Source organism: Crotalus tigris, unplaced genomic scaffold, assembly GCF_016545835.1.
Source record: "Crotalus tigris isolate CLP2741 ecotype Arizona unplaced genomic scaffold, ASM1654583v1 scf7180000017893.383635, whole genome shotgun sequence".
NCBI classification, from domain to species: Eukaryota; Metazoa; Chordata; class Lepidosauria; order Squamata; family Viperidae; genus Crotalus; species Crotalus tigris.
The window spans coordinates 226041-370219 of NW_024096709.1; the positions used below are offsets into that span (position 1 = coordinate 226041).

The 144179-nt window shown below is 42.2% G+C and overlaps 1 protein-coding gene across 6 annotated transcripts; it reads left to right on the top strand.

The window, feature by feature from the left end:
* The first annotated feature begins 6142 nt into the window (after nt 1–6142).
* Nucleotides 6143–68579, top strand: LOC120308289 (arylsulfatase H-like). 6 transcript variants are annotated; one of them, XM_039344160.1, is made up of 11 exons: nt 46362–46498; nt 47215–47276; nt 47753–48144; nt 48454–48575; nt 48730–48852; nt 49680–50097; nt 52941–53077; nt 54837–54971; nt 56967–57129; nt 57438–57559; nt 68205–68579. In XM_039344160.1, the coding sequence occupies exons 5-11, from the start codon at nt 48732–48734 to the stop codon at nt 68555–68557; spliced, it is 1449 nt and encodes a 482-aa protein (XP_039200094.1). In that variant the 5' UTR covers nt 46362–46498; nt 47215–47276; nt 47753–48144; nt 48454–48575; nt 48730–48731; the 3' UTR covers nt 68558–68579. The 6 variants fall into 6 exon arrangements, with proteins under 6 accessions (XP_039200092.1, XP_039200098.1, XP_039200093.1 ...); XM_039344161.1 differs by having other exon boundaries at nt 47816–48144; XM_039344158.1 differs by lacking the exons at nt 47215–47276; nt 47753–48144 and adding an exon at nt 6143–6695 and having other exon boundaries at nt 46361–46498.
* Nucleotides 68580–144179: the final 75600 nt, after the last annotated feature.

Consider the following 144179-nt stretch of genomic DNA (forward strand, 5'->3'; position numbering starts at 1 on the left):
CGTGAAATGGTCGTTCAACCCCAAATGGGGTCCTGACCCACAGGTTGAGAACCACTGATCTAATATATTCCTTAACTTGTTCGGCTTCTGTATATTTTAATCGCAGTGTATTACTGCTATTACATGTTTGTCACCTTTGCATAATTCTATTTCAGATTGATTCTTTCTCACTCCTGTACCTCTTTGTTTCACATCTTTTTCAATTTGGGTCTATTTGTGTATAGGCAAACAAGTCAAATATAAATCTTCTATACTTAACTGTACTCTAGTCTTACATATAAGGTTGCCACCTATACAGGTAGTCCTTGACCTATGACCATAATTGAGCCCCACATTTCTGTTGCTAAGTGAGAGGGTTGTTAGGTGAGTTTTGCCCCATTTTAAACCTTTCTTAACACAGTTGTTAAGTGTATCACTGCAGTTGTTAAGTTAGTAACATGATTGTTAAGTGAATCTGACTTTCCCATTAACTTCGCTTGTCGGAAGATCACAAAGGTGATCACGTGATCCCGTCACACTGCAACAGTCATAAATATGAGTCAGTTGCCCAGTATCCAAATTTTGGTCACGTGACTATAGGGATGGTACAACAGTTGCAAGTGTAAAAACAATCATAACTCACTTTTTTCAGTACTGTTGTAACTTTGAATGGTCACTAAATGAATAGTTGTAAGTCAAGGACTTATATGAGCATATATACATGAGCAAATTCTCAAAATTTAACCATTGGGAAGCGGGCTGCTGTTCCTCTCCTATGAAAAGCTTGAGTTGAAGTGTATAATGACATCTCTGAGACAGCTTCTTATATTTATTCTAAGTTTTAATAGGGCATCAAAACATTTTTGCAATTGTGTTGGAAAATGGAAGCTCTGTTTTTAATCTGAATGGAAGTACAAAATGTGAGGGTTATAATCTTTTTTTCCCTTTTTGTGTTAATGTTAACAATTGTGACAGTTTTTTCCATTTATGATCTTTCTGTATGTCTATTGCGGTAATCACACTCCTTCTCCCTGATTCAGCAACAGTGCTCTTTGCCTCCTGGAAGCAGCCTGTTCTATCCAAAATAAGTAACCTCAAAAGGAAAGTGAGGATAAATGATTTGAAAAGACAGGCGTTTCCCCAATTCCTTTTGTTCCGTCCTCACTACATGTTACTCTGTGTACAGCTTGACATGCAGCTAAACCCACCTGTCCTCCAATAAAACAAAACTGTAAGCATAGATCTGGATGCTTTATTAAAAAAACAGGATGGGTGAAACTGGGAAAAATGGACATACATACAATAAGAACCCAAATACAAAATAAGCAGTATTGAGTTGCTGGTGAACATAATAATTAACAGATACAGATAAATCTAAATCCTATCAGTGATTCTGTGTGTATGGGAAGTGGATTTTGACCTCAGATGAACATGTGCCACAGATTAGGATGGATTCTTCCTGATGCTTCTGCTTCGTTCCAAATGCTAAAGGAAATAGAGTTTTCCCACCATGCACTTATTTTGAGAGTGAAGGTTGATGGGTAAAAGGGTTGGATCAGCTTCCAAACAATACAGATTGATATTTGGCCTCCCTAGCTACTAGATGGGGCAAGAGAGCAATAGTTTGTATATATACACAAATTATATGTTGGAGTATGATACCTTTTTTCCTTCAGGAAATGTGTGACATCTTTGCCCAGATTTTTTCCCCCTCCTAAGCCAAAACATTCTTGCCAAAATAAGCAAATGTACAAAAATACCTTTCTCTTCTTCCAAATAAAAGAAAGAAGGAAGTATCTGGTATCCAGTGCCAGGCTTGCCCCTCCCTTCTCTCTGGTTACAGAGAGATTGCAAAGCAGTCATTCCAGGGCACTAGAACTAATTTGACTGATTCTTAATGAACCAGGACTCTGAAAAGAGGATATGACCATTGACCCAATAATCAACTTTTAGAAATAGAACAGATTTATCCCATTTACCCATTAATGCCCAAACACTATTTTCTCTGCTTTCTACACAGAATTTAGCCTTTCTTTAAAAATACATTCACTTGAAAATACAGTGTGAACTTTTCCTTCTATATAAAACAGGCATAAACCTCATATGAACCTGTTACATAATTATTTCAGGTAATGTTTAATCAAGTTTTTAAAATGGTGCCAGTTTTGTGTTAGCTTGTCATTAGAAAAGCAAAGTTTGGAGTTAATGGCAGGTAAAACTTTGGTAAATGTTTAATGAGTTTTTCATGGGCAAACTACTTACTTGAACAAAAGTTTCATAAAGTCATAAAAAGCTTGTTTGTTATGTACATAGGATTGTATCCAGATCAGATTGTATGCAGATCTGAGTTCTAGTGGACAATCAATTAAATATGAGCCAAAATTGTGTGGCAGCAATCAAAAAAGCCAATGCAATCCTAAACTGCATTAATAGAGGGATAGTCTTAAGATCATGTAAAGTATTAGTACCGCTTTAAAAAAAGCTATATGGGAAATCTTTGTTCCAATGATTCTTTTAATTGGAAAAGGCCCTATATATTTTGGTCCAAGTTTTTTACAGGGCTGTGGGGACTATAGGTATTTTGTAGATTTCTCCTATAATGAATGGTGTACACTCAACCCTTTTTTTATCGGCTTGTGCTTTGTATGCCTGCCTAGCTTCATCTAGTGCTTTTCTAACTATTGGCCAGGTGTTTTGTAATTGTTCCATCCATTCTTTCAGTGATGGGATCATTGGTTCGTTTGGGGTTAATTCTGGCATGGGGTTGAAACTTTGATCGTTGGCTATTTGAAAAGGAGTGTAACCTGTGCTGGAGTGGACTGCATTATTGTAGGCAACTTCTGCAAAAGGGAGTAAGTCCATCCAATCATTCTGCTGGAAATTAAGAAAACATCTCAAATATTATTCAAGTACTGAGTTCATTTTTTCAGCCCCCCCATTCTCTTGTGGATGATGGCTAGATGTCAGTCCCTGAGTGGTTCCTAAAAGGGATAAGAATTCCTTCCAAAATTCAGACGTAAATTGCACTCCCATATCAGAGATGATGCATTGCGGTGCCCCATGCAATCTGTAAATGTGCTGGACGAAAAGTTTTCCTAAGGCTTTTGCGGTGGGAATCTTTTGGCAAGGGATAAAGTGCACCTTGTTTGGAAAACAAGTCCGTGACCATCCAGATAACAGTATTCCCATTGCTTTCTGGCAATTCCACTATAAAATCCATGACTATTTCTCTCCAGGGGGCTGAGGGATTTGCCACTGTTTGTAATAGTCCTGGCGATTTCCCTTGCAACCTCTTTGCAGTTGCACATTTTGGGCAGCTGGCCACGTAGCTTTCTATGTCCTTTTATATGGATGGCCACCAAAATTGCCGTTTAATTAAATGTAAAGTTTTTACAAATCCAAAATGCCCTGCTGATTTTATGTCATGGCAAAGCTGCATGAATGTGACTCTTTGGGTTGTTGGTATATATATCTTTTCCCCTACCCAAGGCAACCCGTCTCTCATTGTGCACACATTTTTGTTTTTCTGAAACCATTCATCTGTTTCCAAACTTTTCTGGAATTCAGTTCCAGTTTGGCTCTCCAGTTGTGGTTTTAATTTAGCTTGGGTTCTTGTGCTGCCAGTTGTGACTCTGCCATCATTGGTTTAGAGTCTGTGGCTCGCGTGCTGTTATACTGAAGTTCTTTCTCCCTGGTAAATGTTTGAGCTTGAATTGGAACTGGTGAAAATGCTGGGACCAGCGGGCTTGTTTGGGATTGAGCTTCCTGGGCGCTTTCAGGGCTTCCAAATTTTTGTGATCAGTCCACACCTGGAAGGGGATTTTGTTGCCTTCCAGAAACTGTCGCCACATGAGTAATGCCAAATGTATCCCGTATGCCTCTTTCTCCCATACGGGCCAGCGATGTTCTGTTTCCGTGAGTTTCTTGGATGTATATGCACAGGGTTGCAATACCCCATCATCGTTTTCTTGTAATAGAACAGGCCCCACTGCCACATCACTTGCATCCGCCTGTATTACGAAAGGCTTATCCATGTCTGGGTGCCTTAGTACTGGTTCGACAGAAAAAAGTCTCTTTAATCTCTCAAACGCTGCTTGGCACTCCATTGTCCATGTTAGTGGCTGGCTAGGTTTTACTGAGGATGCTCCCTTCGTTTTTAGTAAGTTAGTGAGGGGCAAGGCTATCTGGGCAAATGAGGGGATGAATTGGCGGTAAAAGTTTGTAAAGCCCAGGAAACTTTGTAGTTGCTTTCTTGTGCGGGGTGGTGCCCAATCTAATACTGCTCTGACCTTCTCTGGGTCCATTTCAATGCCCTGTGGGGATATGCGATAACCTAGGTAGTCAATCCTTTCCTGGTGGAATTCGCATTTTGAGAGTTTGGCATATAGGTGGGCGGCTCGCAGTTTCTTTAAAACCGCTCTGACTAGATTGACATGTTCCTCTTTTGTTTCGGTGAAGATAAAAATGTCGTCCAAGTAAACAAGGACCCCCTTAAACAGGTGCTCCCTTAGAAGTCATTGATTAATTGCATAAATACTGCAGGGCCCCCTTGTAATCCAAATGGCCAGACTTTGAATTTATAGCACCCCATGGGGCAGTTAAATGCGGTCTTCCATTTGTCCTCTTCCTTAATTCTCACACGATAGTAAGCTTCCCTTAGGTCTAGTTTAGAAAAAAATTTCCCTTTCGAGAGGTGTGACAGCATGTCTTTCATGAGGGGCAGAGGGTATAGGTTGCTTTCACTGATTGTATTCAGGGCCCTATAATCCACGCATAAGTGTAAAGAGCCATCCTTCTTCTCTCAAAAGAGGACCGGGGCAGCCACTTTAGGCTTGGCTGGCTCAATGAAACTAGGTTTTTTTAAATGAATCTCTCCATTTCCTCCTTCTCCTTTGGGCTCATGGAGTATAATCTGGGCTTCGGGAGTTTTGCCCCAGGCTTGAATTCAATGGCACAGTCTGTGGGTCGGTGGGGGGGGAGCTCATTTGCCCTCTCCTCACTGAAAACTTCAGCAAGGTCTCTGTATTCCTCTGGTATTTCTGGTGGTCTCTTTTCCTCTCCCATGGATGCTTTTTCTATTCTTGATTCTGGTAGCCCCCCTTGGGATTTTAAGTCCATAGGGTCCCCCTTCGGGAATTTGATTTCTGTTGTCCTCCAATTCACCCAGGGGTTCCATTTTTTTAACCATTCCATCCTTAGGATCATTGGGCATTCCATGCCTGGGGTCACCACAAACGTTATGTCCTCCTCATGTTTGCCCAGGGAGAGGTGTATTGGTAACGTGGCTAGTGTAACTGGCACCCCCCCCTGCTATGGATCCATCTAACTGGCCAAATGAGATTGGTTGTTCCAGTCTCCTCGACGGAATGCCCAGATTCCCCACTAGTGTCGGGCTAATGAGGCAGTGGGTGCAGCCAGAGTCTATTAAGGCTTTCACCTTCACGGCTCCGGGCATGGGGGGAATTAATATAGTCACTTGTCTTGAGGATGGGTGTGATGTGTCCACTTACCAGGGGTTCGCCCTCTGAGCTGTCATCTGAGGCGTTCACCGCCCCTGCGGTGCAGGCTGGAGTTCTTTCCCCCTGATGAGCAGAGGTGGGGGGTTCCACAATTTCCATCATTCTCATGGCAGTTTCTTTTGGCTTAGCTGAAGACTTTCCAGATTTGCTGAGCGGGGATTTGTCTGGGTTGTGCTGGGGGGCTTTGGAGTGGCATTCTACAGCTCGATGCCCTTCTCTTCCGCACTTGAAACACCCCATTTGCTTCTTGGCTATAGCCAATGGTTTCACTGGTTTGTGTGTCAACTCAGGCGGGGAGTGGCTCAATTGTTTTCCTCGGTGGTGTCTCTTCAATATGTCGATATCTGCTTCCTCTGCCAAGACGTACCATTCCTCAAGTTGGTGTGGGTCCCCTTGGGGCAGGCAAGCATCATATAGGTCATAATTTACTCCGTCTTTGAAATGGCTAAGGAGGATGTCTTCTGGCCAGTTCAGTTTGCTGGCAATGGCCCGGAATTCTTGCGTATATTCAGCCACCGGGCATTTGCCTTGCCTCATCGTTTTTATCCTTTTGTGAGCTTTGTGATCAGCCAGGGGGTCTTCAAATCACCTTCTCAGAGAGGACATGAAATGGTTGAAGTCGTTGAGTTCTGGGGCATTTGAGTCGTGCAAGTTCACCACCCAATCTGCAACCGATCCGTCCAGGGCAGATTGCACGATCCGGATGCAGGCTTTGTCGCTGGGGATGTCCCACCCATATTCCTCCATGTATTTTGATTCAAATACATGGCTATATACCTAAAGTGGAACTATAACTCTGATCTTACCATTTTTAGTCTTTAAGCACTCAGTCAGCAAATTGTTGTATCAAACTCTACTTAAAAGTAAAAGAATAAACCAAAAATGTTTTGGCAGACTCAGCTAAATGTACACACCAGCCAGTGAGCCTGCTTTCCCTGCTAACAATCTAGATTAGAAAACCAAAGGTGAACATTTGGCTTTTAAACTTATTGCCAATGAATGAAGTATGCTGCCCCTAAATATTTGTGTCAATTTTTTACTAGTAGTACTGTCATTAAACCACAACCTATAAAGTAATCCAAGGGTGGGGAAAGTGATTTCAAAAGAAGGCAGAAAGAAGTCCTGAAATCTCTTCCAGTTCTGCTTCTGGTTGCACTAAATGATGCTGCTTAACAGGGTCGGTGGAGGAAATGCCAGGTAAAAGAAGCCTTAAGCAACTTTGTTTCTGATACTCATTTTGAAGATGAACTTCTTTTTTACCACATAACATATTGTTTGTTATACTGCTAGATTTTTAGTTATTGTTTCTATCTGTTTTTTGTAATTATGTCTATGAGTATTTTTTTCATATAATGGTGGCTATGACTGTCCTTGTAAATAATGGTATGCAAGAACAGTAGGTTGTGTTGACAGTTATCTTTCTATTGATTTTATATCCATAAATCCAGCCCAAATGACTTTGCATCTTCATAAGAAGGGATAGGATTATGCTGGAATTTATCTATCTGAGAAGAGTGGGCAATTTTTCAGCAATCTGAGGAGACAGCTGGGGATGGGAACTGAGGTTGAAAAGCTGAATCCTCCTTACAACCATTTTATACAGAAAGTGATAGTTTCTGTGATGGTTCATTAATGCCTGACTTGTTTAGGAAAAGTCCTAAACAAGAAGATAATATTGTTAATCTAAGGCTGGTTTAAAGACTTGGTGGTTTCATTCACATATTATGCCAATCTTATTTTACTTAGGTTAGTTTTGTGGTTTAGCATATTGTAAGAATGATTAATTTAGAGAACGATCTCTCAGTGCAAAGGTCTTTGCCTGCAACAGGCCAAATTCTAGTGCAATTTATTGATTTGCATAGCAACATTGTTATGCAGATGACTGAGTAAGGAAATTCTGTGATCCGAAAACTGTTCCAATTATCTAAAAATAAGATCTGAAGCCAATTTTGTTTGGGTTAGTCAGGGAGGAATATAGCAATTTTCTAAGAAAAAATTAATTTGTTATGATAAATATGCATCAATATGATAAATCTTCAGAGTCAGTTAAACCTACAATACAATAGAATTAATTGAATAGAAGAATAAAATACAAATGGTGAGAGTCAGGAAGAGATAACATAAAGGAAGTAAGATAAACCATATAGGCAAAAATAGCTGGGTCTGAGAAAGGAAGAAGAGAAGCCATAAAAATATATAGGAAATGGCTAGCCAGGAAAAGACAGGTTGGAGAATAGGAAAATAAGCTGAATAAGATAAGAGGAAAGGCACACTGAATTGAAAAGCAGGAAAAGAACTTATTGTTTAAAATGGAGACATAAATATCTACTGAGTTTAAAATAACCATTTAAATGTCTATTTTTTCTTATTCTTATTGTTTATGTGAATATGATTTAATATGTTATCAGGAAATGTGTATAGGCGGTCGGAAAGAGTGTAACCTCATTGTACCTCAGCCAATGGGGAAAGAGGAGGGATGTGGCAGCCGGGACAGGGGATGTATAAAGAAGGAAATATTTTGGATTAAAACTTTGGAGAGAACCAAGCTTTTGATAGCTTCTCTCCCTGCTTATTGCAATAAACGAAACAAAAGGCCTTCACTGTATCTTGACTGGTTATTGGTCAGGCGAGCTTGCCTCTGGTCACAAAGGAAAGTAGCCAGGAGCACATAACAGTTATAATGAGTTTTTAATTGTATAAGATATGAAATATAAGATGCTTTGTTTGGGAAATATTTTAAATTTGTAATGGAAGGAAGGGAGGGAGGGAGGGAGGGAGGAAGGAAGGAAGGAAGGAAGGAAGGAAGGAAGGAAGGAAGGAAGGAAGGAAGGAAGGAAGGAAGGAAGGAAGATGGGGTAAGCATATGGTCTCACCATTCTTTCCCAGTAAGTACTTGTGGCTGCCACTTTCTTCTCCTTCTCAATATTATTTTTTCTTTTCCATTCTCATGTCATTCTTTCCCCCCTTTTTTCTCCTTTTCATGACTATCAATTCTTCTATGGTTCATGTTTATTACAACATTTAATGCTATTTTTATTAAATTTAGACATTACATTTTAAACAACCAGCTTTAAGTTGGCTTCTTAAATAAGAACATTTCCTTTTTGTAATGTTTATATTACTTTTCTAATATAATTCTAATGTAATTAGAATTAAATGTACAATTATATATATTTATTCAATCATTTATTACAATGATGTCACTGTATTTAGAATGGCAGGAATCTTAGACTTACACATAAGAAATTAAAACAGGAAAAAAAGAAAAGAAACTCAGCTTCTCCCCAAATAAAACATTTATTTATACTTAGAAGAAACTGGGTGTCAAGACTGATTCACCCTTTCACCTACATTTTCTCCCTCGCTCACAATTTGACAAAAAAAAAATGACTGTTTTAAATCATTTGCTTAATGTCTGACCTACATTGCTGTATTGTTTAACAGTTGCTGTTACTGAAAGCCAGGCTGGCTGTCTCCAAGCTGATAATGAGGTTTGGGATGGGAAACTGTTACTTTAAACCTATTGGTTGCCACCTAGAGGCTAACTGTATAAATAGCTGTCTAGCAGCCTTTAGGGCTGTTTCAGTTCTGAGTTAATAAACTTGTTTGCTGTTTCAACACTGCCTCATTCAATGCTAAAGAACCGAAGATATAACACAAAGCATCTTTGGAAGTTTGCAAGGACACCAAGCCTGGCTGTTTTCTTATAACAAAATGAACTGAAGTGATTGGTGGATGTATTTGGCTTTGAGTGGCTTGGAGGGAAATAACTATGCTTGTGTTTGCATGGGAAATCAGAGTTGGTTTTGCTTCTTCTGTGTCAGTGTAGATTTTCAATAAAGTACAGTATTATACTCTTGGTAAAATTATGTCCCAGGAGTTTCTTTTTTTGGAAATGCCAACTGGACAGTTGACATTGGGTGGATCAGATTTATATCAGTAGAAACTAAAAAGCAGTAGCTCCATTAAGTAAGAAATCAACTGGATGTTGATTATTGATGTGTTTTTATTCAACAGTTTTGTTAATGTTTTATAGCCAAGTGGATGTAAATCAAACCTGCAACCCCGAGGACATCTACTGATCCAGTAGCCCCCACCCCCTACCGGACCACAGATGGCAATCTGGACGGAAGACACTACCACCAACAACGGAGGCACCGATCCATTCCAAGACGTCCCCCGTTGGAGGTGAAATTCAAAGGGGAGCCAACACGCATGGGGTTTTTCCTAACCCAAGTCCTCAGCTACATGGAGGAATATGGGCAGGACATTCCCAGTGACAAAGCCCGCATCCGGATCGTGCAATCTGCCCTGGATGGACCGGCTGCAGATTGGGTGGTGAACTTGCATGACTCCAATGCCCCAGAACTCAGTAATTTCAACCGTTTCATGTCCTCTCTGAGAAGACGATTTGAAGACCCCCTGGCTGATCGCAAAGCCTGTGAAAGGATAAAAACGATGAGGCAAGGCAAACGCCCAGTGGCTGAATATACACAAGAATTCTGGGCCATTGCAAGCAAACTGAATTGGCCAGAAGACATCCTCCTTAGCCATTTCAAAGACGGACTAAATTATGATCTATATGACGCTTGCCTGCCCCGAGGGGACCCACACCGACTTGAGGAATGGTACGTCTTGGCAGAGGAAGCAGAGATCAACATATTGAAGAGGCACCGCCGAGGAAAACAATGGAGCCGCCCCCCACCTGAGGTGACACACGAACCGGTGAAATCATCGGCTACAGCCAAGAAGCAAATGGGGTGTTTCAAGTGCGGAAGAGAAGGGCATCGAGCTGTAGAATGCCGCTCCAAAGCCCCCCAGCACAACCCAGACAGATCCCCAATCAACAAATCCGGAAAGTCTTTAGCTAAGCCAAAAGAAACGGCCATGAGAATGATGGAAATTGCAGAACCCCCCACTTCTGCTCACCAAGGGGAAAGAACTCCAGCCTACACCGGTGGATGCCTCAGATGACAGCTCGGAGGGCGAACCCCTGGTAAGTGGACACATCACACCCATCCTCAAGACAGTGACTATATTAATCCCCCCCATGCCCCCCCACCGACCCATAGACTGTACCATTGAATTCAAGCCTGGGGCAAAACTCCCGAAGCCCAGATTATACTCCATGAGCCCAAAGGAGAAGGAGGAAATGGAAAGATTCATAAAAAAAAACCTAGAGAGAGGTTTCATTGAGCCAGCCAAGCCTAAAGTGGCTGCCCCGATCCTTTTTAGAGAGAAGAAGGATGGCTCTTTATGTTTATGCGTGGATTATAGGGCCCTGAATACAATCAGTGAAAGCAACCTATACCCGCTGCCCCTCATGAAAGACATGCTGTCACACCTATCGAAAGGGAAAATTTTTTCTAAACTAGACCTAAGGGAAGCTTACTATCGCGTGAGAATCAAGGAAGGGGACGAATGGAAGACTGCATTTAACTGCCCCATGGGGTGCTATCAATTCAAAGTCTTGCCATTTGGATTACAAGGGGGCCCTGCAGTCTTTATGCAATTAATCAATGACGTTCTAAGGGAGCACCTGTTTAAGGGGGTCCTTGTTTACTTGGACGACATTCTTATCTTTACTGAAACAAAAGAGGAACACGTCAACCTTGTCAGAGCGGTTTTAAAGAAGCTGCGAGCCGCCCACCTATATGCCAAACTCTCAAAATGCGAATTCCACCAGGAAAGGATAGACTATCTAGGTTATTGCATATCCCCACAGGGCATTGAAATGGACCCAGAGAAGGTCAGAGCAGTATTAGATTGGGCACCACCCCGCACAAGAAAGCAACTACAAAGTTTCCTGGGCTTTGCAAACTTTTACCACCAATTCATCCCCTCATTTGCCCAGATAGCCTTGCCCCTCACTAACTTACTAAAAACGAAGGGAGCATCCTCAGTAAAACCTAGCCAGCCACTAACATGGACAATGGAGTGCCAAGCAGCGTTTGAGAGACTAAAGAGACTTTTTTCTGCCGAACCAGTACTAAGGCACCCAGATATGGACAAGCCCTTCATAATACAGGCAGATGCAAGTGATGTGGCAGTGGGGGCTGTGCTATTACAAGAAAATGATGATGCAGTATTGCAACCCTGTGCATATACATCCAAGAAACTCACGGAAACAGAACAGCGCTGGCCCGTATGGGAGAAGGAGGCTTATGGGATACGTTGGGCATTACTCACGTGGCGACAGTTCCTGGAAGGCAACAAAATCCCCTTCCAGGTGTGGACCGATCACAAAAATTTAGAAGCCCTGAAAACGTCCAGGAAACTCAATCCCAAACAAGCCCGCTGGTCTCAGCATTTTCACCAGTTCCAGTTTAAGCTCAAACATTTACCAGGGAGAAAGAACTTCCTGGCAGATGCTCTATCTCGCATGCCTCAATATAACAGCGCACGAACCACAGACTCTAGACCAATAATGGCAGAGTCACAACTGGCAGCACCAGTAACCACAAGAACCCAAGCCAAATTAAAACCACAACTGGACAGCCAAACTGGAATTGAATTCAGAAAAAGTTTGGAAACAGATGAATGGTTCCAGAAAAACAAAAATGTGTGCACAATGAGAGACGGGTTGCCTTGGGTAGGGGAAAGGTTATATATACCAACAACCCAAAGAATCACGTTCATGCAGCTTTGCCATGACACAAAATCAGCAGGGCATTTTAGATTTGTAAAAACTTTACACTTAATTAAACAGCAATTTTGGTGGCCATCAATAAAAAAGGACATAGAAAGTTATGTTGCCAGCTGCCCAACCTGTGCATCGGCAAAGAGGTTGCAAGGGAAATTGCCAGGGTTATTACAACCAGTGGCAAATCCCTCAGCCCCCTGGAGGGAAATAGCCATGGATTTTATAGTGGAATTGCCAGAAAGCAATGGGAATACTGTTATCTGGACAGTCACGATCTTATTTTCCAAACAGGTGCACTTTATCCCTTGCCAAAAGATTTCCACTGCAAAGGCCTTAGCAAATCTTTTCACCAAGCACATTTACAGATTGCACGGGGCACCCCAACGCATCATCTCTGATAGGGGAGTGCATTTTACGTCTGCATTTTGGAAGGAATTTTTATCTCTCTTAGGGACCACTCAGGGACTGACATCTAGCCATCACCCTCAGACAGATGGACAAACGGAACGGTGCCATTCAGTACTTGAGCAATATTTGAGATGCTTTTTAAATTTCCAACAGAGTGATTGGACGGACTTACTTCCTTTTGCAGAAGTTGCCTACAATAATGCAGTCCACTCCAGCACAGGCTACACTCCTTTTCAAATAGCCAACGGTCAAAGTTTCAACCCTATGCCAGAGTTAACCCCAAACGAACCAACGATCCCTTCACTGAAAGAATGGATGGAAAACCTACAAAACACCTGGCCAATAGTTAGAAAATCACTAGATGAAGCTAGGCAGGGCATACAAAGCACAAGCCGATAAAAAAAGGGTTGAGCCTACACCATTCATTATAGGAGAAATGGTGTACTTATCTACAAAATACCTAAAGTCCCTACAGCCCTGTAAAAAACTTGGACCAAAATATATAGGACCTTTTCCAATTAAAAGAATCATAAATCCAGTAACAGTAGAATTAGAATTACCCAAAAATCTCAGGCAAATACACCCAATTTTTCATTGCAGCTTGCTGAAAAGAGAGCATCAGTCACCTCTACGGCCAAAAATCCCCCCCCACCTCCAATCATGGTGGAGGGTGAACAACACTTCGAAATAAAGGAAATCCTTGATTCTAGGAGATATCATGGAGCAACTCAGTACCTAGTTGCCTGGAAACACCTCCCTGCCTCACAAAATGAGTGGGTCCATAAACGTCATGTCAGAGCCCCGAAGCTATTGAAGAAGTTTCACACAGAGTATCCTAACACGCCTAACTAACTTTTATACCTGTTTTGTTTTCTTGCAGGTGGATCTCTCTTATTTTTAAGAGGGGCCGGATGTCAGAATCCAATTATATTTCATCTTTAATCATCAAATATAGAAAACCCCAATTCTGCCTTCTCTGGATTCTGCCATAAGAGGGAGAGAAGGGGGAGAACAAAGGGGCTTTATGGCCCTCACTTCCTTCAGTATACTTCTAAGGATTTGAATGTGTTTATTGCAACCTCAAAGAATGTAGTTAGCACCAAAGAACCTTACCATAACAAAGGGGCTATTTACCTTTCATGTAGTTTATCTGAAGTCTCCATCCAGACGGAAGAAAGGAGCAAAGGGGTGGAATTGTGATGCATGAAACTATCACTGGAAGGGGGGTGATTGGGTGGGACTGCTGGGGAACCCCTTAAAATCTTGAATGGGAGAGCTTGGACCCCAAGTCCTGTCTAGCACGCCTGCAACCACTTCTTCTTAATAAAGGATTCTGTCTTCTTAAGATGCAAAGTGGGGTGGGTCCTTACAGAGACAATTAAATATAATTGAACGTATTATAAAAGATCTTCATGGTACATATTCTTATCAGAATTTCAAAAAATATATCTATACTGCATTACATTTGACTGAAAATTAATATCTGACCTTGCTATATTACTATTATTTATTTATATTTGTATTCCTTCAAACTCTCAACAAATAAAAGTTTACAAATAAAAACATTAAAACCAAAGAAAAATAAAATGAGTAAAAATAAAGAATAGAAGATGACAAGAATGAAGTTTTGAAGATTAGTATAATTTTGTTATTACAGAAATGGCTTGAAATACTCCAGAAATGTAAAGCAAAAGATGGGGTTGTAACTTGTTAGAGAATTTTAATTTCTCTAATGGTGAAAAATAAATCAGAAACTCTCACAGTTGACTGCATTTAGCTGATTCGAAATAACTTCTTTATATCAAAATATTTACATTACCATACATTCTTTTTTACAGCAACATAGCTTAATGAAGACTTCTTACAGAGACAGACCAGAGACAAAACCTGAGACTGGAAATCCAGCTTCTAACTCAATACTCTTTTTGCACAGACTCAGTAGCACTTTCTTCCCATTGGCTGACTGAGTTATCACATGACTCTTCCTGTTCATGAATATTCCAACACTCCTCCCTTCATGACAGGAAGAGACATCAGACCTATTAACTTAATACATTCTTTAATTGCAAAAAACCTTGTGCCACTAACCTGGCCTTATACTGTACATCATTATTTGGCAATACCTTTTTCTTATATACCCACTTACAACCCACAGCTTTGGTTCCCTGTGGCAAAGTCACTGATTTAAATACTTCATGGTCTCTCATGGATTTCATCTCTTTATCCATGGCCTCCTTCCATCTTTCTTGTTCAGCTTTTGGTAATGCCAACACCTCTTTATAACTTCTTGGCTCATACCACACATTGCAAACCTTTACCTTGCTGGCAGAATACCTGTCAGGCGGAATTCCTTTATTACATTGCTCTGACCTATGTGGTATTAACTGCTCCTGTGTCTCAAGTCTTTCTGGTTTCATGTCTTGTTCAGCCTCTCCTCCCTGAACATTGACATCTTCAATAATCAATTTTTTATCATTAGATGAGTTATTGTCATTAAATAGATCACCGTCATTAAGTGAGACATACCCAGAATTTGCATTAATTCTGTCCCAATTTTGTTCTGCAAAATTAGCAGACCTTGAAATTACAATTCTTTTACTTCCATCACTAAAGCGATATCCTTTTGACCCTGGCTCATAGCCCACAAACCTGAGCTTTCTTGCCTTTTGCTGTCCCTTTCTTCTGATTGCTTTCGGAATATGTACCCGTGCAGTACTTCCAAAAATTCTCAAATGTTCCACTGATGGCTTTCTCCCATATAGAATGGCATATGGAGTATTATTAATGGAGGAAATATAACTATATAATTGGCAGTCAATATGGCTTCTCCCCAATATGACCTGCTCATACCAGAATCCTCTAATAATGAATCTTTCATTGTTTGCAAAACACCATTCCTTCTTTCAGCTACACCGTTCTCTGCTGCTGTGTAAGGATTTGTACGTCTGTGTCTTATCCCCAACTGCCCCAACCATTGTTGGAATTTAGTTGACATAAATTCAGTACCTCTGTCAGTTTGCAACTGACACACTTGTTGTCTGTACCTTCTCTCTACAAAACTTAACCACTGTTTGAATTGTTGTAGCACCTCTGTCTTTGCTCTAAGCAAATAGCAAAATGAATACCTGCTATAATCATCAACAATTACCAGTGCATATTTTGCTCCTCCCAAACTGGCTTGCATAGGTCCCACCAGATCTGCATGGACCAGCTCTAGAACTCTTTTTGTTTGTCTTGTGCTATATTTACTAACTGGGAATGCCTTTGACTTCGATGCTTTGCATACTGCACAGTCCAAATATGTTTTGCATCCCTTCAAATTTAGCCCTTCTGCAAAATCTTGCATTTGCTGCAAAACTTTAAAGCTTGCATGGCCAAGTCTTCTATGCAGAAGATGAACACATGAATCATGCTCTGCAACATTCTTAAATATATGGGAACATTGAACCTTTTGTCCCTGCAATACATATAGATTATCTTCCTTTATGCCTTCTGCACAAATATTCCCATTCCCTTTGGTGAGACATTTCCCATTTACAAAAATGACCTCAAAACCTTGTTTGTCTGAATTAGACACACTTAACAAATTATGTTCCATCTCAGGTACACAAAGCACATTGGTAAACTTTGATTCCAAATATGGAATTTTTACATCGCCTCTTCCAATGACTTTTGCTTTCTGGCCATTTGCCAAAGCCACAGCTTCTTGTGGTACTGGAACAAACCTGCAAAATAATTCAGAGTCATTAACAATTGTTTGACTTGCCCCACTATCTATTAGCCACTTGTCTCTGTTGTTGCTATTGCAAACTTTTGCAACACTAAAATGTTCCTTTTGCAAATTAGTCTTCTTTGCATGCACAAATGTCCTTTGCTGCAAACAGTTCCTCTGCAAACAGTTCCTTTTCAAATGTGTCTTTTTCTGCTGAGCAGCTCTCTGCTTGCAAAATCTCTCCTTTGTTGCAAAATCTCTCCTTTGATCTGGGTCTGATCTGCTTGTTTCTTCTCTGGAGACTTGCAGTCTGGACCCCTTCCTCAGGAATTTCTCCTCCTCGTGGCTGTTCCTAAAATGGCACTTTTTTTCTTCATTAAGCAAACATGCCTTTAAAGCCTCAAACTTTAAGTCTTGCTCTTCTTTGCACTGAAATATTGCAGAAACTGTGTCCCAGTTTAAACTGTTCAACACCAATAAAACCTTCTGGGACTCAGGGAATTTAATCCCACATTGTTCTAAGTCCAAAAATAAACTTTGCATTTTATTTAAATGCTGTTCCACAGATTCACCTGGTTGCAAACAGGCCCTGTAAAGTTTTCTTGACAATTGCACTATATTGCAAGCAGAAACATTCATGTGCACAGCTCTCAATTTCAACCATATCTCCTTTGCAGTCTTTAAATTTGCAACATTTAGAAATTGTGCATCATCTAAATTCAAGATAAGATAAGCCATGGCTTGATCATGGCTTTTCTGATCTGCAGCTGCAAACACTTGTGGTGGATTTTCCACAATATACCACAGCTCTTTTGCTTTCAGCAAACATTCCATTTTTGCAGCCTACACAATGTAATTCTTCTGGCCCAAACGAGGCACAGAGTTTTCTTCAAATTCTATTGCAGCCATTCTGCTAATTCTGCCTTGTTCTTATACTTTCTAAACACAGGCAATTTCTTCCAGTTTTAAATTACAGTGCAGTCCTTAGTAAGCTCTGGACCCTGTTAGAGAATTTTAATTTTTCTATTGGTGAAAAATAAATCAGAAGCTCTCACAGTTGACTGCATTTAGCTGATTCAAAATAACTTCTTTATATCAAAATATTTACATTGCCATACATTCTTCTTTACAGCAACATAGCTTAATGAAGACTTCTTACAGAGACAGACCAGAGACAAAACCTGAGACTGAAAATCCAGCTCCTAACTCAATACTCTTTTTGCATAGACTCAGTAGCACTTTATTCCCATTGGCTGACTGAGTTACCACATGACTCTTCCTGTTCATGAATATTCCAACATAACTTTTTTTTTGTACTCTGCTATACTGAAAAAGTCAGGGTGTGCCATGTAGTTGGTCTTTTGTACCTTGTTTCTTACTTTCTCTCCCCACCATGTTGCACAGACATCTTATGACAAATGATTGTGGGTACCCGTTCTGCTTGAATTGTTCACATAGATACCTGATCTCCAGCTGTTTGGCTTGCTAGGTACTACAGTGGTTCTCACCCTGCCATATAGTGTTCTGATACAATTCTTTTTGTGTGACAGTGGACTGTTGCTGCTGAAATTCAGAATCTGTGGAGTGTTGGTGGTATTGCGATAAACTGCAGTTTCTAGGCTTCCATCTCTTGTCTGTTGATAAGTACATCTAAAAATGGTAATTGCCTAGCTGTTTCTTTCTCCATTATGAAATGTATGTCAGGGAAGAATTGAGTATAGTATTAAAATCTTTTAAGTGCATTTTTCTTGATGATAACAAACATATCATCCATGCAGAAGCACCAAAATTTAGGTGCATAGTTCTGAAATGCATGGTGTTCTAGTTCATGCAGGACTGTTTCTGAAATGACTCCTGATATTGGGGAACCCATGGGTTTCCTTTTTATTTGTTCATACATTCACTTTTGAATGTGAAGATGTGCTGACAGTATTGAGGTAGCTTCATGATTTGTATCCTGATTAGATTGTTCTGATCTGTGTTGTACTCTTCTTCTAGTTTTCTATCTATTACATCATATGCTAAGTGGGGAGGGATGGATGTAAATAGAGACACTACATCAAACGGGACCATAATCTCATCAGAAGCCACATTTAAGCCTTGTAGGTTTGTCAGAAATTGTGTAAATGATGTGACTGTGCTGTTCAAGGGTTGGGTCAGGAAGCTTAAGTATTCTGACAGCCATTTAGCCAGATTATATGTAGCAGTGTCTCATAGCACTATAATAGGTCTAAGGGGGATTTCTATTTTGTGTATCTTGGGGAGTCTGTACAATTTTGCTGGAGCAGCATCTGTTCCTCTCATTTTCCACTATTCCTTCTTCGTTATACAGTTGTTTTGTTTGAGTTGGCTAAGATAAGCATTCAGTTGGGTGATCACTGTTCCCATCTTAGATATCTTTGCTGGTCTGTATGCTGAGGAATCCGTTGAGCAGATAAAATGCCTTCATTTCATAATCTGTGCAGTTCATCACCACCATTGAGCATAATGATATCCTGATCTTGTTTCAGGTCTTTCAATGTGCATCGCTTTGGGTTGAGTGCTTTGTTGGTTTGTGTGAGATCAGCATTGCCTATCATTTTTGTCTGATAGCATGTTTATCTGGCTCTTCTATCTCTACTTTGTTGAATATGAATTCCAACGTGGCTATGAATTCTCTTGGTGTGGCATCTCGTGTGTTGAATCTCTCATCATGTTCAAGTATGTGTAGTTCTTGCTGGCTTAATTGTTTGTTCGATAAATTAGGGACCAGGTTTGCACAGGTTTCAGATCATGGCTTAAACATTTTTTTTAATGAATTTTTACAATTTTACAATAAAAACCCCTTTCCCAATCCCTCCCAACCCACCCCAAAACCCTCCCTCATTCTTCCCAGAGCTGAATACAGGGTTAACTAGAACTTAAAAGAAAAAACTTTTAAACTCAAATAAACCTCAAACAAATATGATTACATTCAATAAACGAATTGTTAAGTACTTTAACTCCATTATATATAAAAAACAGAAAGAGAAAAAGAAGAAAAGAAAGAAAATAAGAAAAATAATAAAAAGAAAAAAAACTATTCTACACTTCTAAATAATATCTTAAACTTTAAATATAAATTATTCAAAAGCTAAATGATATTTTCTAATATCATACTTATATTGTATAAAATTTATCCATCTTTTCCACACCAAGAGGTACTTCTCTTGTGATTGATCTTTCAAAAAAGCCGAAATTTTTGCCATTTCAGATAAGTAAGAAACTTTAAGAAACCATTCCTGCAAAGTAGGCAAAAATTCCTTCTTCCAATATTGTCCTATTAACAACCTTGCCACTGTAATTAAGTTTAACATTAAAATAATTTCTTTATCATCACAATCAGAAACAATACCCAACAAAAACAGTTGTGGAGTAAATTTTATCCTTCTTTTGAAGATTCTTTGAATATTCCACCATATCTTGATCCAAAAGGCTTTTATACTTTTACATGACCACCAGATATGATAATACATTGCATCCAAGCAACCGCATCTCCAACATTTAGGCTGCAAATTTGAATACATACGAGACATTTTTTGTGGGTCAAGGTGCCATCTATAAAACATTTTATAGAAATTTTCCCGTAAATTTTGCCTTTGTGTAAATTTAACATTCCTCACCCAAATAATCTCCCATGTATCTAATGAAATCGGTTCATCAAAATTTTGAGCCCATTTAACCATACAATCTTTAACTAATTCTGCTTCTGAATCCAATTCCACTAATACACCATAAATTCTTTTTATGTGGGTTCGGCTTTGATCTCTAATTTGTTTTAGCAAGTTCTCATCCCCTCTAAGCAAACCCACTTTATAATCTATCTTCCACCTTTCCAATAATTGTCTGTACTGAAACCATGAATAATTAATATTTTCTTGTGCTAATTCATCTATGGATTTTAACTGCCAATTTTTACCATCCCACTTAAGTAATTGTATATAAGAAATATTATCCATCTTAACGCCTTTCCTTATTCCTTCTATTGCATGCCATGGAATAGCCCATAATGGAATTCTTGAATCAATTCTATAATATTTCTTCCAAACCCGAAGTAAAGAAGTTCTTAAAATATGAGAGTTAAAAACCCTGTCACCCTTTTTATTATAAATTAAATAGGCATGCCATCCATATAATAAATCCCACCCCTCCAAAAGGAGTATATCTACATTTGTTAAATTAACCCAATCACTAATTAATGTTAAAACCACAGCATCATAATACAATTTCAAATTCGGTACCTTGAGTCCACCTCTCTCTCGTATATGTTGTATAATTTTAAGTTTTACTCTTGGTTTTTTCCCTGACCAGATAAATTTATTGATACCTTTCTGCCATTCATCTAGGTTTGCTTCTTTCTTTAGAATAGGTATCATTTGAAATAGAAAAAGAAACTTTGGCAAGACATTCATTTTAATCGCTGCTATTCTCCCCAATAGGCACAATTGCAGCTTTTTCCAATTCTCTAAGTCCTTTTGTATTTTAAACCACAGCCTTTCATAATTATTTTTATACAGTTTTTGCATTGGAAGCAGATAAAATAACCCCCAAATATTTTACCTTATTAACAACCTCGAAACCTGTCAGTCTAACTAAGATCTTATCCAAGTTGGTCATGTTTTTTGACAATATTTTAGTCTTATTATTATTAATCTTGAAATCTGAAACTTGTCCAAACTGATTTATCAATTGTAGCAACTCCATTACAGAATGAGTTGGTTGAGACAAAGTAACAACCAAATCATCTGCAAAGGCCCTTAATTTATAATCATTTTTGTTGATTTCTATTCCTTTTAGGTTAGGTGATTCACGAATTTTGATCAGCAAAATTTCCAAGGTTAAAACAAACAGCAAAGGCGATAATGGACAACCCTGTCTAGTCCCCTTTTCAATTGGAAATACCTCTGATAAACCTCCATTAACTATAAGTTGAATCAGAATCCAATTATATTTCATCTTTATTTATCAAATATAGAAAACTCCAATTCTGCCTTCTCTGGATTCTGCCATAAGAGGGAGAGAAGGGGGAGAACAAAGGGGCTTTATGGCCCTCACTTCCTTCAGTATACTTCTAAGGAACTGAATGTGTGTATTGCAACTTCAAAGAGTTTGAATGTGGTTAGCACCAAAAGGCCTCATCATAACAAAGGAGGCTATTTACCTTTCATGTAGTTTATCTGAAGTCTCCATCCAGACGGAAGAAAGGAAAAAAGGGGTGGGATTGTGATGCCTGAAACTGTCACTGGAAGAGGGGGGTGGGACTACTGGGGAACCCCTTAAAACCTTGAATGGGAGAGCTTGAACCCCAAGTCCTGTCTAGAACGCCTGCAACCATTTTCTCTTAATAAAGGATCCTGTTGGAAGAATTATTCCAAGAGTTCTGTCTTCTTAAGATGCAAAGTGGGGTGGGTCCTTACATTAGACAGGACTTGCAAAATTAATCCACCTGGAAGGGAGACCCTTGCCGGGGGATTTTGCAAAAATTTACCATGTCAGACAATGGAGCAAGAGAGGGGGAAAACTCCCTGGAAAGAGAGCCGCTGACCAAATTGGAACCTTGCCAGATGTTGGGATCCGAGAGGTCGGATTCCTCAGGAGAAGAAGTGGTGGAGACATGGGACCACAAGCCTTGCTGGTCAATGGGCATTGGAAAGAAAAGTGAGTGGGGAAAGGAATCAAGAAAGGTGACCCTGAGACGGGGGACCAAGCAACCAGAATGGAAGCAGGAGATGGAGAAATCCCTGCACGCAAGTGAAGAGGGAGAAAGCTGGGCACCGTACTCAGACTGGATCCTAGAGAAAGCTATTGACCTGATGAAGAGAACTCTCAGCTCCCTAAGAGAGGAGAATCCTGAGCCCTACGGCCGCCCCAACTCCTGGAGCCGCAAAGGGAGAGACACCGAGGGGGACGTGGAACCTGCAACCCCGGGGACATCTACTGATCCAGTAGTCCCCACCCCCCACCGGACCACAGATGGCAATCTGGATGGAAGACACTACCACCAACAACGGAGGCACTGATCCATTCCAAGACGTCCACCATTGGAGGTGAAATTCAAAGGGGAGCCAACACACTTGGGGTTTTTCCTAACCCAAGTCCTCAGCTACATGGAGGAATACGGGCAGGACATTCACAGCGACAAAACCCGCATCCGGATCGTGCAATCTGCCCTGGATGGACCGGCTGCAGATTGGGTGGTGAACTTGCATGACTCCAATGCCCCAGAACTCAGTAACTTCAACCGTTTCATGTCCTCTTTGAGAAGACGATTTGAAGACCCCCTGGCTGATCGCAAAGCCCGTGAAAGAATAAAAACGATGAGGCAAGGCAAACGCCCGGTGGCTGAATATACCCAAGAATTCCGGGCCATTGCCAGCAAACTGAATTGGCCAGAAGACATCCTCCTTAGCCATTTCAAAGACGGACTAAATTATGATCTATATGATGCTTGCCTGCCCCGAGGGGACCCACACCAACTTGAGGAATGTTACATCTTGGCAGAGGAAGCAGAAATCGACATATTGAAGAGACACTGCCGAGGAAAACAATGGAGCCGCCCCCTGCCTGAGCTAACACACGAACCGGTGAAATCATCGGCTACAGCCAAGAAGCAAATGGGGTGTTTCAAGTGCAGAAGAGAAGGGCATCGAGCTGTAGAATGCCGCTCCAAAGCCCCCCAGCACAACCCAGACAGATCCCCAATCAACAAATCCGGAAAGTCTTCAACTAAGCCAAAAGAAACGGCCATGAGAATGATGGAAATTGCAGAACCCCCCACTTCTGCTCACCAAGGGGAAAGAACTCCAGCCTACACCACAGGGCTGGTGGATGCCTCAGATGACAGCTCGGAGGGCGAACCCCTGGTAAGTGGACACATCACACCCATCTCAAGACAGTGACTATATTAATCCCCCCCATGCCCGAAGCTGTGAAGGTGAAAGCCTTAATAGACTCTGGCTGCACCCGCTGCCTCATTAGCCCAACACTAGTGGGTAATCTGGGCATCTCATTGAGAAGACTGGAACAACCAATCTCATTTGGCCAGTTAGATGGATCCATAGCAGGGAGGGGTGCCAGCTACCCTAGCCACTCTACCAATACACCTCTCCCTGGGCAAACATGAAGAGGACATAACGTTTGTGGTGACCCCAGGCATGGAATGCCCAATGATTCTAGAGATGGAATGGTTGAAAAAAATGGAACCCCTGGGTCACAGGTCGGCAACCTGCGGCTCTGGAGCCGCATGCGGCTCTTTGAGCCTTCCCCTGTGGCTCCCAGCTTCCTTTGCCTTTGCAGAGAGAGATAGAGACAGAGAGAGGCAATTGCGCCTCTCTCTCTCTCTCTCTCTCTTTCTCTGTGTGTGTGTGTGTGTGTGTGTGTGTAAAAGAGAGTGCAGTCACAGAGCTTACTGGGCGGAGCTCCTCCCTTTGCTGCGTCTCTGCAGGAAGCAGGAAGCAGGAAGGGCAGGAGAGAGCTAGCTAGCCCAGCTAGGCTGACTCAGGAATTCTGGGAGTTGAAGTCCATGAGTCATAAAAGAGACGAGGTTGCCTACCCCTGAGGTTGTTGGACAACAGCTTGAAGCTTGCCAGGTGAGCAGCAGATAGGAGGGGAGGAGAAAGAGAGAGAGAGAGGGAGGGAGAGAGAGAGAGAGAGAAAGAAAGAGAAAGAGTGGGGGAATAGGAGTGGCAGACCAAGGGCAGATAGAGAGGAAGGGAGAGAGACAGAGAGAGAGACCCTTTTGACATCTAAAATGAAGATAACACTGCATATATCCTTTTTTTACCTGTGCGTGTATGTAATTTTATTCTCTTAAAGCATTCTCTTGGTGATCATTGTTTTAATAGTATGGATATTCCCAAGAATCATATTTTTACTTTTATTTTTAGTGTGTGTGTGTTTGTGTATACACACACACATACATACACAAACACACACACACACACATCTATAATAAAGGTAAAAAAGGATATATGCAGTGTTATCTTCTTTTTTTTTCAATAAAAGTTTTTTATTTTTCCATATAAACATTATAAAAAAACAGTATACAATACAATTTTAAGATAAAATAAACATTATTACGACCTGCGCACTCCCCCCAGGCCGCGTCCACCCTCTCTTAAAACATTCCCTACTTCCCTCCTCTTTCTCACCTCCCATCCTACTCTCTTCCCCTCCCCTTCTCCTCTCACTACCCTACTTCCTCTCTACACTTGCCCACCTCTCATCCCTATCAAACCCATGAACGCAGCATAAGGGGAGTGCCCAGGCCGCACCCCTATAAGCAACCATTATCTATATTACACTTACCCCCCCACATTTCCTCCCTCCCACCCCCAACCCCCCTCCCTTCACTTCCCAGAGCAGAATACAGGGTTAATAATTAAAAGAATTTATAATAATAAGAAAAAAGAAAAGAAAAAGAAAAAAGAAAAAAAAGAAAAAAAGAAAAAATAATAATAAAAAGGGAAAAAAATTATCATACTTGACCTTTAACTCCAATAGCCTATAAAACAATTCTCTGTAATATTTACTATAATATTCATTCATAAAATAAGTGAAACTTTTTAGTTCCATACTTTTTCTGAATATAATCTATCAATCTTCTCCATACAGTAATATATCTTTCTTGTGTATGATCCTTTAAATAGGCAGAAATTTTTGCCATCTCTGCAAAACTAGATACTTTAAATACCCATTCTTCTAAAGTAGGCAAAGAATCTTTCTTCCAATATAAACCTATTAATAACCTTGCGGCAGTTAATAAATTCAACATCAAAATAGTTTCTTTATCATTTAAATCCACAAAGATACCCAATAAAAATAGTTGAGGAGTAAACTTTATCTTCCTTCTAAAAATCTTTTGAATGTTCCACCAAATCATAATCCAAAATGCCTTTACCTTTTTACAATTCCACCAAATATGAAAATATGTCGCATCTTTATTGCCACATCTCCAACATTTGGGCTGTATGTTAGGATACATACAAGATAATTTTTTAGGATCTAAGTGCCATCTGTAAAACATTTTATAAAAATTTTCTCTCAAATTTTGAGCTTGTGTAAATTTAACATTTCTAGTCCAAATTGTCTCCCATAAATCCAATGAAATCGGTTCCTGTATATTTTGAGCCCATTTAATCATACAGTCTTTAACCAATTCTGTTTCCGAGTCTAACTCTAATAAAACATTGTAAATTCTTTTTATATGGGCCTGACTCTGATTTTTAATCTGAATAACCAATTGTTTATCTTCTAATGTTATTCCCTCTTTCTTATCTACAGTCCATCTATCCACTATTTGTAAGTATTGAAACCATGACTGTAGAGTATTTTCTTGCCTTAATACATCTAGGGATTTCAAATGCCAATTCGAACCAGACCAAATTAACAATTCTTTATACGAGATTTTATCAAAATTTGTCCCCTTAGAAATTCCCTCAATTGCATGTCTGGGGATCCCCCAAATAGGTATTTTATAATTCAATCTAAAATAATACTTTTTCCAAACACGAAGTAAGGCATTCCTCAAAATATGTAATTTAAAAATCCGATCAACTTTCTTATTGAAAATCAGGTATGCATGCCAACCATATATTAAGTTCTAACCTTCCAAAAACAAAATATCCTTATTTGTTGAGCCAGTTGCTTAACCAAGTTAAAGCGGCTGCATCATAATATAATTTCAAGTTGGGTGCCTTAAGTCCTCCTCTTTCTCGAGCATCCTGTAAAATCTTAAACTTAACCCTTGGTTTCTTTCCGGCCCATATGAAATTGTTGATACCCCTTTGCCATTCATCCAAATTTGCCTCTTTTTTTAAAATAGGTATCATCTGAAACAAAAAAAGAAACTTTGGTAGAACATTCATTTTTACAGCTGAAATTCTCCCCAACAATGACAATTGCAGTTTTTTCCAGTCTTTTAAGTCCTTTTGTACTTTTACCCATAATGGTTCATAATTATTCTTATACAATTTTCCATTTGAAGCGGTTAAATGTACTCCCAAATATTTAACCTTTTTTACCATCTGAAAACCTGTGGCTTTGACCAAACTTTCCCTATCCTTAACTAACATATTCTTAGATAATATCTTAGTCTTATAATTATTAACTTTAAAACCAGAGACATTCCCATACTGTGTTATAAGTTCTAATAAACAATCAATCGCTTGATTCGGTTGTTCCAAAATTAAGACCAAATCATCCGCAAAAGCCCGCAATTTATACTCATTCTCAGGAGAATTTATACTCAGACCAGGAGAAAGTGGACTTAAGATTTATTGTGACTTTAACTCCTGCAAGCATCTTCCCCCTCTTTTTTTGTTTACTTTCCCTTTTGAAGAAAGGGAAAGTGAAAGGCAAAATGGCGATTGTCTTTCTTGTTTGATCTGCATTACAAAGTTAAAATCCGGATACAGATTAATGCTTTAAATATAGAAGCAAGAAATTGTCTTTTTATTGTTTGTTTTTTCTTTTTTCTTTTTTAAGGAATATTTAAAAGAACTGTGATTTTTTCTTTTCCTTTTTTATTTTTTTTAAACAAGAATCTGTAAGGACCCACCATTAGTGGTGTTTAATTTCATCTGCCCAGAATCCAAAGAAGGCAGAATTGGGAGTTTCTATATTTGATAATTAAAGATGAAATATGATTGGATTCTGACATCCGGCCCCTCTTAAAAATAAGAGAGATCCACCTGAAAGAAAACACAAGTATAAAATTTAGTTAGGCTTGTTAGGATACTCTGTGTGAAACTTCTTCAATAGCTTCGGGGCTCTGACATGACGTTTATGGACCCACTCATTTTGTGAGGGAGGGAGGTGTTTCCAGGCAACTAGGTACTGAGTTGCTCCATGATATCTCCTAGAGTCAAGGACTTCCTTTATTTCGAAGTGTTGTTCACCCTCCACCATGATTGGAGGTGGTGGGGGGGGATTTTTGGCCGTAGAGGTGACTGATGCTCTCTTTTCAGCAAGCTGCAATGAAAAATTGGGTGTATTTGCCTGAGATTTTTGGGTAATTCTAATTCTACTGTTACTGGATTTATGATTCTTTTAATTGGAAAAGGTCCTATATATTTTGGTCCAAGTTTTTTACAGGGCTGTAGGGACTTTAGGTATTTTGTAGATAAGTACACCATTTCTCCTATAATGAATGGTGTAGGCTCAACCCTTTTTTTATCGGCTTGTGTTTTATATGCCTGCCTAGCTTCATCTAGTGCTTTTCTGACTATTGGCCAGGTGTTTTGTAATTTCTCCATCCATTCTTTCAGCGAGGGGATCGTTGGTTCGTTTGGGGTTAATTCTGGCATGGGGTTGAAACTTTGACCGGTGGCTATTTGAAAAGGAGTGTAACCTGTGCTGGAGTGGACTGCATTATTGTAGGCAACTTCTGCAAAAGGGAGTAAGTCCGCCCACTCGGTCTGCTGGAAACTAAGAAAACATCTTAAATATTGCTTAAGTACGGAGTTCATTTTTTCAGCCCCCCCATTTCCTTGAGGGTGGTGGCTAGATGTCAGTCCCTGAGTGGTTCCTAAGAGGGATAAAAATTCCTTCCAAAATGCAGACGTAAATTGCACCCCCCTGTCAGAGATGATGCGTTGGGGTGCCCCATGCAATCTGTAAATGTGTTGGATGAAAAGTTTTGCTAAGGCTTTTGCAGTGGGAATCTTTTGGCAAGGGATAAAGTGCACCTGTTTGGAAAACAAGTCCGTGACCGTCCAGACCACAGTATTCCCATTGCTTTCTGGCAATTCCACTATAAAATCCATGGCTATTTCTCTCCAGGGGGCTGAGGGACTTGCCACTGTTTGCAATAGTCCTGGCACTTTCCCTTGCAACCTCTTTGCCGTGGCACATTTTGGACAACTGGCTATATAACTTTCAATGTCCTTTTTCATGGATGGCCACCAAAATTGCCGTTTAATTAAATGTAAAGTTTTTACAAATCCAAAATGCCCTGCTGATTTTGTGTCATGGCAAAGGTGCATGAAAGTTACTCTTTGAGTTGTTGGTATATATAACTTTTCCCCTACCCAAGGCAACCCGTCTCTCATTGTGCACACATTTTTGTTTTTCTGGAACCAATCATCTGTTTCCAAACTTTTTCTGAATTCAATTCCCAGTTTGGCTGTCCAGTTGTGGTTTTAATTTGGCTTGGGTTCTTGTGGTTACTGGTGCTGCCAGTTGTGACTCTGCCATTATTGGTCTAGAGTCTGTGGTTCGTGCGCTGTTATATTGGGGCATGCGAGATAGAGCATCTGCCAGGAAGTTCTTTCTTCCTGGTAAATGTTTGAGCTTAAATTGGAATTGGTGAAAATGCTGGGACCAGCGGGCTTGTTTGGGATTGAGTTTCCTGGAAGTTTTCAGGGCTTCTAAATTTTTGTGATCAGTCCACACCTGGAAGGGGATTTTGTTGCCTTCCAGGAACTGTCGCCACGTGAGTAATGCCCAACGTATCCCATAAGCCTCCTTCTCCCATACGGGCCAGCGCTGTTCTGTTTCCGTGAGTTTCTTGGATGTATATGCACAGGGTTGCAATACTGCATCATCATTTTCTTGTAATAGCACAGCCCCCACTGCCACATCACTTGCATCTGCCTGTATTATGAAGGGCTTGTCCATGTCTGGGTGCCTTAGTACTGGTTCGGCAGAAAAAAGTCTCTTTAGTCTCTCAAACGCTGCTTTGGCACTCCATTGTCCATGTTAGTGGCTGGCTAGGTTTTACTGAGGATGCTCCCTTCGTTTTTAGTAAGTTAGTGAGGGGCAAGGCTATCTGGGCAAATGAGGGGATGAATTGGCGGTAAAAGTTTGCAAAGCCCAGGAAACTTTGTAGTTGCTTTCTTGTGCGGGGTGGTGCCCAATTTAGTACTGCTTTGACCTTCTCCGGGTCCATTTCAATGCCCTGTGGGGATATGCGATAGCCTAGGTCGTCTATCCTTTCCTGGTGGAATTCGCATTTTGAGAGTTTGGCATATAGGTGAGCGGCTCGCAGCTTCTTTAAAACCGCTCTGACAAGTTTGACGTGTTCTTCTTTTCTTTCAGTAAAGATAAGAATGTCGTCCAAGTAAACAAGGACCCCCTTAAACAGGTGCTCCCTTAGAACGTCATTGATTAATTGCATAAAGACTGCAGGGCCCCCTTGTAATCCAAATGGCAAGACTTTGAATTGATAGCACCCCATGGGGCAGTTAAATGCAGTCTTCCATTCGTCCCCTTCCTTGATTCTCACTCGATAGTAAGCTTCCCTTAAGTCTAGTTTAGAAAAAATTTCCCCTTTCGATAGGTGTGACAGCATGTCTTTCATGAGGGGCAGCGGGTATAGGTTGCTTTCACTGATTGTATTCAGGGCCCTATAATCCACGCATAAACGTAAAGAGCCATCCTTCTTCTCTCTAAAAAGGACCGGGGCAGCCACTTTAGGCTTGGCTGGCTCAATGAAACCTCTCTCCAGGTTTTTTTTTATAAATCTTTCCATTTCCTCCTTCTCCTTTGGGCTCATGGAGTATAATCTGGGCTTCGGGAGTTTTGCCCCAGGCTTGAATTCAATGGTACAGTCTGTGGGTCGGTGGGGGGGAAGCTCATTCGCCCTCTCCTCACTGAAGACTTCAGCAAGGTCCTATATTCCTCTGGTATTTCTGTTAATCTTTTTTCCTCTCCTATGGATGCTTTTTCTATTCTTGATTCTGGTAGCCTCCCTTGGGGTTTTAAGTCCATAGGGTCCCCCTTCGGGAATTTGATTTCTGTCGTCCTCCAATTTACCCAGGGGTTCCATTTTTTCAACCATTCCATCCCTAGAATCATTGGGCATTCCATACCTGGGGTCACCACAAACGTTAAGTCCTCTTCATGTTTGCCCAGGGAGAGATGTATTGGCAAAGTGGCTAGGGTAGCTGGCACCCCCCCTGCTATGGATCCATCTAGCTGGCCAAATGAGATTGGTTGTTCCAGTCTCCTGGATGGGATGCCCAGATTCCCCACTAGTGTTGGGCTAATGAGGCAGCGGGTACAGCCAGAGTCTATTAAGGCTTTCACCTTCACAGCTTCGGGCATGGGGGGGATTAATATAGTCACTGTTTTGAAGATGGGTGTGATGCATCCACTTACCAGGGGTTCGCCCTCCGAGCTGTCATCTGAGGCATCCACCGGCCCTGTGGTGTAGGCTGGAGTCCTTTCCCCTTGGTGAGCAGAGGTGGGGGTTTCTGCAATTTCCATCATTCTCATGGCCGTTTCTTTTGGCTTAGCTGAATACTTTCCGGGTTTGTTGATTGGGGATCTGTCTGGGTTGTGCTGGGGGGCCTTTGAGCGGCATTCTACAGCTCGATGCCCTTCTCTTCCGCACTTGAAACATCCCATTTGCTTCTTGGCTGTATCCAATGATTTCACCGGTTGGTGTGTCAGCTCAGGCGGGGGGCGGCTTCATTGTTTTCCTCGGCGGTGCCTCTTCAATATGTCGATCTCTGCTTCCTCTGCCAAGACGTACCATTCCTCAAGTCGATGTGGGTCCCCTCGGGGCAGGCAAGCATCATATAGATCATAGTTTAGTCCGTCTTTGAAATGGCCAAGGAGGATGTCTTCTGGCCAATTCAGTTTGCTGGCAATGGCCCGGAATTCTTGTGTATACTCAGCCACTGGGCGTTTGCCCTGCCTCATCGTTGTTATTCTTTCACGGGCTTTGCGATCAGCCAGGGGGTCTTCAAATCGTCTTCTCAAAGAGGACATGAAACGGTTGAAGTTACTGAGTTCTGGGGCATTGGAGTCATGCAAGTTCACTACCCAATCCGCAGCTGGTCCATCCAGGGCAGATTGCACGATCCGGATGCGGGCTTTGTCGCTGGGAATATCCTGCCCATATTCCTCCATGTAGCTGAGGACTTGGGTTAGGAAAAACCCCAAGCGTGTTGGCTCCCCTTTGAATTTCACTTCCAACGGTGGACGTCTTGGAATGGATCGGTGCCTCTGTTGTGGGTGGTAGTGCCTTCCGTCCAGATTGCCATCTGTGGTCCGGTAGGGGGTGGGAGCTCCTGGATCAGTAGATGTCCCTGGGGTTGCAGGTTCCATGTCCCCCTCGGTGTCTCTCCCTTTGCGGCTCCAGGAACTGGGGCGGCCGTAGGGTTCAGTATTCTCCTCTCCTAGGGAGCTGAGAGTTCTTTTCATCAGGTCAATAGCTTTCTCTAGGATCCAGTCTGAGTACGGTGCCCAGCTTCCTCCCTCTTCACTTGCGTGCAGGGATTTCTCCATCTCCTGCTTCCATTCTGGTTGCTTGGTCCCCCGTCTCAGGGTCACCTTTCTTGATTCCTTTCCCCACTCACTTTTCTTTCCAACGCCCATCGACCAGCGAGGCTTGTGGTCCTGTGTCTCCACCACTTCTTCTCCTGAGGAATCTGGCCTCTCGGATCCCAACATCTGGCAAGGTTCCAACTGGGTCAGCGGCTCTCTTTCCAGGGAGTTTTCCCCCTCTCTTGCTCCATTGTCTGACATGGTAAATTTTTGCAAAATCCCCCGGCAAGGGTCTTCCTTCCAGGTGGATTAATTTTGCAAGTCCTGTCTAATGTAAGGACCCACCCCACTTTGCATCTTAAGAAGACAGAACTCTTGGAATAATTCTTCCAACAGGAATCCTTTATTAAGAGAAAATGGTTGCAGGCATGCTAGACAGGACTTGGGGTTCAAGCTCTTCCATTCAAGGTTTTAAGGGGTTCCCCAGTAGTCCCACCCAATCAACCCCCCTTCCAGTGATAGTTTCAAGTATCACAATTCCACCCCCTTTCTTCTTTCTTCCGTCTGAATGGAGACTTCAGGTAACTACATGAAAGGCAAGTATCCTGCTTTGTTATGATAAGGTTCTCTAGTGCTAACGCTTTGATGTTACAATAAACACACATTCAGCATTCAGCTCTTTGAAGTGTACTGAAGGAAGTGAGGGCCATAAAGCCCCTTTGTTCTCCCCCTTCTCTCCCTCTTATGGCAGAATCCAAAGAAGGCAGAATTGGGAGTTTCTATATTTGATAATTAAAGATGAAATATGATTGGATTCTGACAGAATCTTTCTTCTTAGAACTTAATGAAAATGGCTTCAAAATGTTTGCCTCCTCCTCCTAAAGCTACTATCTCTTCCCCAATGACCCAGCCTGTCTCCCAGAAACCAAAATCACCTCCACCCTCTCCTCCTCCTGCAATTTCTCTTAAAGATTTACAAGAAGCTTTAAAAAAACATGCTTTGGATATTAAGGAGGAAGTAAAAGATCTTATAATTGCAGAGAGGGCAGTTACAGAAGAACTATTGGAGGCTAAAAATAAGCAATTAAGGGAGGACTTTTGATGAATCCTCGTTTGGGTTCATATTTCATTGCTCCAGCTCCAGGGAAAAAAGGGGGAGTGGTAATTTATGTGAAGAAAAATTTTCCATCTAAATTAATTGAGACTGACTCTGAAGGAAGATATCTTTTTGTGGAATTATCATTACAAGGTAAAAAAGTTCTTATTGTTGGATTATATGCTCCTAATCAGCAACAGAAACAATTTTATAAGTTTTTGCATGGGAAGATATCTCAGTTGGATTATAAATCTGTAATCTTGATGGGTGACTGGAATGGGGTTCTAGATTCAACTATAGATAAAAGGAGCTCTTCTAAAACTTTTACCCAAACTAGGTTACCTAAAACTTTTTTTGATTTGAAAGAAGAATTGGAGCTTATTGATATTTGGCGAGAAAGGAATACAAGTGATAGAGATTTCACTTTTTATTCGGATAGACACCAATCATTTTCAAGAATTGACTTTTTCTTGATTACTAGTGACCTTCTTTCTAGAGTGAGGAAGGTGAAAATTTTTCCTAGAACTTTGTCAGATCACAGTCCGGTGTGGATGGAATTACATTTGGAAGATGGGAATAGAAGACCCTGGAGATTGAATGAGAATTTGTTTACTCGGGAAGAGTTTGTACAAAAATGTAAAGAGCATTTAAAGGACTTTTTTGCTATAAACATGAATAAGGGAACATCGATGTCCATGGTTTGGGATGCCAGTAAGGCATATATGAGGGGAATTTTAATTCAATTGAATAAGGTTTTTAGGGAAAAAGGGTTAAAAAGACGTAGAGAAATAGAAGAAGAGATTAAATTAAAAGAACAAGAGTTTGCTCTTAATCCAACTGACAATAACTTAAAGGTATCTATAAAGATGCTTAAGGAACAATTTAATATGTTGATGGCAGATCAGGTGGCTACTAATCTCTCGTATATGAGACATAATATTTTTTGTAACGCGAATAAGCCTGGGAGATGGTTGGCTTATCAGTTACGAAAGAAACAGAAAGCTAGAATTATAGAGAAAGTAAAATATAAAGGTACTGAGGTTTTTCAGCAAAATTTAATTAAAAAGAGTTTTTTAGATTTTTATACAAAATTATATTCAAGTGATAACATAAAGGGTGTGGATATAGACAAATACTTACAATCTGTGCATTTTCCTAAACTCTCAGAGGAACAACAAAATGGGATGAATAGATTAATTACTGTGGAGGAAATTGGTTTAGCTATTAAGCAGTTAAAGGTTGGAAAATCTCCAGGAACAGATGGATTGACTTCGAGGTATTATGAGACTTTATCTGAAGAAATGATGGAGCCTCTAAAGGAACTTTTTAATAGTATTATGTTGGGTACACAAGTGCCTCCTTCTTGGAAAAGAGCTTTTATATCACTGATTCCAAAGGAAGATCAGGATCTTACAGAGCCTAAGAATTATAGGCCAATTTCATTATTAAATGTTGATTATAAGATTTTTACAAAAATTTTGGCAAACAGATTAATGCAGGTTATGAAGGACTTGATTCATAATGACCAAGCAGGATTTATAACAGGGCGATATATGAAATATAATGTTAGACAAATTATAAATTTAATTGAATACTTGGATAAGAATAATCAGATTCCTGTGGCTTTTATCTTTTTGGATGCTGAAAAAGCCTTTGATCAATTAGATTGGAAATTTCTATTTTCATTGGTAGAGAAAATGAATTTTGGGGATAATTTTTTATATGCACTTAAAGCTATATATCAGCAACAATCCGCACAAATCGTTGTAAATGGGGGATAGACTGAGAATTTTAATATTGAAAAAGGGAGAAGACAAGGATGCCCATTATCCCATTGTTATTTGTTTTAACGTTGGAAATTTTATTGATTCAGATTCGAGAATCAAAGGTAGTTAAGGGCATAAAGATAAGGAAGAATGCAGTGTTATCTTCATTTTAGATATCAAAAGGGTTTTGCGGCTCCCGGTGTTTTGTTTTTGGTGGGAAATGGGTCCAAGTGGCTCTTTGAATGTTTTGGGTTGCCAACCCCTGCCCTGGGTAAAATTGGAGGACGACAGAAATCAAATTCCCGAAGGGGGACCCTATGGACTTAAAACCCCAAGGGAGGCTACCAGAATCAAGAATAGAAAAAGCACCCATAGGAGAGGAAAAAAGATTAACAGAAATACCAGAGGAATATAGAGACCTTGCTGAAGTTTTCAGTGAGGAGAGGGCAAATGAGCTCCCCCCCCACCGACCCAAAGACTGTACCATTGAATTCAAGCCTGGGGCAAAACTCCTGAAGCCCAGATTATACTCCATGAGCCCAAAGGAGAAGGAGGAAATGGAAAGATTTATTAAAAAAAAACCTAGAGAGAGGTTTCATTGAGCCAGCCAAGCCTAAAGTGGCTGCCCCGGTCCTCTTTAGAGAGAAGAAGGATGGCTCTTTACGCTTATGCGTGGATTATAGGGCCCTGAATACAATCAGTGAAAGCAACCTATACCCTCTGCCCCTCATGAAAGACATGCTGTCACACCTATCGAAAGGGAAAAATTTTTTCTAAACTAGACCTAAGGGAAGCTTACTATCGCGTGAGAATTAAGGCAGGGGACGAATGGAAGACTGCATTTAACTGCCCCATGGGGTGCTATCAATTCAAAGTCTTGCCATTTGGATTACAAGGGAGCCCTGCAGTCTTTATGCAATTAATCAATGACGTTCTAAGGAAGCACCTGTTTAAGGGGGTCCTTGTTTACTTGGACGACATTCTTATCTTCACCGAAACAAAAGAGGAACATGTCAACCTTGTCAGAGCGGTTTTAAAGAAGCTGCGAGCTGCCCACCTATATGCCAAACTCTCAAAATGCGAATTCCACCAGGAAAGGATAGACTACCTAGGTTATCGCATATCCCCCAGGGCATTGAAATGGACCCAGAGAAGGTCAAAGCAGTATTAGATTGGGCACCACCCCGCACAAGAAAGCAACTACAAAGTTTCCTGGGCTTTGCAAACTTTTACCGCCAATTCATCCCCTCATTTGCCCAGATAGCCTTGCCCCTCACTAACTTACTAAAAATGAAGGGAGCATCCTCAGTAAAACCTAGCCAGCCACTAACATGGACAATGGAGTGCCAAGCAGCGTTTGAGAGACTAAAGAGACTTTTTTCTGCCGAACCAGTACTAAGGCACCCAGACATGGACAAGCCCTTCGTAATACAGGCAGATGCAAGTGATGTGGCAGTGGGGGCTGTTCTATTACAAGAAAACAATGAAGGGGTATTGCAACCCTGTGCATATACATCCAAGAAACTCACGGAAACAGAACAGCGCTGGCCCGTATGGGAGAAGGAGGCTTATGGGATACGTTGGGCATTACTCACGTGGCGACAGTTCCTGGAAGGCAACAAAATCCCCTTCCAGGTGTGGACTGATCACAAAAATTTGGAAGCCCTGAAAGTGCCCAGGAAACTCAATCCCAAACAAGCCCGCTGGTCCCAGCATTTTCACCAGTTCCAATTTAAGCTCAAACATTTACCAGGAAGAAAGAACTTCAGTATAACAGCACGCGAGCCACAGACTCTAAACCAATGATGGCAGAGTCACAACTGGCAGCACAAGAACCCAAGCTAAATTAAAACCACAACTGGAGAGCCAAACTGGAACTGAATTCCAGAAAAGTTTGGAAACAGATGAATGGTTTCAGAAAAACAAAAATGTGTGCACAATGAGAGACGGGTTGCCTTGGGTAGGGGAAAAGATATATATACCAACAACCCAAAGAGTCACTTTCATGCAGCTTTGCCATGACACAAAATCAGCAGGGCATTTTGGATTTGTAAAAACTTTACACTTAATTAAACGGCAATTTTGGTGGCCATCCATGAAAAAGGACATTGAAAGTTATATAGCCAGTTGTCCAAAATGTGCCACGGCAAAGAGGTTGCAAGGGAAAGTGCCAGGACTATTGCAAACAGTGGCAAGTCCCTCAGCCCCCTGGAGAGAAATAGCCATGGATTTTATAGTGGAATTGCCAGAAAGCAATGGGAATACTGTGGTCTGGACGGTCACGGACTTGTTTTCCAAACAGGTGCACTTTATCCCTTGCCAAAAGATTCCCACTGCAAAAGCCTTAGCAAAACTTTTTATCCAGCACATTTACAGATTGCATGGGGCACCCCAACCCATCGTCTCTGACAGGGGGGTGCAATTTCCGTATCCATTTTGGAAGGAATTTTTGTCCCTCTTAGGAACCACTCAGGGACTGACATCTAGCCACCACCCACAAGGAAATGAGGCGGCTGAAAAAATGAACTCTGTATTTAAGCAATATTTAAGATGTTTTCTTAGTTTCCAGCAGACTGAGTGGGCGGACTTACTCCCTTTTGCAGAAGTTGCCTACAATAATACAGTCCACTCCAGCACAGGTTACACCCCTTTTCAAATAGCCACCGGTCAAAGTTTCAACCCCATGCCAGAGTTAACCCGAAACGAACCAACGATCCCTTCACTGAAAGAATGGATGGAAAAACTACAAAACACCTGGCCAATAGTTAGAAAAGCAGTAGATGAAGCTAGGCAGGCATACAAAGCACAAGCCGATAAAAAAAGGGTCGAGCCTACACCATTCATTATAGGAGAAATGGTGTACTTATCCACAAAATACCTAAAGTCCCTACAGCCCTGTAAAAAACTTGGACCAAAATATATAGGACCTTTTCCAATTAAAAGAATCATAAATCCAGTAACAGTAGAATTAGAATTACCCCAAAATCTCAGGCAAATACACTCAATTTTTCATTGCAGCTTGCTGAAAAGAGAGCATCAGTCACCTCTACGGCCAAAAATACCCCCCCCACCTCCAATCATGGTGGAAGGTGAGCAACACTTCGAAATAAAGGAAATCCTTGACTCTAGGAGATATCATGGAGCGACTCAGTACCTAGTTGCCTGGAAACACCTCCCTCCATCACAAAACGAGTGGGTCCATAAATGTCATGTCAGAGCCCCGAAGCTATTGAAGAAGTTTCACACAGAGTATCCTAATAAGCCTGACTAACTTTTATACCTGTTTTGTTTCTTCCAAGTGGATCTCTCTTATTTTTGAGGGGGCCGGATGTCAGAATCCAATTATATTTCATCTTTAGTTATCAAATATAGAAAACCCCAATTCTGCCTTCTCTGGATTCTGCCATAAGAGGGAGAGAAGGGGGAGAACAAAGGGGCTTTATGGCCCTCACTTCCTTCAGTATACTTCTAAGGAACTGAATGTGTGTATTGCAACTTCAAAGAGTTTGAATGTGGTTAGCACCAAAAGGCCTCATCATAACAAAGGAGGCTATTTACCTTTCATGTAGTTTATCTGAAGTCTCCATCCAGACGGAAGAAAGGAGAAAAGGGGGTGGGATTGTGATGCCTGAAACTGTCACTGGAAGAGAGGGGTGATTGGGTGGGACTACTGGGGAACCCCTTAAAACCTCAAATGGGAGAGCTTGAACCCCAAGTCCTGTCTAGAACGCCTGCAACCATTTTCTCTTAATAAAGGATCCCTGTTGGAAGAATTATTCCAAGAGTTCTGTCTTCTTAAGATGCAAAGTGGGGTGGGTCCTTACAAGTTGTGCCGTTTGTTTTTGATAAATGGCTCGAAGAGCCTGTAAAATTTTATCTCCAAAATTAATTTCCTCAACCAATCTTAACATAAATTGCCAATTTAACTGATCAAATGCTTTTTCAGCATCTAGAAATATCAATCCTGCAGAAATCTGGTTTTTCTTATCCAAATATTCTATTAAATTAATAATTTGTCTAACATTGTTCTTCATATATCTTCCAGTTATGAAACTGGTTAAATCCATATGTATTAGTTGATTCAACACAATCATAAGTCTGTTAGCTAGAATTTTCGAAAAAATCTTATAATCTACATTCAAAAGAGATATAGGTCTATAGTTTTTTGGTAGAGTAAGATCTTGGTCCTCTTTTGGGATCAAGGATATAAAAGCTCTACCCCAAGACAGGGGGTTCTCTAATCCCTGTAATATATTATTAAAAAGTTCCCTTAAAGGTTCTATCATCTCATCTATCAAAGTCTTATAATAAATTGATGTCAGTCCATCAGTACCCGGTGCTTTACCTACTTTTAATTGTTTAATTGCTGTAACAATTTCCTCTATAGTAACCAATATGTGGCTTAAACTTTTGATTTTTATCTTACAACTATTTCCTTTCTCTCGTCTATTTTTCATTCTCTAGGTAGGTAACTAGTTCTTTAAGTTGTGATAGGCAATGCACCTTGGGTATATTGATGGCTGCTTTATATATGCCCAATTGTAACTAGTAATGACTAACATATAAGACTCTTTACATATGCCCAATTGTAACTAGTAATGACTAACATACAAGACTCTAACATATATTTGCTGAATGCTTTTGCGGTACATCTGCCCATCTCTGAGGACAGTATCATAGCCTGCATGGAATGACCTCTTCTTGAGTGCATCAGTGTAGGAAGCATAGCTGTAAGTGGATGCCTTGTGTGCAGAGCTTTCACAAATGAACACGAATATATGTGTCCCAAGATAATGTTGCAGGATCCAATCTGGGTCAGTCACTGGGACCAGAGATTTTGTCTACCGAGTTTTGGGATTCTTCAGGGAACTTCTCTCTAGCAAAGTGTGTGCTGTTCTGTGTATGGTATTGAAGGGTTTTGGAACAAAGGGAAATTGTTTAGTCTAACTGTTGCTTTCTTGCTTTTTGTAATCAGCTTTTGCACCAGAGAAATCTCATGCAAGCTTGGGAAACACATACATGGATGGGATATACTGAAGGAGGGAATAAAGGAGTGTACAGAAATGATTGATGTCTTCTTTATGATGTAATGGCTCTAATGTCTGATTTTCATTGGCTAACATAGCTTATAAAGCAATGCTACCAACTTTCTAATGCATGGCACTTCTGGATGTAACTCTGCCAGCATTCCAGATTGTTGGCCACCCAGCTGCTTAATTTGATCAAATAAAGTGCTGCTTGATCAAGAAGTCTCCGCTTGGGTTATCTGATTAGATTTGTTAGAGAATTTTAATTTCTCTGTTGGTAAGAATAAATCAGAAGCTCTCACAATTGACTACATTTAGCTGATTCAAATAACCTCTTTATATTCATATCAAAATATTTACAATACCATACATTCTTCTTTACAGCAACATAGCACAATGAAGAGTTCTTACAGAGAGATACAGAGATAGACCTGAGACTGAATAAAAAAATCCAGCTCCTAACTCAATACCCTTTTTGCACAGCCTCAGTAGCACTTTTCTCACATTGGCTGACTGAGTTACCACATGACTCTTCCTGCTCATGAATATTCCAACACTCCTCCCTTTATGACAGGAAGAGACATCAGACCTATTGACTTAATACATTCTCCATAGTGAACACCACCCAATGGTTTAGTCATCATGTCTGCCAAATTATTCTCAGAAGAACAATGATGTAAACTAATCAATTTTTCTTTTACAGCTTCCCTGACATTACAATACTTAATGTTTACATGTTTACTTCTGTTCTTCACCCTGTCACCAGTTGCCATTTTTATACAGGCAGCATTGTCTTCAAATACCTTTACAGATTCTTTTACATTAATATTTAAATCTTGCAACAACTGTGCATACCATGTTACTTCAGAACACAATTCAGATAAAGCAATAAACTCTGCTTCCACTGTTGAAATAGCAACAGTTGTTTGTTTTCTGGACTTCCATCCAATCAGAATCCCTCCAAACAATATTATAATCCCAGAATTTGATTTCCTCGTGTTTATGTCATTTGCATAGTCACTATTGACATAACACTTTAATTTCAATTCCTCAGTAATCTGTATTTGAAGACCCAAATTTATGGTTCCCTTTAAATATCTGAGAACCCTTTTTACACCCCTCCAATGTAATTGTAGGTGCAGCAGTAAAACGACTCAAAATGCTTACTGCGCAAGCTATGTCTGGTCTGGAACATTGTGATAGATATAACAAACTCCCTATTGCTGAGTGATATATCTCTTGATCACAGGTTTCACCTTTGTCCGCACTTAAACTGTTATAAAAATCTGTACTCATGGAGCAATATTGCCATCTTTCATATTATATTTTTCCAATAACTGCTCAATTTTTCTCCTTTGACTGAGAATATAACCACCTTTTTCATTTTTCTGTATCTCTACACTGAAATAATTTTTTATTTCTCCCAAATTCTTTAATTCGAATTTCTTTCCTAATTTATCAGCAAATTCCTTGACTTGTGATGAAGCAAAGATCATCCACAAATGATAACAGTAGACAATTCCCTGCTTGTAACTGTCCAATATATATACAATTATCAGCTTTGCAACTCTTAAATCCAAGACCCTTTAAAACAGTATCTAAACAGATATTCCAGTTTCTGGCTGACTGCTTCAGCCCATAAATAGCCTTGTTTAATTTATACACCATGTTAGGCTTTGCAATTTCATACCCTGGTGGTTGGATCATTTAACTTTCTTCCTCTAACTCAGCATTGAGGAATGCAGTTATGATATCAAAGTGCCAGATTTTATGCTTCTATGCCGCTGCCAATGCCAGTGCTAATCTTATACTCTCACTTTTCACAGTTGGCGCAAATACTCATTGTAGTGCACATTCTTTAATTGTGAAAAACCTTGTGCCACTAACCTGGCCTTATACTGTACATCATTATTTGGCAATATCTTTTTCTTATATACCCACTTACAACCCACAGCTTTGGTTTCCTGTGGCAAAGTCACTGATTTAAATACTTCATGGTCTCCCATGGATTTCATCTCTTTATCCATGGCCTCCTTCCATCTTTCCTGTTCAGCTTTTGGTAATGCCAACACCTCTTTATAACTTCTTGGCTCATACCACACATTGCAAACTTTTACCTTGCTGGCAGAATATCTGTCAGGCGGAATTCCTTTGTTACATCACTCTGAACTTCGTGATATTAACTGCACCTGTGTCTCAAGTCTTTCTGGCTTCATGTCCTGTTCAGCCTTTCCTCCATAACATTGACACCTTCAATAATCATTTTTCCATCAAAAGAGCAAGGATTAAACTAAACTTATTGCAGGATTCAAAGGAAAGGGGGATTTGGCCTTCCAGACTTGGAGAAATACTACCAGGCTATAGCACTAGTATGGGTAAGAGATTGGATATTATTAAAGAACAGGATACTACTATGTCTGGAGGGCCATGACCTACAAATAGGATGGCATGCTATATTATGGGATCATAAATATAAAATACATAAATATTTTCGAAGACACTATATTAGACAAGCTCTTATCAATGTACGGACAAAAATTTGGCAACCAATTTATACCCAAGTACCTAGTTGGATCTCACCGTTAGAAATATATGTACACCCAAAATTTACCCAATTAGATAAGATCATAACATATAAAAATATTTTAGATGAAAGAGGGGAATTGAAATCCAGGAAAACCCTCCAGGATGAAGGGATAGAATTAGAATGGTGGGCATACCTGCAACTGCAGGCGAGATATTGGAAAAATAAAAAAGAGTTAGGCATTAAATTAGAACCAATAGAATTGGATAAAATAATATTGGGATCGGAGGATAAAATGATTAAAAAATTATACCACTATTTGTTAGATCTGGCAATGTATGAGGAACAAGTAAAAGAGACTATGTTAAAATGGAGCAAGGATTTTGGTCTTAATTTTGATCTGCATATCTGGCAAGAACTATGGGCAAGAAACAAAAAGCTTACTTTGGCCACCTCTTACAAAGAAAACCTCTATAAAATGTTCGATAGATGGCATCTCCCACCCATAAGATTAGCTAAAATGTGTCCTAATGTCTCCTCTAAATGTTGGAAATGTAATCTGACAATTGGAACATACTGTCATATGTGGTGGGAGTGCACGTGAGCTCGTGATTTTTGGAATAGGATCAAAGAATGGTTGGAAGAAATATTAGAGCGAGCGGTAGAGCCAAAACCAGAACTTTTCCTATTAGCTATAACCACGCAAAAGTATGATAAAGGCGTTCTCTATCTAATGTTACACATTCTAACGGCTTCCAGACTGGTCTTTGCTCAAAATTGGAGGAATAAGAGAGTTCCAACGGAAGAAGAGATCCTGTATAAAATCCTTTCATGTGCTGAGATGGACAGGCTTACAATGATTATGAAGGACAAGACAGAATTCGAATACTTCAAAATCTGGGACAAATTTTACCGTTGGTATGAATTAAGAAGAACTGCTTGGATCTCAAGTTAATGATAGGATTGAAATGTATATATAACTGTACATATAATTGTATATTTAATTGTATTACATAGAAGGATGAGGCTTATATAGAGGTTAAGAATGGTGTATTATCTTTTTGTACCACAAGAAACAAACTATTTGAAATACTTACTCTGGAATGTTACGCTTATCCATTTTTGTTTTAATTGTATTACAAATAAAAAACTTTTTATAAAAAAATAATCATTTTCCATCATTAGATGAGTTATTGTCATTAAATAAATCACTGTCATTAAGTGAGACATACCCAGAATTTGCATTAATTCTGTCCCAATTTTGTTCTGCAAAATTAGCAGACCTTGAAATTACAATTCTTTTACTTCCATCACTATCCTTTTGACCCTGGTTCATAGCCCACAAACCTGAACTCTCTTGCCTTTTGCTGTCCCTTTCTTCTGATTGCCTTCGGAATATATACCCATGCAGTACTTCCAAAAATTCTCAAATGTGCCAGTGATGGCTTTCTCCCATATAGAATGGCATATGGAGTATTATTGATGGAGGAACTCCACAGCCTGTTAACTATATAATTGGCAGACAATATGGCTTCTCCCCAATATGACCTGCTCATACTAGAATTCTCTAATAATGAATCTTTCATTGTTTGCAAAACACCATTCCTTCTTTCAGCTATACCGTTCTCTGCTGCTGTGTAAGGATTTGTACGTCTGTGTCTTATCCCCAACTGCCCCAACCATTGTTGGAATTTAGTTGACATAAATTCAGTACCTCTGTCAGTTTGCAACTGACATACTTGTTGTCTGCACCTTCTCTCTACAAAACATACCCACTGTTTGAATTGTTGAAGCACCTCTGTCTTACCTTTAAGCAAGTAGCAAAACCCATGTCTGCTGTAATAATCAACAATTACCAGTGCATACTTTGCTCCTCCCAAACTGGCTTGCATAGGTCCCACCAGGTCTGCATGGACCAGCTCTAGAGCTCTTTTTGTTTGTCTTGTGCTATATTTACTAACTGGGAATGCCTTTGACTTCGATGCTTTGCATACTGCACAGTCCAAATATGCATCCCTTCAAATTTAGCCCTTCTGCAAACTCTTGCATTTGCTGCAAAACCTTAAAGCTTGCATGGCCAAATCTTCTATGTAGAAGATGAACACATGAATCATGCTCTGCAACATTCTTAAATATATGGAACATTGAACCTTTTGTCCCTGCAATACATATAGATTATCTTCCTTTATGCCTTCTGCACAAATATTCCCATTCCTTTTGATGAGACATTTCCCATTTACAAAAATGACCTCAAAACCTTGTTTGTCTGAATTAGACACACTTAACAAATTATGTTCCATCTCAGGTACACAAAGCACATTGGTAAACTTTGATTCTAAATATGGAATTTTTACATCGCCTCTTCCAATGACTTTTACTTTCTGGCCATTTGCCAAAGCTACAGCTTCTTGTGCTGCTGGAACAAACCTGCAAAATAATTCAGAGTCATTAACAATTGTTTGACTTGCCCCACTATCTATTAGCCACTTGTCTCTGTTGTTGCTATAGCAAACGTTTGCATCACCAAAATGTTCCATTTGCAAATCAGTCTTCTTTGCTTGCATAAATGTCCTTCGCTGTAAATTGTTCCTCTGCAAACAGTTCCTTTTCAGATGTGTGCTTGCACCACAAATGTAGCAATTTTTCTCTTGCTGAGCCCTCTGCTTGCACAATCTTTCCTTTGTTGCACTTGGTCCCATCTGCTGCTTGTTCCTTCTCCGGAGACTTGCAGTCTGGACTCCCTCCTCAGGAATTTCACCTCCTTGTGGCTGTTCCTAAAATGGCGCTTTTCTTTTTCATTAATCAAACATGCCTTTAAAGCTTCAAAATTTAAGTCTTGCTATTCTTTACACTCAAATATTGCAGAAACTGTATCCCAGGTTTTATCTAAACTGTTCAACACCAATAAAACCTTCTGGGACTCAGGGAATTTAATCCCACGTTGTTCTAAGTCCAAAAATAAACTTTGCATTTAATTTAAATGCTGTTCCACAGATTTGCTTGGTTGCAAACAGGCCCTGTAAAGTTTTCTTGACAATTGCACTATATTGCATGCAGAAACATTCACGTGCACAGCTCTCAACTTCAACCAAATCTCCTTTGCAGTCTTTAAATTTGCAACATTTAGAAATTGTTCATCATCTAAATTCAAGATGAGATAAGCCATTGCTCGATCATGACTTTTCTGATCAGCAGCTGCAAACACGTGTGGATTTTCTACAATATACCACAGCTCTTTTGCTTTCAGCAAACATTCCATTTTAGCAGCCCACACAATGTAATTTTTTGGCCCAAACGAGGCACAGAGTTTTCCTCAAATTCCATTGCAGCCATTCTGCTAATTCTGCCTTGTTCTTATACTTTCTAAACACAGGCAATTTCTTCCAGCTTTAAATTACAATGCAGTCCTTAGTAAGCTCTGGGCCCATAACCTGTTAGAGAATTTTAATTTCTCTGTTGGTAAAAATAAATCAGAAGCTCTCACAATTGACTGCATTTAGCTGATTCAAATAACCTCTTTATATTCATATCAAAATATTTACAATACCATACATTCTTCTTTACAGCAACATAGCACAATGAAGACTTCTTACAGAGAGATACAGAGACAGACCTGAGACTGAATAAAAAATCCAGTTCCTAACTCAATACCCTTTTTGCACAGACTCAGTAGCACTTTTCTCACATTGGCTGACTGAATTACCACATGACTCTTCCTGCTCATGAATATTCCAACAAGATTGATATGGTATTTCAAGTTTAAGTAAGGGACTGGGACCTTACAGTATTTATAGTGCCTGTTATAAGTGGCTTTTTAGATGTTGATTGGGGTGTGTTGATGGCTGGCTTTAAAGTGCTTAGCTGTCATTTACTTGTGCGGTTCAGTCCTTGCCTTCTAAGTACTTGATAGCCTGGTAGTAAATCAGCACTCCTGTTGATACACCCCAATCAACATCTAAAAAGCCACTTACAGCAGGCACCATAAATACCACATACAGAACAGCACACACTCTGCTAGAGAGAAGTTCCCTGAAGGTGGGCTCCAACATGAGTCTGAAAGTTTGGAAGACAAAACTTCTGATCCTGGTGACCAACTCAGATTGGATCCTGCATTTAATAACTCTGCTTATTGAAAGTGCAGCTGTGCCTGAAAGAGGCACTAACATTTCTATATCCAGCTCAAATTCTCTACTGTCTGGTTGAAAAAGCAACTTGTTTGTGCAAATTAATATCATATTTCCTGAATAAATATCACCATAGTCCATTTTCTGATTAAGAAAAGAGGTAACCAAAAGTTGGAGAAGAAGCTACAACATTTCAATAAAACTTTGGCATCAGAAGATATTGCAAGCTGTATGTGATTCTGTTGAAGAAAACCTGTACCTGTGATAATTGTGGGACATTTCCTTTTTTGAAAATTCTAATCTACTGGTAATATTGCTCTTATTTTTACAGTTATTCAACTGTTTTGCTTGTTTCCATCTTATTTTTCCAAATCTGGGTAACCAGCATGTCAAAACCTAACATTTTGATCTTAATGGCAGATGATCTTGGAATTGGCGATTTGGGATGCTTTGGAAATGATACTATCAGGTAAATGTTACAAAAAAATAAAGTATCTTTCTAAAATTAGATTTTAAAGAGTTTTTTAAAACTATTCAAGAATAATGCACTAATTTCTAATAGGGGATAATAAGAAAGCTAAATTAAATGATATGAAAATATTGTCTATCAGTGCAAACTATCTAAGAAGCCATATAAAAGATACATATAGAGTTAGGCCTACAATATGAATCATAGATACCTAGTACATGTCTAAGTGACATCACATGCATCATGATTGTTATATAAGGAAGCAGGTACCTATGATATGAATAGATATTTGAATTTAGGAGAGTGATCTCTTGTATTACTATGCCTGTTCACTTAGAAAAAGGGGTGAAGAACACAAAAATAGAAGACACGCAACAGAAGCCCCTTAAGCATAATCATTCTTATAATCAAATTTTAGTCACACAAGACAAGAATTTTCATAAGCAAACTTGACAAAAGAAATCATAGTAATTTGATTAAGTTATCCAATTATGCATTTCCAACAGACTTCAAAATGAGCATCAGTTTCCATAACGCGTCAGATTTCTTATAGTCCCATTCAGTTTTGCCATCTAGTGGCAACAGCAATTGCTGAATAATACCTGACTTGCAAAGCTAAATCAGTCACACAACATCTTTGACTTGAAGAAGAAAAAGAGATTATATTCCTGTCTAACCCCTTTCTTTCTAAATGTCATGTCTCCTTTGTATGACAGAGAGACTGTCATCCACTGATGTCAAACAAATGACTCCCCACACTCTTACATATAGAACCCAGGTAATTTATAAATGTACATGTAATGCATTTGGTTTCATATGAGCCAAAGCAGCTTCTATCTTACAGAAATTTATATTCAGTGCAGTAACTGACACCATGGATATATGGGAGGGGAGGGCTTTTCAGGAATGATTATGTGGTAAATGCTTGGGATTAATAACAATTGAATAGGGATAATAGGATTGATTCAAATTCATCTTATTTATTACAAGTTAAATTAGCAACAAGTTAGATAAAATCAGGAATTTCTAGTGTTAATTTTATATAAACCTTAATTGTACATGATAATTTAATTGTATTTGACAATTTTGCACGTTCAGCAATGACTAACTGCAAAAGTAGGATTGCTTTGATAGATATAATCCTGGAAATATGGTTTGAGATTGGCATTCCTTACTTTTTTTTAATGAAGAATGTAGACAATTGCTACATTGCTTTTCCCTTCCTTCCCTCTCCCCCCAATGCTTTCTTTACAGTAACTCAGTAGCCAGAGAAAAAGATATTTAACACATTTTGAAAACAATCTCGCTATCACAAAGGTTGAAAGAAGAAATCACAGAGTCAACCTCTTAGGGCTTGGAAAGCTGTTAACCAGGGAATAAAGAATTGCAGAGTTACACAATGTGAGATTCATGATGATGATCAGAATGGTTATGTTCTGGACTAAGAACTCAGAAGGAAAGAGGAATCAGAAATACCTGCTCAACACTGCTCCAACAAGAAATCAACAAAACTGTGATCTCATCCATTAACCCCACCCCACCCCTGAGATACTGTGAATACCTATCAAATAAAAATTACCAAGTCTTCTGCTGATCATCAATCAAGCATGTGAAAATAGCAAATTTAGCTAATCCAGAAGCTCCAGGTACATAATGTAAAGAAACACAATAAAAGATATAAAGGATAATTTGGCTGTATCATGTAATCTTTATATGTATCTTAACCATATTGAACTAGATGATGGAAAGTCATCAGGAATTAAACCTTAGTAAGACAGTGCATCATCGTTGAACCAGCATCAGTAGGCAATGTTGGGACTTGGTCCCCAGCATATCACTTGAGACAGAGTTTTAGGCCTTATTCTGAAAAGAAGTGCTAATGTTTTGCTTTGTTAGAATTCTTGAAGATGAGACAGACAATTATATTTGGGTATCATTTTCACTCTCCTTTTTAGGACACCAAATATTGATCAGCTGGCAAAAGAAGGGGTAAAACTTACTCAGCATATTAGTGCATCATCTCTTTGTACTCCAAGCAGATCTGCTTTCCTGACTGGTAGATATCCCAACAGATCAGGTTGGTAGATTTTTGTGAAAATAGCAGACAAGAAGGTTGCTTACTTGTGGATATGCTATTCTGTTTTGAGAACTATATTAGATGGAAAGAGTAGCTAGACCTTCATATTGCATATTAAATATATTTATTGTGTATTCTCTTTTTGATATTTTAGGCATGGCAGCTACGACTGAAAGGCATGTCGAGGCTGGTCCTGGTACCACAGGAGGGCTGCCTACAAATGAAACCACATTTGCTACCTTATTACAGCAGCAAGGTTACACTACTGGCATAATAGGTAATGTGAGTTCATAATGACAAGTTTCAGGGTTCAACCTCAATTCAGATTTAAATTCCTTTCCCCAAGTTTTTCAGATGAAAGAATAACATTTTAGTATGGAATAAGCTATATTTCTTTGGATCATTACAGCTTTTACTCTTCATATTTGAAAGTATAAAACCTACACTTCCTATTCCTATTCCAAACAAAAAAGTATACATATTTTAGGTTGATCAGGGCAAAGTAACATACATTTTAATGACCCCCCAAAGCAAAATACACAATAACAGTAGCTACTTAATATAGGCATAATATCTTATAATCTCATCTCTTCAAGAATACAGTTGTAACATAATATAATATAGTTTATTTCACAGTATGCAGATTGCTGCAAAAAACAGCTCTAATGCTAGGTTGGTTCTGCTTCCATATGTTCCAAGAGTTTTCAAAAGTTAAAAAGTCAGGATTTATGGTTTCCCTCTTTTAAATAATTGATTTATAACTGGCACAAAACTGGGCATGTTTACCTTGGGGGAAAATCCCATGGAATTCAGTAAAATTTCTACCTACGTCTGAACTGATTTACATTAGGCTGAAGAGCATGGATCCCTCTTAAGGTTGCTGACTTGAGTTGCCAGCATCATTCAGAATTGGCTCTATTAGATGTAAATGACAGGAATTGTATTTCTACAAATGTTCTTCACTTCACTATATTATTTTTTCCACTTTTGAGCATGTGTCCTTTCTAGTAAATGGTTATCAAATTGATTATTAATCCTTATACATAAATGTTGAATCTATTTTTGCTGAGCTATTAACAATCATTTTTGTATTTGTATTTTCAGGAAAATGGCATCAGGGTTTGAACTGTGAATCTCACAATGACCATTGCCACCATCCTTTAAACAATGGCTTTGATTATTTCTATGGTGATCCTTTCACTCTTGTGAACGATTGTCTGAGTTGGGAATATTCAGAGCTTGAACCAGGAAATAATAATCCATATTATGTTCAAATAGTTGCCATTGTGCTGTTTACTCTTCTGGTTGGAAAGATTATTGGTTTGGTTTCTTTGAAATGGAAAATAATTTTCATCATTATATTGTGTGGCATTCTCTATATTACCTATACTTTTGTGCATTATTTATTACTGAAATCCTGGAACTGTCTGATGTTCAGAAATCATGAAATCATTCAACAACCACTGAAACTAGAGGATGTGGCTTTTAGGATAGTGAGGGAAGCTGTCTCATTTATTGAAAGGTAACTAATATCCAACTTCAGTAGAATATTCCCACAATATTGAACATGTGCTTGATTCCATCTATCCACCCATTCATTTGTTTGTTTGTTCATTCATTTATTCGTTCATTCAATATATATGTCTGCCTATCTCAAACAAGTGATTCTCTGTAACAAACAATCATAGAATCAGTTAAGAAACTGCAATCACAACTTACAATCACATATTAAAGATTAAATACATATAGCAGGTGAGAAAAATATCACAATCCATTGATATTAAATATAACCAGAAATATGACCCTTCACACCCTTGGGACTCCAGGCCCAGGGACATAACCAGGTCTCCAAGGCCTTACAAAAGGCCAGTAAAGCCAGGGCCATCCTACTCTTTGAAGGGAGGATGTTTCAAAGGGTAGTCACAATGGCAAAAAAAACTCCACATCTCCTGGTCCCCGCCAGCTGATATTCCTTGACTGACAGAACTTGGAGCATGCCAATCTGCAGACTGGATTGGACTGGTAGAAACAACTGGAAAAAAATAGTACCACAAGTAATCTCTCAAGCCATGAAGGGCTTTAAAGGTGACAACCAGCACCTTGGATTTCACCAGAAACATACTGACAACTCACAAACCAGTGGGACTACATGTGCTGAGTAACTGACACCATTTACTACCCCTACAGCTTCATTCTGTATCAGCGGAAGCTTTCAAATGCTCTTCAACGGCAGCCAATGTAGAGCACATTGCAGTAATTTAGACAGGAGATCTCAAGCACACGAATGACAGCAAGCAGAGCCACTGTTGATGTTATTTTCTGTGTTCAATGTGGAAGAAAATTCAAAATGTGCCCTATAGATGAACCTGTAGATATCTTGCCACAAGTACCACACCCCTTGTATTTCAACTCAGGATCAGAAATATCCACATTAACTAATCCATACTACCCAATCTATCTAATGTTGTCTTGGCAATTATTCTTTAAAAAATGATACTGCTTAGTATCTTAGGTTCTCTGGTTTGTTTTTATGCATTAACACATATGGAGTATCTTGTTTGATTTCTGTGCACAATCTTAACAGGGTTGACTACAAAATAAGATGTTTAAAATAGCTCCATGAATAATATTAATGAAAGCAAATATACATGTGCCAGGATAATGTTGCAGGATCCAATCTGAGTCAGTCACCAGAACCAGAGGTTTATTATTCCAAGCTTTCAGACTCATGCTAGAGCCCGAACTGAGTCCGAAAGCTTGGAAGAATAAACCTCTGGTACCGGTGACCAACTCAGATTGGATCCTGCAATAATATTAATAACCACAAAAACATTATACTAACAATGCCATACTTTTCAAGCAGCAGCACCCAACAAATTGCTATAGTCTTTGCATTTTTGCATGTTCCTGAAAGCCTAACATTTCTTGAAAGCCTAACATTGATAAGATAGAGAGTATATTCTGTATATAGATCTCTCTAGACCCAGACTTTGCTATGGGGAAATTAGTTTTGCTGTAATATTAAGGATCAGAATGCTTTACAAATATATTGATACATTTCAGCCAAAGATATTCTTATGACCAGAGATATTTATCTATACCTATAACAAGGATTCATTTGAATTTGAAATATGGCTTTATCTTGCACTTTCCATGGGAAAAAGATATGGAAAATCTATAATCTTTATCCATGCACATGTAGTCATAAGTTATGCATTACACAAATTTAATTTGAACCAGAATCAGCAACAAGGATAATTGATGCTTAGTCTAAATAACTAGTTCTCCCACAGCAAGGGTTGTATGGTGACTCAGCGGTTAAGATGCTGGGCTTGTTGGCTAGAAAGCTGACAGCCCAGGTTCGAGACCTGAGCACCGTTCAACAAGATGAACTCCTGTCCTTGTCCAGCTCCTGCCAATCTATGTATCTGAAAGCATACACTTTTGAATAGATAAATAGGTACCACTTTGGTGCTAAAGTAACAGCACTCTGTGATGTCATGCTGGCCTCATGACCACAGAAATGTCTTTGGACAGTACTGGCTCAGTGGCCTTGAAATTGAGATGAGCACTGCCTTCTATGATTGGCAACAACTAGCGGAGTAAAATCCACAAGTATCCCTTTTTTTACCACAGCAAAGGAGTAAAAAAATTTAAAAGAAGCATACTATTAGGCAGACAGGACACTCTTTGTCCATGCTTATGCTTGGGATCTGCCCTCTAAAACCCCTTCTGTGCAGGTGCAATATCCTAGCAACCAAAACATTTGTACCGAGGACATGCTTTTTCACTGCTGCTTTTCTTTCATCCTCTGTCTCTTTATCTCCCCATCTAGTTTTCAGCCTATAGCAATATAGCCCTCCATTGGAGAAGAGCAAATAAAGTCTGATATCATATAATAGTGTCACCCATTAATTCCACTTGGCTAAATGACATACAGGTAGTCCTTGACTTAAAACCATTTATTTAGCGACCATTCAAAGTTACAATGGCACTGAAAAAAATGACTTACAACCAATTTTTACATTTATGACCATGGTAGCATCCCTATAGTCATATGATCAAAATTCATACACTTGGCAATTGGCTCATATTTATGGTGTTTGCAGTATCCCAGGATCATGTGATCACCTTTTGTGAAAAGTAAAGTCAATGGGAAAGCAAGATTAACTTAACAATTGTGTTATTAACTTAACAACTGCAGTGATTCACTTAACAACTGTGGCAAGAAAGGTCATAAAATGGGGCAAAATTCAGTTAACAACTGTCTTGATTAGCAATGAATTTTGTGTTCAATTGTCGTAAGTTGAGGACCACCTATACTTTTAACACTGAGTTGATTTATTTTATCTTTGTTTTTTCCAGAAACAAAAACAGGCCATTCCTCCTTTTTGTTTCATTCTTACATGTCCACACACCATGTTATAGCACCAGTTTGTTCCATGGAACAAGCAAGCATGGCTTATATGGAGACAATGTTATGGAAATGGATTGGATGGTTGGTGAGTAATTAAAATTGTCAACTTTCCTGGAACCCTTTTCTTTTTATTGATCTTCAACATCTTTAACATATTCAATTGTTTTTATATACCTTATCTGCCAATAATTAGGGACAAAATATATAATTCCTCTTCTATACATACATTTTAAGACAAAAAAAATAGTGTTTCATATATACTCATTAAGTTATTTCCTGTCAAAGAAAGAAAGAGAAATATAACTAAATCTAGTTTTTGCAGAACAAGTAAGAGGAGAAATGTTAGAAGCTGGATGCTTCATATTCTTTGGTCTATTGATATCACATTGTATGTTGCATTTATCATACTTAAGAAGGAAAATATAGTGGATCCAGCTAATTACCGTTCTATTTTCTCTACAACACCATCAGCTGACTGCATGCCAAACCTTTGTATGGATATTACAGGAGTAGATAAAGGAAAAAAGCTACTATCTGAAGAACAGGCAGAATTTGAACAGTAGGATCCATGTGATGGATATTTACTGATTTTAGAGCTAGTTTAATTCAAAGCATAAACTCTGGAAAAGACATCATGTATGTATGTATGTACGTATGTATGTATCATATTTCTTAGCTGCCCATATCCCTCAGAGAAGGTCTCTGATGGTGTACAATTTAGTCAATAAAATTAAGCATAAAAACCCAGAATGAAAAATTTAATTGTTAAATTTTAAAAATGTTTAAAATTATAAAAAAAAACTTTATAAAATTCCAAGATCAGGAGGCCAACAGTTGTTAATAAAGGCAGGTAGAAATTCTCATGGTTGTGTGGGCCTCTCTGTCCCCCATGCCAGGCTACTATTTTTTAATAGTACCATGAGAGTAAGATCAAGGGAAATGTCTGTCACTTATACAGCCTTGAAAAATGGAAAACTAATGCATCATTTGGCCCAACACTGTTTAACCTTTGCATTAAATCCTTTATTGAACAAATGAATTGTCAGCATCTCTATCTTCTAAGACTGCAGACAAATACCCAGTAGTTTTCTATATGGGATGAGGGTCCAGATAGAATGAGGTCTCTGTAAACACCATTTGAGAAATAATAAAAAAATGATGAGAGTTGTTCTTGTAGAGTGGGATAGGCTGAAGCAATATGATATATCTTCCATTATCTCATTGTCCCACTTGTTCCTGATGTTTCTTGGTGTTGCCAGGATGTCACAGAAACCTTTGTTTGTTTGTTTAATATTATAATTAACCCATTATAATGAACCTGAATTTTGCATAATGGTCTGTGAAATCAGAGACGAAAAAGATTTCGATAGGTAGAAAGCAGTTTCCCTAATTTCTTTAACTGTGAAACAGAGACAATTTTATTTTGTGATTTTAGTACTGAGGGTTATATCATGTTTATTTAAAGTTGAACATACAATAGATATGTTTATGATCTGGTAATAAAGCTAACATGTGTGATGCAAATGACAAATTCTTTTTATTTGTAGAGTAATTTATGAATGGGGAACAGGGTTGAATAAGTTACTTTGATCTTTAATGTAGGGCTTAAAAATTAGTACTTATTGGCAACTATCCCCCACTCCCTTTTTTCTTAATTCCAATGAAAGAAATGCTTTGCAGGAAAAAGACAGCTGGAGACTCTCCATATATTTTTTTTAATTAAGAGAAGCCAAAAATCTTGATATGTACAATAGATAAGTGTATTACTTCTTTTTGTTCAGATATTAATTTTATTGCTAAATCCCCTATTTGGCAATAAGCTGTATTTTACTTAAACTCTGCAGGAAACATTCTTGCTGCTCTCAACAAAGAGGGATTGAAGAATGATACTTTTACATACTTTACTTCAGATAATGGAGGAAGAATAGAGATTTTTCAATGGGGTGAACGGCTGGGTGGCTGGAATGGTAAATACAAAGGTAAGAGTGTAGGCTGCAGAACTTTCAGCACTGATTGATCAAGTATTATTAGTGAAAAGTACTTCTTTAAAAATCATTCAGAGGCACATAGGAAATTTTACAGTATTTTGACACTTGCCTGTAAAATATTGTGTTCCATAAAGTAACAGCCAACTCCTGGTGACTCTACAGGTAAAAAGCTCTCCAACTCTCCTGCCTCTTGCCACTGTACATAATTCTTGTAGGTACTTAACTGTAGCTTCCAGTATTTCAGTTATCCATCTCATGTGCTGTGTCTTGTCCACCATTGTCATCTTTTCTACAAATGCATCAGACCTCATGATGGGTCCAAAGTATGATCGTTTTTGTTTCATATTCCTTGTTCAGTGACATTCAGGTTTCCTTAGTACTGGACATTTGGTCTTCTAGATTGTCTAAAGAAGTAGCTTCCATCAGCTACTTCAAAGGAATATTTCAAAGGAATCAATCTTTTTCTTTGCAGAATTCATCCCTTATGCCATCTGTACATAGCAATAGGAATGACCAGTGAATTACCATTCTAACTTTTGTCTCAATTGAAGCATCAAATTCTTTTCTGAGTTTATACAGATCCCCAGTTTGATTTTGCCCATTGTTATTCTTCTCTGAATCTCTTGCTAGAATGTGTTGTTAGGCTATTTTCCTATAATTAAAGCATTCCTATAAATCTTCCCTTTTAGACATTGGGAAATAGATATATATTTATACTGTTTATTTTCCCTATATTTGTTGGCAAAGGACTATCATGACTTTTGTTGTTGCCACATTGGCCTATGGGGATTTCATATATCCCTGAGGCTTCCCTATTTCGCAATTGGTGTATATCACTTTTTACTATTTGTTGTCCAAAAAGTCTTCTCTCTCAAATGCAATGTCACCTTCGTTGGCCTTGTTCAGATTTTTGAATGCTCCTTCCATCTTTGGTTAACATTATGTTCCATCATTAAAACCTATTTATGCTTGTTTGTTATGACACTGCTGTTGATCTCCTCTGGCTTACAACATCTTCTTTTCATAGCTATTTCTGTGACTTTGTTTGATTAACAAAATATCCATATTTCTCACTGCTTTCCAACTTCTTTTTTATAATCATTTAGCATATTCCCACAATAGCCAAAACACTGTGCCTTCGAATGCAGATCTTTGAATCTATTTTGAATCTCAGCCTTACATGTTTATTTTCCACAATATGTTTGAGTTTATATCTCATTGGGATTGGATGCTTTTTAATTTTTCTCAGTTTAATGTTTAACTCTGTGATTTGTGGGTTATTGATCAATGTTGGCTGTATGGAGCTAGGTGAACCAATATTCTGATACAGGATAAGAAACTTCTATATTAAAATATGTTCAGGTGATAAAAGGAAGAAGGCTTGATCCTATTCAGAAATGGCCCCACAAAATAAGAAAAGAAAGATGCATAAAGAATCAGATCTATATTTGAATTATAAAAGAATATTCTGTTGCAAAAATGATCTGAAATTTGAGCAAGTTTCCATTCTAATAAGATACATTAGAAGGTAAATCAAGAAGCAATGGATGGAAACTAATCAAGGATAGAACCAACCTAGAAATAAGGAGACATTTCCTGACAGTTAGAATAATTAGTCAATGGAATGAGGTTGTGGGTACTCCAGAATTGGAGGTTTTAAGAAGAGACTGGACAACCATTTGTCTGAAATGGTTTCCTGCTTGAATAGTGAGTTGGACTAGAAGATCTCCAAGGTCCCTTCCAACTCTGTTATTCTGTTAAGATGTTTGCAATTAAACATCTTAATTGAATTAAAAAGCAAACTTGCTTATTTGGTGGATGCTTTTGTTGGTTTGTGTATGCAAAAGCTTTCGTATTCAGAAGGAAAAAGAGACTGGAACCAGTGGACTCATTTCTCTTCCTAGGCTTTATTATTAATGCATTAATGAAAGGAGAAATGTAAGACTGTAATTTAAGATTTAATGATGCATTTTTCCTCCACTGCAGGTGGAAAGGGCATGGGAGGTTGGGAAGGAGGAATCCGGGTGCCTGGAATAGTTAGATGGCCAGGAAAGATCGCTCCTAATACTGTTCTTGAGGAACCCACAAGCCTGATGGATATTTACCCCACAGTGGTGTATTTGGCTGGGGCGTCAGTGCCACAAGACAGGTATGCAGTATTATTCTAAAAGTGATTGAGAGGTATTCAGTTTTAACTAAGACAAATATGCAAAGTTGCAATCTTTATTATTCTCATCAGCAATTAGGTTAGTATAATCTATATGCACTTAAATTATGTTTTTACCTTAATAATATATCCTTGTCACTATTTAGCATTGTTCTCAGAGATGATGCACCAGTATGAGCAATATGTGTAATATTATATTTTTGTTCTGATCTGAACTTGTTGTCAAGGTATCACTGATCAAGACTGAGATTAATTCAACTAATGGACTTCAATTTTATTTCTTCTAAAAGGATAATTGATGGCAAGAACCAGATAGAATTATTGCTCAGAATTGTTCAGCGTTCAGCTCATGAATTTATGTTTCATTACTGTGGGACATATTTACATGCAGTGCGTTGGCATGACAAGGAGAGTGAGTATAAAGCTTTGTTCCCCTGTTTGTAATTATTATTTTTATCTATTTATTGTCCAGTTGTCCAATTTGCAAATAAATAAATAAATTCTATTAAAAATATAATCAAATAGCTTGGTAAACACTGAAGGAATTGGCCAAATACGAATACAAATAGAATATTGCCTTTTGATAACTTGATTATACTTAATTTATAGCAATTGTGCATGAACTGATACATATTTTGCATTTATGGAACTAGAAATAAAAAAATCAGATTTAAAAATTAAGAATACCAGATATGATCTGGAAAACTACCAGATAGATTGGCAGCCTTTCAAATTTAATTAATGCATATATTAATAATCAAGGTCATGGATCGCTGAATAACTTCACAAGTATTTGAAGGCATATAGAAAGAAGCATATATTCAAGGGAGACAATATTCATCAGAGGGAAACCCGCACAAGTGCAACAAAGGGACGTCATCTAGAAGTTTCGCAACCTACATCTACAAGAAGGACTTAGCTGGAGGTTTTCCTCGCCTTTGAGCCGGGAAGCGAAGCTACCCCGAAGATCTCTTCCACCGCTGAGCTGGAAGGGCTGGAGGAGCTGGCCGAGGGAAGAGGAGATAGGCCTCGGAGCCAGCTCGCCTGCCAGTAGCAGTAGCAGCCGCCGCCGCCGCCGCTGCCCCAGCCCGCTGCTGCTGCCCCAGCCCACTGCCCCGGCCTCCTCCTCGGCCTCCTCCTCAACTTCTTCGTCCGCCGCCTCGGCCGCCTCGTTGTGCCTAGAGGCCGCCGCCGCCTCGTCCCTGCCGCCCGGCATGTCCCGCGTCCCACGTGGCGGCGACCCATGGCCCGACTTTCTGCCACTGGAGAGTGCCAGCCTGCCCCACCAGCAGTCGCAGCCTCCCCCGTGGCGGCAAGCCTCAACGCAGCCGCCCGCCTGGGCAATCCGGCCTGGTGCTCAGCCGACCCTCGCTGCCCCGTGCGCGGCTTCCTTTTCCTTTTTCTCCGCCATCATCGCTGCCGCTGCCTCGTCGTTTTCCTCGGGCTCCGCGGCGGGGCCTTCTCCGGTGACCTGGGCTCCCCATGTGACTTCACCCACTGCCTCGGTGGCAACCGCCACTGCCGCCGTTGCGGTGACGGCCAGCAACAAGAGGAAGCGTGACAACAAGGCCAGCATCTTCAGCTTCAATTGTACGCTGTTGCTGGGTCCTGCCGGGGAAAGCGGCGGGCCGGCGTTGGGAATGGGCCCTTGGGGAGGCTGTCAAGCAGGCCGGAGGAGCTGGCCTACACTGGCACCCCATGGAAGAAGACGAATTACAGTCCCGCCGTGGCTGGGTTGACTTTACACAATTGTTGGATGTCCGGAGAAGCCATTGATGAGCTGCACGAAAGGTACTTGGAGAAGTTGACCCAGCTCTTTGAGGAGCATAAGGCCAAGTACGGGCTGCCCCAAGACAAGTACCTAATGATCACCTAGCCGGCCACATTGGACCAGCCTGGGACACAGAGGGGCAATATTTTTTAGAGAATATTTGTTGTGGGTATGTGTATGTATGTAGATGAATGGTGGCCCTGTTATGTATAAATTTTATTATTGTATTTAGGGCGTATGAATGTGAATATTTTTATTTTTATGTATATAAATTGAGTGTGAATGTGTACTGAGTGTTTGGGGTATGAGAATGGTGGAGTCAGGGGTGGAGCCTGGTACCCCCTCTGCTGAGTGCAATAGCAAAAGTAGGGGGGGCAGGACTTACCCTTGGGCTTGGTCTGTATGGAAAGCTAGTCCGGTCAGGAAGGGAGAAGGCTGGTGAGGGTGGGGGTACTCCGGGGAGGGGAGAAGGTCGGAGCATCCCGGTTATGACTGGGATGGGCAGATATGGCAGGAGCCGAGGGGCAAGCCATCTTTGGGGAATGAGGACTCACTATATTAGAGCGATTCCTTGTTCCGGCCCCTCAAAAGGCTCATCCTGTAGTACTGGTGACAGGGGAGTACAGGGCCCTAGTTGTAGGCTGCTGTTGCTTAATGCCAGGTCCGTTGTCAACAAAGCCCCCCTTGTCTGTGATTTAATATTGGACAGCGGGGCGGACCTGGCATGTATAACCGAAACCTGGCTGGGCCCTGAGGGGGGTGTTTCCCTCTCGGAGATGTGCCCGGATGGGTTTGTGGTGCTTCATCAGCCTCGACATCAGGGCAGGGGTGGGGGAGTGGCAGTCATCGCTTGGAAGTCCTTGAGTCCTCGTGGGATTCCTGCCCCGGAAGTTGTTGGGTGTGAGTCCCTCCTATTGAAGTTGGGTTCACAGGTTCAGTTGGGCTTGCTGCTGACGTACCTACCTCCCAGCTGCGTTGCAACAGCCCTGCCTGCGTTGCTGGAGTCAGTAGCCGGGTTGGCGGTGGAGTTCCCCAGACTTATGGTACTGGGGGACTTTAACCTACCATCACTCGGCGATCGCTCAGAGGTGGTGCAAGAGTTCATGGCTTCCATGGCAACCATGGACCTGACCCAGGTAATTCTCCGACTCATAGGAGACCTTGAATGGAGACATGATCTGGAATTAAGGGCTCGCCCTTGTCATGGACAGATCATTTCCTATTGAGGCTGGACTTCAGAGCATCACTCCCCCATGAGGGAGAGGGAGCCGACTAGGTGGTTCTGCCCCAGGCGCCTAATGGACCCAGATCGGTTCCAGGAGGAGCTTGGGGAAATACCTGACTCCCTTGTCCACAACTCGTCCAATGAGGCGGCATCCGGGGCCCTGGATCGAATTGCGCCTTTGCGACCTCTCTGTGGTGGTGGTCCCCGGAGGGCGCCTTGGTTTACTGAGGAGCTCCGGGAGATGAAGCACCACAAGAGACGTCTAGAGCGACGTTGGAGGGCCAGTAACTCTGAATCTGACCGATCACTATTAAGAGCCTATCTTAGGACTTATTTAGTGGTGATAAAGGCGGCAAAGCGTGTTCACTTTTCCGCACTTATTGCATCCGCAGAATCTCGCCCGGCTGCCTTGTTTAGGGTGACCCGCTCCCTTCTTAAAGTGGAGGAGGCGGAAGAACCCTTGAAGGGGAGAGCTGAGGAGTTTGTTCAGTTTCTGTCGGACAAAATCGCTCAGATTCAGAGAGACCTGGACTCCGACTGGGCAGTGCCAGCCGAGTTGCCGGGGGCTGGTCTTAGTCATGTTATCTGGAGCGAGTTTGAGCCTGTGACCCCTGATGAAGTGGACAAGGCCATGAGGGCAATGAATGCTGCCACCTGTTTATTGGACCCGTGCCCCTCCTGGCTGGTTTCTGCCGGTAGGGAGGTGACACGAGGCTGGTTCCAGGCGATAATCAACGCCTCCTTGATGGAGGGGTCTTTCCCGCAACCTTTAAAGGAAGCGGTGGTGAGGCCCCTCCTCAAGAAGCCTTCCCTGGACCCAGCTGTTTTGAAGAACTTTCATCCTGTCTCCAACCTCCCCTTTGTGGGGAAGGTTGTAGAGAAGGTGGTGGCATCCCAACTCTTGCAATCCTTGGATGAAACTAATTATCTGGACCCTTTTCAATCTGGTTTCAGGCTCGGCTACAGCACTGAGACTGCTTTGGTCGCACTGACCGATGACCTCTGGCGAGCCCGGGATAGGGGTCATTCCTCTATCCTGGTGCTTCTTGACCTCTCAGCGGCTTTCGATACCATCGACCATGGTATCCTTCTGCATCATCTGGGTGGGGGTGGGCAGCACCGTATTGCGGTGGTTCTTCTCCTACCTCTCTGACAGGTCGCAGTCGGTGTTGGCGGGCGGACAGAGATCGACCCCTAGGCGCCTCGATCATGGGGTGCCTCAGGGCTCGGTCCTGTCCCCTCCTCCTTTTTAACATCTACATGAAACTGCTGGGTGAGATCATTCAGCGACACGGGATGAGGTATCATCAGTACGCGGATGATACTCAATTATATATCTCCACCCCTTGTCCTTTCAGTGAAGCAGTCGACGTGATGTGCCAGTGCTTGGAAGATGTGAGGGTCTGGATGGGGGTGAACAGGCTTAGACTCAACCCTGACAAGACCGAGTGGCTCTGGGACTTGCCTCCCAAAGGTCAACTGGATGATCCATCATTAGTCCTAGGAGGGGGAATTTACCTCCCTCAGTGCAGACACACAACTTGGGTGTCCTCCTGGACTCACATCTAAATTTGGAACAACATCTATCGGCTGTGGCCAGGGGGACCTTTGCCCAGGTTCGCCTGCTGCACCAGTTGCGGCCTTATTTGGACTGGGAGGCTTTACTCACGGTCACTCATGCCCTTGTCACCTCAAGACTGGATTACTGTAACGCGCTCTACATGGGGCTACCCTTGAAGAGCGTTCGGAGGCTGCAGTTGGTTCAGAATGCAGCCGCGAGAGCGATTGTGGGCACGCCAAGGTACGCCCACGTATCACCTATCCTCTGCGAGCTGCACTGGCTTCCTGTGGGTCTCCAGACGCAATTCAAGGTTATCACCTTTAAAGCCCTTCATGGCATAGGGCCAGGTTACTTACAGGACCGCATACTGCTGCACAGTTCCCAGAGACCGGTGAGGTCCCATAGTTTGGGCCTCCTTCAGGTCCTGTCGGCCAGACAATGTCGGCTAGTGGGCCCTCGGGGAAGGGCCTTTTCTGTGGTGGCTCCAACCTGGTGGAATCAACTTCCCCCCGAGGTTCGAACTACTCCCACCCTGCCGGCCTTTAAGAAAGCTGTTAAAACTCTCCTGTTCCGGCAGGCCTGGGGCTGATGTCCCCGGGGGGGGGGGCGGGATATGATCGGACACGCTGTATGATTGTATTATTTTATTGTTTTATTGTTAGATGATTGTTTTAATTTTGTACGCCGCCCTGAGTCCTTTGGGATTGGGCGGCATATAAATAAAATTAAATAAATAAATAAATAAATAAAACTGTTCAATTTAATTATGTAACAATTATTTTAAATGGAGGTCACTTTTGGCATAAAGCAAGTAATGGTAGATGTTGTTTCAATTACAATGGGGACAATTTGGATTATTCATTGAATGTATCATATTAGAAAGAATGCCATAGTACTTTACTTCTATCATTCACATAATAAATAGACATGATGTCCAAAATATAAAATTGCATGTTAAATTAAATGAAGGTTTGCACTTCCTTAGCTGACCTGAAAATGTCCATCAACACCACCAATTATTAAAAAAATAAAATAATATATATAAGAAGATGTGACATATAGGAAGTAGGAGAAAGTGGATGGGCTGCAGGAACAAAAAAAATCAACAAAAGGTTTAGGGAGGAAAAAGCAGAATTTAAAGTTCCTGAGTTTCTCTTGATCCCCGAGTTTCCAATATTTTAATTAAAATGGGTGATATGTAAACAAATTGATGCCTGTCCAGAAATACATCAAATTATGACATAACGTACTAATGGGAAACCAACATGTAACATATAACAGTTTATTTCAATGCAAAAACAAATCCCTGCAGAAATCTACCCTTTTAAGAAACTGATACAGACTCAAAATAGATAGAAACTGTCAAGGTACAGCAAATTAGGTTTCAAAACTGAGAGATTTTAAGACAATTCACAAATCTATATTGTGAACCTTGAATATTTTTCATTATCTGTTCTGTCCACCCCCTGCTGAAATAAAGTATTTTTCCTATTTATTTGACATAATGGAAGATCAAAATCAAAATGTACAATTATATTCTTTCATACAAAGCTGATTATTTAGTTTCTGATTGCTTCTCTTAAACATGTAAAAATGTTCAACTCTAGTTTTTGGAATTTGTGACTCTAGAGTTTAATTTTTAAAAAAATTACAGTGATTTAATCAATAAAGTTATTGTCTAAATAACTACTTTTCAATTTAAATATCAAACATACCTTTTATAAACAAATCAAAGAATTTTTTTTACTAAGAGTAACAAAGTGGTGATATATTTCTGTAAGATGAAAATGTGTAGTTTTGTATTTTTTTTCTATTTTCCACTCACAAATGAAGCTCTTATGCTTCAAACTTTCCAGATTTTTTTATCTCTAACTGCATTATGCTTAAGGATATTTAACCATGTAGCAGGGCTGTATTAGCAGGGCTTTTTTGTCATACAACGTTCAGATTGGAGTTCCAGCACCTTTTTTGGATGGAACCTTGTAGGGTAGGCAACCTTGTATGACATGTGTGAGTTCCGGCACCTTTTTTTTCTTCAAAAAAAGCACTGTGTATTAGTATTATACTCCTCATCTTTCCTATTACTTTCTTCTATTGGTATCTTATGATTATTACTTTGTTATTTGTATGTACACTGACAGCTGATGCACTAGAGATGAATTCCTTGTATATCCAATCACATTTGGCCAATAAAAGAATAAAAATACAGAATACCATTCAAGATAAAAAAAAAACCTCTTTGGGATAGAAGTATTTTGCTGCAACAATCAGAGACCATTAACAAGCAATTGACTGTTTCTGACAATATTTTTATAGCCAATACATTCTTTAAATGAAAAAAGTATGTTGGAATATTCATGAGCAGGAAGAGTCATGTGGTAATTCAGTCAGCCAATGGGAAGAAAGTGCTACTGAGTCTGTGCAAAAAGGGTATTGAGTTAGGAGCTGAATTTTCAGTCTCAGGTCTGTCTCTGTATCTCTCTGTAAGAAGTCTTCATTTGTGCTATGTTGCTGTAAAGAAGAATGTATGGTATTTTAAATATTTTGATATAAATATAAAGAAGTTATTTTGAATCAGCTAAATGCAGTCAACTGTGAAAGCTTCTGATTTATTTTTTCACCAACAGAGAAATTAAAATTCTCTAACAGGTTACAGGCGCAGAGCTTACTAAGGACTGCATTGTAATTTAAAGCTGGAAGAAATTGCCTGTGTTTAGAAAGCATAAGAACAAGGCAGAATTAGCAGAATGGCTGCAATGGAATTTATGGAAAGCTCTGTGCCTCGTTTGGGCCAGAAGAATTACATTGTGTGGGCTGCTAAAATGGAATCTTTGCTCAAAGCAAAAAAGCTGTGGTATATCGTAGAAAATCCACCACAAGTGTTTGCAGCTGCTGATCAGAAAAGTCATGATCGAGCAATGGCTTATCTCATCTTGAATTTAGATGATGAACAATTTCTAAATGTTGCAAATTTAAAGACTGCAAAGGAGATTTGGTTGAAGTTGAGAGCTGTGCACGTGAATGTTTCTGCATGCAATATAGTGCAATTGTCAAGAAAACTTTACAGGGCCTCTTTGCAACCAGGTGAATCTGTGGAACAGCATTTAAATAAATTGCAAAGTTTATTTTTGGACAATGTGAATTAAATTCCCTGAGTCCCAGAAGGTTTTATTGTTGTTGAACAGTTTAAACTGGGACACAGTTTCTGCAATATTTGAGTGTAAAGAAGAGCAAGACTTAAATTTTGAGGCTTTAAAGGCATGTTTGCTTAATGAAGAAGAAAAGCAACATTTTAGGAACAGCCACAAGGAGGTAAAATTCCTGAGGAGGGAGTCCAGACTGCAAGTCTCCGGAGAAGGAACAAGCAGCAGATGGGACCAAGTTGCATCAAAAGAGAGATTTTGCAAGCAGAGGGCTCAGCAAGAAAAGAATTGCTACATTTGTGGAGCAAAGACACATCTGAAAAGGAACTGTATGCAGAGGAACAATTTGCAGCGAAGGACATTTATGCAAGCAAAGAAGACTGATTTGCAAAAGGAATATTTTGGTGTTGCAAAAGTTTGCTATAGCAACAACAGAGACAAGTGGCTGATAGTTAGTGGGGCAAGTCAAACAATTGTTAATGACTCTGAATTATTTTGCAGGTTTGTTCCAGTAGCACAAGAAGCTGTGGCTTTGGCAAATGGCCAGAAAGCAAAAGTCATCGGAAGAGGCGATGTAAAAATTCCATATTTGGAATCAAAGTTTACCAATGTGCTTTGTGTACCTGAGATGGAACATAATTTGTTAAGTGTGTCTAATTTAGACAAACAAGGTTTTGAGACCATTTTTGTAAATGGGAAGTGTCTCATCAAAAGGAATGGGAATATTTGTGCAGAAGGCATAAAGGAAGATAATCTATATGTATTGCAGGGACAAAAGGTTCAATGTTTCCATCTATTTAAGAATGTTGCAGAGCATGGTTCATGTATTCATCTTCTACATAGAAGATTTGGCCATGCAAGCTTTAAGGTTTTGCATCAAATGCAAGATTTTGCAGAAGGGCTAAATTTGAAGGGATGCAAAACATATTTGGACTGTGCGGTATGCAAAGCATCGAAGTCAAAGGCATTCCCAGTTAGTAAATATAGCACAAGACAAATAAAAAGAGCTCTAGAGCTGGTCCATGCAGACCTGGTGGGACCTATGCAAGCCAGTTTGAGAGGAGCAAAGTATGCACTGGTAATTGTTGATTATTACAGCAGATATGGGTTTTGCTACTTGCTTAAAGGTAAGACAGAGGTGCTCCAACAATTCAAACAGTGGGTATGTTTTGTAGAGAGAAGGTGCAGACAACAAGTATGTCAGTTGCAAACTGACAGAGGTACTGAATTTATGTCAACTAAATTCCAACAATGGTTGGGGCAGTTGGGGATAAGACACAGACGTACAAATCCTTACACAGCAGCAGAGAACGGTGTAGCTGAAAGAAGGAATGGTGTTTTGCAAACAATGAAAGATTCATTATTAGAGAATTCTAGTATGAGCAGGTCATATTGGGGAGAAGCCAAGAAGTTATAAAGAGGTGTTGGCATTACCAAAAGCTGAACAAGAAAGATGGAAGGAGGCCATGGATAAAGAGATGAAATCCATGGGAGACCAAGAAGTTATAAAGAAGCTGAACAAGAAAGATGGAAGGAGGCCATGGATAAAGAGATGAAATCCATGGGAGACCATGAAGTATTTAAATCAGTGACTTTGCCACAGGGAACCAAAGCTGTGGGTTGTAAATGGGTATATAAGAAAAAGATATTGCCAAATAATGATGTACAGTATAAGGCCAGGTTAGTGGCACAAGGTTTTTCACAATTAAAGAATGTGCACTACGATGAAGTATTTACGCCAACTGTGAAAAGTTAGAGTATAAGATTAGCACTGGCATTGGCAGTGGCATATAAGCATAAAATCTGGCACTTTGATATCACAACTGCATTCCTCAATGCTGAGTTAGAGGAAGAAATTTATATGATCCAAGCACCAGGGTATGAAATTGCAAAACCTAACATGGTGTATAAATTAAACAAGGCTATTTAAAGGCTGAAGCAGTCAGCCAGAAACTGGAATGTCTGTTTAGATACTGCTTGGATTTAAAAGTTGCAAAGCTGATAATTTTATATATACTGGACAGTTACAAGGAGGGAATTGTCTACTGTTATCATTTGTGGATGATCTTTGCTTCATCACAAAGGATGCATCACAAGTCAAGGAATTTGCTGATAAATTAGGAAAGAAATTCGAATTAAAGAATTTGGGAGAAATAAAAAATTATCTCGGTGTAGAGATACAGAAAAATGAAAAAGGTGGTTATATTCTCAGTCAAAAGAGAAAAATTGAGCAGTTATTGGAAAAATATAATATGAAAGATTGCAATACTACTCCCACACCGATGAGTACGGATTTTTATAATAGTTTAAGTGTGGACAAAGGTGAAACCTGTGATCAAGAGATATATCACTCAGCAATAGGGAGTTTGTTATATCTATCACACTGGTCCAGACCAGACATAGCTTGCACAGTAAGCATTTTGAGTCGTTTTACTGCTGCACCTACAAAGTTACATTGGATGGGTGTAAAAAGGGTTCTCAGATATTTAAAGGGAACTATAAATTTGGGTCTTCAAATACAGATAACCGAGGAATTGAAATTAAAGTGTTATGTCAATAGTGACTATGCAAATGACATAAACACAAGGAAATCAAATTCTGGGATTATAACATTCTTTGGAGGGACTCTGATTGGATGGAAGTCCAGAAAACAAACAACTGTTGCTATTTCAACAGCGGAAGCAGAGTTTATTGCTTTATCTGAATTGTGTTCTGAAATAACATGGTATGTACAGTTGTTGCAAGAACAGAAGTAAACATGTAGACATTAAGTATTGTAATGTCAGGGAAACTGTAAAAGGAAAATTGATTAGTTTACATCATTGTTCTTCTGAGGATAATTTGGCAGACATGATGACTAAACCATTGGGTGGTGTTCACTATGGAGAATATATTAAATCAATAGGTCTGATGTCTCCTCCTGTCATGAAGGGAGGAGTGTTGGAATATTCATGAGCAGGAAGAGTCATGTGCAAAAAGTTATTGAGTTAGGAGCTGAATTTTCAGTCTCAGGTCTGTCTCTGTATCTCTCTGTAAGAAGTCTTCATTTGTGCTATGTTGCTGTAAAGAAGAATGTATGGTATTGAAAATATTTTGATATAAATATAAAGAAGTTATTTTGAATCAGCTAAATGCAGTCAACTGTGAGAGCTTCTGATTTATTTTTTCACCAATAGAGAAATTAAAATTCTCTAACAAAGTAGAATTCTACTGTTCCTAAAGAAAGAAATAGTTCAAAGCTTGATTTAAAATGGAAAAGCTTTAGGAAAGCTGACATAGTTTAATCAAGCTAATTTTTTATTTTTAATTGTTTTCTTTCTTTCTTTTTTCCCTCCCCCCCCCACCACCCGACAATAGGTGGAAGTCTCTGGAAGATTCATTATGTGACTCCAAACTTTCAACCAAACGGGGCTGACGCATGTTATGGAAAGATCATGTGCCCATGTTCAGGAGACAATGTAACCCATTATAATCCTCCTTTGGTTTTTGACCTCTTAAGAGATCCTTCAGAATCCACTCCACTTTCCCCAACTTCTGAATTACATTTTGATATCATTATAAGCCAAGCTGAAGAAGCAGTGAGAAAACACCAATTGACTGTCACTGGTGTCCCTAATCAATTGGATCTTCCAAGTAATCAATGGGAAAAAAATCTACAACCATGTTGTGGAATTTTCCCTTTCTGTGGCTGTGATAAAGAAACCAATTAATTCCTGATAGAACTGTCAAAGAAACAATGTTGTCTATCTATTAAAACATTTTGGATATCTTGAAATCATGTTACCAATGGTTATTTATTTGCTTAAAAATTGGTGAAGAGAACAAAAAAATAATATTTTATTTTTTTAAAAAAAATATAGAATTATATATTATTATATTATATATTATTATATTATATTATAATATTATTATTTAAATTTTAAATGAAAGAGGGATCAATGTTGGTTACTTTTAGCAGCAGAATTTAATTTGCTTTCTCTGTTTCTAAAACATAGTAAGATATAAAAAATCACAACTTGCAAAAAGTTAGGAAGCCTTGGAGAACTGAATTCTAGAGGTGGGGCCAGTGGTGGGATTCAAATATGTGAACAACCAGTTCTCTGTGTAGATGCTGCTTCTGGAAGTCCATTCTGGGCCTAGGCAACAAAAAATTAGCTACTGGTTCTGCCAAAGTGGTGCGAACCAGCTGAATCCCACCATTGGGTGGGGCCATCACCAAGAAAACAAGATTCTTACTCATTGTCACCTTAGGAACACCTGCACTGGAAATAAGACCATCAGCTAAAACCTTAAGCAGGAATGACAAGAGGCATAAACTTCTCCAGAAGGTTTTTGGTGTTCACAATCTGGGACCACCTCTTGACCCTTGATGTAATGTCTTGGTGTTTCTCAGTGTCACAAACTGGATTTCCCCCCAGCCATCCAAATCCTGGAGTGATAGGGTCCTATTCCATGTGTTGCTCTGTGGCAATTGCTAGGTAGAAGTAAAAATACATAATTGGAATATCAAACCTTCCCCCTTGGAAATAAACCAGTGTCAAGGAATAAAGATTTTTTTTTACAAGAAAAAGATAAATTGATGAGATAGGTAGCCCATAAATCTAATGAATAAATAAATAGAAATAAAATAAAAATAAATTGTATAAATACATTTAGCATTAAATGTTAGAATGCAGGTTTCAGTGCTGGAAAAGACTACATTGTACCACTGAGAGTCCTTTTAGATTGTGGCAAGGGAGAAATGTGATCTGCAACTGCCAATCAATGGAAAAAGAAACAAGATCCAACCAAGTACATTAAAATAAATATAAATAAACCCTTTATTATCAAAGTATAACATGTATACAGTGAAATTGGCTGAGCCTCCCTCTGTGCCCCCCCTCACCACAAACTCACGGTGACCACAACCCCCCAACTTATTTCACCCTGTAAACTAATTGCACATCACGCCGGCCTCACGAGTCTGTGATGCATAAAGTTATAAAGTTATGTCCCATTCAGAAGCCTGACAGCCCTTGGATAAAAGCTGTTCTTCAGCCTGTTGGTACGGCTGGCTATGAAATAAGAAATCCAGCAGACCACAAGATGGCACAGATTTGCTACCAAGAAGGGGAAATGGTTTTTAAGAGATCTGAGTCAAATACCTCTTACAGGCCAGAGGAAATAGAATAGTAAGAGTAGTAAGTAAGCAAATATCTACTCACAGGTGGTGGTTCTCAAATCTTTCTATATATAGGCACCACTAACTTAAAACACACACAGGAGGAAAACCATCAAGACAGAAGTACTTCTATAACAGTTTTAATCAAGCACCTTTCTCTGAACAGAAAGTATACTGAGAATTACAGAAGTCATCACATATCTACACCTATACAATTAAGATTATTTCGTTAACCTCCCAATCTAGTGTGGTTCTGCAGCGTACTCTGAGTATGACAATCTTTACTGCCAACAGACAATCTGAAATTCATGTCAATCCTTACCTCAGTCAGACAAAATGCATGGCATATGGCATAGGTCAGGGGTTCCCAACCCCCAGTCCGTGGACCAGTACCGGGCTGTGGCATACCAGCAACTGGTCCGCACAAACAACCAAACCCTATCTGCAAGATGCAGGCTGCACACAAAATCATGCACCTCCGGTCCACAGAAAAAGCTCTCTCCTCAGAACTGGTCCCTGGTGCCCAAAAGGTTGGGGACCTCTGGCATAGGTCAATACTACTGTGATAAATCTGATGGTATTTTAATGAGAGTGAGACATACGTTCTTTCCATCAAAGGTCAATCTTAGTTCATCAGGTCTCACTCTCGTTAAAATACTGTATTTTACTGGATACTGTTATGGGTTAGTGAAAAGAGCTGCGTCTATGCTTTTTTTTAAGAGGGAAGTTTCTCTTGATCTCTTAATGAATTCTAAACTTTCTATCTGGAGTTTAAATCCCTGGCAGGTATGCTCATATTCTGAAGCAAGTGCTGGTTGTCTTCTGGGAAGGAGCAAGCCTTGAACATGGGGATTGCTAAGCCTCTGGTGGAGCTCTTATTTCTGTCTAAAAGGTGAGCTTTATTCCAAGCTTCCTCAGATCATAACTACTGATGTTTCTTTTTGTGTACACATCTCTTTTTACTCTTTTTTTAATAGGCAGTCTTTAACATAATAATCTCTAGCTGCAGAGTTTACCTGTTTCCTAACTTGCTGGATTAGTGACAGAGGAAAACATACCCTGAATTTCTTTCATCCTTCTTTCCCTCTTCTAATCTAGAAAAGCTCTCATTGGAAATTTACTAGCACAAATCTCTTGTTTCCAACATTTTAAATAGGTGGGTTTTTTATTAATAGAAAAGTTTTGTAACTCTTAGTTAAAAATGGCTGTGTGTGTATAGGGATTGACAATCATTTTGCATCTGTGATTCTTCCTTGCTGTCAAACCTCCTCACCCATGTTTTAAGGAAGGCCTATTGTGGGCAGCCCCCTTTATGGATTACTTGTCGTGGCAAAAGGGCTGTGTAACTCAATGAAGCTATGAGCTATGCCATACAGGGCCACCCAAGATGGACAGGTTATAGCAGAGAGTTCTGACAAAATGTGATCCACTGGAGAAGGAAATGGCAACCCACTCCAGTATCTTTGCCATGAAAACCCCATGGACAGTACTAAAAGGCAAAAAGATATGACGCTGGAAGATGAGCCCCTCAGGCCGGAAGGTGTCCAATATGCTACTGGGGAAGAGCAGAGGGCTAGCGCCAGAAAGAATGAAGCGACTGGGCCAAAGCCGAAAGGATGCTCAGCTGTGGATGCACCTGGTAGTGAAAGGAAAGTCCGATGCTGCAAAGATCTTTTCTCCATAGGAACCTGGAATGTAAGATCCATGAATCGAGGCAAGCTAGACATAGTCAAACAAGAGATGACAAGACTGAACATCGACATCTTAGGAACGAGCAAACTAAAATGGACAGGAATGGGTGAATTTAACTCAGATGACCATCAGGTATACTACAGCGGGCAAGAATCTCTCAGAAGAAATGGAATAGCCTTCATAGTCAATAAAAGAATAGGAAAAGCAATACTGGGATACAATCCCCAAACTGATAGAATGATCTCAGTTTGAATCCAAGGCAAACCATTCAATATCACAATAGTCCAAATCTATGCCCCAACCACTGGTGCTGAAGAGGATGAAATTGACCGGTTCTATGAAGCCCTACAGCACCTTATAGAATTAACACCAAAAAATGATGTCCTTATCATCATGGGGGATTGGAATGCTAAAGTAGGAAGCCAAAAGATAACGGAATAACAGGCAAGTTTGGCCTTGGAGTACAAAATGAAGCAGAGCACAGGCTGATAGAATTTTCTCAAGAGAATATGATGGTCATAGCAAACATTCTTTTCCAACAACCCAAGAGACGGCTCTACACATGGACATCACCAGACGGTCAACACAGAAATCAGATTGACTATGTGCTCTGCAGCCAAAGATGGAGAAGCTCTATACAGTCAGTAAAAACAAGACCAGGAACTGACTGTGGCTCAGATCATGAGCTTCTCGTTGCAAAAATTAGGCTTAAATTGAAAAAAGTAGGGAAAAGCACTAGGCCACTCAAGTATGAACTAAATCATATCCCTGATGAATATACAGTAGAGGTGACAAATAGATTTAAGGAATTAGATCTGATAGACAGAGTGCCTGAAGAACTATGGACAGAGGTTCGCAACATTGTACAAGAGATAGCAACTAAAACCATCCCAAAGAAAAAGAAATGCAAGAAAGCAAAATGGCTGTCTGAGGAAGCTTTGCAAATAGCTGAGGAAAGAAGGGAAGCGAAAGGCAAAGGAGAAAGAGAAAGATACACCCAACTGAATGCAGAATTTTAGAGAATAGGTAGAAAAGATAAAAAATACCTTCTTAAATGAACAGTCCAAAGAAATACTGTGTTGTCCTGTGTATAAGACGACTTTCTAAACCATAAAAATCTTCTCAAAAGTTGGGGGTCGTTTTATATGCCCAGTCGTCTTCTACGCCGTAAAATACAGGTATCTTGGGACCCACCTGGAAGCCGAACTGAGGCTGCCACCAGCCAGGCGACCTGCTTCTGCTGGTTCCCTTGGCCCATTCTGGCTTTCTGAACCGACCCAAGACAGGCGCACAAGCGGGGCCGCTGAAGGGTTTCCTCCTGCTCACTTGTCGTGGGGGCCGCGGCAGATTCCAGAGATTCCCCCCCCCCCGGTATAAACACGGAAGGAAATTCAAGGTCTCCGTGGCCACTTTCGGCCTGCAAAGGAGAGTGTTGCTTGGACAGATACTGGCCACTCCTCTCTCTTTGAAAAGAGACTGGCTTATATAGGATGAGTTTGAGATGGAGCAGAGAGGCAGGTCGCCGCATTTTTTGACTTGCAAATCGTGCCCTTTCTGCTTTCTCTTTTTCTATCCGGGGATCCAGCCTCAAGCCCTCATCCTCGAAGCAAGGAAAGCCCGAGCAAAGATTTTGTTTCTCTGCGCGGCCGGGTGCTTCCTACCTCTTGCATTGCAGGGCAGGTTTTGAAGGCGATTTAGGTCCTGCGATCAATTCACGAAGGAGGCTACCATTTTTTTAAGTACCGTATTTTCTGGCGTATAAGACGACTTTCTAAACCATAAAAATCTTCTCAAAAGTTTGGGGTCGTCTTATACGCCCAGTCGTCTTATACGCCGGAAAATAGGGTAGAAGAAAACAACAGAATAGGGAGGACCAGAGATCTCTTCAAGAAAATTGGAGATATGAAGGGAATGCTTCATGCAAAGATGGGTGTTAAGTCCTTCGTTTGATGGCGAATGAAGGTCACACATGGTTGCATCAATAGCTCTTTATTTCTTCTTCTGTTCACTCCAACAAAAGAACGAGGCTCGCAGGCCTCCTTATTTAGTATCCGGATCCCTGGGCAAAACAGCAACAATTAATGGTGCGCTTTTGTGCCTCGCGCATGCGCGCAAGGCTGGCGCCACTCAGTCTGGTCCCGGGCAGCTTTTGCAATTGACTGGGAACCTTGCAATGTCCCGAGCCTGCATTTGCAGGCTCCAGACACAACACCCCTTCCCCCTTAGCTAGAACACACACAGTACTTGTTTAATTATAGTCAACACAAGAATATAAGTAGTACATTAAAAAATATTCTTCCCTTTTACATACACTCTACTCTACTCTACTACAACATTGTTTTGCCACTCTCTAATGTGTACTTCGCGTGTTCTAGTGCTACCCACATAGGTTCCATCTACTCACCATAGACTTGTACTCTCCTTATGCTGAAAAGAACCTCACATATTTGTCTAGGTGTTTAGGAGGGGCTTTAGCCCGTTGGGACCTATGTAAGGTTAGGGAGGGTGCCTAGTCTGACAGCTCCCCTGTCCGACTGAACAGACCAGGACTTGACCTTAAGGGTGCCTGGCCTACTGGCCCGTCTGATGGACTCTCTAGACCAGGACTTCTGTGCACATGTTTTACAGGTGACCCTTGATAGGACGTACCGGCAGAAATGCCTGTAAGGACCCACCCCACTTTGCATCTTAAGAAGACAGAACTCTTGGAATAATTCTTCCAACAGGCATCCTTTATTAAGAGAAAATGGTTGCAGGAGTTCTAGACAGGACTTGGGGTCCAAGCTCTCCCATTCAAGGTTTTAAGGGGTTTCCCAGTAGTCCCACCCAATCACCCCCTACTTCCAGCGACAGTCTCAGGCATTACATTCCCACCCCCTTTTCCTTACTGCCGGCTGGATGGAGACTTCAGAGAAAACTACATGAAAGGTAATAGCCCCCTTTGTTATGATTAGGCTTTTTGGTGCTATCCACATTCAGTCTCTTTGAAGTATACTGAAGGAAGTGAGAGCCATAAAGCCCCTTTGTTCACCCCCTTCCCTTCATCGCATGACAGAATCCAGGGAAGGCAGAAGTGGGGTTTTCTTTAGTTGATAACTGGAGATAAAATATAATTGGATTCTGACATCCTGCCCCTCAAAAATAAGACAGATCCACCTGAAAAGAAACAAAACAGGTATAAAAGTTAGTCAGGCTTGTTAGGATATTCTGTGTGAAACTTCTTTAAAAGGTTCGGGGCTCTGACATGACGTTTATGGACCCACTCGTTTTGTGAGGCAGGGAGGTGTTTCCAGGCAAGTAGGTACTGAGTCGCTCCATGATATCTCCTAGAGTCAAGGATTTCCTTTATTTCGAAGTGTTGTTCACCCTCCACCATGATTGGAGGTGGTGGGGGGGGGGATTTTTGGCCGTAAAGCTGACTGATGCTCTCTTTTCAGCAAGCTGCAATGAAAAATTGGGTGTATTTGCCTGAGAGTTTTTGGTAATTCTAATTCTACTGTTACTGGGTTTATGATTCTTTTAATTGGAAAAGGCCCTATATATTTTGGTCCAAGTTTTTTACAGGGTTGTAGGGACTTTAGGTATTTTGTAGATAGGTACACCATTTCACCTATAATGAATGGTGTACACTCAACACTTTTTTTATCGGCTTGTGCTTTGTATGCCTGCCTAGCTTCATCTAGTGCTTTTCTAACTATTGGCCAGGTGTTTTGTAGTTTTTCCATCCATTCTTTCAGTGATGGGATCGTTGGTTCGTTTGGGGTTAATTCTGGCATGGGGTTGAAACTTTGACTGGTGGCTATTTGAAAAGGAGGGTAACCTGTGCTGGAGTGGACTGCATTATTGTAGGCAACTTCTGCAAAAGGGAGTAAGTCCGCCCACTCGGTCTGCTGGAAACTAAGAAAACATCTTAAATATTGCTTAAGTACGGAGTTCATTTTTTCACCCCCCCCCCCCCATTCCCTTGTGGATGGTGGCTAGATGTCAGTCCCTGAGTGGTCCCTAAGAGGGATAAAAATTCCTTCCAAAATGCACACATAAATTGCACCCCTCTGTCAGAGCTGATGCGTTGGGGTGCCCCATGCAATCTGTAAATGTGCTGGATGAAAAGTTTTGCTAAAGCTTTTGCAGTGGGAATCTTTTGGCAAGGGATAAAGTGCACCTGTTTGGAAAACAAGTCCGTGACAATCCAGACAACAGTATTCCCATTGCTTTCTGGCAATTCCACTATAAAATCCATGGCTATTTCTCTCCAGGGGGCTGAGGGATTTGCCACTGTTTGTAATAGTCCTGGCGATTTCGCTTGCAACCTCTTTTGCAGTCGCACATTTTGGGTAACTGGCTACATAACTTTCTATGTCCTTTTTTTATTGATGGCCACCAAAATTGCCATTTAATTAAGTGTAAAGTTTTTACAAATCCAAAGTGCCCTGCTGATTTTGTGTCATGGTAACGCTGCATGAAAGTGACTCTTTGGGTTGTTGGTACATATAACTTTTCCCCTACCCAAGGCAACCCGTCTCTCATTGTGCACACACTTTTGTTTTTCTGGAACCAATCATCTGTTTCCAAACTTTTTCGGAATTCAATTCCAGTTTGGTTGTCCAGTTGTGGTTTTAATTTAGCTTGGCTTCTGGTGGTTACAGGTGCTGCCAGTTGTGACTCTGCCATCATTGGTTTAGAGTCTGTGGCTCGCACGATGTTATATTGGGGCATGCGAAATAATGCATCTGCCAGGAAGTTCTTTCTCCCTGGTAAATGTTTGAGCTTAAATTGGAACTGGTGAAAATGCTGGGACCAGCGGGCTTGTTTGGGATTGAGTTTCCTGGGCGTTTTCAGGGCTTCCAAATTTTTGTGATCAGTCCACACCTGAAAGGGGATTTTGTTGCCTTCCAGGAACTGTCGCCATGTGAGTAATGCCCAATGTATCCCGCATGCCTCCTTCTCCCATACGGGCCAGCGCTGTTCTGTTTCCGTGAGTTTCTTGGATGTATATGCACAGGGTTGCAATACTCCATCATCGTTTTCTTGTAATAGAACAGCCCCCACTGCCACATCACTTGCATCTGCCTGTATTACGAAGGGCTTATCCATGTCTGGGTGCCTTAGTACTGGTTTGGCAGAAAAAAGTCTCTTTAGTCTCGCAAATGCTGCTTGGCACTCCATTATCCATGTTAGTGGCTGGCTAGGTTTTACTGAGGATGCTCCCTTCATTTTTAGTAAGTTAGTGAGGGGCAAGGCTATCTGGGCAAATGAGGGGATGAATTGGTGGTAAAAGTTTGCAAAGCCCAGGAAACTTTGTAGTTGCTTTCTTGTGTGGGGTGGTGCCCAATCTAATACTGCTCTGACCTTCTCTGGGTCCATTTCAATGCCCTGGGAGGATATGCGATAACCTAGGTAGTCTATCCTTTCCTGGTAGAATTCGCATTTTGAGAGTTTGGCTTATAGGTGGGCGGCTCGCAGTTTCTTTAAAACCGCTCTGACAAGGTTGACACGTTCCTCTTTTGTTTCGGTGAAGATAAGAATGTTGTCCAAGTAAACAAGGACCCCCTTAAACAGGTGCTCCCTTAGAATGTCATTGATTAATTGCATAAAGACTGCAGGGCCCCCTTGTAATCCAAATGGCAAGACTTTGAATTTATAGCACCCCATGGGGAAGTTAAATGTGGTCTTCCATTCATTCCCTTCCTTAATTCTTCCCTTAGGTCTAGTTTAGAAAATATTTTCCCTTTCGAGAGGTGTGACAGCATGTCTTTCATGAGGGGCAGAAGGTATAGGTTGCTTTCACTGATTGTATTCAGGGCCCTATAATCCACGCATAAGCGTAAAGAGCCGTCCTTCTTCTCTCTAAAGAGGACTGGGGCAGCCACTTTAGGCTTGGCTGGCTCAATGAACCCTCTCTCTAGATTTTTTTTTATGAATCTTTCCATTTCCTCCTTCTCCTTTGGGCTCATGGAGTATAATCTGGGCTTCGGGAGTTTTGCCCCAGGCTTGAATTCAATGGCACAGTCTGTGGGTCGGTGGGGGGGGAGCTCATTCACCCTCTCCTCACTGAAAACTTCAGCAAGGTCTCTGTATTCCTCTGGTATTTCTGTTAGTCCCTTTTCCTCTCCCATGGATGCTTTTTCAGTTCTTGGTTCTGGTAGCCCCCCTTGGGATTTTAAGTCCATAGGGTCCCCCTTCGGGAATTTGATTTCTGTCATCCTTCAATTCATCCAGGGGTTCCATTTTTTTAACCATTCCATCCCTAGGATCATTGGGCATTCTATGCCTGGGGTCACCACAAACATTATGTCCTCCTCATGTTTGCCCAGGGAGTGGTGTATTGGTAAAATGGTTAGGGTAGCTGGCACCCCCCCTGCTATGGATCCATATAACTGGACAAATGAGATTGGTTGTTCCAGTCTCTTCGACGGAATGCCCAAATTCCCCACTAGTGTCAGGCTAATGAGGCAGCGGGTGCAGCCAGAGTCTATTAAGGCTTTCACCTTCACGGCTTTGGGCATGGGGGGAATTAATATAATCACTGTCTTGAGGATGGATGCAATGCATCCACTTACCAGGGGTTCACCCTCTGAGCTGTCATCTGAGGCGTCCACCAGACCTGTGGTGTAGGCTGGAATTCTTTCCCCTTGATGAGCAGAGGTGGGAGGTTCCACAATTTCCATCATTCTCATTGCAGTTTCTTTTGGCTTAGCTGAAGACTTTCTTGATTTGCTGATTGGGGATCTGTCTGGATTGTGCTGGGAGGCTTTGGAGCATCATTCTACAGCTTGATGCCCTTCTCTTCTGCACTTGAAACACCCCATTTGCTTCTTGGCTGTAGCCAATGGTTTTGAGGCGGGAAGGAAAAGTTCATCAAAATATATCTATATCTTAATAGGAATGCTGGATGCTGATAATAATTAATAGATAATATTAAGCTTGGCTGTGTAATGTAACCTAAATAATATAACCTGTGTGTCATAATTATAGGGATGTGTTCATGCTATATAGAAACCATTTTACAAGAAGTGTCAACTAAAAGTCACAGATGTTGTAAGCTAGCACCCGTATAGAGAGGTGTGGTAAGACAACCGTTTGTGTGAACTTCTCCTTTTTACTTATGTAGCTTCAAGATATAAACTTCTCTGTTTTAGTGTGTCAGAGGTAGATAAGAGCCACCCTAAGGCTAAGGCGTGGGTGGTTAATGCTATAGGAATTACTCCCTGAGAGTAGCTCAGGGTTCAGAATTTGTCATGCGAATGCTCTGAACCATTGTGCACAAATAAAAAACTGTTTTCTCCAGCCCTTCGTAGTCTTGTCTTCTGATGTAAGTATTGTGGTTTTCCACTACATTTATCTGGCGACTGCAGCAGGATGACAAGGAGTCTTGGGGCTCTCTGGAGGACCCACCCCGGTGCCAGGGGCCTGCAGTGAGGGGGAAACATCCCAGGTGCCATCGGACCTTTTCTTCCGAGGGACTTCCCTGTGTCACAGGGCTCTGACATTGGCAGTTGGCCACTCCAAGAACCACTGGTGAAGGGTGAGGAGACCAGGCATCTTTCCAGCCGGCTTCAGGACAGAGGATTCGCCTGCAGGCAAGTATTGAGGGAAAGAGGGAATCCCTCCCTGTAAGCAGGGATGGAGGAGGGGACTGATCACCCTCTCTTTAGGATAAGGTGGGAGGATTGTTGTGTGTGTTTGTTGTGAGTGAATGGCGCTTGAACTTCCCATCGGTGACCGTTGGGTTTCCGGCTCCCTGGGTCTAGCGCTTATAAGTGAAACCCTCAGTGTTATCCCGAGTGGAAGGACCCCTTACCTTCCTCTCATCCCTTTTCCTCATTTGTCTTGTCTGGTGCCCTGGGAGGCTCATGGGGGGTGGTGAAAGTGTACCCCTTACTCCATTGGGGTGCATGCTACAGCATTTTAAGTCTGTTTATGAGACACAGGATTATGGTATTAAGTGGAGCAGGCATAAGTTGAGGAATTTCTGTGAGATAGATTGGCCCAGCTTTAACGTAGGCTGGCCAAGCACAGGGACACTAGATCCATACATTACACAAAAGGTACATCAGCTAGTGTTCAATTCCACATTAGGGCACCCAGACCAGGCACCCTATATTGATATGTGGCTTGGCTTGTTGCAAAGACCTCCCCCATGGATCCAAAAGTGTAACAAAGAGCAGTGTAGACTTCTAGTATCACGCACCTTGCCATTCCCAAAGGCTAAAAAGCCCATTCCAGTTCTACCAAATAGCCCAGAAGAACTGCCACATCCACCACCGTACATCCCTCCACATGGATTGAGGGGAACCCCAGGGTCATCATCAGCATCAGGATCTATGTGGCGTCTGGACATGCTGTCCCCAATCTAAAAGGCCCCCATCTTGAGGAAAGGAAAGGTCAGAGATGAACACCAGCCCAAGTAGAAGTCCAGGATCAAGGAGCCCAAGCAGGACCATCGTCCCAAGCAGCAGAAGGGAGCTCTGGGACTGAGGAGAAGGAAGAGCAAATGGAGGGAAGGGAGGAAGAGGAGCCAGTAGCTGAAAGGACCAGGGCAAGGACAGAGCTAGTCTCTCTGAATGCTCCCCTCAGGCAAGTGGATCAATTGGTTGTTAATAAAGATGATCCTACAGACACAGCAACTGCTCCTCTATTCCAACATGTGCCTTTCACCACTTCAGATCTTCTCAACTGGAAGTTTCATTACGGGCCGTTTAGTGAAAAGCCAAATGAAGTTGCAGACTTGATAAAGACCATTGTAGACACCCACAACCCCAATTGGATGGATATGCAACAGCTTATGGGAACATTGTCAATCCGGAGGAAAGGGAAAAGATCAGAATAGAAGTGGCAAAAATTGTGAAGCCCGATTTGCCTTCACTTTACACCCTTGAAGACTATGTCGAGGCTAAGTTCCCTTCTAAAGATCCTAAATGGAATCCATATCATGACCTCCGAGAATTTCAGGCTTAACAGCAACTAGCAGTGCAGGCAGTCTGTGCCGCAGGGAAACCAGCTGTCAATATGTCTAAACCATCTTTGGTGGTGCAGGAAGCCACAGAGAGTCCAGAAGCATTTTACACTTGGCTGCTTGAAGCCTACCAAATGTACACCCCTATTGATCCAACAGAACCTGACAATGCTAGAATGCTGGCCATGGCTTTTATCTCACAAAGCACCCCTGATATTCAGAGGAAGCTGCAAAGATTGGAAGGCGCCCTAGGGAAGCCTATGAGTGAGCTGATGGAAGTGGCCCGGAAGACTTTTGTGAATAGGGAAAAGGAGGAGGAAAAGAAAAGAGATCAGAAAATGTAAAAGAAGGCTGAATTGCTTGCAGTTGCTATGATGGGGGTGCCAAGGGGAGGTGGAGAGGCAGAGGGAGGGGAATGGTGTTAGGATGAAACCAGTGTGCCATATATAAAAGGGAAGGATACTGGAAGGGTGAATGTCCAGAAAGAGAGGAGGAGGAACAAGGAGAGGGAAGAGGAAGATTTGCAAGGTTTGCCAGAAGCTTCAGAGGTAATCCAAGAAGAGGCCAGGGAGGGAGAGGAAGAAGAGAAGGATTTTCAAGGACCCCCTTCATAGGCCTGGCAGAAACAGAGGAATGGGACTGAGGCCGACCGGGTTCAGCCCGCCTCCCAGAACCTGTGGTCAGTTTAACAGTAGGAGGCAAATCTATTCCCTTCCTTGTGGATACTGGAGCCACCCGATCAGTCCTAACCCAACCCCTAAGCCAAGCCTCCCCTCACTCTATTAATATACAAGGAGCAACAGGAAAAATATTACAGCGACCTTTTTTGGAGCCCCTAAGTTGCACAATAGGGGGAAGAACGATAACCCACCAGTTCGTATACATGCCCGACTGTCCAATCCCATTGCTAGGGAGGGACCTGCTTTGTAAATTGAGGGCGCAGCTCTCCTTTGAAGAGGATGGCACAATGTCCATAAATTATGGAACAATAACCATGGAAGTTCCCCGTGAAGAGGAATGGAGAATGGTGATGCTGGCACAAGCAGTAGAAGCAAATACCAAGTGGAAAGAGTTCAATGTGCCACACCTGTGGGCAGAAGACAACCCCCCCTGGTTTTGCAAAACATCATCCTCCAATTATAGTGGAAGAAATACCAACTAAAGTACCCATCAGGATTAGGCAACATTCATATCCCAGGGTGGTAGCACAAGCTATCCAGGAGGTAATAAACCTCTATCTAGCTCATCACATTCTAGTCCCTATAGAATCAAAATGGAACACCCCAATTCTGCCAATACCTAAGAGGGAAGGGAAGTTTCGGCCAGCCCAAGATTTGCGTGTTGTCAATGAGGCTACAGTCACTATCCACCCAGTGGTCCCAAATCCTTATGTCATTTTAGGGCTAATTCCCCCCACGGCCAAGTGGTTCTCAGTAATTGACCTAAAGGATGCCTTTTTCACAATACCTATACACAAGAGGAGCCAGCACTTGTTTGCCTTTGAGTGGGAGAACCTCGTATCTGGAAGAAAACACCAATATGCTTGGACAAGGCTACCTCAAGGTTTTAAGAACTCCCCCGCTCTCTTTGGAGCTGCATTAGGAAAGGACTTAGAGGACCTAGACATCCCCCACCCAGACGTGGTGCTGTAATATGTTGATGACCTATTAGTCACTGGTCAGACAGAAGAGGACTGTTGGCAGAATACTTATGAATTGCTTCAGCTCCTGCAAGACCGAGGCTACAAGGCATCCAGAAAGAAAGCCCAATTGGTAGCCACAAGATTAGATATCTGGGATATGACATAGAGGAGGGAAAGAGAACACTCGGACATGAAAGAAAAGGAGCCATCTGTCAGCTGCCTGTCTCGAAAAACAGAAAAGAGTTAAGAGGTTTTCTAGGGGCTGCTGGCTTTTGCAGAATATGGATCCCCAACTTTAGCCTGATAGCAAAACCCCTGTATGAAGCAACCAAGGGAGGTGATAAAGAACCTTTGCAACGGGAGAAGCAGGAAGATAAGAGCTTTACAGCTCTCAAAGAAGCTTTAATGTGTGCTCCGAGTCTAGGGCTACCGAACTTGGAAAAACACTTTCAATTGTTTGTAGATACAAAACAAAATGTGGCTGTAGGAGTTCTCACTCAGAAAATGGGGGCCTGGCATCGCCCGGTTGCTTATCTGTCTAAACACCTTGATAATGTAGCCAGAGGGTGGCCGGCTTGCCTCAAAGCAATTGCAGGAGCGGCGTTACTAACACAGGAAGCCAACAAATTGACTTTTGGGCAAAAGTTAGATATCTACACACCCCATGCTCTTAAAGCTGTTTTAGAAGCAAAAGGATACTTGTGGCTGACCAACCCACGCATGTTAAAATATCAAGCCTTAATAACCCATAACCCAACAGTCACATTAATTCAATCTAACTCACTGAATCCAGCCACGCTGCTGCCTGAACCAGACTTGGAAACCACACACAGCTGCATACAAGCAATTGAAGAAACTTACGCTAGTCGCCCAGACATGAAAGATGTTCCCCTGCTGGATCCAGACTTTACCCTATACACCGATGGAACTAGTTTTATGCAGGAAGGAATTCGAAAGGCAGGATATGCTGTGGTGACTTTGGAGGAAATATGGGAAGCTGAGCCTCTTCCGCCCGGTACGAGTGCTCAACTAGCTGAACTGCATGCATTAACTAGAGCTCTGGAGTTGGCAAAAGGGAAGCATATTAATATTTACACAGACTCTAAATATGCATTTCTAACAGTGCAAGTCCATGGAGCCTTGTACAAAGAAAGAGGACTCATAACCTCAGGGAGGAAAGACATTAAATATGGACCCCAGATATTGCGTCTGCTGAATAGTGTGTGGGAGCCTAAGGAAGTAGCTGTAATGCATTGCAGAGGCCATCAGAAGGGAGCATCAGAGATTCAAATAGGAAATAATAAAGCAGACAGGGAAGCTCACATTGCTGCTCTAAAGGCACCTACTGAACATACAAATTGTCTAGCTTTATGGACCCCTAAAGAACAAGAGCAGGTGAAACCCAATTACTCTCAGGAAGACCTGAAACAAATTGAGGTGTTGGAAGCAAGGCAGGAAAATGGTTGGTGGATTTTGCCAGACCAGCGAGTCTTTATCCCAGGATATATGGCATGGGATGCAGTGCAACAGGTTCATAAGCAATTGCACCTGGGAAAAGGGGCACTGGCAAATGCCTTGAAGAGAGAGGTTTATATTGATAAAGTGCACAGTATTGCAGCAAATGTCTGTGCTAGGTGTGAGACCTGTGCTGCCAACAACCCAAGGCAAGGACCCCAACTGCCTCAAGGACATCAGCCCAGAGATAATTATCCCTTTGATTCCTTGATGATTGATTTCACTGACATGCCCTGTTCAGGTCCATATAGAGCAATGTTAATTATAGTCTGCACATATACTGGATGGCCAGAATGCATCCCAACAAGGACAAAGAAGGCGACTGAGGTTGCGAAAGCCTTGCTTCACATTATTATTCCTCAGTATGGGTTGCCATCTAGAATTTCTTCAGATAATGGCCCTGAATTCATCCATAAAGCCACCCAAAAGATAGCAGCTATGCTAGGGATAACCTGGAAGCTTCACTGTAGTTTCCATGCTCAATCTGGGGGGCGGGTGGAAAAGATGAATAGGACCATTAAGGATAAATTGGCAAAAATATGTCAGGAAACTCAGCTTAAATGGCCAGATGCTTTGAATATGGCTCTGATGGCAGTAAGGTGTGCTCCACAAAGGGGGTTGCTTGTATCTCCCTTTGAATTGCTGTATGGCAGAGTCCCCAACCTGCTCAGACCAGATGTTCAGAACACTGGACAGGTGGCAGACACTGTCAAGCTAAAACAGCTGCAGGCTCTTAACACTATAGTCCAGCGGCTACAACAATATGTTCTAACCCAAAGACCCCATGTCCTGGTTATGCCAACACATAATATACAGCCTGGACAGGAGGTTTAGGTAAAGGACTGGAAGAGGGAAGTCTTAAGGCCAAAGTGGAAAGGGCCATATACTGTTGTTATGTGTTCTCCCCTTGCTGTTAAGGTGGCTGAGATCAAGTCGTGGATCCATTGGTCCAGGGTTAAATTGGCCGCCCCCACCCAGTGGAAAGTACAGAGTGATCCAAATCAACCCCTTAAACTCACCCTGCATCATAGGAGAAGGAGCCTCTCCCCTTCTGGTGACACCCCGGAAGCTGCACCCCTGCGAACGGGAGAGGTGAAGCAAACCCCTGCAGGTGTTACTCCGGAAGCTAACACCCATCGCACGGGCAACAAAAGGTCCCTATCTTGGAAACTGCGTTCACATCATTAGTCTTAAAAGTTTTTTTAATTGGTTATGGATTCCACCCAGAGAATGAGGGAAACTGCCTGTATTAGGAAAGGGCTCATCCCAACAATTTGGGTGGTGGTAATGTTGTTGTTAATCACTGTTATAATTAATTCTCTGTTTCTGTATAGAGGGATCACAGTCAAAGAAAAGAGGGTTGAGGGTGTGCCTGAGGACTGGCTAATTGAACCCGATGATCTGAATATCAGTAAGGCTTTCACCCCATCCCCCACTTTAAAATCTCCAGAACCTGTATCAACCTCTGTGGGACAGGGTCTTTCCACAAGGGAGGGAAATCATAAGGGAGTAAGTGGTGATGAATATCTCTTGGGAAACCCACGCCCTTACCCTTCAGACCACGTCCCTCCTTGTGATGAATGTTTTGTAGACCTTCCTACGGGGAGACACTTTGTTTATTCTATCACACAACCTCCTAACTGTTCTGTTTTCAGTCACCTGCCCTGTGAAAATGAGGGGCACCGATATTGGCGTTGTGTTCTTAATTCCACTATCAGGTGCCATAGCCTACGTGTTCCATGGATCCCTCCTGTACAAATCCACATGCCCCACCATATACCCCGCCGCTCAGTAAGGGACAATCGCCAGGTGAGACCAGGGAAGGAGCCCTGTACTCAATGTCTCAAACACGATGGGGCGGTGCAAAGGAGGATTGGTAGGCCTGAAACTTGTCACCAGTTTGATCTGCCTTCCTGTGTTCATGGCCGGCGACGGGTAACCACTTATAAAAGATGCAATGGAACAGAGGGGGTTCTTTGCTACCGAGAGCACCCACCCCTCTCTACCCATCGCATCCAAAGGGCCCCAGAGGAATCAGATAACTGTCACCAATGCATAACAAAGGCAACTCAAGGTGCAGCCACCATAACTACCTTAGTCTATCACACCCAAATACCAGTAGGATGTAAACAGATGGGAAAAACTTGTCTGAATAATGGCACAATGTATACATTGTGCACTTTGGGAGAAAAAGATGTCTGTTATTGCCCCCAAACCCCAGAAAAGTTAAATATTACCTTGTATACAGGGTTTGGACAATGGCACAATGGAAGGGTGATTGGCCTATATGCCTATGTTAATCACACCACCGTCCTTAAACAAGGGCAGGAGAAGGTGTTTCTGGAATTTGATGCCTGCAATGCAATAGATAAGCCGGGCAAGTATGGGAGAGTGGGATGTGGATCTGAGGCCTGGAAACATTCCTATAAAAGTAACCATAAGTACTTGTGCACTACAGACACTACCTGGATCACAGCTGCCCATAATTGGCTGCCGTGTGCTGGCTCAGTAAAATGCTCAGGGTGGGAATGTGTGTGCGCTTATACAGGAGGTGGATATAAGGGTTGTTCAGGATTGGGTGATCTCACACGGGTTCTAAATAGTAATTGGGTAAAACTGGAAATCAGTAGAACTCACCCATCATTGAAGGTATATGGATTTGGAATTGAGGGGACTGGTGAAGACCCTAAGACCTACCTCACGGTAAAGTGGTACCTGGAAAAATACTGATGGTCCGACAAAGAATATGGGTAAAAAGCAGATGGCCCACCAAAGAATGTGTATGAAAGGGAGGTTTGTTTTGCTTACAAGACAACTCTTAAATTTAGGATGGCCAGACATCCTGTTCCCAGCTCTGCACATGATATATTACTAACTGCTTGTCACATGGTGTATCTAAATTGCTTAACACTTGATATATTGCTGATTGCTAAAAACATTCCAATGTAAACGAGGAGCTATCGATTATAGATCTGTCTAGTAGTTTTTCTATGTTAGAATGTAACCATGTGTGGAATGTGACCTGAAAATAACCCCCGCCAGAAGGGTTATAAAAATGGTCATCAATGTACAATCTGGGTTCAGATTTCTTCAGCCAGGATGGCTCTCTGAATCTGCGTGCAATAAACTTCCCTTTCCTTGAAAGAGCTGATTCAAGTTTTTCAATTCTACAACATTTTCTGGTGCATTGGCCGGGAAAAGCTTGAGTGAGGCGATATTTCGCTGAGGACGGCTTGACCCTTCGGATCTGCTGGTAAGCCATCTCTGAACAATTCTCCAGGCGCCGTGGGGGTGTGTTTCCTCCAGGAGACAGCTGTGGCTTCTCAGCAGAGCCGACAGTACTGAAGGCCAGTCCAAGAACCCTTTGGGAAAGGAAAGGAAGTCTGAACCAACTCCTGGCCAGGACGGGTGTAACTACAAGGCAGGCGAGTATGTATTTAAAGTAATGGTACCTATCTCATTTGAAGATAGAAGAGGGGGCCTGATCACTCCCCTGGACTCGGGACGGCGATCCTAAAGAAGTCCGTGTTAGGTTGTGTGGGTGGTTAAGCCAGTGCATTCCCTACTAGTGACCGTTGGCACGTCCGGCGCTGTAGGTCATTGGCAGTGTGTTAGGATGGGGAGGCGTAGTAGCGTTCCCAGCACCCCGCTGGAATGCATGGTAAAAGGATTTGATAATTATTTTAATCGTACCCAGTATAGGGTCCCTTACCCTAAAGTAACTAAGGATAGACTGAGGTATCTGTGTGAATATCAATGGCCCTTCATGGATGTGGGGTGGCCCCCAGAGGGAACTTTTAACCTTCAAGTCATTGATAACCTAACCTCCCTGATAGCAGCAAATGAAGAAAAATATCCTAACCAATTTCTGTATATTGATCAGTGGGGGGATGCGGTTGCAGGACAGGCAGAGGATTTGTTGGAGTGTCAGGCTGAGATGGTTCGTTTGTGTGTGGCTAGACCCAAAGAAAAAAAGCTTCAAGTGCGAACTAAAAGAGTGAAGGATGTGAAGATTTCAGAAACCAAGGTGTCAGATGCTAAGAAGGAGATAAGGATGGAGGTAGAGGAGTTGATTCTCAGACCTCCTCCCTACGTTCCACCTCTCTCCCCCTCCCCCCCAGTGCCGGCTGCGGCAGCAGCCGCTCTGCCAGAGGAAGGGCTGATTACCCCTGCTGTGTCTGAAGAAAGGCAGCCAGCTGTGAGACGAAAACAGAAAGGGAAGCCGTCGGCCCCTACGGAGGAAAGGGAGCTACGGGAGACAGATTTCCCTTTGGAAGTTAGGAAGGAGCTGGGTGAAGAGGATGAGATAGAAAGCGATGCAGGAACGGCTGTGGCATCTGGCATTGTGACGCGAGCGGCTGCTGCAAAGGCTAAGGCTGTAAGACCTGAAGTGGTAGCTCCCTTGAGACAGGTGGACCAGGCAGTGCCAGATCAGCAGGGAGCCGTACAGATTAAGTCCATGTTCCAGTATGTTCCGTTCACTACGACGGATCTTTTGAACTGGAAGGAACATTTTGGCCCTTTGACTACTAAGCCGGCTGAAATGGCAAGCTTGTTTCAGACCATTATGCGCACCCATAATCCAACGTGGCAGGATGTGCAACAGTTGTTAGATACTTTGTTGACTCCTGAGGAAAAGGAGAAGTGGAGAACTGCGGTTAGGCAGTGTTTGAAGGATAGGTTGCGGGCTGTGCAGGATATACAGCCAGAGATGGAAGCCAGGGCACCAGAAAAGGACCCTGAATGGAATGCACAAAATCCAGCACATATGACTTTGTTAAAGGAATATCAGAATCTAGTGGTGGAGGCTCTTCGCAAGGCTGGAAAGCCTCCTGTGAATATGTCAAAACCCTCTTTAGTGATGCAGGAAGCAGATGAAAGTCCGGAAAGTTTCTTGCAGAGGTTGATTGAAGCTTATGAGCTTTATACACAGGTGGATCCAAGGAGTGCAGACAATGTGCGGATGTTGAATGAGAGATTCATAGCGCAGAGTTGTGAAGATATAAGAAAGAAGTTGCAGAGGCTGGAGGGAGCATTAGGAAAGAACACTACAGAATTGTTGGAGGTGGCTAGGAAAGTGTTTGTTAATAGGGATAAGGTGGAAAAACAGGAAAGAAATGCTAGAATGCATAAGAAAACTGAGTTGTTGGCTGTGGCATTGCAAGGAGGGATCATACTGGGACCTAATCAGTGTGCTAATTGTAAGGAGGAAGGGCATTGGCAAAGAGAATGTCCAAAAAGGCAGATGCGAGGTAGAGGTTGGAGAGGAAGAGGAGGAAGAGGCCGTGGAGGTGTTGGCAGTGGGCCCCCCGTGCGCTCCCCCTTCATGGGTAGAGGGCAGAGAGGGGCTCCAGGGAATGTAAGAGATGGTCTGAGGAATGGGAGAGATGGTTCGAAGAATGGGAGAATTTGGAATAGAGACAGGGAGATTGAAGGAATTGGATTGGCAGGAACTAACTGGTCGGATTGACGGGGACCTGGCTTGGAGGAAGCCCCCCCTGAGCCATTGGTTACTTTAAATATAGGGGGCAAACAGACAACGTTTTTGGTGGATACTGGAGCAGGCAGATCAGTTGTGAATAATCAAGTTGCTGAAATAGGACCCCATAAAATTCAGATTCAAGGAGTGTCAGGGGAGATTCTAGGGCGTTCGGTCTTACAGCCTGTCACGTGTGTGTTTGAGGGCTCAAAGATTCAACACGAGTTCTTATTTGTCCCCGAATGTCCGGTTTCCCTGCTAGGTAGGGACCTACTTAGCAAGCTAGGGGCCACTATTTCTTTTGATGAGGGACAACAAACACTTCAGATTAAACACCAGCCAGAGGCAATGGGGAGATTGATGGTTAACAGGACTGTGGAAGAGGTGGTTGTGGATGAGACATGGAGGGAGTTTGGAGTGCCGGGGCTGTGGGCTGAGGATAACCCCCCTGGTTTCGCAGCTCACCACCCCCCTGTGATTGTGGAAATGAAACCTTTAGCAACGCCTGTGCGTATCAGGCAGAGATCTTGCTCCAAGGAGGCTATAACTGCTGTATATGAGAGCATCCAAAACTATTTAAAAGCAGGCATTTTGTTGCCCATCCAATCACCTTGGAACACCCCTATTTTGCCTATTAAAAAGCCCGATGGTTCCTTTCGACCAGCACAGGACCTAAGACTCATAAACTCCATAACTGTCACGATCCATCCTGTTGTGCCCAACCCCTACACGTTGTTAAGCTTGATTCCTCCAACTGCAAAGTAGTTTTCAGTTGTGGATTTGAAAGATGCTTTTTTCACGATTCCTATTCACAAGGCTAGCCAGCCGTTGTTTGCTTTTGAGTGGGAAAATCCAAATACTGGGCAAAAAGCACAGTATACCTGGACCAGGCTGCCACAGGGCTTTAAAAATTCACCTACCCTGTTTGGAACAGCCTTAGCAGAAGATTTACAGCATTTTGTGCCCCGACAGAGGGGTGACACGCTTCTGCAATATGTAGATGATGTGCTGGTGACAGGCAGAACTGAAGAGACGTGCTGGGAGAATACGGAATCTCTTTTACATCTACTGTTGAAATGTGGCTATAGGGTTTCCAAAAAGAAAGCACAATTAGTCAGACGGAAGGTGAAGTATTTAGGATATGAGCTTGCGGAAGGGCATAGGGCTTTAGGCTGGGAGAGGAAACAAGCTGTGCTAGCTATTGCTGAACCCCTTAATAGGCGGCAACTGAGGGGCTTTTTAGGTCTGGCAGGGTTTTGCAGGATATGGATACCAAATTTTGCTCTATTAGCTGCACCTCTTTATTCAGCTACAAAAGGAGGTGATAGGGAACCTTTTGAATGGGAGGGAGAACAAAAGAATGCCTTTAGGGAAGTGAAACGAGCCCTCACATCAGCTCCAGCTTTAGCCTTGCCTAACTTAGAAAAGCCTTTCAATTTGTATGTTGATACCAGGAAGAATGTTGCCTTGGGGGTGTTAACTCAACAATTAGGACAGTGGCAACGCCCGGTGGCTTACTTATCTAAGCAATTAGATGGGGTTGCCCAAGGCTGGCCACATTGTCTGAAGGTTCTTGCTGCTATAGCAGTCCTTTTACAGGACTGTAATAAATTGACCTTGTCATGTCCCATAAGTGTCCACACCCCTCATGCAGTTCATTCTATCTTGGATAATAAAGGGCATTTGTGGATCAGCAGTCAAAGGCTTTTTAAGTATCAGGCGATGATGATTGAAAATCCTCAAGTGAAATTAGTGGTGTCTAACCGGCTAAACCCTGCCACCCTATTGCCCACAGAAGTGGATTCAGAACACAACTGCTTGCAAGTTTTGGAAACTGTATATTCAAGCCGTCCGGATTTATCTGATATTCCTCTTCAGGATGCTGCCCTAAATTGGTATACAGATGGCTCGAGTTACATGCAGGATGGGAGGAGGGTTTCTGGATATGCGATTGTGAATGATGAGGAAGTGGTGGAAAGTAGTCCGCTAGGAGCAAGCTGCAGTGCTCAAGTGGCAGAATTGTGGGCATTAATTAGGGCATTGGAAAGAGCTGAAGGGGAAACTTTAAATGTCTGGACAGATAGTAAATATGCTTTTTTGACTCTGCATGCTCATGGGGCTGTGTATAAGGAAAGGGGATTCAGGGATTCTGCGGGCAAACATGTGTTGCATGGACATTTGATCAAGCGACTTCTCGATGCTGTGCAGAAACCAGCAAAAGTTTCTGTGATGCATTGCAAAGGACATCAGCAAGGGGTGGATCGGGTGGCTCAGGGGAATAGAAGAGCTGACTTGGAAGCTAAGAAGGTGGCAATGAAAACAGGGCCCATTCCTGATCTGTCAATATGTGTGGCAATAGACATAGGGGACTTGCCTCCTATCATTAAACCAACATACTCTCAGCAGGAGTGTGTGAAAGCAGTGAATGATCTCAAAGCTACTATTAGGGATGGGTGGTATCTTTTGCCTGATGGACGTATTTTTGTCCCTCAATCTTCAGCATGGGCTTTACTTCAGGCAGCACATGAAACAACACACATGGGGAAAACTGGATTGGATGCTGCTATTGGGAGGGATTACTATGTACATGGGTCGGCTGGGATAGCTGCTCGAGTGGTTTCACAATGTGGCATCTGTGCTAAGGTCAATCCTCGACAAGGGCCCCTACTACCACCTGGAACCATACCTGTCTCTTAGTTTCCTATGGACTCTGTCATGGTTGACTTTACAGACATGCCAAGATGTGGACTATACAAAGCTTTATTGGTATTTGTGGATAAATACACTGGCTGGCCAGAGGCTTTCCCTACAAAGACTAAACAAGCCAGGGAAGTGGCAAGACTATTGTTAAAAGAACTAATACCTCGTTTTGGTTGCCCGTCTTTTATTTCCTCTGATAATGGTCCTGAGTTTGTTCATCAAGTTAATCAAGCAGTGGCTACTGCTGTGGGATCCCAATGGCGGTTTCATTGTGCTTTTCATCCTCAGTCCGGTTCGAATTCTGAACGAATGAATCGCACACTGAAAGAGAAAATGACTAAGATCTGTGCTGAAAGTCACCTGAAATGGCCTGATGCATTGCCCTTAGCTCTCTACGCTGTGAGATGTGCTCCACGTAGACAATACAACCTATCCCCATATGAGCTGATGTTGGGCGTCCTCCTACGCTGCTGAGAAGAAGTTTGGCTGGATGGCCTGATTTGGGCCATCAGGGGGGAGTATGGGCTCTGAAAATGGTGCAGGAACTGAATAAGCAAGTGGAAAAACTTAGGAATTATGTTGTTGAATAAACACCTCCTAAACTAATAACAAGATGTCATCCCTTTAAACCAGGGGATAAGGTGTGGGTAAAACATTGGAAACATGAACAACTGGAGGGGAGATGGAAAGGACCTTATGAAGTAATAATGGCCTCCCCTTTAGCAATAAAGATTGCAGAATCTAAATCTTGGATTCACTGGACCAGAGTTAAAGCAGCTGCAGAACCTCTGTGGACAGTGAACAGGGACCCCAAGGTTCCCACCAAACTCACTCTTAAACGTGTTTAGTATGTTTAAGGAATATTTTATTGTTTGTAAACCAGATATTGTATTAGCACAAGTGTATCCTGCACATATATCTATGGCTGTCTGGCTGAAATTCAACCCCCTGCTAAGCCACACCCGGAAGCTGGCTTTCTACGCACGGGAGAAGAAACGTTTAAGGAATATTTTATTATTTGTAAACCAGATATTGTATTAGCACAAGTGTATCCTGCACATATATCTACGGCTGTCTGGCTGAAATTCAACCCCCTGCTAAGCCACACCCGGAAGCTGGCTTTCTACGCACGGGAGAAGAAAGGATGAAAGGCTTCCTTCTGCTTTTATATAGTACTATTGTTGCATGTAATAATGTTTGTCTTTCTAATTTAGGCCAATGGAGCAAGCCAGAAGAAGCTCCACGCATTATTCAATCTTATGCTATAGGCACGGGCACTTGTGAAGGTCACCCCCCTATTGGATTTTCCCCAGAATGCTGGAATGGTAGCTGGCCTCATCCTTGTCAATTTCCCCAAGCATTTGACAGAATAGTTAAAGAAGCCTGTATGACAAGACAACCTGTCAATCCCGAAGCCTGTCAGTATGTTGGGTATATTCTTAGGAAAGGCATATGTGTAAAGGCCCCATATAAGAAGCCTCCTCCTCCTGTTACTTTGGAGTGTGGGCCTCCTTTATTCTGGGGATGGGAGCGGGTCACCCTAGTCTCGCAGTTGAAGACGGGATGGAAGGGGACTTGCATCGTACATGTTATCCCAGTGGAATTTGGAGTAACTATCCAAAGACCCCCGAGGAAGCGCCCAGAGAGAAAGCGAAGTAAAAGGTCCCAGCAGAATAAGGATATGCCCCATCCATTGGAGTCAAGGATGCAATATAATTTGTGGGTCCAATTGGCTAAACTAGCCAACACAACTGATTTTTGCCTTTCTGAAACATATGACATGGAGAATCTGCTGTCCACATGTTTAATACCCATATGTGTTCCTGTCACAGCAGCCAAGGAGTTCAGTCACCACGAGTTTAAAGAACATATAGGCTATGAAACAATGTACAGCTGGGGTCACATTTCCAAGTTTCTACCCACTGATGCTTTAGCTTTACATACTCCTAATGTAGCCATTCCAGAAGACTTACAATGTGCACATATCACGGGGTGTGAGCAGAATACACCTTCACCTCATTGCCTGAAAGTGAGCCAAGAAAGGCTAAATTGCACATCTTTCCAAACAATGTCTTTTGGGTATGCAAACATATGGTTACCTAAAGGGTGGTTCTTCACTTGTGGGAAAGACACTTTCAATTATATTCCTGCCAACATAAGCACATCAGATTGTTGTCTAAGCAGACTGACTACCTTTCTACCAGATAGATCTCTTTTCACCTCCCCTAACACCACACGATACAAAAGGGCCGAGGTACTAACAGAGAATTGTGAGTCATCCCGCACTCTTCTAAATGCAGCAGAATACAATGCTTTGGCTGTCTCACTAGTGGGAGTTCCTGCACTTGCTCTGAGGGCCCATGTCAATATAAATTCTGTGGCCTGCAACTTGGCTAAAACTATAAATGCCACTTCAATAGCCTTGTCTGCCATCAATCAGGAGATGATAGAATTACGCAAGGCCATTTTGCAAAATAGGGCAGCCATCGACTATCTTTTACTTCGCCAACATATGGGATGTGAGGCCTTTGAGGGGATGTGTTGTTTTAACCTCTCAGATCAATCCCCCGTCATAAATAAACAAATCAAAGTACTCCATAAAATGGCCTCAGAGCTGCAAATAGATTCCCTGGGAAATTGGTGGAGTAGCTTATGGTCTTGGCTCCCAATAGGCCTTATTGGAAACATCATAAGAGCAGTAATCATTTTTATGGCTATTCTAATCAGCAGTTGTTGTCTTCTGCAATGTAACTTTTCAATGATGCACAACATAACACTACCTAAACGAGTGTCCCTGCTCGCAGAGAGAAAAGCTACAGCTCAGGTTATGGCTATGTGGGAATTCCAGAGACAAGAGTATAACAACATACATACATCAGACCCAAGTGTTATGGAATGAAACTTATCTGCATAGATGAGATAAATCTCATCAGGGGGGAATAAAGTGGTACCTGGAAAAATACTGATGGTCCGACAAAGAATATGGGTAAAAAGCAGATGGCCCACCAAAGAATGTGTATGAAAGGGAGGTTTGTTTTGCTTACAAGACAACTCTTAAATTTAGGATGGCCAGACATCCTGTTCCCAGCTCTGCACATGATATATTACTAACTGCTTGTCACATGGTGTATCTAAATTGCTTAACACTTGATATATTGCTGATTGCTAAAAACATTCCAATGTAAACGAGGAGCTATCGATTATAGATCTGTCTAGTAGTTTTTCTATGTTAGAATGTAACCATGTGTGGAATGTGACCTGAAAATAACCCCCGCCAGAAGGGTTATAAAAATGGTCATCAATGTACAATCTGGGTTCAGATTTCTTCAGCCAGGATGGCTCTCTGAACCTGCGCGCAATAAACTTCCCTTTCCTTGAAAGAGCTGATTCAAGTTTTTCAATTCTACAACAACGGTACAAGTAGAAAGAATCTATGATGGGCAAATTAGGTCTTTAGGCTGGTCTGTATATGATAATCTGAAGAAACTGGAAGATGACCCCCTCCCTATAAGTACAACAGCTACTAATTTGTTTATTGAAATGGCTGAGGAGGTGGCAAACACATTCACTGTAAAGAACTGTTTTGTATGTGGTGGTACCAACATGGGGGAGCAATGGCCATGGGAAGCATTAGAGGCCACCCCTGAAATCTATAACAACATGTTTAATGCTGGAAACGTGACAGCTCGAATTCGCTTCTCAGGAGCTGTGTGGACTTTGGCTACTAACCTGGTTGGGAGGAACTGTTTCTTCAGAAACCATACTGTGCCAGTAGGACATCTAATCTGTTTGGGATATTGGGATCAGGACTATGTAAGATGGGTCTCCCCTGGTCAAAGCCCAGAGCCCGCTAAATTTGAGGGAACTCTGCTCCCCTATCTTAAAGGCACTCAAAATGAGTGGATTGCCCCAGAAAATATGCATTGGATTTGTGGTAATTTGGCCTATGAGAGGCTACCCCTAAACTGGGCAGGAACCTGTGTTTTAGGTTGAATTAAACCATTCTTCTTCCTTTTACCTATCAGGGCCCGACAGCTGCTAGGTGTTCCTGTATATGACTCAATAAGGATGCTAAGACGAAGGAGAGATGTGGAAACAGCTTTCTCTAATTTCCCCTGTAAAGAGCTAGCTGAATATGAGAAGACCAATGTCTGGAATTCTGAAAGAATAGTGTGCTCTTATGGACAGGCTACATGGGCTGAGGATGGGTCATATGGCTACAGGACACCTATCTATATGTTAAACAGGATTATCCGACTCCAAGCTGTCTTGGATCTCACAGGCCTACGTTTGGATAAGGCTCTCAATATATTGTCTGATACTACTGATAAGGTTCGAAGAGCAGTATATCAGAATAGGTTGGCCCTGGATTACATCTTGGCAAAGGAAGGAGGTGTTTATGGTAAGTTCAACCTTTCCAATTGTTGTTTGCAAATTGATGAGACAGGAAAGGTCATTAAGCAGTTGACCACTGAAATGAGGCAACTTACCCATAATGCTGACCAAGAATGGAAAGGTTTTGACTTTACCCAAGTGTTTACATCTTGGTTTCCCAAACTACCTGGTTTGCAAGCCATCGTAGCCCTTGTGGGAATCATTGCCCTTGGTTGTCTAATTCTACCTTGTATTTTACCCATTGTTACCCGCACCATTTCCAAGAGCCTCTCTATGCTCGTCGAGAAAAGAGCCATAGCCCAGGTCATGGCCCTTGTAGATGAAGGGGAATATGCTACCTTATGTTATCCTCCAAGGTATGAAACTCCTCAATAATCTCACGATTTTAGTGAAGTTTCAAGGGGAGGAATGAGGTGGGCAGGAAAAGTTCATCAAAATATATCTATATCTTAATAGGAATGCTGGATGCTGATAATAGTTAATAGATAATATTAAGCTTGGCTGTGTAATGTAACCTAAATAATATAACCTGTGTTATAATTATAGAGATGTGTTCATGCTATGTAGAAACCATTTTACAAGAAGTGTCAACTAAAAGTCACAGATGTTGTAAGATAGCACCCGTGTAGAGAGGTGTGATAAGACAACCGTTTGTGTGAACTTCTCCTTTTTACTTATGTAGCTTCAAGATATAAACTTCTCTGTTTTAGTGTGTCAAAGGTAGATAAGAGCCACCCTAAGGCTAAGGCGTGGGTGGTTAATGCTATAAGAATTACTCCCTGAGAGTAGCTCAGGGTTCAGAATTTGTCATGCGAATGCTCTGAACCATTGTGCACAAATAAAAACCTGTTTTCTCCAGCCCTTCATGGTCTTGTCTTCTGATGTAAGTATTGTGGTTTTCCACTACAGTTTCACTGGTTCGTGTGTCAGCTCAGGCGGGGGGTGGCTCCATTGTTTTCCTCGGCGGTGCCTCTTCAATATGTCAATCTCTTCTTCCTCTGTCAAGATGTACCATTCCTCAAATTGGTGTGGGTCCCCTCGGGGCAGGCAAGTGTCATATAGGTCATAATTTAGTCCGTCTTTGAAATGGCTAAGGAGGATGTCTTCTGGCCAGTTCAGTTTGCTGGCAATGGCCCGGAATTCTTGCGTACATTCGACCACTGGGCATTTGCCTTTCCTCATCATTTTTATCCTTTCACAGGCTTTGCAATCAGCCAGGGGGGCCTTCAAATCACCTTCTCAGAGAGGACATGAAACGGTTGAAGTCGTTGAGCTCTGGGGCATTGGAGTCGTGCAAGTTCACCACCCAATCTGCAGTCAGTCCGTTCAGGGCAGATTGCATGATCTGGATGCGGGCTTTGTCGCTGGGGATGTCCCGCCCATATTCCTCCATGTAGCTGAGGACTTGGGTTAGGAAAAACCCCAAGTGTATTGGCTCCCCTTTGAATTTCACATCCAACGGCAGACGTCTTGGAATGGATCGGTGCCTCCGTTGTTGGTGGTAATGTCTTCCGTCCAGATCGCCATCTGTGGTTCTGCAGGGGGTGGGGACTACTTGATCTGCAGATGTCCCCAGTGCTGCAGGTTCCACTTCCCCCTCGGTGTCTCTCCCTTTGCGGCTCCAGGAGCTGGGGCAGCCGTAGGGCTCAGGATTCTCCTCTCCTAGGGAGCTGAGAGTTCTCTTCATCAGGTCAATAGCTTTCTCTAGGATCCAGTCCAAGTACGGTGCCCAACTCCCTTCCTCTTCACTTGCCTGCAGGGATTTCTCCATCTGCTGCTTCCATTCTGGTTGCTTGGCCCCCCGTCTCAGGGTCACCTTTCTTGATTTCTTTTCCCACTTGCCTTTCTTTCCAACGTCCATTGACCAGCGAGGCTTGTGGTCCCGTGTCTCCACCACCTCTTCTCCTGAGGAATCTGACCTCTCGGATCCCGACATCTTGCAGGGTTTCAGTCGGGGCAGTGGCTCCCTTTCCGGGGAGTTTTCTCCCTTCCTTGCTCCATTGTCTGACATGGTAATTTTTGCAAAATCCCCCAACAAGGGTCTTCTTTCCAGGTGGATTAATTTTGCAAGTCCTGTCTAATGTAAGGACCCACCCCACTTTGCATCTTAAGAAGACAGAACTCTTGGAATCTTTCTTCCAATAGGCATCTTTATTAAGAGAAAATGGTTGCAGGCATTCTAGACAGGACTTGGGGGCCAAGCCCTATGGTTCAAGATTTTAAGGGGTTCCCCAGTAGCCCCACCCAAACACCCCCTTCTTCCAGTGACAGTCTCAGGATTACAGTCCCACCCTCTTTCTCTCACTGCCAACAGGAGGTAGACTTCAGAGAAGAGTACATGAAAGATAATAGCCCCATTGTTATGGTTAGTCCTTTTGGTGGTATCCACATCCAGTCTCTTTGAAGTGTACTGAAGGAAGTGAGGGCCATAAAGCCCCTTTGTTCACCCCCTTCCCTTCATCATATGACAGAATCCAGAGAAGGCAGGAATGAGGTTTTCCATAGTTGATAACTAGAGATGAAATATAATTGGATTCTGACACTGGGTGTGAAACATCAAATCCAGATAAACGACCTATCTTCGCCATCCTCGCTTCTTTGGGAAGGAGTCTATCAGCTGAGCTTACCTCCAGCGACGCTGTACTGGCAGGCTAGAACGCTGAGTTTAACGCCATCTTCCATTCTTCAGGACTCCTCAGGTAAGTCTTATACTGTTCTACTTTTAAGCTTGTAATCATCCCACCTTCGTCGCCAGTGTTAAGTCCTTCATTTGATGGCGAATGAAGGTCATACATGGTTGAATCAATAGCTCTTTATTTCTTCTTCTGTTCACTTCAACAAAAGAACGAGGCTCGCAGGCCTCCTTATTTAGTGTCCAGATCCCCGGGCAAAACAGCAACAATTAATGGCACGCTTTCACACCTTGTGCATGCGTGCAAGGCTGGCGCCACTCAGTCTGGTCCCGGGCAGTTTTTGCAATTGGCTGGGAACCTTGCAATGTCCCGAGCCTGCATTTGCATGATAAAGGACCAAAATGGCAGGGACCTAACAGAGGCAAAAGAGATTAAGAAGATGTGGCAAAATTACACAGAACTATACAAGAACTAGCTTAACATCCCAGATATCCACAAGGGGGTGGTCAGTGACCTTGAGCCAGACATCCTAGAATGTGAAATGAAATGGGCCTTAGGAAATCTGAGCAACAACAAAGCTAGTGGAGGTGACAGTATTCCAGCTGAGCTATTCAAAATCTTAAAAGACGATGCAGTGAATGTGCTACACTCAATTTGCCAACAAATATGGAAAACTCAACAGTGGCCATAGGATTGGAAAAGGTCAGTTTACATTCCAATTCCAAAGAAAGGTAATGCCAAAGAATGTTCAATCTATCACACCATTGCACTCATTTCACATGCCAGTAAAGTTATGCTTAAAATCCTACAAGCTAGACTCCAGTATGTGGATCAAGAACTACCAGAAGTACAGGCAGGATTTCGAACAGGCAGAGGAACTAGAGATCAAATTACCAACATACGCTGGATCATGGAGAAAGCTAGGGAGTTCCAGAAAAACATCTACTTCTGCTTCATTGACTATGCAAAAGCCTTTGATTGTGTGGATCACAACAAATTGTGGCAAGTTCTTAAAGAGATGGGAGTACCAGACCATCTCATTTGTCTCCCAAGAAACCTATATGTGGGTCAAGAAGCAACAGTGAGAACTGGACACAGAACCACTGATTGGTTCAAAATTGGGAAAGGAGTCTGGCAAGGCTATATTCTGTCGCCCTGCCTATTTAACTTATATGCAGAGCACATGATGAGAAAGGCAGGGCTGGATGAATCAAAAGTTGGAATTAAGATTGCCGGGAGAAATATCAACAACCTAAGATATGCAGATCATACCACTCTAATGGCAGAAAGTGAAGAGGAACTAAAGAGCCTTTTGATGCAGGTGAAGGAGAGTGCAAAAGTAGGCTTGAAACTCAACATTAAGAAAACCAAAATCATGGCATCCGGCCCTCTCAATTCCTGGCAAATAGATGGGGAAGAAATTGAGGTAGTGACAAATTTTATTTTCCTGGGCTCCAAGATCACCACAAATGGGGACTGCAGCCAAGAAATTAAAAGACACTTGGTCCTGGGGATGAAAGCTATGGCAAATCTAGACAGCACACTAAAAAACAGAGACATCACCCTGCCAACAAAAGTGTGTACAGTCAAGGCCATGGTTTTCCCAGTTGCAATGTATGGCTGTGAAAGTTGGACCATAAGAAAGGCTGAGCGCCAAAGAATGGAGGCCTTTGAACTCTGGTGCTGGAGAAGACTCCTGCGAGTCCCCTGGACTGCAAGGCAATCAAACCGGTCAGTCCTAGAGGAGATCAACCCCGACTGCTCTTTAGAAGGCCAGATCCTGAAGTTGAAACTCAAATACTTTGGCCACCTAATGAGAAGGAAGGACTCAATGGAGAAGGGCCTAATGCTGGGAAAGATTGAGGGCAATAGAAGAAGGGGACGACAGAGAATGAGGTGGCTGGATGGAGTCACTGAAGCAGTAGACGTGAGCTTAAATGGACTCCAGAAGATGGTAGAGGACAGGAAGGCCTGGAGGAACATTGTCCATGGGGTCGCAATGGGTTGGACACGACTTCACAGTTAACAACAACAACATTGTGGGCAGCAGTGGAACTGTTTATATTCCACTGTGATGTAAAACCATGATTAACTGTGGCAGCACAGTGATTAGAATGCAGTATTACAGGCTAATTCTGATGGCTGCCAGAAATCCTGACTGGCTCAAGGTTGACTCAGCCTTCTATCCTTCTGAGGTTGATAAAATGAGGGCCCAGATTGTTGGGAGCAATACACTGACTCTGTAAACCACGTAGAGAGGGTTTTAAAGTGGTATATAATCTAAGGACTATTGCTATTGCTATCAATCTAGCCAAATAAGTAAAGATTAGGGAGAAAAAATTAGTTAAATTGAACAAGTACATGCATCTTACTTGTTTGACAGGCATTCATGTTGCTAAAAGGCAGTTGTAAAGTATTACAAAATTCATTTGATTCTATATATGGGCATCTTACTGTATATGCAAAATATTTCAAAGAGTTATATGGTTTTTTTAACAAAGTCTTACTTGCAAGTGGGAACATACATATTTGTATCTGTTGTTGAATCTTGAAACTATAACTGCAGATACCAACTAATTGTACTAATCAACTAAAATAAATTTTGGTTTGCTAAAAACTAAATTCTTCTGTAACTTACTTTATAGGGTGTTTGTACGTGTCTACCTGACATCTTTTTACAAATATTATTTGCTTTCCTTAATTTTGATTTCAGAATCAACTTGGTGACCCTGTTGGCTTTTCTTATATTGCTTCATACCTGTAGAATGATGCAGTTCTTGATTCTAAGCCGAATATCATTCTGATGTTGGCTGATGATCTTGGAATTAGAGATATAGGCTGTTATGATAACCCTAATGTCAAGTAAAGTATTCTAAGATTACTTTTATATTGCTTTAAAGCTGGTTAAGCAGTTTGGCAGTGTACTTCATTGTAAACTGCCCTGTGAGTACGGTGGCCATATAAATTTGACAAATAAATAAACACATGCATACAACTTCGGTGAATTTATCCAGATGTTTCACTTAACTTTATTTGATTTACTTAATTTACTTAATCTACTGCATTAAGTCTTATTTGTGACTATCGTTAAGCATTATGCTTAAATAGCTACATGTATGATTATTTAATCTGCTACATATTGCCTTGGTGTATCAGAGCTGTCACACTTAAATTTTGTTATGCATAGAGCCTACACGCAACTTACAGATCTCCCATATGAATACCCTTTAGATATGTTTGATTTCAATTCCCATAATTGCACATGAGAGCACCTGGAATCATGGAATCCAGAGAGCAGCAGGATAGGGAACATGGCTTCAACCTTCTCAACCTATGCAGTTATTTCTGTATTATATTTTGTTTTGCTGTAATTAATCCTCTTTCAGAGCTTAGGATTTTTATGAATAATTTTCAGAAAGTAATGTATACTCTTATAAAATTAAATTTCGGCCAATTTAAAGGTTTTAAGTAGATGCCTATTTTTTTTACAATATGCTAGTTTATACCTGTTAAGTTCTGACTCATGGAGCCAGCCTGATTCTGAAATACTAAACCATAATATGTTCACATATCACATGAAGTCAAAAAGAATACTGTGATTTTAAAAGATGTGTAACTCAGTCTTTTAAATCTTCCTTGAAACATTCTCTTTAACAAATGTAAGAAAAAGAGGAGTTGTTTTTAATCTGTATTTTTTAGTACACAAATCAAACAGAATAGTTTCAGGCCCTTTTTATGTGCTCTAACAAAAGACATTCCTTGAGTGGTGGGAGCTAAAAGCAATGTAGGACAGAGCTCACCAAAGTGGAAAATCATTTTTCCTTTCTTTTTTGCAGTTTTTTCCTCCATTGTCCTTGATATGCTGATATAATTTGTTTAATTTCCAAAAAAACATACACTGGATTTTTCCAACCAACTACCTTTCCCACTACATTTTTCTCTTTTTCTGCCTTTAAAGCTGTGGATGGTGATACAGCTGGATGCTTCCATATGGAGAATTTTCCAAGGACAGCGCACATCTTCCACTATAAACTTTGCACTCCATAAGAGGCTAAATACATGCTATATCTTACAGACTCTTCCTTTCCAAAGGGTATACATTCAATGTATAGATAGCAGAAGTATAGATCTTTTAGAGTAGCAATCAGTGAATCAACCCCACACAGATAGACACAGCCTAGTGGACTTTTCAACAGCTAGAGCATCTCTACATATTGTTGAAAATACAAATATTCCAGACAAATCATTTTGGCTATTGTTGAGTCTTTCGTTCAGTGGCGAATGAAGATCACACATGGTAGAATCACTAGCTCTTTATTCCTCCTTCAGCTCACTCCAACAACAACAACAAGGCTCGCAGGCCTCCTTTTAGTGTCCGGATTCCTGGGCAAAACAGCAACAGTTAATGGCGCGCTTTCGCACCTCACGCATATGCGCAAGGCTGGCACCTCTCAGTCTGGTCCCGGGCAGCTTGCAGAAACCCCGGGACCGCAGCAATATCCCGAGCCTGCTTTTGCAGGCTCAGGACACAACACCCTTTCCCTCTAGATGGAACTTCTTTTCTGCACACTCATGTGCGACCTCCATAGGTGATGTGGTATATAATTCATGCAATCAAATGCATGGACTGTGGAACATGGATGTTACCCTTAAGCCAACACCTTTCCCATTCTATCGTTTTTGGAATAACTGTATCAGAATTTCAAAAAACAATACAAAATAACTCCACCATTCATTTATGCCCCTTTATGGATTACTGCCTTGTCGTGGCGAAGGGGCTTGCATAACTCAATGAAGCTATAAGCTATGCCGTACAGGGCCACCCAAGATGGACAGGTTATAGCAGAGAGTTCTGACAAAATGTGATCCACTGGAGAAGGAAATGGCAAACCACTCCAGTATCTTTGCCATGAAAACCCCATGGACAGTACTAAAAGGCAAAAAGATATGACGCTGGAAGATGAGCCCCTCAGGTCGGAAGGTGTCCAATATGCTACTGGGGAAGAGCAGAGGGCTAGTACTAGTAGCGCCAGAAAGAATGAAGCGACTGGGCCAAAGCCGAAAGGACGCTCAGCTGTGGATATATCTGGTGGTGAAAGGAAAGTCCGATGCTGTAAAGATTTTTTCTCCATAGGAACCTGGAATGTAAGATCCATGAATCAAGGCAAGCTAGACGTAGTCAAAAAAGAGATGACAAGACTGAACATCGACATCTTAGGAATCAGCGAACTAAAATGGACAGGAATGGGTGAATTTAACTCAGATGACCATCAGGTATACTACTGTGAGCAAGAATCCCTCAGACGAAATGGAGTAGCCTTCATAGTCAATAAAAGAATAGGAAAAGCAATATTGGGATACAATCCCCAAAATGACAGAATGATCTCAATTCGAATCCAAGGCAAACCATTCAATATCACAATAGTCCAAATCTGTGCTCCAACCACTGGTGCTGAAGAGGATGAAATTAACCAGTTTTATGAAGCCCTACAGCACCTTATAGAATTAACACCAAAAAATGATGTCCTTATCATCATGGGGGATTGGAATGCTAAGGTAGGAAGCCAAAAGATAACCGGAATAACAGGCAAGTTTGGCCTTGGAGTACAAAATGAAGGAGGGCACAGGCTGATAGAATTTTGTCAAGAGAATACCATGGTCATAACAAACACTCTTTTCCAACAACCCAAGAGACGGATCTACACATGGACATCACCAGATTGACTATGTGTTCTGCAGCCAAAGATGGAGAAGCTCTATACAGTCAGTAAAAACAAGACCAGGAGCTGACTGTGGCTCAGATCATGAGCTTCTCGTTGCAAAATTTAGGCTTAAATTGAAAAAAGTAGGGAAAAGCACTAGGCCACTCAGGTATGAACTAAATCATATTCCTGATGAATATACAGTAGAGGTGACAAATAGATTTAAGGAATTGATCTGATAGACAGAGTGCCTGAAGAACTATGGATGGAAGTTCGCAACATTGTACAAGAGGTAGCAACTAAAACCATCCCAAAGAAAAAGAAATGCAAGAAAGCAAAATGGCTGTCTGAGGAAGCTTTGCAAATAGCTGAGGAAAGAAGGGAAGCGAAAGGCAAAGGAGAAAGAGAAAGATACACCCAATTGAATGCAGAATTCCAGAGAGTAGCTAGAAGAGATAAGAATGCCTTCTTAAATGAACAGTGCAAAGAAATAGAAGAAAACAACAGAATAGGGAGGACCAGAGATCTCTTCAAGAAAATTGGAGATATGAAGGGAACGTTTCATGCAAAGATGGGCATGATAAAGGACCAAAATGGCAGAGACCTAACAGAGGCAGAAGAGATTAAGAAGAGATGGCAAAACTACACAGAAGAACTATACAAGAATGAGCTTAACATCCCAGATAACCACAATGAGATGGTCACTGACCTCGAACCAGACATCCTAGAATGTGAAGTGAAATGGGCCTTAGGAAAATCTGAGCAACAACAAAGCTAGTGGAGGTGACAGTATTCCAGCTGAGCTATTCAAAATCTTAAAAGACGATGCAGTAAAAGTGCTACACTCAATTTGCCAGCAAATTTGGAAAACTCAACAGTGGCCACAGGATTGGAAAAGGTCAGTTTACATTCCAATTCCAAAGAAAGGCAATGCCAAAGAATGTTCAAACTATCGCACCATTGCACTCATTTCACATGCTAGTAAAGTTATGCTTAAAATCCTACAAGCTAGACTCCAGCAGTATGTGGATCGAGAACTACCAGAAGTACAGGCAGGATTTCGAAGAGGCAGAGGAACTAGAGATCAAATTGCCAACATACGCTGGATCATGGAGAAAGCTAGGGAGTTCCAGAAAAACATCTACTTCTGCTTCATTGACTATGCAAAAGCCTTTGATTGTGTGGATCACAACAAATTGTGGCAAGTTCTTAAAGAGATGGGAGTACCAGACCATCTCATTTGTCTCTTGAGAAACCTATATGCGGGTCAAGAAGCAACAGTGAGAACTGGACACGGAACCACTGATTGGTTCAAAATTGGAAAAGGAGTCCGGCAAGGCTGTATACTGTCGCCCTGCCTATTTAACTTATATGCGGAGCACATCATGAGAAAGGCAGGGCTAGATGAATCAAAAGTTGGAATTAAGATTGCCGGGAGAAATATCAACAACCTAAGATATGCAGATGATACCACTCTAATGGCAGAAAGTGAAGAGGAACTAAAGAGCCTCTTGATGCGGGTGAAGAAGGAGAGTGCAAAAGTAGGCTTGAAACTCAACATTAAGAAAACCAAAATCATGGCATCCGGCCCTCTCAATTCCTGGCAAATAGATGGGGAAGAAATGGAGGTAGTGACAGATTTTATTTTTCTGGGCTCCAAGATCACCTCAGATGGGGACTGCAGCCAAGAAATTAAAAGACGCTTGCTCCTGGGGAGGAAAGCTATGGCAAATCTAGACAGCATACTAAAAAGCAGAGACATCACCCTGCCAACAAAAGTGCGTATAGTCCAGGCCATGGTTTTCCCAGTTGCAATGTATGGCTGTGAAAGTTGGACCATAAGAAAGGCTGAGCGCCAAAGAATTGAGGCCTTTGAACTATGGTGCTGGAGAAGACTCCTGCGAGTCCCTTGGACTGCAAGGCGTTCAAACCGGTCAGTCCTAGAAGAGATCAACCCCGACTGCTCTTTAGAAGGCCAGATCCTGAAGTTGAAACTCAAATACTTTGGCCACCTAATGAGAAGGAAGGACTCACTGGAAAAGGCCTAATGCTGGGAAAGATTGAGGGCAATAGAAGAAGGGACGACAGAGAATGAGATGGCTGGATGGAGTCACTGAAGCAGTAGGTGAGAACTTAAATGGACTCCAGAAGATGGTAGAGGACAGGAAGACCTGGAAGAACATTGTCCATGGGGTCGCGATGGGTCGGACACAACTTCGCAATTAACAACAACAAAAATTCATTTATGGCATTTATGCATTGTTTCCCCGGAACTTGACAGCAACGTCACAAACTCCCTAAGATGTTTGGGTGGGTATTTAACCCATTGCGACCTCCTCGGACCCGGAGAACTCCTTTGGCCCCCCTGCTCGCCTACTAGGCTAGGTGTGCTCACGCATTACTGCCCTGTGTTCCCAGGTGACCCTGGTTCTGTTGCCTGGCCTACTTGCTCACCCACCAGGCTCTGCAGGCCATACTCCCATACCTGTTTGACCTGCCCATCTGCTGGCTGGCTGGACCATCTAAGTCCAAACCAGCATCCCTTGGAGGGGTGGTATTCCCCAGGTCCACAATGGACCTTTCTTGGGAGCACAATCCCTCGAACCCAAGGCCAGCAGATGGATAGTCTGGGGTAGCTACCATGCCCCAGTACCCTGTGCCCCCCCCAGGCTGTGCCAGAAGTGCCAGAGTCAGGAGTTGCCTCTCTGCTTACCCCCCTTCCAGATGGCTTCCGTCTGGGAGCAATTGCAGTATTGGGCCAGTTCCCTTGTGGTGAGGCCAGTTCTCTTATATGTCTTGATTTGTTTGGATAACCCCGGTCAGTCTCCCTGTCTGGAGTGCTGTTTGATGTATGTGAGTAGTGTGGATACCCCCTGTGTGACTCCCTGGCTGGAGCAAGTGTAGGTCTGGGGAATAATTCCCTTCCCAATGACTTCCTGTTGGGAGCACTTGCGGAAACTTGGGATGGGCCTTCCCTGGCCTCCTCAGCGGCCATTGACTGCTGATATTGGTCCCCAGAATGCACAATATAACCCTCCTCTCCCCCCCAGAGCAGAGCCAGGAGCGGAAGAGGAAGAGTCCAGTCTTGTATGCAGCTGGTCTATGTGCCGCTGGAGAACGCAGCTGTCATCCAAGGACACCTCGTAGGACAAAGGTCCAAAGACCTTGCAGACCACAGCTGGAATCCGAAGATGACCGGGCCCGTAGTTCCAAGTCCAGACCGGAGCACCCACTTGCAAGCTCCTTGGTGCCCGTGGCTGCGAGACCTGAGACGCCACCCGATTAGGGTGCAATCTGTCTAGCTTAGTTATGACCCGGCGGCACCAATGCAGTTAAGCAGGGTTCTTCCTGGTGGATGTGCAAGGTGTGGTGTGGTGTGCAAGAAGAAAGTCTGCTAACCTGTGATGCCAGTTACCATAAGTCAGTTTCTTGAGGGCATCCTTGGTGATGCGTACCATATGCTCAGCCATTCCGTTGGTGGACGGGTGGAAAGGAGCTGAAGTCACATGGCAGATCAGGTTGGCCTGAAGAAAAGCCTGGAACTCAGAAGAAGTGAATTGAGGACCGTTATCTGAAACCAGAACATCTGGAAGGCCATGTGCAGCAAAAATGCCTCTCACCACCTGGATTGTCCTGGCAGTAGTAGTATAGGAAACAGGAACAACCTCTAGCCACTTGGAATGGCTATCAACAACAACCAAGAAGAATTGCCCCTGAAAGGGCCCAGCATAAACAATATATACTTGGACCATGGTGTTTGAGTTTCTTCCCACCTATGAACTGGGGCCTGAGGCATTTATGGACGTGACTGTTGGCACAACAGACACCCGTGCACCTGAGCTCGATAGCTTTATCGAGCCCAGGCCACCAAAGATGGCTGAGCACAAGCACTTTCATTCTGACAATTCCAGGATGTCCCTCATGCAGAGAGACCAAGATTCTAGACCTCAATGAGGCTGGGATAACTACCCTACTACCCCATAACAGGCAACCCTTAAAAGTGGACAACTCATGCTTCTTGAGCCAGAAGCTTTGAAATTCAATACCTGGACACTTGTCAGGCCATCCTGACAACACTCATGAGAGCACGCATGTAAGTGTGTGATCGGTGACAGTTTCTGCAGCCACGTCCCTCGCATTGAGGGGAGATTCTGGCAACTCCTGAATGGAGAGAATATTAATGGCAGGATCAGGGTCTGCTTCTATCTGTTTTAGAGGTAGTCTGCTTAGGCCATCTGTGTGGCCCATTTCTTTTCCTGGTTTGTGAACTAAAGTGTAGTCATATGCTGACAGGAAAATGGACCACCTCAGCATACGAGGAGATATAATGTGTGGGGTCTGTTTGTTAGTGGTGAACAACCCCAGCAAAGGCTTGTGGTTAATATAGACCATGAAACGACGACAGTATAAGAAATCATGACATTTCTTAATGCCAGCCACTATGGCCAGTGCTTCTCTGTCTATCTGAGCGTAATTACGTTCAGCAGAAGACAGAGTCCTTGTCAGAATCCAATTATATTTCATCTCTAGTTATCAATTATAAAAAAACCCCATTTCTGCCCTCTATGGATTCTGTCATACGATGAAGGGAAGGGAGTGAACAAAGGGGCTTTATGGCCCTCACTTCCTTCAATACACTTCAAAGGAACTGGATGTGTGTATCGCCAAAAGAACTGACCATAACAATGGGGCTATTACCTTTCATGTAGTTTTCTCTGAAGAAAGGAACTGGATGTGTGTATCACCAAAAGGACTAACCATAAGAATGGGGCTATTATCTTTCATGTAGTTTTCTTTGAAGTCTCCATCCAGCCGACAGTAAGGAAAAGGCGGTGGGAGTGTAATGCCTGAGACTGTCGCTGGACGAGGGGGGTGGTTGGGTGGGGCTACTGGGGAACCCCTTAAAACCTTGAATGGGAGAGCTTGGACCCCAAGTCCTGTCTAGCATGCCTGCAACCATTTTCTCTTAATAAAGGATTCCTGTTGGAAGAATTATTCCAAGAGTTCGGTCTTCTTAAGATGCAAAGTGGGGTGGGTCCTTACATTAGACAGGACTTGCAAAATTAATCCACCTGGAAGGGAGACCCTTGCTGGGGGATTTTGCAAAAATTTACCATGTAAGACAATGGAGCAAGAAAAGGGGAAAACTCCCTGGAAAGAGAGCCGCTGCCCCAACTGGAACCTTGCCAGATGTTGGGATCCGAGAGGTCAGATACCTCAGGAGAAGAAGTGGTGGAGACAGGGGACCACAAGCATCGCTGGTCAGTGGGCGCTGGAAAGAAAAGTGAGTGGAGAAAGGAATCAAGAAAGGTGACCTTGAGACGGGGGGCCAAGCAACCAGAATGGAAGCAGGAGATGGAGAAATCCCTGCACGCAAGTGAAGAGGGAGAAAGCTGGGCACCGTACTCAGACTGGATCCTAGAGAAAGCTATTCATCTGATGAAGAGAACTCTCAGTTCCGTAGGAGAGGAGAACCCTGAGCCCTACGGCCGCCTCAGCTCCTGGAGCCGCAAGGGGGGGGGACACAGAGGGGGAAGTGGAACCTGCAACCCCGGGGACATCTGCTGATCCAGTAGTCCGCACCCTCTACTGAACCTCAGATGGCGAACTGGACAGAAGACAATACCACCAACAACGGAGGCACGAATCCATTCCGTTGGAGATGAAATTCAAAGGGGAGCCAACACACTTGGGGTTTTTCCTAACCCAAGTCCTCAGCTACATGGAGGAATACAGGCAGGACATCCCCAGTGACAAAGACTGGCTGCAGATTGGGTGGTGAATTTGAATGACTCCAATGCCCCAGAACTCAGCGACTTAAACCGTTTCATGTCCTCTCTGAGAAGACGATTTGAAGACCCCCTGGCTGATCGCAAAGCCCGTGAAAGGATAAAAACGATGAGGCAAGGCAAACGCCCAGTGGCTGAATATACACAAGAATTCTGGGCCATTGCCAACAAACTGAACTGGCCAGAAGACATCCTCCTTAGCCATTTCAAAGACGGACCAAATTATGACCTCTATGATGCTTGCCTGCCCCGAGGGGACCCACACCAACTTGAGGAATGGTACATCTTGGCAGAGGAAGCAGAGATCTACATATTGAAGAGACATTGCCGAGGAAAAAAATGGAGCCACTCCCCGCCTGACTTGACACACGAACCAGTGAAACCATCGGCTATAGCCAAGAAGCAAATGGGGTGTTTCAAGCGTGGAAGAGAAGGGCATCGAGCTGTAGAATGCCACTCCAAAGCCCCCCAGCACAACCCAGACAGATCCCCAATCAGCAAATCCAGAAAGTCTTCAGCTAAGCCAAAAGAAATTGCATGAGAATGATGGAAATTGTGGAACCCACCACTTATGCTCATCAGGGGGAAAGAACTCCAGCCTGCACCGCAGGGCCAGTGGACGCCTCTGATGACAGCTCGGAGGGTGAACCCCTGGTAAGTGGACGCATTGTACCCATCCTCAAGACAGTGACTATATTAATTCCCCCCATGCCCGAAGCCGTGAAGGTGAAAGCCTTAATAGACTCTGGCTGCACCCGCTGCCTCATTAGCCCAACACTAGTGGGGAATCTGGGCATTCTGTCGAGGAGACTGGAACAACCAATCCCATTTGGCCAGTTAGATGGATCCATAGCAGAGGGGTGCCAGCTACCCTAGCCACTCTGCCAATATACCTCTCCCTGGGCAAACATGAGGAGGACATAACGTTTGTGGTGACCCCAGGCATGGAATGCCCAATGATCCTAGGGATGGAATGGTTAAAAAAATGGAACCCCTGGGAAAATTGGAGGATGAGACAAATCGAATTCCCAAAGGGGGACCCTATAGACTTAAAACCCCAAGGGGGGCTACCAGAATCAAGAATAGAAAAAGCATCCATGGGAGAGGAAAAGGGACTAACAGAAATAGAGGAATACAGAGACCTTGCTGAAGTTTTCAGTTAGGAGAGGGCGGATGAGCTCCCCCCCCCACCGACCCACAGACTGTACCATTGAGCAAAACTCCCAAAGCCCAGATTATACTCCATGAGCCCAAAGGAGAAGGAAGAAATGGAAAGATTCATTAAAAAAAACCTAGAGAGAGGTTTCATTGAGCCAGCCAAGCCTAAAGTGGCTGCCTCAGTCCTTTTTAGAGAGAAGAAGGATGGCTCTTTACGTTTATGCGTGGATTATAGGGCCCTGAATACAATCAGTGAAAGCAACCTATACCCTCTGCCCCTCATGAAAGACATGCTGTCACACCTCTCGAAAGGGAAATTTTTTTCTAAACTAGACCTAAGGGAAGCTTACTATCGCATGAGAATTAAGGAAGGGGACGAATGGAAGACTGCATTTAACTTCCCCATGGGGTGCTATCAATTCAAAGTCTTGCCATTTGGATTACAAGGGGGCCCTGCAGTCTTTATGCAATTAATCAATGACGTTCTAAGGGAGCACCTGTTTAAGGGGGTCCTTGTTTACTTGGACGGCATTCTTATCTTCACCGAAACAAAAGAGGAACATGTCAACCTTGTCAGAGTGGTTTTAAAGAAACTGCGAGCCGCCCACCTATATGCCAAACTCTCAAAATGCGAATTCCACCAGGAAAGGATAGACTACCTAGGTTATCGGATATCCCCCCAGGGCATTGAAATGGACCAAGAGAAGGTCAGAGCAGTATTAGATTGGGCACCACCCCGCACAAGAAAGCAACTACAAAGTTTCCTGGGCTTTGCAAACTTTTACCGCCAATTCATCCCCTCATTTGCCCAGATAGCCTTGCCCCTCACTAACTTACTAAAAACGAAGGGAGCATCCTCAGTAAAACCTAGCCAGCCACTAACATGGACAATGGAGTGCCAAGCAGCGTTTGAGAGACTAAAGAGACTTTTTTCTGCCGAACCAGTACTAAGGCACCCAGACATGGATAAGCCCTTCGTAATGCAGGCAGATGCAAGTGACGTGGCAGTGGGGGCTGTTCTATTACAAGAAAACGATGATGAAGTATTGCAACCTTATCCATATACATCCAAGAAACTCACAGAAACAGAACAGCGCTGGCCCGTATGGGAGAAGGAGGCATACGGGATACGTTGGGCATCACTCACATGGCGACAGTTCCTGGAAGGCAACAAAATCCCCTTCCAGGTGTGGACTGGTCACAAAAATTTGGAAGCCCTGAAAGCGCCCAGGAAACTCAATCCCAAACAAGCCCGCTGGTCCCAGCATTTTCACCAGTTCCAATTTAAGCTCAAACATTTACCAGGGAGAAAGAACTTCCTGGCAGATGCATGCCCCAATATAACAGCGCACGAATCACAGACTCTAAACCAATGATGGCAGAGTCACAACTGGCAGCACCAGCTGAAGAACCCAAGCTAAATTAAAACTGCAACTGGAAAGCCAAACTGGAATCGAATTCTGAAAAATTTGGAAACAAATGAACAGAAAAACAAAAATGTATGCACAATGAGAGACGGGTTGCCTTGCGTAGGGGAAAAGTTATATATACCAACAACCCAAAAAATCACTTTCATGCAACTTTGCCATTACACAAAATCAGCAGGGCATTTTGGATTTGTAAAAACTTTACACTTATTTAAACAGCAATTTTGGTGGCCATCAATAAAAAAGGACATAGAAAGTTATGTAGCCAGCTGCCCAAAATGTGCGACTGCAAAGAGGTTGCAAGGGAAGTCGCCAGGACTATTACAACCAGTGGCAAATCCCTCAGCCCCCTGGAGGGAAATAACCATGGATTTTATAGTGGAATTGACAGAAAGCAATGGGAATACTGTGGTCTGGACGGTCACGGACATGTTTTCCAAACAGGTGCACTTTATCCCTTGCCAAAAGATTCCCACTGCAAAAGCCTTAGCGAAACTTTTCATCCAGCACATTTACAGATTGCATGGGGCACCCCAACGCATCATCTCTGACAGAGGGGTGCAATTTCAATTTTATCTACCTTATGGATTCCCCAACAGCATCCTGTTGACCTTGATGGGAAACAGAACTGCTGTTAATCTTATACAGCAGTTTTTTCTATGTTCTTATTTAAATACGGTTATGTACATTCTATCATTTGTAGAGGGTAAGAAGGTTGGCCTTGAGATAAATAATCAATAATTGTTAGCTAGGCAATAGCAATAGCGCTTAGACTTATACACTGCTTCACGTTGCTTTACAGCCCTCTCTAAGTGGTTTACAGAGTCAGCATATTGCCCCCAACAACCAGGGTCCTCATTTTGCTGACCTCAGAAGGTTTGAAGGCTGAGTCAATCTTGAGCTGGTCAGGATCGAACCACTGGCAGTCAGCAGAATTAGCCTGCAATACTGCATTCTAACCACTGTGCCACCACAGCTCTGTTATCATAGTTTTTGTGGCATCAAATACATTTCCCCTTTCCCAGTTGTTTTAAATGTTAGGATAGCTCCATTCTTATTTCCTTTGTATCACCTTTGGTTTATGTGATTTCATTCATATAACTCTATGATCCAAAAAACTCTCTACCTGATCTGATGTGGTAAAGCTACTCTGCTTGGGGTACAAAGTAAGGCAGCTGCAATATGCTGAGTAAGTTTCACTTCTTCCTTAGCTAGTTGGTCAATGTTAGGGGTCATACAATAAAATTATGAAATGTTAATATAAGTAGGTAGCTAAAGAAGCAAAAGCAGGTTCGGGACATTGCTGCGGTCCCGGGGTTTCTGCAAGCTGCCCGGGACCAGACTGAGAGGTGCCAGCCTTGTGCATATGCGTGAGGCACGAAAGCGCACCATTAACTGTTGCTGTTTTGCCTGGGAATCCGGACGCTAAAAGGAGGCCTGCGAGCCTCATTGTTGTTGTTGGAGTGAGCTGAAGGAGGAATAAAGAGCTTGTGATTCTACCATGTGTGATCTTCATTCGCCACCAAATGAACGACTCAACACTGGCGACGAAGGTGGGATGCTTACAAGCTTAAAAGAAGAAAAGCTGTAAGATTTACCCAAGGAGTCCTGAAGGAGGGAAGACAGTGTTAAACTCAGCGTTCTAGCCTGCCAGTACAGCGTCGCTGGAGGTAAGCGCGGCTGATAGACCCCTTCCCAAAAGAAGCAAGAATGGCGAAGATTGGTTGCTTATCTAAATTTGATGTCTCACACCCAGAGAGATGGGAGTCCTATGTTGCAAGGGTAGAGAACTACTTCAGGGTAAACCATGTCAGAGAAGATGGCTTGAAGGCGGCCCCTGCTCCTCTGGAGTCTGTAATGTATACAGACTTAAAGAAGCATTTCCAGCCCTAGCTGTCTGTTATTGCATGGAGACATACGTTTGAACAAAGGAATAGGAGGGCAGGCGAATCTGCTAAGGAGTTTATTGCGGCCTTGAGGTGAGTGGCCAGACCGTGTGAGTTCAAAGATCTGGAAGAAAGGCTGAGAGATCGTTTTGTATGCGGGTTAAGGAACAAAGATTTACAGCAGAAGATCTTTGCAAAGGAAGACATCTCTTTCCAAGATGCTGTTAGAGAGGTGACGGCTGAGGAAGCAGCAGGAGGGGCAGTCAGGAATTTGTGGCGCATCAGAAGCAATCCAGAGGCAGCCACCATTCACCATGAGGTCGTTCAAGAAGGATTGGAAGAAGATCCTGAAGAAGAGGTGGATCGGCTTTACCAGGCAGCAGAAGGAAGATAAAGAAAAGGCCCCAGCAGCACCCAAATGCTTCGGGTGTGGAGGACGCCATAACAGAGCCGACTGCAGGTTCTGTTCCGCCATCTGCAGAGCGTGTGGCAGACAAGGCCACAGAGCATCCATCTGTTTGGGTCGTCAGAAGGTACAACCTCGAGAAGAATTACGTCTGAAAAGTACCAGGGTCCCCAGCCAAAATAGGGTGGGTTTCTGCGCATCGCACAGGAATATTTACAGGACAGGCACACACAAACCCCTAAAGAAGAAACTGTCACTTAAGGGGTTCCCTTATCCATGGAGCTGGACACTGGGTCCACTCTTTCCATTATTTCTCTCGATACATTTAGAAAGATTTGCAATAGCAGTGGCTTTCAAGCCAAACTTAGGCCATCGAACATAATATTAACAGATTTTCAAAATTCCAAGGTGTGTGTTAAGGAGAAGGCCACCCTTACGGTGCAATACAAGGGGTTTGAAGGTCCATTAGATGTGTTGGTTGTTGGGGGTGAATGCACGAGTCTTATAGGACTCGATTGGTTTGAGGCCTTGGGAATCCAGGTTACTGGGCTGCACCATTTGCAAATGTTGGGCCTAGAAGAAATCTGTGAGGAGTTTGCAGATGTGTTTATCCAAAGCTTGGACTTCAGGGCCCCCTTGTAATCCAAATGGCAAGACTTTGAATTGATAGCACCCCATGGGGCAGTTAAATTCGGTCTTCCATTCATCCCCTTCCTTAATTCTCACGTGATAGTAAGCTTCCCTTAGGTCTAGTTTACAATAAATGTTACCTTTCGAGAGGTGTGACAGCATGTCTTTCATGAGGGGCAGATGGTATAGGTTGCTTTCACTGATTGTATTCAGGGCCCTATAATCCATGCATAAGCGTAAAGAGCCATCCTTCTTCTCTCTAAAGAGGACCGGGGTAGCCACTTTAGGCTTGGCTGGCTCAATGAAACCTCTCTCTAGGGTTGTTTTTTTTATGAATCTTTCCATTTCCTCCTTCTCTTTTGGGCTCATGGAGTATAATCTGGGCTTTGGGAGTTTTGCCCCAGGGTTGAATTCAATGGTACAGTCTGTGGGTCGGTGGGGGGGGGAGCTCATTCGCCCTCTCCTCACTGAAAACTTCAGCAAGGTCTCTGTATTCCTCTGGTATTTCTGTTAGTCCCTTTTCCTCTCCCATGGATGCTTTTTCTATTCTTGATTCTGGTATTGGGATTTTACGTCCATAGGGTAATTTGATTTCTGCAATTTCCCTCATTCTCATTGCAGTTTCTTTTGGCTTAGCTGAAGACTTTCCGGATTTGCTGATTGGGGATCTGTCTGGGTTGTGCTGGGGTGGCTTTGGAGCGGCATTCTACAGCTCGGTGCCCTTCTCTTCTGCACTTGAAATACCCCATTTGCTTCTTGGCTGTAGCCAATGGTTTCACAGGTTCGTGTGTCAACTCAGGCGGGGAGCGGCTCCATTGTTTTCCTCGGCGGTTTCTCTTCAATATGTCGATCTCTGCTTCCTCTGCCAAGACGTACCATTCCTCAAGTTGGTGTGGGTCCCCTCGGGGCAGGCAAGCATCATATAGGTCATAATTTAGTCCATCTTTGAAATGGATAAGAGGATGTCTTCTGGCCAGTTCAGTTTGCTGGCAGTGGCCCGGAATTCTTGTGTATATTCAGCCACTGGGCTGAATTTTTATCCTTTCACGGGCTTTGCAATCTGCCAGGGGGTCTTCAAATCGCCTTCTCAGAGAGGACATGAAACGGTTGAAGTCGTTGAGTTCTGGGGCATTGGAGTCACGCAAGTTCACTACCCAATCTGCGGCCGGTCCATCCAGGGCAGATTGCACGATCCGGATGTGGGCTTTGTTGCTGGGGATGTCCCACCCGTATTCCTCCATGTAGCTTAGGACTTGGGTTAGGAAAAACCCCAAGCGTGTTGGCTCCCCTTTGAATTTCACCTCCAACGATGGACTTCTTGGAATGGATCGGTGCCTCCATTTTTGGTGGTAGTGTCTTACGTCCAGATCGCCATCTGTGGTTTGGTAGGGGGTGGGGACTACTGGATCAGCAGATGTCCCGGGGCTGCAGGTTCCACTTCCCCCTTGGTGTCTCTCCCTTTGCGGCTCCAGGAGCTGAGGTGGCCGTGGGGCTCAGGATTCTCCTCTCCTAGGGAGCTGAGAGTTCTCTTCATCAGGTCAATAGCTTTCTCTAGGATCTAGTCTGACTCTTCCATTTGTCCCCTTCCTTAATTCTCACGCGATAGTAAGCTTCCCTTAGGTCTAGTTTAGAAAAAAATTTCCCTTTCGATAGGTGTGACAGCATGTCTTTCATGAGGGGTAGAGGGTATAGATTGCTATCACTGATTGTATTCAGGGCCCTATAATCCACGCATAAACGTAAAGAGCCATCCTTCTTCTCTCTAAAAAGGACCGGGGCAGCCACTTTAGGCTTGGCTGGCTCAATGAAACCTCTCTCTAGGTTTTTTTTTAACAAATCTTTCCATTTCCTCCTTCTCCTTTGGGCTCATGGAGTATAATCTGGGCTTCGGGAGTTTTGCCCCAGGCTTGAATTCAATGGTACAGTCTGTGGGTCAGTGGGGGGGGGGTCATTCGCCCTCTCCTCACTGAAAACGTCAGCAAGGTCTCTATATTCCTCTGGTATTTCTGTTAATCTTTTTTCCTCTCCTATGGATGCTTTTTCTATTCTTGATTCTGGTAGCCTCCCTTGGGGTTTTAAGTCCATATAGTCCCCCTTCGGGAATTTGATTTCTGTCGTCCTCCAATTTACCCAGGGGTTCCATTTTTTCAACCATTCCATTCCTAGGATCATTGGGCATTCCATGCCTGGGGTCACCACAAACGTTATGTCCTCCTCATGTTTGCCCAGGGAGAGGTGTATTGGTAGAGTGGCTAGGGTAACTGGCACCCCCCCCCTGCTATGGATCCATCTAACTGGCCAAATGAGATTGGTTGTTCCAATCTCCTCGATGGGATGCCCAGATTCCCCACTAGTGTCGGGCTAATGAGGCAGTGGGTGCAGACAGAGTCTATTAAGGCTTTCACCTTCACAGCTTCGGGCATGGGAGGAATTAATATAGTCACTGTCTTGAGGATGGGTGTGATGTGTCCACTTACCAGGGGTTCGCCCTCCAACCTGTCATCTGAGGCATCCACCGGCCCTGTGGTGTAGGCTGGAGTTCTTTCCCCTTGGTGAGCAGAAGTGGGGGGGTTCCGCAATTTCCATCATTCTCATGGCAGTTTCTTTTGGCTTAGCTGAAGACTTTCCGGATTTGTTGATTGGGGATCTGTCTGGGTTGTGCTGGGGGGCTTTGGAGCGGCATTCTACAGCTTGATGCCCTTCTCTTCCGCACTTGAAACACCCCATTTGCTTCTTGGCTGTAGCCGATGATTTCACCGGTTCGTGTGTTAGCTCAGGTGGGGGGCGGCTCCATTGTTTTCCTCGGCGGTGTCTCTTCAATATGTCGATCTCTGCTTCCTCTGCCAAGATGTACCATTCCTCAAGTTGGTGTGGGTCCCCTCGGGGCAGGCAAGCGTCATATAGATCATAATTTAGTCTGTCTTTGAAATGGCTAAGGAGGATGTCTTCTGGCCAATTCAGTTTGCTGGCAATGGCCCGGAATTCTTGTATATATTCAGCCACGGGCGTTTGCCTTGCCTCATCGTTTTTATCCTTTCACGGGCTTTGCAATCAGCCAGGGGGTCTTCAAATCGTCTTCTCAAAGAGGACATGAAACGGTTGAAGTTACTGAGTTCTGGGGCATTGGAGTCATGCAAGTTCACCACCCAATCTGCAGCCGGTCCATCCAGGACAGATTGCACGATCCGGATGCGGGCTTTGTCGCTGGGGATGTCCTGCCCGTATTCCTCCATGTAGCTGAGGACTTGGGTTAGGAAAAACCCCAAGCGTGTTGGCTCCCCTTTTAATTTCACCTCCAATGGTGGACGTCTTAGAATGGATCGGTGCCTCCGTTTTTGGTGGTAGTGTCTTCCATCCAAATCGCCATCTGTGGTTCGGTAGGGGGTGGGGACTACTGGATCATCAGATGTCCCCGGGGCTGCAGGTTCCACTTCCCCCTCGGTGTCTCTCCCTTTGCGGCTCCAGGAGCTGGGGCGGCCATAGGGCTCAGGATTCTCCTCTCCTAGGGAGCTGAGAGTTCTGTTCATCAGGTCAATAGCTTTCTTTAGGATCCAGTCTGAGTACGGTGCCCAGCTTTCCCCCTCTTCACTTGCGTGCAGGGATTTCTCCATCTCCTGCTTCCATTCTGGTTGCTTGGTCCCTCGTCTCAGGGTCACCTTTCTTGATTCCTTTCCCCACTCACTTTTCTTTCCAACGCCCATTGACCAGCGAGGCTTGTGGTCCCGTGTCTCCACCATTTTTTCTCCTGAGGACTCTGACTTCTCGGATCCCAACATCTGGCTAGGTTCCAATTGGGTCAGCGGCTCTCTTTCCAGGGAGTTTCCCCCCTCTCTTGCTCCATTGTCTGACATGGTAAATTTTTGCAAAATCCCCCAGCAATGGTCTCCCTTCCAGGAGGATTAATTTTGCAAGTCCTGTATAATGTAAGGACCCACCCCACTTTGCATCTTAAGAAGACAGAACTCTTGGAATAATTCTTCCAACAGGTATCCTTTATTAAGAGAAAATGGTTGCAGGCATTCTAGACAGCACTGGAGGTTCAAGCTCTCCCATTCGAGGTTTTAAGGGGTTCCCCAGTAGTCCCACCTAATCACCCCCCTCTTCTAGTGACAGTTTCAGGCATCACAATCCCACCCCTTTTTTCCTTTCTGCCGTCTGGATGGAGACTTCAGATAAACTACATGAAAGGTAAATAGCCTCCTTTGTTATGATAAGGCCTTTTGGTGCTAACCACATTCAATCCCTTTGAAGTTGTACCGAAGGAAGTGAGGGCCATAAAGCCCCTTTGTTCACCCCCTTCTCTTTCTTTATGACAGAATCCAGAGAGGGCAGAAATGGGATTTTCTATAATTGATAGCTGGAGATGAAGTATAATTGGATTCTGACACTTGGTATGAAACATGCATAAGTATAAAGTAATACAAACATGTACGATTATGCTGAAAAGAATGAGCAAGTGTTACATCAAACAATGCATGGGACAACACATAATCTGAGGTTTGATCTTCTGGTTCAGTCTTCATCAGCAACTGGACCAAATAGTGCTCAGCCTGGTACAAGTGTCTTTGAGTTATGCCCTGACTCACGTGGCTTCACGATCCGGACCTCAGCTGGGCAAACTAATTCATCAAGTGGGTGGGCCTGGTGCGCAAGTCCCATGGGCCAATAGTTCTGGTATGCAGTCTTGTCTCCCAGTGAGACAAGGTCTACTTCTTCCTGTGAAGGAAACTGGAACCAAATCTGGAACAGAAAAACCTGGAACCCAAGCTTCTTGGGAATGAGGGGAACTGGATTCACAGGATACTCAGGAACCGAAGAACCTGGAAAGACATAAACAGCTGGATCTGGAAACACAGGAACACCTGGGGCTGAAGAATTGCGATCAGGAACATCAGAAAACTCAGGAACAGCTGGAGCTGGAAGCTCAGGATCAGGAACATCTGGAAACTCAGGAACAGCCAGAGCTGAGGAATCAGGAACAACAGCTGGAACTGAAAACTCAGGATCCTCAAGAACCGAAGGGTCTGAAACCACCGGTGGAGTATTTAAGAGGGCTGCTACTTTTGTCGTCAGGGTAGTGAGGACTTCATGTGTGGATGTGGGTGTCTTTAATGACATGGAGTCCGTGAAAGTCAGTAAGTCCTTGCAGGCTCCTACAAGGCTAATTCCTGGAATGCTGAGACAAGTGATCAACACGATCAAAAGTATGGCTAATTTCAGGTGTCTCCGCTTAGACAGGGTTTTGAAGCGGAATGGTTGACGTTTACTGGGTGTCTGAGGTTGAAGGTTGGCACTTTGATTTGAAGCTGGAAGTGCATAACGTTTTGGTCTCTGTGGCATTTGTCTATTTGGATAGGCCAAGAACTGAAAACTTTCTGGTCAGATCAATTTTATTATCTGTGTGGCGAAGTTGGGCCACTTCACTTGGTTAACAAAGTTCTTATTTGTTGGCACATGTTGCCATTGTTCAGGGCTTAGGAATGTTTCAATCCTTTTCTCTCTGTTGCTTACATGGACGTAGAAGTGTCTGCTTTGTTTGCAGATGTAGCTTGACATCACCTTGCTGTCTGCGTAGAAGGTGGTGGACTGTAATTCAAGGCACAACGTCTTCGCTGTCAAATTGGTGAGCTTTACAGCCAAAGTGGTACCACATAGTTCTAACCTTGGTACTGTGTGGCCTTCTTGCATTGTTAGTCTCGCTTTCCCAAAGAAGACACCGAGACTGCAGCTCTCCCCGCTGTAAACTCTGACGCATCTTGTGGTTGCAAACAAGATGACATAAGTGTGGCTCTCTCCGCTGTAGAGTGAGATGTATCTTAAGGCTGCAGTCACCTTCGTAGACACATCTAAGGAAGTGTACATTTCTTTCTTCTGCACTGTAGCGTGTGAGCTGGAGACATATGTACGTTGCACTTGCATGGTTTGGAGACATCTTGGGAGTACACTCCATGACTCCCAGTCTTGGATACGTTGTTTGTCTTGTTTGTCCTTTATGGACAAGGCTAAGTTGTTGTAATTGTTGCTTGTCTGGAACACTGTTGCTTCCAAAACGGGTTTGATTGTCACAAGCGTGCAGTATTCTGGGTGTGGTTTTAGGTGAGATGCTGTTCCATTACTGAGAATGGAGATTTTTGAGATGCTCACCTGGGTTGGGGTTTGCGATTGATCAACACAAACCATGCCTCCTATGGCCCATCCGAGTTCCGTCTTAATGGCTACTGGGGTTCCTGGTGGACCATTGATTCTTTCATTGGAGCCAATGGACTCTGGGGCATCTCTTCCCACCATGAGTAGGATTTCAGCTTCAGGATCTAGAGGAGGGATTAAATCGGCTATGTGTGCTAAGTGAGGTATTTTTCTTGCTGCCTCTGGTGTTGAGATTTCGCTGCGAACATCTGGTAAGGTCTCCCATTCTAATACTGATGGTAACCGGAAATTTGAACTTCCATCTATCGCTTCTATGCGTAGACCAGTGATTTTCCTCCCCGCCGTGCGCATTGGTACTGTGCACGTATTTATTGCAAAATGCTTCAGTTCACTCGGGAGGTCAAAGAGGTCAAAAAAGGTGGGCTTAGCTATAGTAACTCTGCTGTGTGGGTCTAATATGGTGTACATCTTTACGGCCCTTTCAGGTTGCCCGTCGGGGTAGACTTTTGCAAGACAGACGGGCGAGCATGAAGGAGTGCATGGTGAGTCGCAGTGTATATCGTTGTAGTACGTCCCGTACTGTTGTGGGTGCTCTTCGGAGTCAGCTTGAGTTTCCATCGTTGAAGTCGCTTGTTGTGTCCATTCAGATGGTTTCTTAGTTTCTAGATGTAAGGCTGCTGGGTGCTTGTTACTATCACACAGGTGGCATTTCACCCTGACTGCGCAATCTTTTGCTATGTGATCTGTAGACTCACAGCACTTGTAGCATATCCTGTATTCCTGGAGTAGGGACTTTCGCTCATTCATCGTCTTCCTTCCAAATTCTCTGCATTCATTTAGACAGTGTGAAGACTTATGGAGTGGACAAGTCATGCCCTTTTTAGCTGGGCTAGGATTCGACAGATCACTTCTCGATGTGTGTTTGTCTGGAGACTTCTTTGGGTGAGGTGTGATCTCTGTTTTGAACACTGAAACAGTGGTTCTGTCCTTTGTAGCTTGGGAAGAACCTCGGTTAGGGCTGAAGTTGTCTTTTGTTGGCTCGAAGTTGCTGGCATTACGACGTAGTTTTGCTTGGTTGGTCACAAATTCAGCAAGGACAGCGAAGGCAGGTGGTGCGTCAGGGTCTTGGTTCCTGTGAGTTTCTGATATTTTGGCCCATTCATCCCTTGACTGCTTTGGTAGTTTTCTAACTATAATCCTTTGCTTCTTGAACTGATCGAGGCAGGTGAGTTTCGGCATGTTGGGTTGCTTGCGAACTGAATGTAGCATCGAGAGCGTGTCTGCGAATTCCAACATCTGGGTGTGATCATTTTTTTTTTTTAATTGAAAATTTTTATTTTTTAAAACATACAATCATTTATAAAAATACAATAAAATTTTAAAATAGAGAAACCCCCCCTTACCCTCCCTCCCACCCCCACCCCCCCTCCCTTCACTTCCCAGAGCAGAATACAGGGTTAAGAAAAAAAAGAAAAAGAAAATTATAATAATTAAAAAAAAAGAAAAAAAAGAGAAAGAAAAAAAATGTCATAATTAACCTTTAACTCCATAACTTATAAAACAATTCTCTATAATATTTGATATTCATTCATAAAATAAATAAAACTTTTTAATTCCATACTTTTTCTGAATATAATCTATCTACCTTCCCCATACAGTAATATATCTTTCTTGTGTATGATCCTTTAAATAAGCAGAAATTTTTGCCATTTCTGCAAAACTAGATACTTTAAATATCCATTCTTCTAAAGTAGGCAAAGAATCTTTCTTCAAATATAGACCTACTAGTAACCTTGCTGCAGTTAATAAATTCAACATCAAAGTAGTTTCTTTTTCATTTAAGTCAACAAAAATACCAAGTAAAAATAGTTGAGGAGTAAACTTTATCTTCTTTCTAAAAATCTTTTGAATGTTCCACAAAATCATAATCCAAAAAGCCTTTACTTTTTTACAATTCCACCAAATATGAAAGTATGTCGCATCATTATTGCCACATCTCCAACATTTGGGCTGTATGTTGGACTACATACAAGATAATTTTTTAGGATCTAAGTGCCATCTATAAAACATTTTATAAAAATTTTCTCTCAAATTTTGAGCTTGTGTAAATTTAACATTTCTTATCCAAATTATCTCCCATAAATCCAATGAGATCGGCTCCTGTATATTCTGAGCCCATTTAATCATACAATCTTTAACCAATTCTGTTTCCGAATCTAACTCTAAGAAAACATTATATATTCTTTTTATATGAGCCGGACCTTGGTTTTTAATCTGAATAACCAATTGTCTATCTTCTAGTGTTATTCCCTCTTTCTTGTCTACAGTCCATCTATCCATGATTTGTAAATATTGAAACCATGACTGTAGAATATTTTGCTGCCTTAATACATCTAGGGATTTCAAATGCCAATTCGAACCAGAACAAATTAACAATTCTTTATATGAAATTTTATCAAAATTTGTCCCCTTAGAGGTTCCCTCAATTGCATGTCTGGGAATCCCCCAGATAGGTATTTTATAAATTAATCTATAATAATACTTCTTCCAAACACGAAGTAAGGCATTCCTCAAAATATGTGATTTAAAAGTCCGATCAACTTTCTTATTAAAAATTAAATATGCATGCCAACCATATATTAAATCCCAACCTTCCAAAAAAAGAATATCCATATTTGTTAAATTAAGACAATCACTTAACCAAGTTAGGGCGGCTGCATCATAATATAATTTCAAATTGGGTGCCTTAAGTCCCCCTCTTTCTCGAGCATCCTGTAATATCTTAAATTTAACCCTTGGTTTCGTCCCGGCCCATATAAAATTATTGATACCCTTTTGCCATTCCTCCAAATTTGCCTCTTTTTTAAGAATAGGTATCATCTGAAACAAAAAAAGAAACTTTGGTAGAACATTCATTTTTACAGCTGAAATTCTCCACAACAATGACAATTGCAATTTTTTCCAATCTATTAAATCCTTTTGGACTTTTGCCCATAGTGGTTCATAATTGTTCTTGTACAATTTTCCATTTGAAGCAGTTAGATATACTCCCAAGTATTTAACCTTTTTTACCATCTAAAAACCTGTGGCTTTAATCAAACTTTCCCTTTCTTTAACTGACATATTCTTAGATAATATCTTAGTCTTATAATTATTAACTTTAAAACCAGAAACATTACCATACTGTGTTATAAGTTCTAATAAACCATCAATCGCCTGATTCGGCTGTTCCAAAATTAAAACCAAATCATCCGCAAATGCCCGCAATTTATACTCATTCTTCATTATCTTTACACCCTTAACTAACTTCGATTCCCGAATCTGAATCAATAAAATTTCCAATGTTAAAACAAATAACAATGGGGATAATGGACATCCTTGTCTTGTCCCTTTTTGAATATTTAAATTCTCAGTCAATCCCCCATTTACAACAATTTGTGCAGATTGCTGCTGATATATAGCTTTAAGTGCATGTAAAAAATTATCCCCAAAATTCATTTTCTCTACCAAAGAAAATAAAAATTGCCAGTCCAATTGATCAAAAGCTTTTTCAGCGTCCAAAAAGATAAAAGCCACAGGAATATGATTATTCTTATCCAAGTACTCAATTAAGTTAATAATTTGTCTAACATTATGTTTCATATATCTCCCTGTTATAAATCCTGCTTGATCACTATGAATCAAGTCTTTCATAACCTGCATTAATCTATTTGCCAAAATTTTTGTAAAGATCTTATAATCAACATTCAATAATGAAATTGGCCTATAATTCTTAGGCTCTGTAAGATCCTGATCTTCCTTCGGAATCAGTGATATAAAAGCTCTTTTCCAAGAAGGAGGAACTTGCATACCAAACAAAATACTATTAAAGAGTTCCTTTAGTGGCTCTATCATTTCTTCAGATAAAATCTTATAATACCTAGAAGTCAGTCCATCTGTTCCAGGAGACTTTCCAACCTTTAACTGCTTAATAGCTAAGCCAATTTCCTCCACAGTAATTAAACTATTCATCCCATTTTGTTGTTCCTCTGAAAGTCTAGGAAAATGTACTGATTGTAAATATTTATCTATATCCAAACCCCTTATATTATCACTTGAATATAATTTTGTGTAAAAGTCCAAAAAGCTTTTTTTAATCAAATCTTGCTGAAAAACCTCATTACCTTTATATTTTACTTTCTCTATAATTCTAGCTTTCTGTTTCTTTCGTAACTGATAAGCCAACCACCTCCCAGGCTTATTCGCATTGCAAAAAGTATTATGTCTCATATACGACAGATTGGTAGCAACCTGATCTGCCATCAACATGTTAAATTGTTCCTTAAGCATCTTTATAGATACCTTTAAATTATTATCAGTAGGGTTAAGAACCAACTCTTGTTCTTTTGATTTGATCTCTTCTTCTATTTCTCTATGTCTTTGTGACCCTTTTTCCTAAAAACTTTATTCAATTGAATCAAAATTCCCCTCATATATGCTTTACTAGCGTCCCACACCATAGACATCGATGTTCCCTTATTCATATTTATAGTAAAAAAGTCCTTTAAATGTTCTTTACACTTTTGTACGAACTCCTCCCGATTAAATAAGTTCTCATTCAATCTCCAGGATCTTCTATTCCCGTCTTCCGAATATAACTCCATCCACACCGGACTATGATCTGACAATGTTCTAGGAAAAATTTTCACCTTCCTCACTCTAGGGAGGAAGGTCACTAGTAATCAAAAAAAAATCAATCCTTGAAAATGACTGGTGTCTATCAGAATAAAAGGTAAAGTCTCTATCACTTGTATTCCTTTCTCGCCAAATATCAATAAGCTCCAATTCTTCCTTCAAATCAAAGAAAGTCATAGGTAATTTAGTTTGAATAAAAGTTTTAGAGGAACTTCTTTTGTCTATAGTTGGGTCTAAAACCCCATTCCAGTCACCCATCAAAATTACCGATTTATAATCCAACTGAGATATCTTGCCATGCAGCAACTTATAAAATTGTTTCTGTTGTTGATTGGGAGCATATAGTCCAACAATAAGAACCTTTCGGCCTTGTAATAATAATTCCACAAAAAGATATCTTCCTTCAGAATCAGCCTCAATTAGTTTAGCTGAAAAAGTTTTCTTCACATAAATTACCACTCCCCCTTTTTTCCCAGGGGCTGGAGCAGTAAAATGTGTGCCCAGATGGGAATTCATCAAAAATTTAGAATCCTTTAAAGTTATATGAGTCTCCTGCAAACATATCAAATCATTATTATGTTGTTTCAAATAATGGAAAATCTTTCTTCGTTTCTGGGGCACGTTTAAGCCATTAACATTCCAGGTCAGGAACCTGACCATCTCCACCGGCCTGGAGCCTCTGGAGCATGGCCTGCAGATCTGCTGTCGAAGATCTTTTTGGTCTTGCCCCTCCCACAGGCTCTGTAACAACCAAACTTTCACCACTCTTCTGCAACTGCTCTTTTTCTTTACGTTTATGGGCAGCTCGTGTCATCCTTTGCTCTTTTATGTCAGAATTCGGTGCAGCTTGTTCCATAACCATCATTGATGAGGCTCCTGCCATAAGAGACTCTTCCGTCATCCTTATTTGTGGAGGTGGTGACAATCTTGCTTTTAAGATAGACTGATAAAAATCTCTTGCTTTGGAAACAGTAGTTAATCTGTGACGTATCCCTTCATAATTTACTATTATTCCTCTTGGAATCTCCCATCTGAACTGAATTTGACGATGTTTCAACTCATCAGACAAGAAAGTAAAATCTTTTCTGGCTCTTAAAATTTTTGGAGGTATCTCTTTTAAAATTATCACGTCTTGATCAGCAATTTGAAACTTTTGTTTGTAAAAAGCCTGTATAATTTCATTACGGATAGATCTTCTAGAAAAATAAATAACCACATCTCTTGGTAGATTTCTCTGTCTAGCAACCCGTGAATTAACTCTAAAAATTTTTTCTATCTCATTCTCAATTATTTCAGGCCGCCAACCAATATTAGGAGCAATATCTTTCACAATAAGCATCTTTAAGTCTTCCTGAGGGTTCTCCCTCAGGCCTCTGATACGCAATGCGTGTTCCATCTCCCGATATTGTGAAATGATTTGTTCATCCTGTGTAATTTCTATCTTGTTCTCTACCTCCTGCATTCTAAATTCCATCCTTGATGCATTTTCAGTAATCTTTTCCATCTGGTCATCAATCCTTTCTATGTGCAGGGCTAGGCCCTGAAAGGCCAGAAGGATATGGTCTCTTACTTGTTTATTCTTTTTCTCCAATAATTCTTCTGTATTAGCCCTCTCTGCAATTATAAGATCTTTTACCTCCTCCTTAATATCCAAGGCATGCTGTTTTAAAGCATCTTGTAAATCATTAAGAGAAATTGCAGGAGGAGGAGGAGAAGGTGGAGGTGATTTTGGTTTCTGAGATGCAGGCTGAGGCATTGGAGAAGAAATAGGAACCTTAGGGGCGGGAGGCAGACGTTTTGAAGCCATTTTCTTAAGTTCCAAGAAGAAAGATTCTTATTGAAAAAAAAAAAGGGCACAGTTCTTTTAAGTGTTCTTAAAAAAAAGAGAAATAAAATAGAGAAAAAAAGAGGAAAGAATAAAAGCCAAATTCTTACTTGGGTGTGATCATTGATATTGATGTTAGGGAAGGTGTAAATGCAATCCAAGAGCGACTTTTCTGTCAGTTCATGCCCACCGTACCGCTCGTCGAGCCTTTCCCAAGCTTTGAGAAGGAAGGTGGCTGGGTTGCCTAGGTGGGCTAGTTGAGTGTTCTCTACTAATCGTGCGGAAACTGGTCCCAGCCATGTTTTCATGTGTCTGAGCGCTTCGCTTGATGTTATAGCTTCATCTTGGATAGCAGCCTGGAACGTTAGCTTCCATAATACGTAGTCCTTCCCCGGTTTATCGGAGAATTTGTGTACGCCCTTGGATGCCAGATCTAGTTTGCTTCTGTAAAGTCTCATAGGGGCGTAGCTGGCTGGGGATGGTACATCGCTTCCAGGTGTAGGGGCGTGTGTCATGTTTGGCTGATAACTTCCTTCAGCGTATTGTTGGATGGGTGTATTTTGCCATGTCACATGCAAGGGACCTTGTTGGCTTGGTCTGAACTCCGCTGCTCTGGCGTTGAGCTGAGGAAACCCAGGCTCCTGCTTGCTTACTTGTTGGAGGGTCTGTCTTTCTGGTAGAATGTAACTCGCTCCCTGATGGGTCGACATGGCTGGTGTTTGAAGGTCTCCTCTGTGGTCAGGTCTGGTGATGGTTCCTTGGAATGCTGCCTCCTGTTGACGCAGCAGGGATTCTAGTGTGGCTCGAGCTCTTTCAATCTTGTCCTCGAGCAGTGGATGGTTTTGCTGTAGGGTCGTTGGCGCCACAAGTGGATCCATCTGATTGCCATTAGTGGTATGGTTCGGCAGGTTCCGTGGGGCAACGATGGTGAAAGGATCTTGTGGCACTCCCAGCTCTGTGGCCATGGCCATTGCTGGTGGACCCATCCTGTTGTCATCAAGGGTGTGGTTCTGTGGGTTCGATGGGGCAGCAACGGTGGGAAGATCTTGTGACCTAGGTGTCGCGACATCAACTCTGTGGCTGACCGGTGCATCTGGTCATTGAGATTCCTCCGTTTGTCTACTCAGTCTTGCGGGGCTCGTGGCTGGCTGTGGTGCTCTTGCCTGCGCATTCTGGAATGCACTTTGGTTGTCCATGTAGGCCTGTATATGGCTGCGATGCTCTTCATTTTCCAGTTGTTGCCTGTTTGGCAAGAAAGTGGTGTTTTGGAGTATTTTCTGAAGGCCTTTTGCTCTTGCCACTTTGTTTGCCACATCTCGCTGGCTATGTATGAACTCAAGCTCATCTTGAGTGGTCTTCCTTTTGGCTTTCCTTATATCTGCTTTGGCTTCTGCGTCAGCCTCTGCTTCAGATTCTCTTTTGGCTGCTTCTGTGTCTGCATCAGCCTTTCTTTTGGCTGCTTCCGCTTCTCTTTTGGCTGCTTCCGCATCTGCATCAGCCTTTCTTTTGGCTGCTTCCGCTTCTCTTTTGGTTGCATCAGCTTTCCTTTTTGCTGCTTCAGCCTTTCTTCTGGCCTTCAATCGAGCTTCTTCTATTTCCATTGCTTCCAGTTCTTTCTTCTTCAGCTGCTCCTCTTGCGCCACACGGAAGACTGCTTTGGCGGCATTAGCATCTATGATCATTTGCTCTTCATGCGAAATTCTGGATGCTTGGCTATGACGGGAGGATGCTTTTGAAAGGCGGGAGGCACCTGTGACACGCGATTGTTGGGATATGCTGGAGTATGCTTTGGACATATGGCGCAAGGATGAAGCCCTTTCAGACGCATGAGATGGAGCTGCGTGTGACCATTGATATGGTGCATATGAATGACAGGAAACTTTGGACTCGGCTCTTTCAGCTGGTCTGCCTCTCTGGTGAGACTCAGACTGTGAGGAACCATGTGTGCTTTCTAGAAGCTTCTTACATTCCTCGTTTAGTAGATTGAGGCTATGCATCTTGCTATCGACTCTTGAGTCTCTTAATTGTTCCTGAATATCCTTTAGTTGCCGTTCAAAGTTGCACATAGGCGTCTTCCTTATCTCCTTCTACTACATGTGCACATTCTGGGGAGAGTTCCTCCTTCTGTTCGTGGTAGAGTTTGTATAATCTCTCCCAGCCGCTTTCATGGCGCTTTTAGATGGTGTCCCATTTCTCCATCAGATGTGAGTGCATGGCTTCTGTGGGCTTTCTTTGTTGTCTCAGATCATAGTGACTCTGAGAAGTCTTTGGCTTCACTGAGGCTTGAGCTACAGCCTCTTGTGCAGGTTGGCTGTGTGTAGCATCTCTCCTTGACCGGTTGGTTGGGGTGTCTCAACTAGGCTGGCTTGTTGAACCCCTTCATCTAAATCACTACGACACTCTGCCATGGCTAAGACAGCTTCAGAACACTTCCTAGCTATTTTGAAGCAAATTGGGTGAACTTTTACTTTTGACCACTAGGGGTCGCTGCTTGCAGATGAGCTACTGGGGTACTGTTTGTGGGTGGAGTGTTCTCCTGCGTTTGTGGATACTTCAGCACAGCTCACCCTGTCACCACTAGGGGTCACTTGTTGCGGGTCAACTACCAGGATGTTCTCCCTTCGAGGTTCATTCCTTGTCCACTAGAGGGCCTTCTCTGGGCACGGTTAAAGGCTTGCGTGTAGTTCCTCCTTTAACCACTAGGGGGCGTCTGAGGAAAGGTTGGCCAAATTCTTCCTATTACCACTTTACTACTAGTGGGCCACTGAAAGAATGTAGAGGTACAAACTCCCACCTGGCGAGTTGCAGGCTGGGACTCTGGGTCATCAGCTGTGATAATAGGCAAGGGCAATTGGCTCTTGCTTTCTTTCTCTCAAGCTGGAACAACTTGGTCTTCAGCTTGAGTGAGTGAGTGGGTACTTTGGCGAAGTTCACTCTTTGTGCCCTCTAGGGGTGTTGGTAGCTTGGGATAAATTTAAGTAGCTTGCACTTTAACTAACACATTCATTCTGAAGTTAGTGCTGTGAGCAATGAAGTTCCTTTTCTCCCTCTAAGAAATGCTCTTGGCTAGGCTTGCTGTGAGCCTGTAATTGTCAGTTGTAGTAACTCAGCTTTAAGTTGACCACCAGGGGGTGCTCCTGCAATGCCATTGGAGTTGGATCTGCTTCTGCAACCATAACATTGGCTGAAATTCCAAGCATTCCTAAGGGAGGAGGGAGCTTAGCTTTTTCTCCAGTGCTGTGATAGCTGACAAACTAATCACTTCCTTTGGCAAATTAGTTGTTCAGAGAATTCAAAAGACACGTTCTTGGCAGCGAGCTGACTGAGCAAAGACACTTTTCTGTTGGGTCTAGCTACATAGGCAGTAATCTCTGTGATCACACTCCTCTCATCAATGCTGGGTCACTATGGCGACAAATGGTTTATTGCGTGCCATCTGGGGCCCGAGGGGGGAAAATGGCTTTGCAAAGGGAATTAGCCCTCATTGGCTGTTTAATTCAATGGCAAAGAAAGAAGGGGGGCTGCTGCTTGGAATTCCTTTGATCCTTTCAAGTGTAAAAAGCCAGAGAGAGCAGAGCTGTAGAAATACACAAACGCTTTCCTCTCTTGAATGAGGCTAGCAATGATTCCTTGCTGAGTTTTCAGCGAATTTAACGAGACAATGCATCTAAGTCGCACTTCTGAAAATGGGGAGGCTATAAATTTACTTTTCTGCCTCTACAAAGCTGATATGAATTATGAGCATACTGTCAGAATCCAATTATATTTCATCTTTAAATTATCAAATATAGAAACTCCCAATTCTGCCTTCTCTGGATTCTGCCATAAGAGGGAGAGAAGGGGGAGAACAAAGGGGCTTTATGGCCCTCACTTCCTTCTTTACACTTCAAAGAGCGGAATGCTGAATGTGTGTTTATTGTAACCTCGAAGCGTTAGCATACCAAAGAAGGGTAGTTGCCTTTCATGTAGTTATCTGAAGTCCCCATCCAGACGGAAGAAAGAAGAAAGGGGGCGGAATTGTGATACTTGAAACTATCACTGGAAGGGGGGTTGATTGGGTGGGACTACTGGGGAACCCCTTAAAACCTTGAATGGAAGAGCTTGAACCCCAAGTCCTGTCTAGCATGCCTGCAACCATTTTCTCTTAATAAAGGATTCCTGTTGGAAGAATTATTCCAAGAGTTCTGTCTTCTTAAGATGCAAAGTGGGGTGGGTCCTTACATTAGACAGGACTTGCAAAATTAATCCACCTGGAAGGGAGACCCTTGCCGGGGGATTTTGCAAAAAATTTACCATGTCAGACAATGGAGAAAGAGAGGGGGAAAACTCCCTGGAAAGAGAGCCGCTGACCCAGTTGGAACCTTGCCAGATGTTGGGATCTGAGAGGTCAGATTCCTCGGGAGAAGAAGTGGTGGAGACACAGGACCACAAGCCTCGCTGGTCGATGGGCGTTGGAAAGAAAAGTGAGTGGAGAAAGGAATCAAGAAAGGTGACCCTGAGACGGGGGACCAAGCAACCAGAATGGAAGCAGGAGATGGAGAAATCCCTGCACGCAAGTGAAGAGGGAGGAAGCTGGGTACCGTACTCAGACTGGATCCTAGAGAAAGCTATTGACCTGATGAAGAGAACTCTCAGCTCCCTAGGAGAGGAGAATACTGAGCCCTACGGCCGCCCCAGTTCCTGGAGCCACAAAGGGAGAGACACCGAGGGGGACGTGGAACCTGCAACCCCAGGGACATCTACTGATCCAGGAGCCCCCACCCCTACCGGACCACAGATGGCAATCTGGACGGAAAACACTACCACCAAAACGGAGGCACCGATCCATTCCAAGACGTCCACCGTTGGAGGTGAAATTCAAAGGGGAGCCAACACGCTTGGGGTTTTTCCTAACCCAAGTACTCAGCTACATGGAGGAATATGGGCAGGACATTCCCAGCGACAAAGCCCGCATCCGGATCGTGCAATCTGCCCGGGATGGACCAGCTGCGGATTGGGTAGTGAACTTGCATGACTCCAATGCCCCAGAACTCAGTAACTTCAACCGTTTCATGTCCTCTTTGAGAAGACGATTTGAAGACCCCCTGGCTGATCGCAAAGCCCGTGAAAGAATAACAACGATGAGGCAAGGCAAACGCCCAGTGGCCGAGTATACACAAGAATTCCGGGCCATTGCCAGCAAACTGAATTGGCCAGAAGACATCCTCCTTGGCCATTTCAAAGACGGACTAAACTATGATCTATATAATGCTTGCCTGCCCCGAGGGGACCCACATCGACTTGAGGAATGGTACGTCTTGGCAGAGGAAGCAGAGATCGACATATTGAAGAGGCACCGCCGAGGAAAACAATGGAGCCGCCCCCCGCCTGAGCTGACACACCAACGTGAATCATTCGCATACGCCAATACGCAAATGGGGTTTTTCAAGTGCGGAAGAGAAGGGCATCGAGCTGTAGAATGCCGCTCAAAGGCCCCCCAGCACAACCCAGACAGATCCCCAATCAACAAACCCAGAGGGTATTCAGCTAAGCCAAAAGAAACAGCCATGAAAATGATGGAAATTGCAGAAAACCCCTCCTCTGCTCACCAAGGGGAAAGAACTCCAGCCTACACCACAGGGACGGTGGATGCCTCAGATGACAGCTCGGAAGGCGAACCCCTGGTAAGTGGACGCATCACACCCATCTTCAAAACAGTGACTATATTAATCCCCCCCATGCCCGAAGCTGTGAAGGTGAACGCCTTAATAGACTCTGGCTGCACCCGCTGCCTCATTAGCCCAACACTAGTGGGGAATCTGGGCATCCCATCCGATACTGCAACAACCATCTCATTTGGCAGCTAGATGGATCATAGCACAGGGGGTGCCAGCTACCTAGCCCTCTGCCAATACACCCCTCCCTTGGCAACCCTTAAGAGGACTTAACTTTGTGTGACCCCAGGGTATTGGAAATGCCCAATGATTCTAGGGATGGAAATGTTGAAAAAATGGTAAACCCCTGGGTATTGGAGGACGCAGAAATCAAATTCCCGAAGGGGCCCTATGGACTTAAAACCCCAAGGTAGGCTACAGAATCAAGGAATAGAAAAAGCATCCATAGAGAGGGAAAAAGATTAACATATACGCAAGAGAATATAGGGACCTTGCTGAAGTCTTCTTGAGGAAGGGCGAATTGACTTCCCCCCCACCGACCCACAGACTTTCCCATTGAATTCAAAGCTGGGGCAAACTCCCGAGCCCAGATTATACTCCATGAGCCCAAAGGAGAAGGAGGAAATGGAAAGATTCATTAAAAAAAACCTAGAGAGAGGTTTCATTGAGCCAGCCAAGCCTAAAGTTGCTGCCCCGGTCCTTTTTAGAGAGAAGAAGGATGGCTCTTTACGTTTATGCGTGGATTATAGGGCCCTGAATACAATCAGTGAAAGCAACCTATACCCGCTGCCCCTCATGAAAGACATGCTGTCACCCCTATCGAAAGGGAAAATTTTTTCTAAACTAGACCTAAGGGAAGCTTACTATCGCGTGAGAATCAAGGAAGGGGACGAATGGAAGACTGCATTTAACTGCCCCATGGGGTGCTATCAATTCAAAGTCTTGCCCTTTGGATTACAAGGGGGCCCTGCAGTCTTTATGCAATTAATCAATGACGTTCTAAGGGAGCACCTATTTAAGGGGGTCCTTGTTTACTTGGACGACATTCTTATCTTTACCGAAACAAAAGAAGAACACGTCAAACTTGTCAAAGCGGTTTTAAAGAAGCTGCGAGCCGCTCACCTATATGCCAAACTCTCAAAATGCAAATTCCACCAGGAAAGGATAGACTACCTAGGCTATCGCATATCCCCACAGGGCATTGAAATGGACCCGGAAAAGGTCAAAGCAGTACTAAATTGGGCACCACCCCGCACAAGAACGCAACTACAAAGTTTCCTGGGTTTTGCAAATTTTTACCGCCAATTCATCCCCTCATTTGCACAGATAGCCTTGCCCTCACTAACTTACTAAAAACGAAGGGAACATCCTCAGTAAAACCTAGCCAGCCACTAACATGGACAATGGAGTGCCAAGCATCGTTTGAGAGACTAAAGAGACTTTTTTCTGCCGAACCAGTACTAAGGCACCCAGACATGGACAAGCCCTTCATAATACAGGCAGATGCAAGTGATGTGGCAGTGGGTGCTGTGCTATTACAAGAAAATGATGATACAGTATTGCAACCCTGTGCATATACATCCAAGAAACTCACGTAAACCGAACAGCCCTGGCCCGTATGGGAGAAAGGGGCTATGGGATACGTTGGCATACTCACGTGGCGACAGTTCCTGGAAGGCAACAAAATCCCCCTTCCAGGTGTGGAGGATCACAAAAATTAGAAGCCCTAAAACTTCCCGGAACCTTCATCCCAAACAACCGCTGGTCAGCATTTTCACCAATTCACAATTTAAGCCTCCAAACCATTTAACCAGAAGAAAGAACTCTTCCTGGCAAGATGCACTAATCTCGCATGCCCCAATAAACAGGCATGAACCACAGACTCTAGAAACCAATAATGGCAGCGTCACCAACTGGCAGCGCCAGTAACCACAGAACGCCAAGCCAAATAAAACCACAACTGGACAGCCAAACTGGGATTGAATTCAGAAAAAGTTTGGAAACAGATGATTGGTTCCAGAAAAACAAACATGTGTGCACAATGAGAGACTGATTGCCTTGGGTAGGGGAAAAGTTATATATACCAACAACTCAAAGACTAACTTTCATGCAACTTTGCCATGACACAAAATCAGCAGGGCATTTTGGATTTTTAAAAACTTTACACTTAATTAAACGGCAATTTTGGTGGCCATCAATAAAAAAGGACATAGAAAGTTATGTTGCCAGCTGCCCAACCTGTGCATCAGCAAAAAGGTTGCAAGGGAAATCGCCAGGGCTGTTACAACCAGTGGCAAGTCCCTCAGCCCCCTGGAGGGACATAGCCATGGATTTTATAGTGGAATTGCCTGAAAGCAATGGGAATACGGTTATCTGGACAGTCACGGACCTCTTTTCCAAACAGGTGCACTTTATCCCTTGCCAAAAAATTCCCACTGCAAAGGCCTTAGCAAAACTTTTCATCCAGCACATTTACAGATTGCACGGGGCACCCCAACGCATCATCTCTGATAGGGGAGTGCAATTTACGTCTGCATTTTGGAAGGAAATTTTATCCCTCTTAGGGACCACTCAGGGATTGACATCTAGCCACCACCCTCAAGGAGATGGACAAGCGGAACGGTGCCAGTCGGTACTTGAGCAATATTTGAGATTTTTTTTAAATTTCCAACAGAGTGATTGGACGGACTTACTTCCTTTTGCAGAAGTTGCCTACAATAATGCAGTCCACTCCAGCACAGGCTACACTCCTTTTCAAATAGCCAACGGTCAAAGTTTTTCAACCCTATGCATAGTTAACCCAAAAGAACCAACGATCCCTTCACTGAAAGAATGGATGGAAAACCTACAAAACACCTGGCCAATAGTCAGAAAATCACTAGATGAAGCTAGGCGGCATACAAAGCACAAGCCGATAAAAAAAGGGTTGAGCCTACACCATTCATTATAGGAGAAATGGTGTACTTATCTACAAAATACCTAAAGTCCCTACAGCCCTGTAAAAACTTGGACCAAAATATATAGGACCTTTTCCAATTAAAAGAATCATAAATCCAGTAACAGTAGAATTAGAATTACCCAAAAATCTCAGGCAAATACACCCAATTTTTCATTGCAGCTTGCTGAAAAGAGAGCATCAGTCACATCTACGGCCAAAAATTCCCCCACCACCACCTCCACTCATGGTGGAGGGTGAACAACACTTCGAAATAAAGGAAATCCTTGATTCTAGGAGATATCATGGGGCAACTCAGTACCTAGTTGCCTGGAAACACCTACCTCCCTCACAAAATGAGTGGGTCCATAAACGTCATGTCAGAGCCCCGAAGCTATTGAAGAAGTTTCACACAGAGTATCCTAACAAGCCTGACTAAATTTTATACTCTTTTGTTAAGAGGGGCCGGATGTCAGAATCCAATTATATTTCATCTTTAATTATCAAATATAGAAACTCCCAATTCTGCCTTCTCTGGATTCTGCCATAAGAGGGAGAGAAGGGGGAGAACAAAGGGGCTTTATGGCCCTCACTTCCTTCTTTACACTTCAAAGAGCGGAATGCTGAATGTGTGTTTATTGTAACCTCGAAGCGTTAGCATACCAAAGGAGGGTAGTTGCCTTTCATGTAGTTATCTGAAGTCCCCATCCAGACGGAAGAAAGAAGAAAGGGGGCGGAATTGTGATACTTGAAACTATCACTGGAAGGGGGGTTGATTGGGTGGGACTACTGGGGAACCCCTTAAAACCTTGAATGGAAGAGCTTGAACCCCAAGTCTTGTCTAGCATGCCTGCAACCATTTTCTCTTAATAAAGGATTCCTGTTGGAAGAATTATTCCAAGAGTTCTGTCTTCTTAAGATGCAAAGTGGGGTGGGTCCTTACACATACTTTTACTTGAAAGAGAATCTTCATTTATTTCCTTCAAACTGTTACAGGAGTTCAGAGGAGAATTAATCTCTATTAAATTACTGTTCTGCCCAGAAGGAACTCGTGGCTCTGAATCCAATCTAAACAGATAACTTGATAGAAATGATTTAAACAAACATTTATTGTCCAGGAATTCTAAGCAGAGACTTACTATGCTGTAGATGCATCTGGTTTTCCATATTTGTTCATTCCTATAGGTAATTTAATATTGAATTTTCCCCTCTTCTTCTGCTGAGAATCACATGTTGACAAAACACATGTGGCTGGATGAACAAAGGCTTGCATCTGGCTTGTGTCCAGGAAGTCTCCCAATGACCCTTTTCAACTCCTCCCACTGATCCATCAACATACCCAGCATTTAACTCAATAACTGCCAGATATTCTAACATACTAACACATGCTCCCTAGTTAGAGTTATGTAGGTCTATGCTAAGTCCAGAACAGTGACTGATTACTCCTGGCCCATGCTCTTAACGCTATGTGCTCAGGACATAAGTCTATATGCCGGGTGATGGACTCATCGTTAGAGAGCCAAGCTTCCTTAAGGAGCCGGCTCCCCTTCGTGTTGTCATTAGCCATCACCTGGACATTGTCGAACCTATGTCCTGACTCCAGCATATGTGCCCCGATCTGGGAGTATTGTTCATCTCTCCTTACAGCTAGCTTGTGCTCGTGGATCCTGGTTCTAACCCATTTGGACGTCTCTCCCATGTAATTCGTGGGGCAATCTTTACAATTAATCTTATAAAAGATGCCTGACCTCTCTGTGATGGGAAGTGGATCTTTTGGTCTCATCACCTTAGATCGTAACGTCTGGTTCGGGTTATGTGCCACCCTTATGTTGTAGGGTCCCAATAACCTAGCTGTGGCTTCTGAGACATTACTAATATAAGGGAGAGTAACCCGGGCAATCTGTGGTGTTGGCTCCTCCATTTGAGACCTAACAGGGGGTCTAAGTGGTAGGCTATGGCGCCTGATGAATTTCATAGGATATCCATTGTGTCTGCACACCTTAAGGAGGTGTTTTCTCTCATCCATCCTAGCCTTAGCCGTGCTGCAGTGGGAGTCTACCCTCTTGAAGAGGGTCCTAATACAGTTGACCTTGTGCGACACCAGATGATTACTATCATAATGCAGAATTCTGTCAGTGTGTGTGGGTTTGCAATAAACTCTAGTCCTCAGGGTTCCGTCTGGTTGACGGTGAACCAGAACATCAAGAAATGCTAGTTTACCCTGGTGTTCTTCTTCTTCCGTAAATTGCAAATCCACGCACACTGAGTTAAGTGTGTCCACGAAGTCAGCTTTCTGGCTCCTCTTAATGATGACAAAGGTATCATCCATGTAGCAGGCCCAAAATTTGGGACAACATTGGGCCATCGCCACGTGTTCCAACTGCTGCAACACGGCTTCTGCTATGATGCTAGAGATCGGTGACCCCATGGGGGTGCCCTTAACCTGCTCAAACGTAGTACCCTGGAATGTAAAGTATGTTTTTAAACATACCTCCAATAGGTTCACAAGGTCCTGGGACCAAAGGGAGTCCTGTTGCTGCCCTGAACCCCTTTGTTCAAGGAGCTCTCTTACTGTTTTGACAGCAAGATCCTATGGGATAGAGGTGAAGAGGGAGATGACATCAAAAGACACCATCACCTCATCATCCTCTATCCTCAAGGATCTGATCTTGTCAAGGAACTCTTCAGCCGATTTGACAGTAGTAGGACTGCCATCGACCAAATAGTTGATACGATCACTCAGCCATTTGGCCAGGCCTGAGGTTGGGGTGTTCCTAAATGACACAATGGGACGAAGGGGAACACCCTCCTTGTGAACCTTGGGAAGCCCATAAAATCTGGGCATTGCAGTGTCGCTAGGGCGTAACTTTCTAAGGGTGGTGTCTTCTAGCCTCTTACTATGTTTGAGGGTGTTAAGTATCTTATTAGTATGGTTTTTAAGGGCCGTCATGGAGTCACCATCTACAACTCTATAGGCTGTGGTATCCTTAAGCAGGCACAATGCTTTACTAACGTATTGTGCCTTGTCCATAATGACCATAGCCCTCCCTTTATCATCCGGCACTATGAGGATAGTGTCATCCTTTTTAAGCTGGTTTAAAGCCTCCACTTCATTGCTAGATAAAGTTTGGTAACCCCTATGGTTCATAAGCAAACCTGTTACTTGTTGTTTGATAGAGCTTTTGGTCTCCTCCTCTACCCCAATACGGTGTATAACAGGCTCCAGAGCCACCACAAATTCCAGGGTGTGGGCGTCCATAAGGTTACACCCAGCATCCCGTTGCAAGAGGGCAAGTTGCGGGTGGGTCAATACCTTGTTGGATATTAATATCCTTGTTCAGTGGACTTCCTGTGGATCAAGCAGCTACGATGGCTGCTTTTCACAAAGCAGCCCATTCCTGGGTTGTGTAAAAGTTGCAGGACTTTTACAATCAGCTGTCCTGCGGCTTGAATCTCTTACCTGGGAGAAAGGGAAGAGAAGAGCTGCTCAGGTAGAGATAAGAGCTCCCCTGGATCCCCATAATTTCAGGGATCGGAGGGTAGAGCTCCCTCAGAGCCTGAGCCAACTCCGCACTCCAGGACGTCTTTGTCCCAAAGTTCTGGGATGAAGCAAGGCGCCACTCCCACATCTGCTTTTTTTGGAGGCTTGTGAGTATTCAAATGCAGACGGAGCAGACCAGGAGAAAGTGGATTTAAGATTTATTGTGACTTTAACTCCTGCAAGCATCTTCCCCCCTTTTTTTGTTTACTTTCCCTTTTGAAGAAAGTGAAAGTGAAAGGCAAAATGGCGACTGTCTTTCTTGTTTGACTTTGTAACAAAGTTAAAAGTTCATGTTTTAAATATAGAGGCAAGAATTTTGTTCCTCTTTCTTTTTTTTCTTCCTTCCTTCTTTCTTTTTTTATTATTATTTAAAGAATTGTAATATTATAGAGGCAAGAATTTTGCTCCTTTGAACTTAACAGAATGGCTTCAAAACGTTTGGTCTCTGTCCCTAAAGCTTCCATCTCTTCCCCAATGACTCAGCCTGCTTCTCAGTCTAAACCAAAATCACCCCCACCCTCTCCTCCTCCTGCAATCTCTCTCAAAGACTTACAAGAGGCTTTAAAAATGACTGCTTTGGATATTAAAGAGGAGGTAAAAGATCTTATAATTGCAGAGAGGGCTATTACAAAAGAATTATTGGAGAAAAAGAACAAGCAAGTCAGAGAAGACATACTATTTGCGTTTTCTGGTCTTGCCCTGCATATTGAAAGGATTGACGATAAAATGGAAGAGATTACTGAAAATGCAGCAAAACTGGAATATAGAATGGAGGAAGTGGAGAATAAGATAGAAGTTACACAGGATGAACAAACTATTTCACAATACAGAGAAATGGAGTTCGCATTGCGTATCCGAGGATTGAAAGAAAATTCCCAGGAAGATTTGAAGATGCTTATTGTTAGAGATATTGCTTTTAATCTTGGATGGAGACCAGAAGCAGTTGGGAATGAGATAGAAAAAATCTTCAGAGTCAACTCACGGGTTGCTAGACAGGGAAATTTACCAAGAGATGTGGTTATTTACTTTTCCAGAAGATCTGTTCGTAATGAAATTATACAGGCTTTTTATAAAAAGAGGTTTCAAATTGCAGCTCAAGATCTGATAATTTTAAAAGAAATACCTCCAAAAATTTTAAGAGGTAGAAAAGATTTTACTTTTCTGTCTGATAAGTTAAAACGTCATCAAATCCAGTTCAGATGGGAGATTCCAAGAGGAATAGTAGTGAATTATGATGGAATACGTTACAGATTAACTATAGTTTTAAAGGTAAGAGATTTCTATCACTCTATTCTAAAGGCAAGACCGTCTTCACCTCCACAAACAAGGATAATTGAAGAGCCCATTATGGCAGGAGCTTCCTCATTGATGGTCATGGAACAAGCGGTGTTGCCTGTACAGAATCTTAAAAGATCAAAGGATAACACGAGCTGCCCATAAACGTAAAGAAAAAGAGCAGCAGCAGAAGAATGGCGATAAAGTAGAAGGAATGGTTACTACAGAGCCTGTGGGAGGAGCAAGACCTAAAAGATCTTCGACAGTTGATCTTCAGGCTATGCTTCAAAGGCTTCAGGCCAGTGTAGATGGCCAAGTTCCTGACCTGGAATGTTAATGGCTCAAATTCACCTCAGAAACGGAGAAAGGTCTTCTACTATTTGAAACAACATAATAATGACTTGATATGTTTGCAAGAGACTCATATAACTTCAAAGGACTCAAAATATTTGACAAATTCTCGTTTGGGCTCACATTTTATAGCTCCAGCTCCAGGGAAAAAAGGGGGTGTTGTAATTTATGTGAAGAAAAATTTATCGGCTAAATTAATTGAGGTTGATCTTGAAGGAAGATATGTCTTTGTGGAACTACTGTTACAAGGCAAGAAAGTTCTTATTGTTGGATTATATGCCCCTAATCAACAACAGAAGCAATGTTTTAAGCTTTTGTATGGGAAGATTCCCAGTTGGATTATAAATCTGTAATTGTGATGGGTGATTGGAATGGAGTTTTGGATATAACTATAGATAAAAAGAGCTCTTCAAAAAATTTCATTCAAACTAAATTACCCAAAACTCTTTTTGATTTGAAAGAAGAGTTGGAACTTATTGACATTTGGTGAGAAAGGAACACAAGTGATAGAGATTTTACCTTCTATTCAGATAGACACCAGTCATTTTCAAGGATTGACTTCTTTTTGATTACTAGTGATTTTCTTTCTAGGGTGAGAAAGGTAAAAATATTTCCCAGGACCCTTTCAGACCATAGTCCTGTGTGGATGGAGCTATACCTGGAAGATGGGAACAGAAGGCCTTGGAGACTGAATGAGAATTTGTTTACCCGGGGAGAGTTTGTACAAAAATGTAAAGAGTTTTTTGCTTTAAATATGAATAAGGGTACATTGATGCCCATGGTCTGGGATGCCAGTAAGGCGTATATGAGGGGAATTTTAATTCATTTAAATAAAGTTTTTAGGGATAAAAGGATACAAAGACGTAGAGAAATAGAAGATGAGATTAAAATAAAAGAAGAAGTGCTTGCTCTTAACCCAACTGATAATAACTTAAAGGTTTCTATAAAGATGCTTAGGGAACAATTTAATATGTTGATGGCAGGTCAGGTGGCTACCAATTTGCGTTATATGAGACATAATACTTATTGTAATGCGAATAAGCCTGGGAGGTGGTTGGCTTATCAGTTACGAAAGAAACAGAAGGCTAGGATTATAGAGAAAGTAAAATATAAAGGTACTGAGGTTTTTCAGCAAAATTTGATTGAGTTTTTTAGATTTTTACACAAAACTATACTCAAGTGATAATATAAAGGGAATGGATATAGATAAATATTTACAATCAGTACATTTTCCTAAACTTTCTGAGGAACAGCAAAATGGGATGAATTGTTTAATTACTGTGGAGGAAATTGGCTTAGCTATCAAGCAGTTAAAGGTGGGAAAGTCTCCAGGAACAGATGGATTGACGTCAACGTATTATAAAAATTTATATGAAGAAATGTTGGAGCCATTAAAGGAGCTTTTTAATAGTATCTTGCTGGGAGCACAAGTTCCTCCTTCTTGGAAAAGAGCGTTTATATCATTGATTCCAAAGGAGGATCAAGATCTTACAGAGCCTAAGAATTATAGGCCGATATCATTATTAAATGTAGATTACAAGATTTTTACAAAAATTTTGGCAAATAGATTAATGCAGGTTATGAAGGATTGAATTTATTAACTGCAGCAAGGTTATTAGTAGGTTCGTATTGGAAGAAGGACTCGTTACCTACTTTAGAAGAATAGATATTTAAAGTTTCTAACTTTGCAGAAATGGCAAAAATTTCTGCTTATTTGAAGGATCATACACAAGAAAGATATATTATTGTATGGAGAAGA

Bases quoted from the DNA above. Each gene is read 5' to 3' on its own strand.
- LOC120308289 (XM_039344158.1), top strand. From the start codon at position 6,658: ATGATGCTGCTTAACAGGGTCGGTGGAGGAAATGCCAG. The intron at 6,696-46,360 runs GTAAAAGAAGCC...TTATTTTTACAG, and splicing joins GTCGGTGGAGGAAATGCCAG to TTATTCAACTGTTTTGCTTG. The intron at 57,130-57,437 runs GTATGCAGTATT...TTCTTCTAAAAG, and splicing joins GCGTCAGTGCCACAAGACAG to GATAATTGATGGCAAGAACC.